At 43.4% G+C, this 113,908-nt stretch overlaps 1 protein-coding gene across 3 annotated transcripts; it reads right to left on the bottom strand.

Moving 5' to 3' along the window:
- Nucleotides 1-8,218: 8,218 nt before the first annotated feature.
- Nucleotides 8,219-72,023, bottom strand: LOC122552189 (adhesion G protein-coupled receptor E3-like). Of its 3 annotated transcripts, XM_043694785.2 has the most exons (18): nt 71,959-72,023; nt 69,731-69,811; nt 67,191-67,325; nt 65,879-66,013; nt 63,712-63,843; nt 61,658-61,746; nt 59,194-59,292; nt 55,424-55,601; nt 51,115-51,231; nt 44,934-45,136; nt 43,388-43,558; nt 35,613-35,804; nt 30,556-30,791; nt 28,295-28,361; nt 26,071-26,162; nt 16,050-16,218; nt 11,587-11,673; nt 8,219-8,966 (listed from the first exon to the last, which is right to left on the bottom strand). In XM_043694785.2, the coding sequence occupies exons 1-18, from the start codon at nt 71,987-71,989 to the stop codon at nt 8,952-8,954; spliced, it is 2,229 nt and encodes a 742-aa protein (XP_043550720.2). In that variant the 5' UTR covers nt 71,990-72,023; the 3' UTR covers nt 8,219-8,951. The 3 variants fall into 3 exon arrangements, with proteins under 3 accessions (XP_043550720.2, XP_087839616.1, XP_087839615.1); XM_087983490.1 differs by lacking the exon at nt 43,388-43,558; XM_087983489.1 differs by lacking the exon at nt 59,194-59,292.
- Nucleotides 72,024-113,908: the final 41,885 nt, after the last annotated feature.

Below are 113,908 nucleotides of genomic sequence, written 5' to 3'. Positions count from 1 at the left end.
GTGGAAGAAAAGGGGCAGATCATGAATTTTGATGACTCTGAGCTGAGTTGGAGGGTGAACTGCGAGGAGGTTCCAGAGATGCTTCTGTGTAGTTTAGACAAGTAGAGTGATTGGGCAAATGCATGGCTGATGCAGTATAACGTGGAGAAATGTGAGACTATTCAAAGCAGAGATGTACTTCTGAGGCTCTGTAAGACTTTGGTCATACCTCATTTGGTGTATTATGTGCAATTTTGGGCCCTATGTCTCAGGAAGGATGTACTGGCGAGTTTTGAGAAGATTTGTAGCTCAGGTTGAGGTTCTAGATGTAGGTTTGCTCACTGAGCTGGAAGGTTCATCTTCAGATGTTTTGTCACCATATAGGTAACATCTTCAGTGAGCCTCTGGATGAAGCACTGCTGGTGTTTCCTGCTTTCTATTTATATATCTGGGTTTCCTTGGGTTGGTGATGTCATTTCCTATGGTGACATAATTTCCTGTGGTGATATCATTTCCTGTTCTTTTTCTCAGGAGTGGTAAATGGGGAAGGACACCACTTTGACTGGGACAACACATCCATCCTAGGACAAGCCTAACTGAGACACGCATGAGAATTCCTAGAAGCATGGCATTCCAACTGGAACTCTATCATCAAATACATTGATTTGGATCTCATTTATCACCCCCTGGAGAAAAAGAACAGAAAATGAAATCACCATAGGAAATGACATAACCATAGGAAATGACATCACCAAACCAAACAAAACCCAAATATATATAAATGGAAAGCAGGAAACATCAGCAGTACTTTGTCTGGAGGCTCACTGAAGATGTTACCCAGTATGGTGACGAAACGTCTGAAAATGAACCTTCCAGCTCAGCGAGCAAATCTACATCCAGGATGTACTGGTCATGGAGCGTGTTTGGATGAGTTTCATAAGAATGGTCCCAGAAATGAAAAGCTTAACAGATGAGGAATGTTTGAAGACGCTGGGTCTATACTCAATGGAGTTTAGAAGGATGAGGGAGGATCTAATTGAAACTGACAGAATACTGAATAGCCTGGACAGAGTAGATGTTGGGAAAATGTTTCCATTGGTAGGAGAGAATAGGACCTGAGGGCACAGCCTTAGAGTAAAGGGAAGACCTCTTAGAACAGAGATAAGGGGAAACTTCTTCAGCCAAAGTGGTGAATCACTGGAAATCATTATCACAAAAGGCTATGGAGGCCATGTCATTGGGTATATTTAAGACTGAGATAGATAGGTTCCTGATTGTCAAGCAGATCAGAGATTACGGGAAGAAAGTGGGAGAATGGGGTTGGGAAATCTATCAGCCACGATTGAATGGCAGAGCAGACACAATGGGTTGGATGGCCTAATTTCTGCTCCTATATTTTACGGTCTTATGGTCTATTTGCTTGGGCAGCAAAAACAGGGAAGTGGATTCTTATCTAAATGGTAATAGCTTGGGAAATGGGGAGGTGAAATGAGACATTGTACACCTGTCACTGACAGTAAGTATGCAGGTGCAGCAGGAGGTGATGAAGGTAAATGGTACAGGAATGGATCCCAATGTAGTTATATGCTAAAAGCTGGATCCTTTGGAAGGTACCACTCTTGATAGTAAGCTGACAAGTTCTTCTCGAGTAAATGCTGGACATCATCCCAACTTGTATCACTTGCTCAGATCGAAGACAAGGGAATGCTGCCACTGATGTGGACGCCAACATTCTAGCAATTGTAACACGATTGATCCTGTTGTGAATTTTGCTGTTTGTTTATTTTACTTAGAACGAACTCCGATGTCCAGAGATACTTGAAAACAAACAGGAAAGGCTGCATCGGTGCAGATTCACAGCTGGGTCAGACAGCAGTGTAGGTTTCTTTCTCAGTTTGAGTCACTGCCCATGTGGTCATTGCCCTTTGTCTGTCTTCCTCCAAAAGAAAGCAACAGCCTCTAGGATTCGAGAAAATAAAGTCCAGTACTGAAAACACCTCAAAACAGGAGCAGCTCTCACAGCACAAATTTTTCCTCTCCTCCATCTTAGATTACCCAGAATCCTCTCCACCACCTTTCCGTCTAGCGATCTGTGCAAATGATCCAGAGGCCAGGAGTTGGATTCCAAAGCATAACCTGACAACTAACCTGCCTCACAGCACCAGGAACCTGGGTTTGATTCCTGCCTCGGACGACTGTCTGTATGGAGTTTGCACATTCTCTCAGTGTCTGCATGGGTACCCTCCGGGTGCTCTAGTTTCCTCCCACAATTCAAGGATATGCAAGCCGGGTGAATTGACCATGCTAAATTGCCAATAGTGATAGGTGCATTAGTTGGGGTAAATATAGGGTAGGGGAACGAGTCTGGGTGGGTTACTCTTCAGAGGGTCACTGTGGACTTGTTGGGCTGAAGGGCCCGTTTCCAGACAGTAGGGAATCCAGTGTCATCTCCCAGTCTGTGTTTAATCTCCCAGAAATGTTAAGATGTGTAACTATACCTGAGAGAATATTGAAACATCATGTTTCTGGATTTGTGGATCATAATGCAAGTAAATGAAGAGACCGTCAGTGGCCAATAAGCCTGTCGAATTTCCTGTCATTCCAGATATTTTCAGAATGAAAGGGACAATGTTAACGTAATTAAACAACAGTTGGGTTCAACTTTCTAGTCCCACTGTTAGAAAATTAATTCTAATTGGAAAGTCATTAAGACTGTAATTGCTTTGCCCAGCACTTGGTTCTCTGGTCCGTAAACTTCCATCCAAAATGATGAGAAAAACAATAAAGTAAATTAAAATAAAACTTAATGAGATGACTGAGTGTGAAAGCATCGAGGGAGATTTCTCTGTACTGAGCCTGTGGTGGTTCCTGACATGGACTGACTACCAAATGCTACAAGACAGAGTTTAGTCTTTCTCTGGCAACAAGAGACCAGTTAAGTGGTTCATCACATGGTGTTATGATAATGGATCAGAACCTAAAGTATTTATAGACATTTTCTAATTTTAATTCTAAAGCATATTGTTTGTAAGAGGAGGCTAGCTATAGAGAAACTGTGAATTTAAATTAGGGAGGAGCAAATTACAGCAGATGTGAGAATCTGTGTTTGAAAACAACAAATGCTGGAGATCACATTGGGGCAGGCAGCATTCACGGAGAGAGAGCAAGCTAACGTTTTGAGTCTAGATGACTCTTCATCAGAGCTGACATGAAGTGTGGAGGGTACAGCATTTATGCAACAGTGGGGAGGGAGTGTTCCAGTGTTGGGTGAGAAAAGATGATGATCATTCAGATTAAGTGATCAGAATGTGAAAATGGCAGAATAATGGTGTGTCTAACTACCAGGCTGGGAAAGACAGACAATTCCACTGGGGTTGGGGAGAGGGGAGGGGAAAGGAGGGTTGGACAGAACATGGTGACAGATAATATAACAGGTAAAGCTAAAAGAAAGGGAAGGAATGGGAGTTGGTTCACAATCTGAAGATATTTAACTCAATATTGAGCCCAGAAGGCTGTAATATGCTGGATCTGAAGATCAGATGTTGTCCCTCCAGTATGCACTGTGATTCACTGGAGCACTTCAACATGCTGAGGACAGACATGTCAGCAACAGATCACGCTTGGGATAGTAGTGCAGATGATGGAATTTGAATTGAATAAAAAATCTGTAATTAAATGTTCTCATGACCATGAAACTATGGCTGATTGTCAAGAAGTACCTATCTGATTCACTGATGTCCTTTAGGGAAGGAAACTGCCATCCTTACCTGGTCTGGCCTGCATGTGACTCCAGACACATAGCAATTTGGTTTTCCTCTAGGCAGTTAGGGATGGGCAATAAATGTTGGCCCAGCCAGCAGCGCCCTCACCTGCAAATGAATTAAAGTAAAATCCTCTATGCATGGGATTGAGTATTTATCCAACTGCAAAATGTAGTTTATCGTTTGTTTGAAATCTCCACAAAGATGATCCAATCCATAGGGCTTCACAATCAGTACAGCTGGTGCTGCTTATTCCACAAACTGTCCTGGTTTGATGATACCTTCGCTTTCCAGCCTCCTGATTTCTGTCTCTACTTTTGCTCATTCGGCAAATGGCACTGAGCAGGCCTTGCAGAATCATGGAATTGCTTCTTGGTCAACATATAAGGTGGCCTTGGCCCCTTTGATAGTCCCTAAACCTTCCTGAAAAATCTGGGTATTTAAATAGGACATAACTCAGGCAGCCATTTTTAAATCAAAAACTGTTGAGCCAATCGTCATGAATCTTTTTCAACCAATTTCGCTCCATCAAACCTCTGCCTGAGCCTTTTACTACAATCAATGGTAAGTGAACCAGCTGCTTCTCAGAAGAGACTGGAACTGAAGTTGTATCCTTAATCTGTAGAAGTTCCCCAGCACAGGTTCTAAGCCTAGCCGAGGTCTTACATAAAATTAAGGGTTGCAGTCCAGAATGAATTTTGGTATAGACTGGTTCTGCTATCACTGATGTAGCCGTGCCAGTTTTGACCCATGTTTGAACTGGGTGATCATTTAACCAGACATTTATTTTAATTGGTTCTGATTTAGATGTTGCTAAGCAGTTTAACTGCTCCAAACCAATTGTAGGTGTATTTTCCAGAGTGTGCACTCTCCCAGATACCGGCCTATGAATTCTCTTACTCAATTCAGGCCTAGTGGGGCTCTTTCTCTGTCTTGAGTTTGCATACTAGCAGCAACTACAAGGGCCTGCTGGCCTGAATTCTCAAGAAAATGTGAACCATTTGGCTGAGGTTTGGCTTTGTTTTGGAGTTTTGCTTTGGTTTGACCTCGAGTCCCTCTATTCAGGATATATTTCTGAGTCAGGCTACACAATTGCTTTCACGAACGTGGTGTTACCCAGGCTCAGATGGCCTGGCAAAGGTGTACACTTCTTTTGGAATATCCTGTAAATCATAAACTCCACTTGGCACATCTTCCAATGATAAAGCCAGTTGTAGTCCCTGTGTGAAGTCCAGGTAGGCTTCAGATAGTAGGCGCTTTTGCATGGTCACATCATTAATCCCACATACCAAACGGTCTCTCAGCATCTCACTTCGGGTCAAACCAAAATCATACATCTCTGCATGTCGTCTTAACTAATCAAAAATTCCAAAACAGATTTCCCTGGTTCTCGACCTAACAAGTAAAACCAGTAGCATCTCAGAATTAGAGGAGACTTGGGCTTGTAATATTTCTTAACTAAATCCATCAACTCTTGAAAGGTTTCGGTATCTGGTGCCTCAGGGAAAGTTAGGCTTCTAATAACCAAAAAAGCTGCAGGTCCACAAATATCAGGAGAATTACTTGTTACTCTTCATCTGTCGCAATGTCATTTGCCCAGAAATAATAACGCGTTAGTTTCACATACTGGTCCCAGTCTTCAACTGCAGGAATGATCACATCAACCTTTCCAAATACTAGCATGATGTCAGAAATGCTGATCACAACTCAAAGATGATTGTTGCAAGGAAATCTCTTCAGAGGTGTGTTTCTCTCTCATTGCCACTGAAATAACTCCACAAGGCAAGTATCTCATCATCAAGTCACCCGTTATTTGTATGTGCATAGTATATGACATTGACAGAGCTAGCTCATAGCTGGCTCCTTGAATAAACAGAACCCCTGAGACTCCGATTAGAGAACTCATATTCCATGCCATCTACTTGGCTGACCTCATTCCAATCACTCCAACCACATTCCATTTAAAGAACAAAAAAGACTCCAGAAGGTCAGAGACAGACTGGTGAAGTGCAGTATGCAATTTCATACTCAGAAGTGGGAAACGATTCATTACGAATGAAGGGGGACAATTTGAATGAAATTATTACATTTTGAAGGGATGGAGGAACTGTCCAAGTTGAGAGTTAAAAATAGGCATCGCTTTTCAAATATAGGCTTTGCAGCGAGAAGCCAGGAAATTTCTGCTTTAGCACTTCAGTACTATGTGTCACCCTGGGCACCATCCTTTGGTAAGGATGCCTTCAACAGGTTGCAGAGATTTTGTAGAATGGCACAAAGCTTGAGGAACTTCAGGTTATGTGGTTAGATTGGATCAAAATCCTTCCCAGGATTGAGGAGGTTAATCTGTGATTCAATGGAATTATTCAAAGCAATGACATGTTTTGATAATAGTGATTAACTGACACTCCTGCTTTCAAAGTAGATCATAGGATGGAAATATGGATCTAAGAAGATTCTGGTCAGATTCTAACTGCAGCACAGCACTTTTTTTTGTTCTTTTATGGACGTGGACGTCACTGGCTCAGCCCAACATGTATTGTACATCCCTTATTAGAACTAAGTGGCTTGCTATTTCTATTTCAGAGGGCAGTTAAGAGTCAACTGGATAGCACTGCTGACTCACAGCACCAGGGACCCGGGTTTGATTCCAGCCTTGGGTAATTGTGTCTGTGTGGAGATTGCAGAACAAGGAAAGCAACTTTAGCCAATTTAATCTTTCCTAATAGTTGCAATTTTCAATTCCTGGTAACAAACTTGAAAATCTCCTCTGTATTCCATACAGCAACTATGTCCTCCCTGTAATGGCCAGGACTGAACACAAACCCCAGCTGTGGCTTAACCAGTATCATTTGGCTGTAACCTAACCAGTTCCAGCATTATATCCCTGCTCTTATGTCAATACTTTGCTCTAAGAAGGAAAGTCTCCCCTTCTCCCCCACATTATCTCTCAGCCCTGCCACCTTCAGAGACCTGGGGACACACACTCGGGGTCTCTCACTTCCTTTACCCCTCTCAGTGCCCTCCCTCCCAGTTATTATCTATTCCCTTGCTTTGTTTACCCTCCCTAATGCATCACCTCACACTTCTCTGGATCGAATTCCATTTGCCACGATTCTGTCACCTCAACCAAACCATTGATGCTCCTGCAGGTCATAGCCATTCTCTTCACCATCAATTGCCCTTCCAATTGTTGTGTCATTTACAAATTTCCCAATTGTGCCTCCCACATTTAAGTCTAAAAGATTAACATATACCACAAGCAGCATGAGACCTAACACTGAGCCCTGTGGAACACCATTGAAATCCATTCACAAAAAACATCCATTCACCATTTCTCTTTGTTTCCCATTACCAAGCCAATTTCAGATCCAATTCACCTCAATCCTCTGCTGAATTTTTCCAGCAATTTCATTGTAATTTGAGACATCCTGAACCTGAGCATCAGGCAGACAACATAATCTTTAGGACTTTTATTCCTGGCGACAGAGAAGAGGGTCTATTCCCCTGACTACACTATCCTCGATTACAACCACATTTCACATTCTCCCCAGGCTTGAATGGCTCCCTGCACCACAGTGCTATGGCCATTTTGCCTTTGCTCACGACAGTCCTCACTCTTATCCACATGAAAAAAGATTCTCAAACCTGTTAGACAAGCTCAGGGGCTGAAGCTTCTTCAGCACTACCTCTCACACCTTCCATTTTCTGACCACGAATTTGAGTTGGTTAATCTAAGGGATGTGGTTGCCTCCTGGAACACAGTGAACAGGTAATTCTCTCTCTCTCAGATATGTCACAGTGCTCAAAGTTCAGATTCTTGCTCATCAATTGAGCTGCAGTTCCTCAGGTAACCAAAACCTGCTAAAGATGTGGTCGCAATGAACCACAATGGGGGCCCATCAACTCCAACAAATCATCTGGCCCAGCATCTCCATTTAAATTTCCTACTATTTAGTTCTTAATTTGAGTCATAAAAGTTTCCTACTGCGCTTTTGGTTTGTAACTTGTAAATGTTTCCCTTATTTACCTTCAATCTGAAAGTAACCGGTAATAGTTGGAGGACCCCCGATGCTAGGCTTCAAGTTATCATGTTTAAAAATACCCTAGAAACTATGAGCCACAAAAGGGAAGCAAAAAGCATCTCTACCCCTCTGCACCAAATGACCACACTCCCTCCAAATAGCCTGAATTATATAAGCACTCCAGTTCCTTTACTGGCATTCTGAGGCCAATTTGTAAGCCAGAGAATAAGTGTCTGTGAACTGACACTAATGGATAAGACAGTAACTTCTCTGCAGGCTGAGTTTAACAACAGTTTATTTAAATATGTCACGAGATGTGACAGCAAATAGAATCTATTTTACACCAACATTGTGAATCATCTCCATTATAGCCAGGTCACATTGGTGTCTCTATATGGAGCATAAAATGAAATCTCATTTGCTCACAAATATTACTCAATACACCTAGAAGAGTAATAACAGTAAAAATAAACTTTATTAAAATACAATTGGTGAAGAATTGTATTTAACTATTAAACAGTCCAGAAAATTTCAAGAACATTTTCTTTTGCAAATATGGTTTAATTACAATTTTAACTCCTGTTAATCAACATTTCTACCTCAATACATGAAACTTAGGAAAACATGTTCTGGTGTTAAAACAAATCCAGAAAGCAGGGTGTAAGACCAGTATCTATAACACACAGCTTGCATACAAGTCAGAAACATGGAGCTAAAGCAAACAAGTCAGAAAGCCTAATGTGGCTGTCGTTAGCACTGAATCAACCAGGGTGGGGTGGGAACATGAGCATTATTCTCAATACCGTAAACGTGTACATATATGAGTGTCTTGTGTGTATGTTATATCCATGTTGCTGATGTCTTTGTAGGTGGCTTGTTAGATCTATGTGACAGTGCAAATGTATCTATCGTTTATGTATACATACCTGTATGACCGCACACACATGTGCGTGTCTGTCTGTGGGAGCTTACCATTGAAGCCCATAACCCATGAAAGAGTGAAGAAAAAGCAACAACTTGTATGATGAAACAAAATAACTTGCCTGGCAAAGCTAGAAAAGCCAACAATACACAAATCCAACTTTTTAAACAATGGACACGCTGTACTCATAGACAGACAGAGATAGAGACACAGACACACAAACCAAGGATGGTCTTATCGCTGTCACCTCTGGAGTCCTCAGGAGGGTTATGTTGTATGAGTCTAGTTGAGAAAATAAATGAGGATCTTTTATTACTTGCCCCTCTTCAATTCGGTAGATATTTAAGAAAGATACAATTGGCCTGAAACCCCTCGGGTTGCAATGATGATTGTTACGCCCAGGCGTATGGTGCCCAATGATGCCTGCAGGGGTTTGCAGGGTCAATGGGAGATCATAAGATGTGGAAACAGAGGTAGGCCATTCAACCCATTGAGGCATCTCAGCAGCAGAGGTTGGGTTGGCACTGCCATTTTTTTAAAAGGGGAGCACATCTGCCCAGCCTGTTGGAAATGTTTGTTCCATCTTGAGATGTGAAGTTGAAGAGCCCAAGATCTCTGTACTGAACATGCTTCTGTCTAACTCCTGAGCAAACAGTTTATTTTGCAATAACATGTAGCTCACTCCATCAGTGAGAGGGAGAGGAAGAAGGTGTGGCAAGGCATAAATACCCTTGTGGTGGACACTAACCCTCCCACTTACTGAGGTAACAGTTCACCACTTTGAATCTGGGACACCCCACGCTGGTCTAGGAGCAGAAGATCAAAGATTGGAGTCTCTACACTGCAACTGGCAGAGAGGGGGCTTAGTGTAAGAAAATCAAAGAAAGAATTGAGAATGAATGAGAGGGAGCTAGATAAATCCATCTTCAGGGATCACCCTGAAGTCTCTCCACCTCCACCCTCCACACCACACTGACCACATTCCCTCCAGGGCGCACCATTCTCTTGCTCCTTTCAGAAACAGTGAAGTCCCAGGAGCAGTTGTTGGTTCTGAGCTGGGACTACACAGGAGATTTGGGGAATTCCCACGGAATTAAGTTCCTAACTCGATCGGATCAGGCAATGGGTTAGCAGCATTTATCTTATACTCTGTTGCCCTTCATTCTCTCTCTATCTTGATTCTCTATCTTCTGTCTCATCTCGTTTGGGGGAGATAGTGGTGTCTTGGGAATGCTACTAGACTTAGAGGCCCAGGCTAATTCTCCAGGGACAAGGCTTTCAATCCCACTTTGGTATCTCTGAGAATGGATGGTGAGGAAGCAGGATATGCTCCTGTGGACACTGGGATGCAAAGTGAAAGCATGTCATTCTGAATGTGAGCATGGACATCACTTGATCATTCCACAAGAGAAGGTGAACAACCTGCACCTCACAGTCCTCCACCTGCACATATCCTGTGAATACAGAAACGTACTGAGCTCAGACAGACGGCTGAAAATTTGAGTTAAACTGTCTGAGGTATTTGGTGTTTCTGCAAAGGTGTCATCTTGAAAAGACCATAGACCAGTACTTCCCACTAGCATCCTGCTGTGTATGGGTGGATGGTGGAGGCGGGATGATGGACTGGTTCAAAATACAATTCACTAACACACATTGTCATGGGCAAGGTCAAATGAGGGAACAAACTCAAACCTATCCCCAACACTCCCATGTGACATTGCATAACCCGATGAGCTCCCACACACATGATGTGTCATCATTGAACATTACCACTTTGGGAGTGATGTCCCTTTAAGAGTTCACCATGCGAAATGAGCCAAATAATGGGATCTTAATACATGACAACAGGTCTCAGGCTTTCTACATCATTCAAGGCACAGGCTATGTCTTGGGATTACTCTGTGTTTTGTATATTAGTACAGGAATTAGACCCATCAGAGAATGGAATTCACTTAACTCATTTATATTGCACTTACATAACACAGAAATATTACTCCAGTTTTAAACAATGAAATTTTAATAGCTCAATACATGTTAGTGTTGATTTGACTTGATGAAGATAGATGCAAGATAAATATTAGTTTCTCAGAGATTAAGGCTGCGTTATGAGGAAGGATTGAACAGGTTGCACCTGCACAAATTGAGTTTAAAAGATCGAGGGTTATACTCTCACTGAAACATAAGATTCTGAGGGAATCTTGACAGGGTAAACACAGTGAAGATATTTCCCCTCATGGGAGAATCTAGAATGAGGCAGCAGTGTTTCAGAATAAAGGTCTCCCAATTTAGACAGAGATGAGAAGGTGTTTCTTCTCTCAGAGGGTCATTGCTGTTTGAAATTCTGTCCCCTCAGGGGGCAGAGGAGGCTGGGCCATAGGAGGTATTCAAGGCCAGATTCGACTGATTTTTGATGGACAAAGAAGTCAAGGATTATGGGGGACAAGCTAGAAGGTGGAGTTCAGAGCAGGATCAAAGGATGGAGAAGCTATTTCTTGCACACTCATATGAGGATTGTGATGATTTTATATTATAGATTAAACTATTTTAAATAAACATATTATCTTGTGGTATTCATGTTTATCATAAGAATAATGTTTGTACTTTTGTATTTAATTAAATATGAAATGCATACAGATTCATTCCAATTAGTAGGGAAAAAATAGGAAACTATTTATACATACTCTGTGTTCTCTTTAATTCTTTTTTTATATTAAAATCCCCTGTATGTGGCAATAGATTGGTGGGTGGGGAGGGACAGAATGTAATATTCCAGGGGTAAGGTGTTTGGGGTCCATGGGATCTTTCTGCTCTTCCTATAGTATTCCATCAACGGAACATTTCACCACTGCTTACGAGTCAATGTCATTGCACATCAATTGTCTTTTGAAGCCTCACTCCTTACCTCAAGAGAACTCATCTGAACATTTGAGGTGTTTCTGGTTGAGTCTGTGCTTGACTTGATGAACCATTTCCGAACTTCATCCCTCACCTTCAACAAAATGAGGACAATTAAGTCAGTCACAATAGATTGGGTTAAGCCTGTGGAGAACCCTGGTTGGACCCAATTCGCACAACTGTGAACATTTCTGGTCTCCACGGTGTCAAAAAAAAAAGCATGAACTGTGGTGAAGGGGCAGAAATAAAGATTAACTAGAATGACATCAGAACTGAGGGGCTACGCAGGAAACATTGAAGAGGTTAGGTCTGGTTTCCCCAGAATGGGGGAGGTTGAAGGGTGACTGTTGAATAAATGGAATTGTACTTTTATTCATGGAATAGCTACAGAACATGTGCCCAAGGAGCTATGACATAGTCATGTCAGGTCATATGGGACTGGAACCTGAATGTGTAAAGTTCTGGAAGATTTCTTTCGTCTGTTGGATGTAGGTATCTTTAATAAGGCCTTTTAATGTTCACTTGTAAGATTTCAGAGTTGATCTTACTACAGTGATTATAAATCTGTTGCCCATGAGGATCCAAAAAGCTCTTGCTGTTTTAGTGTACATTATTGACTTGGACTTCAATTTCAGAGGCATGATTAAGAAATCTGGAGAGGACATGAAAATTGGTGATGTGGTAAGTAATGAGGAGGCTAGCTGTATACTGCAGGATGATAACAATGGACGGGACAGCTGGGCAGAGCAGTTCCAGAAAGGTGTGAGGTAATACATTTGGGGAGGAGTAACAAGGCAAGAGATTATAAATAGTTAGACACTGGGATGTGCTGAAGATCAAAGGGACAAACACAGAAAATGTTGGAGAAATTCAACAGATCCAGCAGCATTTTAGAATCCCTATGGTGTAGAAATGGCCCTTCGGCACAACAAGTCCACACTGACCCTCCGAAGAGTCTCCCACCCAAACCAGGTACTCTATATTTATCCCTGACTAACACATCTAACATATACATCCCTGAACACTATGGGGCAATTTAGCATGGCCAATTCACTTAACCTGCACATCTTTGAATTGTGGGAGGGAACCCACACAGACATGGGGAGAATGTGCAGACTCCCCACAGACAGTCATCCGAGGCTGGAATCAAACCTGGGTTGAGGCTGTGAGGCAGCAGTGCCAAGCACTGCACCACCGTGCCGCTGTGGAGAGAGAATCAGAGTCCAGTTTCAATGTCCAGTCCAACTCTTCTTAAGAACTCAAAAGATGAGATGGATCTTGTTCTGGGTAAGGACAGGTCTCTGAAGATTGCAGGGCAGGTCGATGAGGTGGTTAAGAAGGTTTGTGGGATACTTGCATTTATTAGCCAAGACAGAATACAACAGCAAGGAGGTTAAGTCGGAACTGTAGAAAACACTGGTTAGACCACAAAGAGAGTAATGCATGTTGTTTTAGTTTTCACACTGTCGGAAGGATGTGATTGCCCTAAAGAGTTGTGAGGAAGAGACTCATGAAGATGTTGCCTCAGCTGGAAGGTCTGAGCTTTGAGGGAAGACTGGAGGGGCTGGGCTTGTTTTCCTTGGAGCAGCAGAGGTTGAGAGATGACCTGATAGAGGTGCATCAGATTATGTGGGGCATGGATTGGATGGATAGGAAGATGCTTCTAGGTGAAAGTGAAGAGTGCAGATGTTGGAGATCAGAGTTGAAAGGTGTGGCACTGGAAAAGCACAGCAGGTGAGGCAGCATCCGAGGAGCAGGAGGGTTGATGTTTTGGGCAGGAATGTGGAGGGGGAAGGGGGCTGAATGATAAATAGGAGGGTGGGGGGTGCTGGGGGGGAAGGTAGCTGGGAAGGCAATAGATAGATGCTGGTGGGAGGTGATTGTGATAGGTTGGTGGGGAGGGTTGAGCAGATAGGTGGGAAGGAAGATGGACAGTTAGGATAGATCAAGAGAGTGGTGCTGAGTTGGAGGGTTGGATTTGAAATGAGGTTGGGGGAACGGAGATTTGAAAACTCATGGAGTCGATGTTGATACCGTGTAGTTGAGGGGTCCCAAGGTGGAAGATGAGGTAGTGGAGAAGGCCCAGGACTTGCATGTCCTTGGTAGAGTGGGAGGGGGAATTGAATTGTTCGGCCACAGGGCGAACATCAGGGCGGTGGTGAGTATGTCCCGGAAATGCTCCCTGAAATGTTCTGCGAATTGGCGTCCTGACTTCCCGATGTATAGGGGACCACATTGAGAGGAACTGACACAGTAGATGAGGAGTTTGGATCTGCAGGAAAATCTCTGCCGCATGTGAAAAGCTCCTCTGGGGTCTTGGACTGAGATGGGCACACTCTTGTGGAGGCAAGGGAAGGTGCCAGGTGTGGAGGGTGGGTTGGTGGGGGGTGTGGACCTAAGGAGGGAATCACAGAGGGAATGGTCTTTGTGGAACGCGGCTAGGGATGGGGTGGAAGGTGAGGACCAGGGCGGTTCTATCCTTGTTGCAGTTGGAGGGGTGAGTTCAAGGGTGGAGGTGCGAGATGTGGGGGAGATGCACTTGAGGACATTGATCATGAGGGAGGGGAAATTGTGGTCCTTGAAATAGGAGATCATCTGGGATGTCCTGGAGTGGAATTGCTCCTCCTGGGAGCAGATATGGTGGAGGCAGAGGAATTGGGGGTTACACGGTGGGGGGGAGGAGGGGGGGGGGGGGAGGAGGTGTAGTCCAGGTAGCTGTGGGAGTCGATGGTTTGAAATAGATGTCCAAGTTGAATCAGTCGCTGGAGATGGAAACGGAGAGGTCCAGGAAGGGGAGGGAGGTGTCCGAGATGGTCCAGATGAACTTAAGGTCAGGGTGGAATGTATTAGTTAAGCAGATGAACTGTTCAACCTCCTCGTGGGAGCACGAGGTGGCACTGATACAGTCATCAATGTAGTGGAGGAAAAGGTGGGGAATGGTGACACTGTAACTGCAGAAGATGGACTGTTCCACGTATTCTAAGAAGAGACAGGCATAGCTGGGGTGCACGCAGGTGACCATGGCTACCCCTATGGTCTGAAGGAAGTGGGAGGATTCGAAGGAGAAGTTGTTGAGGGTGAGGACCAGTTCCGCCAATCGAATGTGTGTCGGTGGAGGGGTACTGGTTGGTTCAGCGGGAGAGGAAGAAACAGAGGCTTGGAGGCCTTCGTCATGGCAGATGGATGTGTATAGGGACTGGATATCCATGGTGAAGATAAGGTGGTCAGGGCCAGGGAAATGAAAGACATGGAGGAGGTGGAGGGCATGTGTGGTGTCCCAAACATATGTGGAGAGTTCCTGGACCAAGGCAGACAGGACGGTGGTGAGATATGAGGGGATAAGTTCGGTGGGGCAGGAGCAGGTGGAGGCAATGAGTCAACAAGGGCAGTCAGCTTTGTGACTTTTGGGTAGAAGGTAGAATTGGGTAGTGTGGGATTCCCGGACTGTGAGATTAGAGGCTGTGGATGGGAAATCCCCTGAGGTGATGAGGTTGTGGATGGTCTGGGAGATGATGGCTTGGTGATGGGAGGTGAGGTCGTGGTTGAGGGGACAGTAGGAGGTGGTGTCCATGAGTTGGTGTCAGGCTTCAGCGATGTAGAATTTGGTGCACCAAAGTACCACAGCTGGTTTGCAGGTTTAATGGTGAAGTTGGTGTTGAAGCGGAGGGAATGGAGGGCTTTGTGAGGGTGAGTGGTTGGAATGGGTGAGGGGTGGACAGGTTGAGGCAGTCAATGTCATGGCAGCAGTTGGAGATAAAAAGGTTGAGAGCAGGTAACAGACCAGGTCGGGGTGTCCAAGAGGATGGAGAAAGGTGCTTCTTCCCATGAGTAGAGAGATCAATTAATGGGGGATGTAGATTTAAGGTTAAGAAGTAGAGGGCTTAGAGAAGAGTCAAGGAGCAATTTTTTTTTTTACCCAGAGTGTGTTGGGAGACCGGAATTTACTTCCTGAAAGGGCAGTTGAGTCAGAGACTCTCTAACATTGCAGCGGTATTTAACATTCACTTGCATTGCTGTAGCCACCAGGGCATTGGCCCAAACACTGGAAAATGGGATTAATGTAGTCAGAACTTTGTTGACTGGGTGGACACGATGGGCTGGTGATCTCTTTCTGTGCTATATGTGTCTATGAGACTATGAGCTATGATGAACAGAGATAGATGGAGCATAAATATCAGTACAAACTAGCTAGGCTAAATGGTCTGTACCTGTGCAGAACTTTATGTTTAATTCTATGTGGCATGATGGATCTTTGTGTCTTTTACTGAAATTAAATGGCTCCAGGTTGCAAAATTCTATTAAATATTTATCAGACCGCCGGCAGTGAGAGTTACTGGACAGTCACTTTGTCACACGCTAATATCTGACCCACACCCAGTTCCACTGGTAAACTTATCCTTTCCTGTTTCACAAATATAATATGGGTTGGAGAGTCTCTGGTGCCTCCACCTGTAATGGAGACCGTCTTACCTGGCGATTGGAAACACAGTAGACCAAGAAAATAAAGAGGCCCTGGAGAGTGTTGATGACAGTGAATAGATAGGAGAGGAAGATGGTGCTCTTGTTGATATTAAATATCCCAAAGATCCAAGTGCATCCCAGGACAAACAAACGTGCAGTTGCCTTAAGAGTCAGGGTCCTGTCAAAAAGGGACAAAATAAAAGAATATTCATATTAATCCATCTCATCATAATGAAGAAAAAGGCGCTCATTTGTACATGGCCTTTCACTACCTCAGGATGTTGCAAAGGGCATAGCAGCCAGTGAAAGACATTTGTAGTGTTGCAATGCAGTAAACTTTGGCAGCCAATTTGCACACAGGACGTTCCTGCCAATAGCTGCTATTGGTGTTATTACCTATGTCACATAGTGAACCCCACTTAATTAAACCAAACACCCAGAAAAGCTCACTTCACTTTGTAATCTGTTAAAATAAGAGTGACAGAGAACTTCCAAATTCCACTATTTAAAGAAAGTAATATCAACTTATTCTTTAATTCTAAAAGTGTACATTAAACAACTAACATTCATAACTTTAAGCTCCCCTGTCTCTTAACTGCTTATTATCTGCCTTCAATTCTAACAATATAATGTTCCAATAAACTATCTGCCTTCAACTCTATAACAACATACTGTTCCAGATGAAGATCTCCCTGGGTGGTCTTTTTTTTACTGCAAATGTGTTTCATATGAAAAGGAATCTTTGATAGATATGTTTCAAATGGCAGTTGCTCTGTCTGACTTTAAAACTGCCTACCTTTTTCATACCCCCAACATTGGATCATCTCATTGGTTCAATGTTGGCAAAATAATAAATTCAAACTTGACTGAGTTTTAGCATCCTGGGGCAGAAATTAAACTGATTGGTTAAACTCGAATTGTTGTCAAAACGACAAGCAATTCAGGTACCATTTCACAGCCAAATGTTATATGTTTTCAATATTCCAGTACACTCTGAGACTGCTAGCTAGTCATATGACAGGTCCTTGTAAGCTCTCAGTGCAAAACAGCATTCACTCTCTCTGAAAGGTACAGTACATGTCTTCAACTTCATAACACCTCCCCCCTCATAATGAAAAGATGACTTCATTTTTTTCCTAATTCTTAATCCCATTACAATGAAATACATAGGTCATTAATCTAAGTTCATATTAATTTCTGCACACACATACACACATACACACACACACATAACATTGGAATCTATTCAATCCTATCTATATTTTATTCTTTACCTCCACGATAATGCATCTGCTGTCACATTTTTACGACCTGCAACATGTATGATTTGTAAATTAAATGTCTGTAACATAAGTCTCCAATGAAATAGTCTCATATTCTTGCCTTTAAGTTGTTCCGAGAATGAAAGAGGATTGTGATCCGTGTACACAACTGTCTCCGACACATAAACATTAAAATGTTGGAAGGCCAGTGCCAAACTCAATAATTCCTTTTCAATGGTAGAGTATTTTCTCCGGTGGGTGCTGAGTTTCTTGGAAAGGTAACCAATTGGCAGTTCAATTCCATCACCTTCCTGTAGCAGTACAGCATTGAGAAGTGTGGTGCTGGAAAAACACAGCAGGTCAGGCAGCATCCAAGGAGCAGGAGAATCGACGTTTCGGGAATAAGCCCTTCTTCAGGAATGAGGCTGGTGTGCCAAGCAGGCTGAGATAAAAGGTAGGGGGGAGGGAATTTGGGGGAGGGGGGAATACGATAGGTGGAAGGAGGTTAAGATGAGGGTGATTGGTCGGAGAGGGGGTGGGGCGGAGAGGTCAGGAAGAAGATTGCAGGTCAAGAGGGTGGTGCTGAATCCGGGGGGTTGGGACTGAGATAAGGTGGGGGGAGGGGAAATGAGGAAGCTGGAGAAATCTACATTCATCCTGTGTGGTTGGAGGGTTCCTAGGCAGATGGTGAGGCGCTCTTCCTCCAAGTGTCGTGTGGTCAGGGTCTGGCGATGGAGGAGGCCAAGGACCTGCATGTCCTTGGCGGAGTGGGAGGGGGAGTTAAAATGTTCAGCCACAGGGCAGTTGGGTTGGTTGGTGCGGGTGTCCCAGAGGTGTTCCCTGAAACGTTCTACAAGTAGGCGGCTTGTCTCCCCAATGTAGGGGAGACCACATCGGGTGCAGCGGATTCAGTAAATGATGTGTGTGGAGGTGCAGGTGACTTTGAGACGGATATGGAAGGATCCATTGGGGCCTTGGAGGGAGGTGAGGGGGGAGGTGTGGGCGCAAGTTTTGCACTTATTGCTGTTGCAGGGGAAGGTGCTGGGAGTGGAGGTTGGGTCGGTGGGGGATGTGGACCTGATGAGGGAGTCGCGGAGCGAGTGGTCTCTCCGGAACGCTAATAGGGGTGGGGAGGGAAATATATCCCTAGTGGTGGGGTCTGTCTGAAGGTGGCGGAAATGACGGAGGATGATATGATGTATCCGGAGGTTGGTGTGGTGGAAGGTGAGGACCAGTGGGGTTCTGTCCTGGTGGCGATTGGAGGGGCAGGGTTCAAGGGCAGAGGTGCAGGAAGTGGAGGAGATGCAGTGGAGAGCATTGTCGACCATGTCGGAGGGGAAATTGCGGTCTCTGAAGAAGGAGGCCATTTGTGTTGTTCGGTAGTAGTATTGGTCCTCCTGGGAGCAGATGCGGCGGAGGCGAAGGAATTGAGAATATGGGAATCTTCACGATGGACATCCAGTCCCTATACACTTCCATCCACCATCACGAAGGCCTCCAAACCCTCCGCTTCTTCCTCTCCCGCCGACCCAACCAGTACCCTTCCACTGACACCCTCCTCCGACTGACTGAACTGGTCCTCACTCTTAACAACTTCTCCTTCCAATCCTCCCACTTCCTTGGCACACCAGCCTCATTCCTGAAGAAGGGCTTATGCCCGAAATGTCGATTCTCCTTCTCCTCGGATGCTGCCTGGCCTACTCTATTTTTCCAGCACCACACTTCTCAACTCTGGTCTCCAGCATCTGCAGTCCTCACTTTCTCCTGTAGCAGTACAGCTCCAACTCCTATATCGCCATCATCGATTGCAACTTTGAAAGGTTTCAAAACATTTGTGTAGCTAAAACTGGCGAGGTGGTTAATATTGCTTTTCAATTCTCAAATGCCTCTTGGCATTGTTCTGACCACCAAACTTTGTGTTCTTTTTCAGTAAATGTGTTTATGGTGCCACTACACTGCTGATGTTTGTTCCAAACATCTGGTAGATTCCGCCTAGTCCCAAAAACTGAAGCACCTCTTCCTTTGATGTGGGTCACGGAAATTCCCCGATGGCCTTCATCTTGGCATTCCTTGGGGTCAACATTCCATGACCAATATGATATTATGCTCCAAGAACATCACTTCTGCTTTCGCAAAATCTGTTTTTTTTAAGTTTATTACGAGTTTTGCCTCTCGTAATTGTTCAAAGAGCTCTGCCAACTGTACCATGTGATCTTTCCATGACTCACTAAAGATCACTACATCATCTAGATAAACTGTACAATTTATTAATCCACCCACAACTCTGCTCAAAGTGGTCTTTGAAATGTGGCTGTTGCATCCTTCATTTCTAAAGGCATCACTTTGAATTGATATAGCCCATTTGAGGTTATAAATGCAGAAACTTCTTTTAGCTCTTTCTGTGATAAAGGTACTTGCCAATAACCACACAGCCAGTCCAACTTTGTGATATAAGTGGCTTGTCTAACTTCCTCTAAATAGTTCTCCAATCTTGGTATTGGGTATGAGACCGATTTTGTTACAGCGTTGACCTTCCGATAGTCCACACAAAATCATTGAGTTCCATCAGGTTTGGGAACTAACACAATTGGCAAACTCCACTCAGACTGACTCAGTTCAATGATATCTTCATTGAGCATCGCATCCACTTCCTTCTGAACCCATGTGGCTTTGAAACGATTAAGTCTGTAGTGGTCTTGTTTTATCGGAACAGCTTTCCCTACTTCCACCTCATGCACAATATTATTAGTCCTCCCCATCTTATTCCTGCATACGTCCTCATACTGCTGCAAAGAACCTTTCAACTGGATTCTTTGCTCCTGAGAGGAAAGCTACTAACTCCTCTACCACCCTTTTTCCCTTAATATTCCATAATGGAATTTCCTCCGGAAATCTGGTTAACACATCCATTATAGTTAGCAAGTACTGGTTCCCACTTTTAGTTTTATGAAGGGGACTTACACACTCAATCATAACCCGCATGAAAGGTTCTTTGAATGTGGGAATTGGCAACAAAAGTACTGGTTTTATTACTACCTGTGGTTTACCTACCATTTGGCATGTATGACACATACGGCAAATGTTAACTACATCCTTGTGCATTCCACGCCAATAGAAATGTTTTTGTACCTTAGCCTGAGTCTTCCTGACACCTAGATGACCTCCTACTGGTAATTCATGTGCTACCTATAACACTTCCTGTCTGTATGCTACTGACAACACAATCTGGTGCACTTCGGCCCATTTATCCTCTGGACTAACCTGCGGTGATCTCCATTTTCGTAGTAGGATTTTATCTTTAAGATAATAACCCTCAGGAATACCTTTTGATTCCTTTTCTGAGTATGCATCAATATATATCTTTTATTGTCTTGTCTTTCTGTTGTAAGTCCATTAGCCTTTCAGGACAAAACATTTCTGCCTGACCCTTTGCCTGTTCATGTTATTCCTGCACTATTACATCAAACAGGGTGTCTTGCTAACTGAACATCAACTCCTTCGTCTTTCTCTTTAGTTTTTGCTTCGCCCTGTAACTTATGATAGTGGGATCTTGTTACCACACAGTCTGGAAAAATTCCAGGGTATTTCTCTTTTAACTCCTCAGTTCCCTAGTCTTCCTTTGACTTCTCCACAACAAGGGGTGTCATTCCCACCTTGGATCCTGCTCAATCATTCCCAAGAACAAACTGTATTCCTAGAAATGACTCCCTCCCTCCCATTGTTACTTCCCCAGTCTGGAGTTGGCATTCCAACCTGATCTTACATCGAGGAAGGTTAAATTTGTGTCCATCCATCCCACAAGTTACCACTCTCTCAGGTAACAGGACAGAAAGAGCGCAAATACATTCATCTCTTACTATCAGAGACTGATTAGATCTCATATCTCTTAAAATTATAACTTCTTTCCCTTCTCACCCTCTTCCTTCTGAGTGAACTTTATTCATAGAGGCGAAGTCTTTATAGAGATCAGGGACTACCTCAGTACTCAGCCCCTGCCTAGGCTGTGCAATTTCCTTCAGCTCGATTTATCATGGGGTTTCCTTTACTACTTCCACTAATGCCATTGGCTTAGCCTCTTTTATCACATCATTTCCCACAGTGCCTTTCTTTCACAAACAACACTGTGAGTTTATGTGCCCCACTTTTCCACAATGGAAACAATGGAAGGACCGTTCAACTCCTTTTCATCCTCTTAAGTGTCTTTTTTCACCTGTGGTGAACAATTACCAGTGTACTCTAATCTTTGCATTGTAGTGTAGGATCTTCCCTTCTCCTAATTTCTATTCCTCACAGGATGAAATTCTTGCTGGAAGCTTGTCATATGCACCAATGCATATTCATCTGCCATCTCTGCCACTCTTCACACTTCTTGAACTTTCTGTTCATCCACGTGAATTCTTACCATCTCTGGTAGTGAGTTTTTAAACTCCTCCAGCAGAAATCTCTCTTAGGGCCTCATAGGTCTTAGCTATTTTTAAGGCCTGCACCCATCTATTAAAATGACTATGTTTAATTCTTTCGAACTCAATAGAAGTCTGATCGGGTTCCTTCTTTATGTTTCTGAACCACTGTCTATATGCTTCTGGTACCACTTCATAAGCACTTAAAATAGCCTATTTAACCTCTTCATAATCTCTTGATCCCTCATCTGACAGCCCTGCAAAACCTCACTAGCTCTGCCTACTAGCTTAGTCTGAACTAGCATTATCCACAAGTTCTCTGACTAATCCATCTGCCTAGCCAATTTTTCAAATGAAATAAAGAAGGCTTTGACATCTTTCTCATCAAAATGTGGCTGTGTTTTAATATATTTGTATCTTTTCACCTCCATCTTGTTAACTTGAGTTTCCTGACTAATTCATGACTTCTGAATTTCAAATTCTCTCTCCCTTTCTCTTTCTTCTCTCTCTCAGCTAAGAACCTTCATAGATCATGGAATCCCTACAGTGTGGAAACAGGCCCTTCAGCCCGACAAGTCCACACCGACCCTCTAAAGTCACTCATCCAGACCCATTCTCTACCCTATATTTACCCCTGACTAATGCAGTTAACCTACACATCCCTGAACACCATAGGCAAATTTAGCATGGCCAATCCTCCTAACCTGCACATCTTTGGACTGTGGGAGGAAACCGGAACATCCGGACAAAACCCACGCAAACACAGGGAGAATGCACAAACTCCACACAGATAGTCGCCTAAGGCTGGGATCAAACCCATGTCCCAAGCACTGTGAGGCAGCAGTGCTAGCCACTGAGCCACTGTGCCACCCCAACCTTCTCTCTCTTTCTCTTTCTTCTCTCTATCTTTCTCTCCCTCTTTTTTTCTTCTGTCATGGCTCTTATTTCCCTTTCTTTATCTTCCAACTCCATTTGCCTCAATTATAATTTACGTTTATCTATCTCTACTTCATTTGTCTGTTTCTCTGATATCTCTAATTGCTTGACCAACTCCATTACAATTTCAGCTTTCCTTTTGTCCCTGGTTAAACCCAATTCTAACCTATTTGCTATTTCTAAAAGTATGGCCTATCTCTGTTTTTCTAAAATCTCTTGACAAATTTGGGAATCATCTTCAAAACCCCAGAACCTCTTTAGTAGTCTTAAGAACTATTTCTCTCACTTTTAATTTAACCAACCACAAAAAAACCAAAATTAAACAAATTGTACCACCTACGTTGTATTTAAAGAGCTAGGTCACTAAGCTGCAAGTGTTTAAATCTGCTGGGATCTTTTGTACCCCAAATCTGTTCAAATCTCAAACTGGATCTGTTTAAACCTGTCCATTCCTGGGCAAGCTCCCAAACTGTGACAACACTGTGGTGAACTCCTCTGTTAATTAAACTAAACACCCAGAAAAGCTCAGCTTGCTTCGTAATCTGTTAAAATATGAGTGGCAGAAAACTCCCAAATTCCACTATTTAAAGAAAATAACATCAATTTACTCTTTAACTCTAAAAGTGAACATTAAACAACAACTATTCACAAGTGTAAGCCCCCCTTTCTCTTAACTGCTTATTATCAGCCTTCAACTCTACAACAATATATTGTTCCCATGAAACACTTATTAAAATTATATCAATTTAATTTCAAAAGCATACAGCAGCTGTTGTCTTTGGTGTCTTTCTACCTTCCAGCTGAAGATCTCCCTGAGTCATCTTCTTTCTTTTGCTGCAAACATGTTTCATATGAAAAGGTACCTTTGATAGAGAGTGTTTCAAATGGCAGTTGCTCTGTCTGACTTTCAAACTGCCTGCCTTTTTTATACTCCCAACATTAGATTGTCTCATTGGTTCAATGTTGGCAGAAGGTTCAATTGGGGCGATTGAGAGTTATAGGGTAGCCAGGAAGGACCTGAAGAGAGAGCTAAAAGCAGCAAGGAGGGGACATGAAAGGTCCTTAGTAGATAGGATTAGGGAAAACCCTAAGGCTTTCTATAGGTATGTTAGGAATAAAAGAATGACTAGGGTAGGAATAGGTCCAGTCAAGGATAGTAGGGGGAAGTTGCGTGTGGAGGCGGAAGAGATTGGGGAGACACTGAATGAATACTTTTCTTCAGTATTCACTCAGGAACAGGGCATTGTTGTCGATGAGAATACTGAGGCACAAATAAGTAGAATGGATGGCTTTGAGGTATGTAGAGAAGAGGTGTTGGAAATCCTGGAAAAGGTGAAAATAGATAAGTCCCCTGGGCCTGATGGCATTTATCCTAGGATTCTCTGGGAAGCAAGGGAGGAGATTGCAGAGCCATTGGCCTTGATTTTTATGTCCTCTTTGTCTACAGGAGTAGTCCCAGAAGACTGGAGGATAGCAAATGTGGTTCCCTTGTTCAAAAAGGGGAGTAGGGATAGCCCTAATAACTATAGGCCGGTGAGTCTCACTTCTGTTGTGGGCAAAGTCTTAGAGAGAATTGTAAGGGATAGGATTTATGCACATCTGGATAGGAATAATGTGATCAAGGATAGTCAGCATGGTTTTGTGAAGGGCAGGTCGTGCCTCACAAACCTTATTGAATTCTTTGAAAAGGTGACGAAGGAGGTTGATGAGGGGAAAGCGGTAGATGTGGTATATATGGATTTTAGTAAGGCGTTTGATAAGGTTCCCCATGGTAGGCTACTGCAGAAAATACGGAGATATGGCATTGAGGGTGAGTTGGAGGTTTGGATTAGGAATTGGCTGGATGGAAGAAGACAGAGGGTAGTAGTTGATGGCAAAGTTTCTTCATGGAGTGCCGTCACTAGCGGTGTTCCACAAGGATCTGTTTTGGGACCATTGCTGTTTGTCATTTTTATAAATGACCTGGAAGAGGGGTTAGAAGGTTGGGTGAGCAAGTTTGCGGATGATACGAAAGTCGGAGGAGTTGTTGACAGTGAGGAAGCATGTGGCAGGTTACAGCAGGATATAGAGAAGCTGCAGAGCTGGGCAGAAAGGTGGCAGATGGAATTCAATGTAGCTAAGTGCGAGGTGATTCACTTTGGGAAGAATAACAAAAAGATGGGGTACTGGGCTAATGGTCGGATACTTGGTAGTGTGGATGAGCAGAGGGATCTTGGTGTCCATGTACACAGATCTCTGAAAGTTGCCACCCAGGTAAATAGTGCGGTGAGGAAGGCATATGGCGTACTGGCTTTTATTGGTAGAGGAATTGAGTTCCGGAGTCCTGAGGTCATGATGCAGTTGTATAAGACTCTGGTACGGCCGCATCTGGAATATTGTGTGCAGTTTTGGTCGCCATACTATAGGAAGGATGTGGAGGCATTGGAACGGGTGCAGAGGAGGTTTACCAGGATGTTGCCTGGTATGGAAGGAAAATCGTATGAGGAAAGACTGAGGCACTTGGGGCTGTTTTCACTAGAGAAAAGAAGGTTTAGGGGTGACTTGATTGAGGTGTACAAGATGATTAGGGGGTTAGATAGGGTCGACAGTATGAACCTTTTCCCGCGTATTGAGTCGGGTATTACAAGGGGGCATAGCTTTAAATTAAGGGGGGGTAGATATAGGACAGATGTTAGGGGTAGGTTCTTCACTCAGCGAGTCGTTAGTTCATGGAATGCCCTGCCAGTAACAGTGGTGGACTCTCCCTCTTTATGGGCATTTAAGAGGGCATTGGATAGGTATATGGAGGATAGTGGTTTAGTGTAGTTTAGGTGGGCTTGGATCGGCGCAACATCGAGGGCCCAAGGGCCTGTACTGCGCTGTATTCTTCTATGTTCTATGTTCTATGTTCTAATAATAAATTCAAACTCAACTGGGTTTTAGTATCCAAGGCATAATTTAAACTGATTAGTTAAATTTGAATTGTTGTCAAACTAGCAACCAACTCAGGTACCATTTCACAGCCAAATGTTACATATTTTCAATTTTCCAGAAAAATCTGAGACTGCTAGCTAGTTATATGACAGGTCCTTGTAAGATTTCAGTGCAAAACAGCATTCACTCTCTCTAAAAGGTACAGTACACGCCTTCAACCTCATAACACCTGAGAGATTATTATTAGCCGTGACATGAGGAAGATGTTTTGTTGTAATTGTGCGATGTCATCCAGCTGGGAGAGCAGATTGAGCTTCAGTTTGAAGCCTCATCTGACAGTGAAGTACTCCCTCTGTGTGGCATTAGGGTCTAACCCCAGCCCTGCACCAGCCCACAGTCAATATGAAGATTGAATGGACCATCACAGAGAGATCTCATTTCAGCCACTGCTACTGGGTGGGAGTGAATTGTGCTGTGATCTGAAGGATTTGGGCCACGAATTTTCTGAAAGGTACTTACGTGGTGTCTTTAATCTTTGACACATTCACATCACGTTTGGTCAAATGATGCCTCAGTAAGCAGAGTGTCCAGACATACAACACCATATTCACCTGGAGAGGGAGAGAAACAAAGTTTGGGAAGCAAAGGCAGAACGACGTCTTCAAAATTCCCAGTGCGCAGAATGCTCGCTGTCTAACCATTCCAATTAATTGTCTTCCAACCTTTCTCACTTAATGGTTAGTTGTTGTTGGGCATATTTGGCCCGGCCAGCACTTGTTGCTCATCCCTCACCACCCAAGAAGGTGTTGGTGAGCTGTCTTCTTGATCTGCTGTAGTTCATGTGATGTGCTAAACACGAGATATTAATGGTTGCTTAGACAGAGTCCAGCCAAATACCTTTCCAATTTAATTCAGCTGATACACTGGTGACTCAAATCATATTTCTAACGTCATCCCTGTAACTAGGTAACCAAGGTGGAGCTAATTGCACAGTAATCTAGGCACGGTAGCTCAGTGGTTAGCACTGCTGCCTCACAGTGCCAGGGACCCAGGTTCGATTCCAGCCTTGGGTGACTGTCTGTGTGGAGTTTGCACATTCTCCCTGTGTCTGCATGGGTTTCCTCCCACAGTCCAAAGACTGCAGGCCAGGTGAATTGGCCATTCTAAATTGCCCATAGTGTTACGTGCATTAGTCAGAGGGAAATGGTCTGAGTGGGTTACTCTTTGGAGGGTTGGTGTGGACTTGTTGTGCCGAAGGGCCTGTTTCCACACTGTATTGTAATCTAATCAAAGATGCAGAAAATGGCTTGTGGATTTGGGCACAAATCTTACCAACGGAGATAGTGAATTCAGTTGAATGCATTGATAAAGGTCATCACGTGTGGGTTTGTCATAATATGCCTAAACAGGTTGGTTAACACGTCTATACTTTGGTGAGATTGGAACTTCAGTTCCTGAAAAAGGGCTTGTGATTGTTATTACTGAGACAATGATTTTATTCCAGATTTACTATTTACTTGAATTTTAAGTTCCCCCAACTGCTTTGGTGAGATTGGAACTTCAGTTTCTGTCACACCGTCTTTGCTGTATGGCTTTGCCTATGACTCTTTTTCTGTCTTCCTTTGTCTAAAACTCTTCTCTGCATCTTGTGCCTATAGATTTCATCTGATAACCTGATTCTCTCTCCTGACCTGCTGTGCTTTTCCAGCACCACACTCTTGACTCTGATCTCCAACATCTGCAGCCCTCACTTTCTCCTACATCTATACCCAGGCAAGTTCTTATCCAATAATCCTTTAATTAACACAGGTAAGTTGTTTCATTTGGTTTCACATGTACCTGCCAATATGATAATGCATTGCTGTCCTGAGAGAACATTTTTTTGTTTGATACAACTGAATGCGTGTCAGGGTGATTTAGCTCAGTTGGTTGGATAGCTGGTTTGTGATACAGAGTTACACAAACAGTGTGGGTTCAATTCCTACACCAGCTGCTATCACTGAAAAGGTGCTGACTTAGCAACCTCTCTCTCTCCTCTGAGGTGCAGTCATCCTCAAGTTAAACCTCCACCAATTATTTTTCCCAATATGAGAGAGCAGCTCTATGGTCTGATAAGGCCATGAAAACTTTACCTTTGTAACTGAGTGCCTTGCTGAGGTAGTTAATAACACCAGCAGTATCTCAAGCCAAATGCAGGCCAGACCAGGCAGATTTCCACCTTGATGGACATTCATGAACAGGATAATTCAACAGTTTTGTGATCGTTATTACTGAGACAATGATTTTATTCCAGATTTACTACTCACTTGAATTTTAAGTTCCCCCAACTGCTTTGGTGAGATTGGAACTTCAGTTCCTGTCACACCGTCTTTGCTGCATGGCTTTGCCTATGACTCTTTTTCTATCTTCTTTTAACTAAAACTCTTCTCTGCATCTTGTGCCTATAGATTTTACCTGAAAACCTGATTCTCTCTCCTGAACAAGGCCTGACCTGCTGTGCTTTTCCAGCACCACACTCTTGACTCTGATCTCCAACATCTGCAGCCCTCACTTTCTCCTACATCTATACCCAGGCAGGTTCTTATCCAATAATCCTTTAATTAACACAGGTAAGTTGTTTCATTTGGTTTCACATGTACCTGCCAATATGATAATGCATTGTTGCCCTGAGACTGCTTGGAGAGGTCCATATGGTTACCTTAGTGAATATTAGGGGGTGAGGATACACCAGAAGGACACGTACCACAATCACAAGGCAGACTGGCCCTTGGAAACTCCATCGAAAACCCCACTCTAGGCTCAGCCAGCAGCTGTGAGAACCAAATAAATCATTACTGCATATCATCCAGGCAATGAAGTACCTTTGCAGTATTGTCGCTATTGTCATGGAGAAAAGACAGACACCAGTTTGTGCACAGCAAGATCCCACATGTGATAGTTGTAGTGTAAGGGGTTTACTGTATGATATGCAAATGAGACACAGTATACATCATCTCAGGAAGTGATAGAATGTCACATGTTATGACCGCAGTCTTGCTCTTGACTACAGCTTGGCATAAAGGTAAAGTCTCTGTTATTTGTTGTTACTTTCAGTTATGTGCTTAAATATTAATGTCTTGCACCTGGCCTCAGTTGACATTTGTAGGTATTTGTCAACAAGATCAAGGCACAGGGGAAGGTGATGGCCTAGTGGTATTATCAGCGGACTGTTACTACGGAGACCCAGATAATGTTCTGGGGACCCAGGTTTGCTCACCATGACAGATGGTAGAACTTGAATCCAATTTTAAAAAATCTGGAAATAAGAATCTACTGGTGACCATGAAGCCATTGTTGATTGTTAAGAAAAAACCCATCTGGTTCAGGAAAGGAAACCAGCCATCCTCACCTGGTTTACCCTACATGTGACTCCAGATCTACAGTAATGGTTGACTCTCAATTGCCCTCTGAAATGGCTTAACAAGACATTTAGTTGTGCCAATCACTACAAAGTCTCAAAGGAAGACGGCAGCTCACCACCACCTTCTCCAGGGCAACTAGGGATGGGGCAATAAATGCTGGCCAGCCAGCAACACCCATAATCCCACAAAATGAATAAACAAAAACTATAAAGTAGGAACAACTGTCAATTTTATAACAATGACTGGGGATTAATGATTAACTGCTTTAAAGAGATTGATTCATAGGATATCCCAGCTCCAGGACTATAGGGAGACCTCCCACACCCCTTCTCCAGTCTCTCATTAGGAGTCAATGAAAATAAATCAAAGAGATGTGAAGGCGTTGGCAACATGTTTTGTATTCATTACAGAAAGTCAGGGCCCATTTATCTACCAGGTAAGCAGACAGTGAGGATAATGTGATTTTTGATGCTGAAAATGCAGCCCCCAAAAATCTGGGTGACAGTAATTTCAAAAACTTAGTAGTCAAAGATATGTCACGACTACGGCTGGAGAACTCCTGTGCAGTTTGGCCTCCTTGTCTAAGGTAGGATGTATAATTTCTAATCAACCTTCTCAGAGATGTTATTATACATCTCTAGAGCAGATGAAATCTCCAAACACAGAGGTCTAAGGAAGGTTCTAGGCAGGCGTCCAGCAACTGGTGAAGTGCAAACAAAACCTTATGATGTGAGGAAAAAAACATTTTCATATAGCGTCTCACCCACACAATATGCTTGCACAGTGACACCCTGCATGATAGGGAAGGTTGCAATCCTGGAGGTAGGGTCAATTGAGGCAATCAACTGGGCATTGGATGATTTGTTTTATATAATAATGGCGTGAACAGGTATGGGGAAAAGGCAGGAGATTGGCTATAGGTAAAAGAGCTGGACTAGATAACCAAACTGGACTCGATAGTGGAGTCAGACTAGATAACTGAACCAGATTAGATAATAGAACTGGATTAAATAATAGAAATGGATTAGATTAAAGAGCTGGACTAGATGATAGAGCAAGACTAGACAACAGAGTCAAACTAGTTAACAGAGCCAGACTAAATAATAGAGCCGGATTAGTTAACGGACCCAGTGGAGGCATAATATGGTCTTTAACGTCCTTCTACACTGTACTCATTCAGTGATTCTGTGAATTGTTTCTGAGAGTGTTGTCATATGATGAAGCTGAGCAATTTTTAAAAAGTATTTAAATGAAATACTCATCCAATAGTGACAATGTAAACACTGTCATTTGTTGTAAAAACCCACCAGGTTCACTATTGCTCCTTTGGGAAATCTGTCATCCTCATGCAGTTTGGTCTACACGTGACTCCAGGTCCACAGCAATGTGGTTGACTCTTAATTCTCCTTTGGGCAATTAGGAATGGGCAATAAATACTGGCAATGCTCACACCCCATCAAAATAAAAATTTAGAAAAATGAAACATTGAAACATAAAAGATTCTTAAGGATCCCATCAGAGTAGACACAGTGCCTTGACACAGCAAACAACCTCCTTCAGTGCTGTTGATTCTGTGATGTTGCTGAAATTTAAAGTTACTCACTCTTTTTCTGATCCGTAGCCATAGGGACGGATTGCTGCTGATATAATTACAATCAGTGCAGAGACAGCATAGCCGGAGGGATACAGGTATCTCCGTCTGATGATGTATGTGTGGGTAAACTTTGTGACTGTGAGGTGTCTGCACACAATGAAAACCTGCAAAGCATCCAGGAACATCCAGGCAAAGACAGTTAGAAAGAAGTAATGTAGGCATCCTGCAACCAGGGCACACACCACCTGGAGGGAAGATCAGAGTAATTGGTTAGGCTTCAGCAGTGAGCAAAAACACACAGCCACAAAGACAGAGAGAAACACAGGCAGACACACAAACACGATAAACACAAAGGCTAACACTCTGAAGGCAGACATAACATACAGATACAGAGAGAGACACACAGACAGAAACATGGATGGAAAGATACAGAGACATCACATAGACAGATATACAGGCGAATTCACTAAGAGATAAACAGACAGAGTGGACACACAGGCAGAGACACATAGACAGAGGCACACATAGATAACACCCACAGTCAGACAGAATCAGAGATAAATTCATAGACAGCACAGGCAGAGAAACACAGCAATAAACACACATAAAGTACAGGAGAAAGTGAGGACTGCAGATGCTGGAGATCAGAGCCAAAAAGTGTGGTGCTGGAAAAGCACAGTAGGTCAGGCAGCATCTGAGCAGCAAGAGAATTGACGTTTCATGCATAAGGAATGTGGAGTGGGGCTGCAAGGAGGCTGAGAGATAACTGGCAGGGGGCGGTGGGGCTAGGGGTAAGGTAGCTAGAAATGCAATAGGTGAAGGTGATGGGTGATGGTGATAGGTCGGAGAGGAGGGTGGAGGGGATAGGTGGGCAGGGAGATGGACAGGTAGGACAGTTCAAGAGGGCAGTGCTGAGTTGGATGGTTGGTTCTGGGATAAGGTAGGGACAGAGGAAATCAACATTGATCCCGTGTGGTTAGAGGGTCCCAAAGTGATGGGTAGCTAGAGTTTGGCGGCAGAGGAAGCTCAGGACCTGCATGTCCTTGGCAGAGAGGGAGGGGGAGTTAAAGTGTTTGGCTGGAGGTATTGGGGTTAATTGGTGCGTGTGGCCTAGAGATGTTCTCTGAAACATTCCGCAAGTTGGCATCCTGTCTCCTCAATGTAGAAGAGACCACATCGGGAGCAACGGACACAATAGATGATGTGTGTAGAAGTACAGGTAAATCTCTGTCAGAAATGGAATGATCCTTTGGGACCTTCGATGGAGGTGATGGGGGAGATGTGGGCGCAGGTTTTGCACTTCTTGCCATGGCATGGGAAGGCACCCAGAGTGCAGGGTGGGTTGATGGCAGTATTCCTTACTTCCAATTCCTTCACCTCTGCCTCCCGGGGGACCAATTCCACCATAGAACACACCAGATGACCTCTTGCTTCAGGGCCTGCATTTTCCCTTCCCACATGGTCAATGATGCCCTCCAACGCATCTCCTCCACTTCCCACACCTCTGCCCTTGAACCCCACCCCTCCAATCGCCACAAGAACAGAACTCCCTAGTCCTCATCTTCTACCCCACCTACCTCCAGATACAACATATCATCCTCCTCCATTTCCATCACCTACAAACAGACCCCACTACTAGGGATATATTTCCCTCCCCTCCCCTACCTCATTTTGCAGATACTATTCCTTACGCAACTCCCTTGCTAGATCCACACCCCCACCAACCCACCTTCCATTCCCGACAGTTTCCCTTGTCACCAAAAGAATTTCAAAACCTGCGCCCATTCCTCCCCCCTCACCTCCTTTCAATTCCCCAAAGGATCCTTCCACATCTGACAGAGATTTACCCTGTACCTCCACACCGTGTGGCTGTTGCTCTCGATATGATCTCCTCTACATTGGAGGCTCAGGACACCAACTTGTAGAACATTTCAGAAAACATCTCTGGAACACATGCCCCAATCAATCCCACCGCCCTGTGGCCAAACACTTCAACTCCCCTGCACCCTCCACCAAGGACATACAAGACCTTGGCCGTCTCTACTGCCAAACTCTAGTCACCCGATGCCTGGAGGAAGAACACCTCATCTTCCACCTTAGCACCCTCCAACCAAATGGGATCAATGTTGATTTCATCAGTTCCTCATCTCCCCTCCCCCCATCTTATTCCAGATCCAACCCTCTAACTCGGCACTGCCCTCTTGAATTGTTCTACTTGCCCATGTCCTTTCCCACCTATCCGCTCCACCCTCCTTTCCGACCTATCACCATCACCATCACCCCCACCTTTATCTACCTATCACATTCCCAGCTACCTTTCCCCCCAGCCCCACTCCCCTCACAGTTATCTCTCGGCCCTCTCGGGCCACGTGCTCCCCCCCCACTCTACAATTCCTGATGAAGAACTTATGCTCAAAATGTCGATTCTCCTGTTCCTCGGATGCTGCCTGACCAGCTGTGCTTTTCCACCACAACACTGTTCGGCACATATCGTACAATTAGAGGACCACAAAGATAAAGGTACAGACATGGGCAGAGACACAAATATAGTTGATTGTAAGTACAGGCAGAGACAGACACATGCAGAAACAGACAGACAAATACATGATACACACAGTCACAGCCAGAAGCCCATGCAAGGATGGGCAGCCCCAACCTACTGTTAAATTACCAATAGAAAAGGAAGGATGGAGTAATAGAAAGTTGCACTGGTGAGCAGTAGGTGATGTCCTGGGGTAAGGTAGAATAGTAATCAGTGAGGAGAATAGTCGTAAATTAAAGAAGGATATAGATGGACTGATCAGTGGCAAATGGACTTCAATCTCGAGAAATGTGAGATAATGCACTTGGTCAGGACAATCAAGGCAAGGGAATACATTTTTTAAAAATTTGATTTACTATTGTCACGCGTACTGAAGTATGGTGAAAAGTTTTGTTTTGCGTGTAGTACAAGTAGATCATAATATACAAAGACACAAAGATCATAGGAAATTCAACAGAGCAAGGAATACAAAGTTACAGCTGCAAAGAAGGTGGACAAAAAGCAAAATCAACATTAGATTTGAAATTTGAGAGGTCCATTCAGAAGTATAATAACAGTGGGGAAGAAGCTGTTCTTGAACCTGTTGGCCTGTGCATTTAAGCTTTTGATGAATTGCAGGACCCCAGGAAGCACCAAGGATCAGAGGGACTTTGGTGAGCAAGTTCACTAATCCCGTAAGTTAATGGGACAGGTAGATCAAAGTGATTAAGAAGGCATATGGGATACTTGCCTTTAATAGTGAAGGCACAGAGTTTATGTGCAGTTCTGGAATCCACATTATTGGAGTGATATGTTTGCACTGGAGAACATGCAGAGGAGATTTACCAGGATGTTGCCTGGACTGGACAGTTTCAGTTATGAAGAAACATCAGACAGATGAGGCTTGTTTTCCTTGGAGCAGAGGAGACTGAGAGGGGATATGATTGCGATGTTTAACATTATGAAGGCAGAGATAGTGTAGACAGGAAAAAACTTTTCACCTTGAGGGTTAGATCAATGACCAGAGGCAGAGATTTAAGGTAAGGGGCAGGAGGTTTGGAAGAGATGTAAGGAAAAACTTATTCATCCACAGGGTGGTGGGAATCTGAAACTCACTGCCTATAATGATGGTCGAGGCAGAAACCCTCATAACATTCAACAAGTATTTAAATGTGCACTTGTGATGCCAAGGTATAGAAATGGTGGAAAATGGGATTTGAGTAGTTAGGTGATCATTTTTGACTGGCACTGAGGGACATTTCTTTTGCAGTGTAGATTCCTGTGATACTAATTGTGTTATTCCATATCTTATCACACATATCAAAGATGACAGTGAATGAAATTCCTTTCACAATCCCATCTAGAGTTGAGCAGGATAGAGACAGATCTGTGTGTGGCTGTTGTGAAGGAGTTAGGGCTGCACTCCACTTCCCAGAAATTCACCAGAACCTCATCAGAACCAATTCTGGAGTCACTGTGGAATGGATACCAGGGCAATGCGTGAGCTGGTGTTGAAGTCCCTCCCATGGAGATTCCTCTGTGGTCCCCATTCATTGTGGCATACAAGACCAGTGTCAAAACTGATGAAGCAACTGATCAGCCAATCCACAGGGTGCTTCTCTGTTCCTTCAAATATCTGACTTCCTCTTCTGGTAAAGAAGGATTGTTGGAAATCTGGGACTGGTCAGTAGATGAGCACTCTCTTTTGGCTGACCAGAAACCCACTGGGAGCCCACCATGGATATTAAATGAAATAAAATACCACATTCCTCAGCACCTCTGTCTAAATATATCGGCAAGGGCAGGGCACCAGGGCAACTCTTCTCTTTCCTCACAAGTTTCATTCTTGCACACAGCAGGGGAGGCAAGGTAACAGGGAATGTTAGTCCAGTCCTTCTATCGGACTCTCCAAACCTGTGACTCTCCAAACCATCTAGAAGGACGAAGGCAGCAAATACAGCTAAACAGCACCACCTGAAAGATCCCCTCTGAGCCCCAAAATATCCTAACTTGGAAATATATCACCCTTTCCTCACCGATGTTCAGTCTAAATGCTCCCTAACAACACTGTGTTCATGTTCCCACACCACACAAACTGCAGCAGCTCGAGAAGGCAGCTCACCACAACCTTCTCCAGGGCAACTAAAAATGGAAATCCTCTGATTAAATGAAAGAAAGAGTGAATCAAGTGTGACAACCAAAATAAGGAGAATGAAGAATGTGTTCAGCCAGATTGAGAGTGGTTTGAGAAATGTGTTATACAAAAACTTGCTTGCGAGACTAATAAATTTGAGCTTTCTTTTCAGTTGGGCATGATTATAAAGGAGCAGACTTGCATGTGGTGTTGGAAGACCAGGAGTGTTTTGAACAGATGAAGTTGAAGATTGGAGACTGAATTGTAAGTAACCCAAATTAAGATGGTTGGATATCTATGAAGGATTGATTTGAATGGACAGATCAGGGACATAGCCGAAGTCGAGGGTCCTGTGGCATGGGTGAGGAGCCTGCGTTCGACTGCCTGACTGAGGGAGGTGGTCTATCTCACCTTGTTGGTCACATGGATTCCTGTCAGGAAGATGAGCTGTGCTAGGAAGAGGTTGATGCTCAGATGCTTGTACACGATGATGCTGGCCTTTTGGATGGAGCGGCACTTGGTGAACACAACGATGGATGTGGCAAGGCACAGCAGGGATACTGTGAGCCCGACAGTGGAGATCAGCAGCAAGGACCAGTCTTCCTGCAGCAACGACAAAGAGGGAATCACATGCTGGGGGGCAGCTGTTTGGATGTTCTCACAGAATTACTTTAGGTGTACAGCACAGAAACAGATCATTTAGCCCATCTGGTCAGCACTGATGTTTACACTCCATACAAACCTACCTCATCTCTTGACATCTCATTCTATCAACATGAGAACCTTCTATTCCTTTCTCCCTTATGTGTCAATCTGGCTTTCCTATAAATGCATCAACAGTATTCACCTCAGTCATTCTGTGCGGCAGTGAGTTCCACATTCTAATCACTCCCTGTGTAAAGAGGTTTGTCCTGAATTCCCTGCTTTCTCAGCTTTGCACAGGGGATGTAGCCATCACTAACACATCCACCCTCTGTTTCCCATGCCTTGAGAGTCAGTTAAGAATCAACTAAATTGACCGTGGGTCTGGAGTCACAGACTGGGTAAGGATGGTAGATCTCTTTCCCCAAAGGACATCAGTGATCCAGATGGGATTTTTTACAACAGTCGATGATGGTTATGAAGACTTTCAATTCTGGACTTTACTAATTATATTCAAATTCCACCAGATGCCTCAGCGATATTTAAACCCATGAAAGTCAGGGATCTGCGAGCTAGATGAATTAGCCATTGCAAATGCAAGTATACAGAGTGGGTGGGATGCTCTTCAGTGGGTTGATGCAGACTTGATGGGCTGAATGGCCTCTTTTCACAATGTAGGGATTTCAATCTAGGACTTTGCTTTCATCTCTGACTTATAAATAGTCTCTGTAGATCTAGACACAAAAAGGGGTATCCTCTGCACATCATTCTGTCAAGTGCCTTCAGGATCTGATATGTTTCAGTCAAAACATCTCCTGCTTTTCTGAACTCCAGCAGATACAAGCCTCAACGATCCAATGTTTCCTCCTGATCCAACCCATTTATTCCAGCTGTCGGTCTGGTAAAATGAAATAACCAGATATCCCAAATAAATCAAGTCCCATTTAGCAACATTTGGCCCATATCCCTCTAAACTGTTCTTATGCATATACCCATCCAGATGCCTTTAAAATGTTGTAATTGTACCAGCCTCCACCACTTCCTCTGGCAGATCATTCCAGACATTCACCACCCTCTCCATGAAAACGTTGCCCCTTAGGTTCTTTTTATATCTTTCCCCTGTCACCTTAAGCCTATGCCCTCTAGTTCTGGACTCCCTCACCCTGAAGAAAATACCTCATCTATTCATCCTATCCATGCCCTTATGACTTTAGAAACCTTTATATGGTCATCCCTTAGTCTCCAGCACTCCCGGGAAAATAACCTTAGTCTATCTAGCATCTCCTTATAATTCAAACCCTCCAATCCCAGCAACATCCTTGCAAATGTTTTCTGAATCCTTTCAAGTTTCACAACATCCTTCTTACAGCAGGGAGACCAGAACTGCATGCAGTATTCCAATTGTGGCCTAACTAATGTCCTGCGCAGCTGCAACATGATCTCCCAACTCCTATACTCAATGCACTGACCAATAAAGGCAAGCAAACCAGACACCTCCTTCACTCTCCTGTCTACCTGTGACTCCACTTGCAAAGAACTATGAACTTGCACTCCAAGGTCTCTTCATTCAGCAACACTCTCCAGGACCTTACCATGAAGTGTATAAGTACTTCCCTGATTTGCCTTTCCAAAATAAAACACCTCAAATTTATCTAAAATTAACCTCCACCTGTGCACACTTCAGCCCATTAGCCCATCTGATCAAGGTCTGGTTGTACTCTGAGGTAACTTTCTTCACTGTCCACTACAACTCTAATTTTGATATCATCTGTAAAATTACTAACCACACCTCCTCTGTTCACATCCGAATCATTTACATAAATGATGAAAAGCAGTGGACCCAGCACTGATCCTTGTGGCATATCACTGGTCATAAGCCTCCTATCTGAAAAGCAACCCACCACCACGCTCTGTCTAGTTGCTGGAGATGTAAAATAAACAAATGCAGAAATTGTTGGAGAAACTCAACAGGTCTGGCAGCATCGGTGGAGTGCAAAACAAAATCAATGTTTCGAATCCAGTGACTTGCCGCCCAGTAAACCTTCTCTGAACTGATTCATACACATTTACTTCCTTCCTAAAATAAGGAGACCAATACTGTACACAATACTCCACATGTAGTTTCATTGGTACCTTGTAGAACTGGAACATAACTTCCATACCTTTGTATTCAATCCCCCTCATAATAAATGAAAACATTCTATTAGTTTTCCTAAATACTAGCTGTAGCTGAATTATTGCGTTTTGTGATTCATGTACTACTGCGGCACAAGTCTCTCTACATCTCGGAGCTTCACAAACTCTCACCAATTAAATAATATGCCTCTTTATAATTCTTCCTGACAGAATAGGCAATTCCACATTTTCTCACATTATACTTCATTTGCAAGATCCTCGCCTACTCACTCAATCTATTTATATGTGTTGGTACCTCCTATGTCTTTGATGCAACTTTCGCTTCCACCTATTTTTGTGGCATTGGCAAATTTAGCTATCCCTTAGTTAGTTTCAACCTTTTTATCCAAGTCATTGATATAAATCATTAAAAATTGAGGTGCCAGCACTGATCCCTGTAGAACACCAGACATGACATCTTGCTAACACATTTTATGTTAACTCCTGTTAACCAGTCAATCTTCTTTCCATGCCAATGTATTACCCCCTCCACCAATAAAGTTCATTTGCTGCAATAATCTTTGAAGCAGCACCTTATCAAATACCTTCTGGAGATCTAAGTACACTACATCTGCCACTTTACCCATAACATAAGCTATTTCTTCAAAGAATTCCAATAAATTGGTTAAGCATGACTTCCTTTTCACAAAACCACTTTGACTCTGCCTGATTACCTTGAATATTTCTGAGTCCTTATAATAGCTTCTAATATCTTCTCTCGGACAGATGTTAAATTAATTGGCTTTTGATTTCCTGCTTTCTGTCTCCCTCCTGTTTTGAATAAAGGTGTTCAAAAGAGGAGTCATACCAGATTAAAAAGTTTAACTGTTCATAGATGCTGCCAGACCTGCTGAGTTTCTGCAGCTTTCTCTGTATTTGTTTCAGATTTCCATCATCGCAGTGTTTTGCTTTTACTTGAGTTACATTCAGTATTTTCCAGTCAAATGGACACTTCCCCGCATGCAGAAAACTTTGAATATCCAAATTAATGGATCAGATATCTCACTAATCTCTTTTTATAAGACCTCCTATTGAATCTAAATATAAAATAACACCATAGTTATATTCCCTCAGTTTGACCTCTGCTGCGTGAGATTTTACCAGGAACTGTGACAGATTGGATGGCAATCTGAGCTGCAGCTAATGCAAATTAATTTCAAGGGTGCAAACAACTGAGGTCAACATGAAGACCCTGCCTCTGTAAGTTCATTCTTTGTCTGGGGCATGGTCATCCCCAGGTTATACTCACTGCCAGCCATCTCTTTTAAATGAGTCCATGGTTGTCTGGCAAATTTCACTCATGTAAAACAGTGTTAGCCTATTCTGAAAGAACAGTCAGACTGGGCTCAAAATATTAACTGTGGGTCTCTGTCTCCAGAGGTCGCCAGACCTGTTGGGTTGCTCCAGCAACATCTGTTGTGATTTCAGATATCTAGCATTCGCGTTGTTTTAATCAATCTGTTCAGAGATGTTAACACACACCTCTGGAGTGGGTGACACTTAAACCTAGGTCTCCTGGATCAGGGATAGGGCTCCTACCCCTGTGCCACAACCTATTTCACACTTTGTCCATCATTTTTTTATTTTCAGGGATGTTGCTTCTGGGATAAATATTGGTGTTGGGACAACTCCACAGTTTTCCTTAAAAATAACACAATGTGAACATTAACATCCTCCTAACACAGCAGGAAGGTCCTTGATTTAATTTCACATTTGAACGACGGTATCCTGGACAGTGTCGCACTCCCTCAATCATAAGATTGGAGTGTCAGGTCTGAATAATGTGTGAGGCAATGTTTTTACACAGAGAGTAGTTCATAAATGGAATGAATTGCCACAGAAAGTGGAAGCTGCTGGTACAGTTACAACATTTCAAAGACATTTGCACACGTGCAAAAATGGGAAAGGGCTAGGGTGATAAGGGCTAAATGCAGGCAAATGGGACTAGTTTAATTTGGGAAACTTGGTCAGCATGGACGGGTTGGACTGAAGAGTCTGTTTTTGCACTGTATGATTCTATCCCCATTATAATTATAACTTCTCCTTTCATTCTTTTCAGAAAGAAGAAACACAATTCAGCCCAGTTCCATGGAACCACCCATCTGTCTGTGTGTGGTTGGTAATGCTGATGTTCTGTATACTTCATCTGTTGTGTCCCTGAAAATGTCACACTATTTTACTGAATGGAAGCCCCAGTTTCACTTGATACCACATGGTGTATAATTATATCTTGCTGAGGTTCCGCAAATGAAGTCCCAGATCCTGGTGTAGCACTGAAAACTTCCTGAAAGTGTCAGAGAGGCTGCACTGTGATCACTGACAGGTTAATTGCCTGCTTTCTGTCTGCTTCTTGCTGCATTCTGACTGGCTTCATTGTTCTGTTTGCAGTTGAGAGATCATTTCCTCAGGTCACTGGCTGGGTTCATTCCCTGGTATACGTCCTGGGTTTTCAACACATCCACTTACTGGAGTAATATTTTGTGCCAATCTGTGGTCATAGAGTCATAGAGATGTACAGCATGGAAACAGACCCTTCAGTCCAACCTGTCCATGTCGACCAGATATCTGAACCCAATCTAGTCCCACCTGCCAGCACCCAGCCCATATCCCTCCAAACCCTTCCTATTCATATACCCATCCAAATGCCTTTTAAATGTTGCAATTGGACCAGCCTCCACCACTTCCTCTGGCAGCTCATTCCATATATGTACCACCCTCTGCGTGAAAAAGTTGCCCCTTAGGTCTCTTTTATATCTTTCCCCTCTCACCCTAAACCTATGCTGTCTAGTTCTGGACTCCCCAACTCCAGGGAAAAGACTTTATCTATTTATCCTATCCATGCCCCTCATAATTTTATAAACCTCTATAAGGTCACCCCTTAGCCTCAGAAGCTCCAGGGAAAACAGTCCCAGCCTGTTCTGGAGTTTCCAAGGTCATTACAGTGTTTGAGGTCACTCTAGCGTCACAGAGCAGTCACTCTCTCAGGTCATAGTCTGGGTCACTCTGAGGTCCTCAGTTGGGTCTCAGTGGTCACTCTCTCGGATCATAGTCTGGGTTACTCTGAGGTCTTCAGTTGGGTCTCAGTGATCACTCTCTCAGGTCACAGTTTGGGCCACTACTCCGTGCTCCTCCCTCTGATTCCACTCCCTGGAATCAGAGGCTGCAAATCCCTGATATAACCTACTCCAAAATCCACTCCTCTCATTTTCTTCAGGTCAGAGGGGTGACCATGGTAACCCTCATGGGCCCCAGTTCTATCTGTCTCTTTGTGGGTTACATGGAACATTCCTTGTTCCAGTCCTATCTGGGACCCCAGCCACAATTCTTTCTCCGACAAATCCATGACATCATGGATTTCCTCTCTTGTCTGAAATCGAAAAGGTTCATGGATTTTGTTTCCAATTTCCAAATCACCCTCACTTTCACCTGGTCCATCTCTGACTCCTCTCTTCCCTTCTCTGACATTTCTGGGGCTTAACTGTCCACTAATATCCACTAGAAACCCACCAGCTCCCACAGCTACCTGGACTATACATCCTTGCCCCCTGCTTCCTGTATAGGCTCCATTTCATTCTGTTAGTTCCTCCATCTCTGTCATATTTGTTCCGAAGAGGCCAACTGCAACAAGGGAGCCTCCAAAATGTCCATGCTCTTCCTCAGCCAAGGATCCCCCAGCACCGTTGTTGACAGGGCTCTTGACCAGGTCTGATTCATCTCCTGCACTTCTGCCCTCATTCCCTCTCTTCCCTCCCATAAATAGGCAATAGGGTTATCTTGTGCTTACCCACCATCCTATCCGCATCCACCTCCAGAAAATCATCAACTACCATTTCTGCTACCTCCAATAAGATGCCAGCAGCAGACACATATTCTCCTCCTCTCCCATGTCCGCCTTCCACAGGGACCGTTCCCTCTGGGACACCCTGGTCTACCTCTCCTTCTATCCTGACACCCCACCCATAGCTCCACGGCACTTTCCCTTGCAATCTCACCTGCCCATTTACCTCCTCTCTTCTCAGTGTCCAAGAGCCCAAACATACCTTCCAGGTGAAGCTGCATTTTACCTACACTTCACACAATTTAGTCGACTGTATTCGCTGCTCACAATGTGGTCTCCTCTACATTGGGGAAACGAAGCAGAGACTACGTGACTGTTTCACTGAAAATCTACATTCTGCCCACAAAAATGACCCTGAGCTTCCAGTTGCCTGTCATTTTAACACACCGCCCTGTTCCCTGGCCAATGTCTCTGTCTGAGGCTTGCTGCAGTCTTCCAGTGAAGCTGGAAGAAGGAGACCTCATTTTCTGCTTGGGGACTCTGCAGCCCTCTGGATTCAATGTCACGTTTAATAATTTTAGAGATTGAAATCTCCCATGTCCTAGCCCATTACTCCACACACCAGACCTTGTTATCACATAGTCTCCATTAACAGCTATTTACTCTCCTAGCCAGATTGTTATCCATTCCTTTGTCTGTCCAACTGTTCTTCTCTCTCTTTGGGCTCTATCCCCACCTTTGGGCAGCACGGTGGCTCAGTGGTTAGCACTGCTGCCTCATAGCACCAGGGACCTGGGTTCGATTCCTGCCTTGGGTGACTGTGTGGAGTTTGCACATTCTCCCCGTGTCTGCGTGGGTTTCCTCCGGGTGCTCAGGTTTCCTCCCACAATCCAAAGATGTGCAGGCCAGGTGAATTGGCCATGCTAAATTGCGCATAGTGTTAGGTGCATTAGTCAGGGGTAAATATTAGGTAGGGGAATGGATCTGGGTGGGTTGCTCTTTGGAGACACGGTGTGGACTTGTTGGGCTGAAAGGCCTGTTTTCATACTGCAGAGTATCTAATCTAATCTATTTTTACTCCTGACCCCCCTCCCAACCCTATCTTCTGCATATAAACCAACATTTTCCTAGCTACCTTCGGTTCTGAGTGAGGGTCACTGGACATGAAATGTTAACTCTGACTTCTCTTCACAGATGCTGCCAGATCTTCTGAGCTTTTCCAGCAGCTTGTTTTTGTTCCCAAGATAACCTCCTTCACTGTCCACTGCACCACCCATTTTGGAGTCACCTGCTCACACTTTTCACTGCATTTTATATTGAATACACGTGACAATAAAGGATATTTTATTTCTTGTTTCAGGAGTCTGTGGGCTCACTCTCTAGATCACTCAGTAGTCGTTAATGGAGTCACTTTCCTGCTCTCTGACACCCTGAAGTGTTATTCTGACTCGACATCATCACCTAATCTTGTGTGTCTGATTCCTGACTCTTTGATTCTCTCAATCTCTGGTTTCTGACTGTTAACACTTTTCTGTTTCTTCTGTCTTCGGATTTACTTCACTCTTTCACCAGAGTTTGAATGAAGTTTTACCTCGATCTCAATTGCAGACATTAAAATTGCAAAGCTCGTCAGATGGTTACATTGGCATACTACGTAGCTTCCATTGGAACTAATAGGGAAGCAGCCCTCAGAGGACCAGAAACTTCCCCCTTCTGTTATCTTCAAATAAACGCATTCGGCCTTTTCGTTATCTTTGGTATCCTGCATGAAGGAACAAACCTCGTTAAACAGCCTGCACCTACCACAGATTTAAATATTCCCACCTCTCTGAACCGCGCCAGAACTGAACAATCAGACAATGAGTACATAGTTCAAAATAGAAACTATTTCATACGATTATTGAAGGAATGTCAGTAAAATCTCACTCTACACTGTCCCCATCGAATACTCTGAGCACAGGTATCGCATGGTGTTAGATACAGAGCAAAGCTCTCTCTACACTGTGACGAGGCTGCTCCTTTAACAAGGTTATGTTGTCCTTGGCTTTTTTTTCACTGGTCGTAAAAGACAAAGACTCTGAAAAGTCTGGGGTTGAAGTTTTTTTAGGGCCAATTTGATTATAACAAATACATACTGCCTCAGGAAAAAAGGCTTTCAAATTAAACATTTGTACGATGAAAGAGGAGTAGCCAGTTCTTCCAGCTCAGCTTTTCTCTGGTCTGGCTACACACTGAAAGCAATCAGGCAGTTGTAAAAGCTGCTGGATCCAAATAAGCAGGTCCAGGCTGATCCTCCTCGCTCTGATTTCTCTCCTGTAAGACCCTGTGTTTGATTTTACCTTTTGTGCCAGGAGTGTTTATAACGATTGTTGCAAGTATTGGAACAGTATCACTAAATTGGGATAATCTGTTGGATTTTTGGACAGGTAGGTTATTCAGTACTCTGTTCTCTTTTGTTTGTGTTCCATTCGGTACTCTGTAAATAAATACTGTTTTGATTAAAACTACGTGGTATGACCACCTGCATTCCTCCTGGAAAATCCACATTACACCTGCTTAAAACAACGAGCAAAGTTAAGGTCTGGGCCACTTTTTTCAAATGTTTTGAGGGGGTCTGGTCTGATCCATAACAATACTATCCCCATCAAACTCTCCCAGGACAGAGAGAGCATGTGATAGATACAGGGTAAAGCTGCCTCTGCACTGTCACCATCAAACATTCCAGGACAGGTACAGAACGCAGTTAGACACAGGGCATTAAATGCTATTAAACTGAAAGAAAAGTCCTTAAGCAGTGTCCCCATCAAACACTCCCTAGACAAATACAGCGTGAATTAGATATGGCATGAATATCCCTCTTCTCTTTTGAACAGAAAATAAGATTCCCTGTACTCTTTAAAACTAAACATAAACAGAAAGTAAAGCCCCTCTACATTGTCTCCAACAAACATTCCTAGGATAGTGATAGCATGGGGTTAGACACAGAGTAAACCTCCCTCTACACTGAACCATCAAACACTTCCAGGGCAGCACAGGGTTAGACACAGAGTAAAACATCTCACTATGCTGTCCAATCGTTCATCTTGGACCAATACAGTTCCTGTTGCATGACAAGCCTGAAAGTCACCCTTACAAACCTGGTTTAGTTTCAGTGTAAAATTGACCATTTCTGTCAGGTCGTGGCTGGCTGCTTTGTTACTGATTCTGGCTGTTACCACTTTGGAGTTTAACCAGCCTGTTCCTTCAGTTGCCTCCAACTGCCTGACGCCATCTTTACGGATCTCGCTGTTCAAAATGGATTCCATGTCACTGAATACAAAGAAGGAGACTGCAGCAAAGTCTGGGGGAGCAAAGTGATTTCGACTTTGGGTGAGTGTCAAGTCATCTGAAATAATTTGGCAACAGTAGTTGATCTAGCTATAAGTCCAATTCTACAGCTCATTGTGTCCATTCCAATGATGGAGTGTAGAATGATTTCAAATATTAAAGTAAGTCAATTTTTGAACATCGTAAAAAACATATGAGTCACTCAGCAGCACAGAAACTGAAAAAGGAGAAATGTTCACAGCCTTCTGCCTTGCACTCATCAGGACAGAATTGCAAGAGTACTAATGGTCTTTTTGCAGCAGAGAACGGTGGGTGCTGGGCAGAAGTGAAGTCAGAGCAAAGCCAGTCGGGAAGGTAAGTGATTGTTTTTGAGTGGGTGTGTTCTAGACCCCAGGTCCTACAAAGTAGGGCCTCTCTCCCACCCTCCTCCTCTAACCTAAATTAAAAGTCCACAGACTTGCCCCAAAAAGAGGGTCCAAGAAAGCTCCTGTGGAGTGAAGAGTGAGGCTTTAGCTCAGGAGTCTTTGACAAGGAGGTTTAGTGAAGTGATTACGCCACAGTTGAAGAGGGTGAAGACATGACTGCCAAGCTGGTTCAGTGGGCTCATATAAGTGTGGAAAGTATGTGCACATTCAGCTACTGACAGAACATATTGCAGCACTGATGAAAGAACTCGAGGACCTTAGGCTCATCCGAGAAAACGAGATCTTTCTGGACAAGATTATTACACCGAGGTTATTACGCCGACCATACCAGAAGAGAGCAGACGATGAGGAAGGCAGAGAGGAGACAGGTGCAAGAGACCCCAGGGGAAGTATCTGTCAGGAACAAGTTGAATCTTTTGGAAACAGTAGAGACAGATGACACTGCCAGTCCACGAGGCGGCCAGGTCTGTCAATCAAAAGTTGGCGTGGAGGCAGAGCGGAAGAGTCGGACATCGCACAGAGCTGTGGTAATAGGGGACTCCATAGTGAGAGGAACTGACCGGGGTTTTTGTGGCAGCAGGTGGGACTTAAGGATGGTGTGTTGCCTTCCTGGCGCCAGGGTTAAAGACATCACAGACAGAGTGCAGGAAATCCTCAAAGACGAAGGTGAAGAGTCAGAGGTGGTGGTACATGTCGGCACAAATGATAACGGGAAGAAGAGGAGGAACATACTACAGCGGGACTTCAGAGAACTAGGAAGAAGGCTGAAAAGCAGGACGTCCAGGGTGGTTATCTCCAGTTTGCTTCCAGTTCCTCGGGCTGGTGAGGCCAGAAACAGGGAGGTAATGGACTTGAACGTGTGTCTGGGGATCTGGTGCAGGAAGCAAGGATTTAAATTCTTGGATCACTGGAGTATGTTTTGTGGTAAGCATAAATTATACAAGAGAGACAGTTTGCACCTTAATAGGTTGGGGACCAGCATTCTGGCAGGCAGGTTTGCTACTGCAACACAGCTGTGTTTAAACTAAGTAGCGGGGGGGGAGGGGACAAATTGGATGTTTAAGAAGGAAATTGGAGGGAAAGTTAAAACAAGGGAAGTCAAGAAAGACAACGGTATCAATGAAGCAGAAAGCTCAAAAAGGGATCATGCTATAGGAGTGAAATAGGAGTTGATGGGAAGGGTGTGCATATATATGAATGCACAAAGCATTAGAAATAAGATGGATGAGCTTGAGGTTCTTTTGGAAATTGGCAGATACGATATTGTGAGGATAACTGAGATGTGGCTTCAAGTGGACGGGGCCTGGGAAATGAATATTCAAGGCTACACGTGCTATCGTAAGGACAGACTGACGGGCAGAGGGGGTGGGGTGGCCATGTTTATAGGGGATGATATTCAGTTCCTTGCACGGGGGGACCTAGAATCAGGGGATGTAGCGTCAGTATGGATAGAGCTGAGAAATTCTAAGGGTAAAAAGACCATCTGGGGAGTTATCTACAGGCCCCCAAACAGTAGTCTGGATGCCAGATGTAAGTTGAATCAGGAGCTGAAATTGGCCTGTCGCAAAGATGTTACTACAGTTGTTATGGGGGATTTCAACATGCAGGTAGACTGGGAGAATCAAGATGGTATTGGACCTCAAGAAAGAGACTTTGTGGAGTGCATCTGAGATGGATTCTAAGAACAGCTGGTGCTGGAACCTACCAGGGAGAAGGTAATTCTGGATCTGGTATTGTGTAACGAACCAGAATTGATCAGGGACCTCGAAGTGAAGGAGCCATTGGGAAGTAGTGACCATAATACAATAAGCTTCAATCTGCAAATTGAGAGGGAGAGGGTACAATTGGAAGTGACAATACTTCAGTTGAATAAAGGGAACTATGTAGCTATGAGGGAGGAGCTGGCCAAAGTTCAATGGTGCAATACCTTAGCAGGGATGACAGTGGAGGAACAATGGCAGACACTTCTGTGTATAATGCAGAAGATGCAGGATCAGTTCATTCCAAAAAGGAAGAAAGATCTTCGGAGGAGGCATGGGTGGCTGTGGCTGACGAGGGAAGTTAAGAAACATATAATGTTAAAAGAGAAAAAGTATAACATAGCAAAGATAAGTGGGAAAACTGAGGACTGGGAAGCTTTTAAAGAACAACAGAGGATTACTAAGAAGGAAATACGCAGAGAAAAAATGAGGTACGAAGGTAAACTGGCCAAAAATGTAAAGGAGGATAGTAAAAGCTTTTTTAGGTATGTGAAAGGCAAAAAAATGGTTAAGACTAAAATTGGGCCCTTGAAGACAGAAACAGGGGAATATATTATGGGGAACAAAAAAATAGGAGAAGAATTGAATTGGTACTTCAGATCTGTGTTCACTAGGGAAGACACAAGCAATCTCCCTGAGGTAACAGTGGCTGAAGGACCTGAACTGAAGGGAATTTATATTTGCCAGGAATTGGTGTTGGAGAGCCTGTTAGGTCTGAAGATTGATAGGTCCCCGGGCCTGATGGTCTACATCCCAGGGTACTGAAGGAGGTGGCTCGAGAAATCGTGGATGCGTTGGTGATTATTTTCCAGAGTTCGAAAGATTCGGGATCAGTTCCTGCGGATTGGAGGGTGGCTAATGTTGTACCACTTTTTAAGAAAGGTGGGAGAGAGAAAGCAGGAAATTATAGACCAGTTAGTCTGACCTCCGTGGTGGGAAAGATGCTGGAGTGTATTATAAAGGATGAAATTACAACACATCTGGATAGTAGTAACAGGATAGGTCAGAGTCAGCATGGATTTATGAAGGGGAAATCATGCTTGACTAATCTGGAATTTTTTGAGGATGTAACTCTGAAGATGGCAAGGGAGATCCAGTAGATGTAGTGCACCTGGACTTTCAGAAAGCTTTTGATAAAGTCGCACATAGGAGGTTAGTGAGCAAAATTAGGATGCATGGTATTGGGGGCAAAGTACTAACTTGGATTGAAAGTTGGTTGGCTGACAGGAAACAAAGAGTAGTGATAAACGGTTCTGTTTCGGAATGGCAGGCAGTGACCAGTGGGGTACCGCAGGGATCAGTGCTGGGACTGCAGATTTTTACAATACATATTAATGATGTAGAAGATGGTATTAGTAATAACATTAACAGATTTGCTGATGATACTAAGCTGGGTGGCAGGGTGAAATGTAAGGAGGATGTTAGGAGATTACAGGGTGACCTGGACAGGTTAGGTGAGTGGGCAGATGCATGGCAGATGCAGTTTAATGTGGTTAAATGTATGGTTATCCACTTTGGTGGCAAGAACAGGAAGGCACATTACTACCTCAATGGAATCAATTTAGGTAAAGGGGCAGTACAGAGAGATCTGGGTGTTCTTGTACACCAGTCAATGAGGTAAACATGCAGGTACAGCAGGTAGTGAAGAAGGCTAATAGCATGCTGGCCTTCATAACAAGAGGAATTGAGTATAGAAGCAAAGAGGTTCTTCTGCAGCTGTACAGGGCCCTGGTGAGACCACATCTGGAATACTGTGTGCAGTTCTGGTCTCCAAATTTGAGGAAAGACATTCTGGCTATTGAGGGAGTGCAGCGTAGATTCACGAGGTCAATTCCTGGGACTACCTTACACTGAAAGACTGGAGCGACTGGGCTTGTATACCCTTGAGTTTAGAAGACTGAGAGGGGATATGATTGAGACATGTAAGATTATTGAAGGATTGGACACTCTGGAGGCAGGAAACATGTTTCCGCTGATGGGTGAGTGCTGAACCAGAGGACACAGCTTAAAAATATGGGGTAGACCATTTAGGACAGAGATGAGGAGAAACTTCTTCACCCAGAGAGTGGTGGCTGCGTGGAATGCTCTGCTCCAGAGGGCAGTGGAGGCCCAGTCTCTGGATTCATTTAAGAAAGAGTTGGATGGAGCTCTCAAGGATAGTGGGATCAAGGGTTATGGAGATAAGGCAGGAACAGGATACTGATTAAGAATGATCAGCCATGATCATATTGAATGGTGGTGCAGGCGCGAATGGCAGAATGGCCCACTCCTGCATCTATTCTCTATTGTTCTATCTATTGTTCAAATCTCAGACAAAACAACAGCTTGTAATGCATGAGCAGAGGTGGGAAAACTTGTACAAGTATTGATTGCCACAAGAGCTCACAAGCATATGTATGAACTTGCATTCATACAGCATCTTTCATGATCACAGGATTTCTGAAAACACTCTACAGCCAATTAAGTTCTTTGAAGAATAATTACTGGATTCACAGCAGCCAATATGTGTGGAAATTTCAACAAAGAGCCAAGAGATAATGAGCCATGTATTCAACAGCTCTAGCCTTTTAGTCCTTTACTCAATGGGTAATTGTGTGACATTTGGAATAATCCAGAGAATAATCCATTCAATAGAATCGCAGCTGACCTGGTAGTGAATTTAATTCCACTTTCCTTCCTGTCTCCATCACACCCACATGATGAAATGTATATGCAAGGATGCAAGTATATGCAAACTCCATCCTTGCATATTGGGGCAGGGAACTCTAAGGTCTAATGAGCCTCTGAGAGAAGAGACTCCTCCTCATCTCCCTCTCCCATGGGAGACCTGTGGACCCTAGTTCGCTCAGTTTCTTTTATTCAATCATGGGATGCGTGTGTCACTGATGAGGGCAGCATTTATTGTCTACCCCTAATTGCCCAGAGGGCATTTAAGAGTCAACCACACATTGCTGTGAGTCTGGAGTCACATGAAGACCAGATCAAGTATGGAGGGCAGTTTCCTTCCTCATAGGACATTAATGAAGCAGATGAGCTGGCCGGATGGTGGGAATCATCATCAGAGGCTGGGAATCTTCGTCGATGAAGGGGCTCATCGCTCGCTGCAGGCTGCGCTTCATTGCTCCTTGTTGGAGGTGGTCAGAGGCCAGGAGTCAAACAGAAGAAAAGAAAAAGGAGAACAAGAAGAGAAACGAACCACTTGAAGAAAAAAAGAGAAGAGAATGAGGAAAAGAAGAAGAGCAACGAAGCAGACAAGCTCCGTCTGGAGCGTCCTACTCCGCTCTCATCTTGCAACAAATCATGAAGATTGCTCCTTCTCAACCTCTTTGCTCACCTCAGATGTGATGACCCTGAGTTTAAAACACCATCAGTCACCTCTCTCTAAATGACAGAGAGGCCCTGTGGTCTGGTAGGACCACGGTGACATTACCTTCAGTTGTAGATTGCCCCACAAGTGGAAACATCCTCTCAACATCTGTTCAGTCAAGCCACTCTGAATCCTGGCTGTTTCAGAAAGGTCACCGCTCAGTCCTCTAGAGTACAGAACTATCTTCTCAGTTTTTCTTTTCAGACAAACCCCTTCGTTCCAAGAATACCAACATAGAAAGGGAGGAATGAGTAAGGTGATGGAAGAGGTGGGGTTTGGGGAAGGGGTGGTGGTGGGGGGGGGGGGGGGGGGGGGGGGGGGGGGCAGGGAGAGAGAGAGAGAGAGAGAGGGGAAGGAAAGAAGGAAGAGAGGAGAAGCAATTCTTCACACAGAGGATTGGAAAATACAAATTTGGTTGCAAAAGAAAGTAAACATTTACCAGTGTTTTTTGCTCCCATGACCGTTCTCCAGTTTATCTCCATGATGTTATTCCGGATCTTGATTCTTGCCAAGTCGTCTGGCATACTTTGATTACCAAACACCTGGATCTTGCCAGCTAAAAGTAAAGATAGGGCTTTGTGAAGGATGCAGTGCCTATTGAAATCACCATGCCTCTTTCTCTCTCACAGGTTTACTTGTCTTTGATGTTACTTGATGATTCATTGTGAGCCTACCTAAATACTCACCGCTTCCCTGTCTTGCCTGTCTGCACTTTGCCCCTCAGCCAGACACATCAAGATTTCTCATGATTTCTGAAGAACAGTCCTTTTGGATTCAAAGCATAAACTCTTTCTCACTTCACAGAATGCTGCCAAATCTACTGAGTTTCTGCAGCCTCTCTTTGTTTGTCGTTGAACATATTCCTTTGTTCCCAGAGAATGAGTTCCTGTGCATGAATGTTCATTGCTCTTGCAGGAGCAAATGAGCCTCATTGCAAGCGCGACTGACTATTTTACTATGGTTCTTAGCATAGCTATGAGCATACTCAGGACATTCCACCCAGCAGACAACTAAACAATGTTACGTATGAATTTCAGTGTCAGTGTGGGACCCCATCAAACCAGCCTGCATTTGCAAAGCCCACAACAAAACATTATTGTTCAATGTGATTCTGCAATTGGGCATCAGTTATTTAACAATCCCAAGGAATCTTGATTTAATGCCTGATGTGAAAGACAGTCCCTCTGGCACTGCAATGCTGCGTCAGAACTGCTGTGGGATCACCTGCCTTGATCTTGTACTCAAAACCTCTGGAGTGAGACATAAGTCCTCAATCCTCTGCCTGACAGGCATTAAAATAACCCAAAGAGGCCGAGAGGAGACAGTGCAAACATTGATTCACAGCACAGGAGTTAGAAACCTGTTCTCAATCAATATTCCCATACTATCACTTTCTAACATCTGATACTTTTGAATTTGGGAGGATCTAATTGAATGTGGAGAAGATGTTTCCACCAGGAGGAGAGACTAACACCATAGGGCACAGTCTCGGAGTGAAGGGATGAACTTTCAGAATTGAAGTGAGGAGAAATTTCTTCAGCTAGAGGGTGGTGAATCGGCTCAACTCATTTCCAGAGAAGGCTATGGATATCAGGTCACCGAGTATCTTTAAGTCAGAGATAGCAAGATTCTTCTATATTTAGGGGATCGAAGGTTACAGGGAAAAGGTAGAATTGGCCGAATTGCTCCTACATCTTATGGTCTTGTGTACAGAAGCAGTAACTTAAACAGATATAAATTTCCTTAGCCCTGTTTCTGTGGAATTGTGATAATCAAATACAATCTAGGAACTTCCTCAGCTGTGCGACACAGCATCATTGACAACAATGTTTCTACATGCTCCTTAAAACAGTTCTAGGAAATATTGTTTGAAGTTTTTAATCAGATTTTAATTTTAATTGATATGGCTTTAATTAAAAGTGCTAATTGGCTCAAACAGTGCAGACCTTAAAACCTAAAATAAACAACCTTTCCTTTGATTAAGAGACAATAGACAATAGACAATAGGTGCAGGAGTAGGCCATTCAGCCCTTCGAGCCTGCACCGCCATTCAATATAATCATGGCTGATCATTCCTAATCAGTATCCTCTTCCTGCCTTATCTCCATAACCCTTGATTCCACTATCTTTGAGAGCTCCATCCAACTCTTTCTTAAATGAATCCAGAGACTGGGCCTCCACTGCCCTCTGGGGTAGAGCATTCCACACAGCCACCACTCTCTGCATGAAGAAGTTTCTCCTCATCTCTGTCCTAAATGGTCTACACCGTATTTTTAAGCTGTGTCCTCTGGTTCAGCACTCACCCATCAGTGGAAACATGTTTCCTGCTGCCAGAGTGTCCAATCCTTTCATAATCTTATATGTCTCAATCATATCCCCTCTCAGTCTTCTAAACTCAAGGGTATACAAGCCCAGTCGCTTCAGTCTTTCAGCGTAAGGTAATCCCGCCATTCCAGGAATTGACCTCGTGAACCTACGCTGCACTCCCTCAATAGCCAGAATGTCTTTCCTCAAATTTGGAGACCAGAACTGCACACAGTACTCCAGGTGTGGTCTCACCAGGGCCCTGTACAGCTGCAGTAGCACCTCTTTGCTTCTGTACTCAATTCTTCTTGTTATGAAGACCAGCATGCTATTAGCCTTCTTCACTACCTGCTGTACCTGCATGCTTGCCTTCATTGACTGGTGTACAAGAACACCCAGATCTCTCTGTACTGCCCCTTTACCTAAATTGATTCCATTGAGGTAGTAATGTGCCTTCCTGTTCTTGCCACCAAAGTGGATAACCATACATTTATCCACATTAAACTGCATCTGCCATGCATCTGCCCACTCACCTAACTTGTCCAGGTCACCCTGTAATCTCCTAACATCCTCATCACATTTCACCCTGCCACCCAGCTTTGTATCATCGGCAAATTTGCTAATGTTATTGCTGATACCATCTTCTATATCATTAACATATATTGTAAAAAGCTGCGGTCCCAGCACGGATCCCTGCGGTACCCCACTGGTCACTGCCTGCCATTCTGAAATGGAGCCGTTTATCACTACCCTTTGTTTCCTATCAGCCAACCAATTTTCAATCCAATCTAGTACTTTGCCCCCAATACCATGCACCCTAATTTTACTCACTAACCCCCTGTGTGGGACTTTATCAAAAGCTTTCTGAAATTCCAGGTGCACTACATACACTGGATCTCCCTCATCCATCTTCAGAGTTACATCCTCAAAAAATTCAAGAAGATTAGTCAAGCATGATTTCCCCTTCATAAATCCATGCTGACTCTGTCCTATCCTGTTACTACTATCTAGATGTGCCGTAATTTCATCCTTTATAATAGACTCCAGCATCTTTCCCACAACTGAGGTCAGACTAACTGGTCTATAATTTCCTGCTTTCTCTCTCCCACCTTTCTTAAAAAGTGGTATAACATTAGCCACCCTCCAATCCTCAGGAACCAACCCCGAATCTATCGAACTCTGGTAAATAATCACCAACGCATCCATGATTTCCCGAGCCACCTCCTTCAGTATCCTGGGATGTAGACCATCAGGCCCCAGAGACTTATCAACCTTCAGGCCTAACAGTCTCTCCAACACCAAATCCTGGCAAATATAGATTCCCTGCACGGTGGCACAGTGGTTAGCACTGCTGCCTCACAGCACCAGAGACCCGGGTTCAATTCCCGCCTCAGGCGACTGTCTGTGTGGAGTTTGCACGTTCTCCCCGTGTCTGCGTGGGTTTCCTCCGGGTGCTCCGGTTTCCTCCCACCATCCAAAAAGATGTGCAGGGTCAGGTGAATTGGCCATACTAAATTGCCCGTAGTGTTAGGTAAGGGGTAAATGTAGGGGTATGGGTGGGTTTCGCTTCGGCGGGTCGGTGTGGACTTGTTGGGCCGAAGGGCCTGTTTCCACACTGTAATCTAATCTAATCTAATCTAAGTTCAGGTCCTTCAGCCACTGTTACCTCAGGGAGATTGCTTGTGTCTTCCCCAGTGAACACAGATCTGAAGTTCCCATTTAATTCTTCTGCCATTTCTTTGTTCCCCGTAATATATTCCCCTGTTTCTGTCTTCAAGGGCCCAATTTTAGTTCTAACCATTTCTTTGCCTTGCACATACTTAAAAAAAGCTTTTACTATCCTCCTTTATATTATTGGCTAGTTTACCTTTGTACCTCATTTTTACTCTGCGTATTTCCTTCTTAGTAATCCTCTGTTGTTCTTTAAAAGCTTCCCAGTCCTCAGTTTTCCCACTTATCTTTGCTATGTTATACTTTTTCTCTTTTAACTTTATATGTTTCTTAACTTCCCTCATCAGCCACGGCCGCCATGCCTTCTCCTGGGATCTTTCTTCCTTTTAGGAATGAACTGATCCTGTAACTTCTGCATTATACACAGAAATATCTGCCATTGTTCCTCCACGGTCATCCCTGCTAAGGTATTGCACCATTGAACTTTGGCCAGCTCCTCCCTCATAGCTCCATAGTTCCCTTTATTCAACAGAAGTACTGTCACTTCCGACTGTACCTTCTCCCTCTCAAATTGCAGATTGAAGCTTATTGAATTATGCTCACTACTTCCCAATGGCTCCTTCACTTCGAGGTCCCTGACCAATTCTGGTTCGTTACACAATACCAAATCCAGAATTGCCTTCTCCCTGGTCCTCTAAGAATCCATCTCTGAGACACACTCTACATCAACTCAACATCGAGAGGGTTATCATTTGTACTGAGTAATACTTTACCGAAAGAGTCTTCTGATATTGACTTTGTTTCTCCACTGGGCAAAGTCAAAGCAACAGCCATTGCCGTATTCTCCAAGAGATCCAAGATGGTCGCTGCTACATTTAACTGTTGACTGGTCGTCATGTTCTGTAGCTGTGAATTCCTACTGAAGACACTATTTGTAAAGTTTGTGATGGCCTAAGAATAGAAAGAGAAATAACTTCTTGAACTAACAGGTCTGTTTTCTTTCCCTCCTCATATTAATTTTCTCTCATTCCTTTTCTCCCCAAACTGCCTCCACTCTTTTCCTCCTTGAATGCTTTGTTTTCTTACTCCTTTTCCCTTCACTGTGATTGTCTTGAATTCTTCCTTTCCTTTCCCTTCTCCCCCCTCCCAGTTTCTGGCCTCCACTCTCTTCAGCTGTGACTGCCAATTATCCGCCTCCATAAATGAGGTTAATGCCTCTCTCTCCTCCCATCTGTTGAAACATGTCACAACAGCAGTGAAGTGCAATTTACAAAAATAAACTTTGAAATAAAAAAAACAACAGAATTTTGACAGTGCCAAAGGAGGACATTCAGCCCATTCTGCCTATACTTACGCTCCCTAGTGCCAATCTCCTGCTTTGTCCTCATTGCAAATTATAGCATTTGATTCCTTTGATCTGAATGGCTTCCTAAGCCCATTCCAGAATGCAGCTCAGTGTCAATCCCATTGCTGTGGGTCTGCAGTCACATGTAGTCCATACTGTTTTACCGCTGGCACACATCACTCAGATCCTGCCCAATCTACAATCTGTGTTTGAACGCTCCTACCTTCACAATAGTCATCTTTACACCAACTTTACACATTGATTAATCCACTATTGGAGGTAGGTCTTATGGGCTCCTACAGGCAATACAAAGTTGGGACACCACAGGTACATCAGATATGAATATCCCATTGGATATCAACCCACATTCAGTTTGGAAGATCCAGTCTCCCTTCAAAAGACAGAATTCATCAAGGGGCTATCAGCCAAACATAAAATATGGGCTTCTTTCCTCAAAGAACAGGCACCATCAAAACAGAAGGATTATAGAAGTATGACACCAGGTCACATTGGTCACATGACGACAAAAGGCTTGGTCAAAGAGATAGGTTTTAAGGTGCGTTTTAAAGAGGGGAACCAAATGCATTGTAGCCAAAATGGCTTATGATGCAAAGATACCATGAAATGATTATCGACTGTTGTAAAGACTGAGCACGTTCATAATGCTCTTTAGGGAAGGAACCCTGCAATCTTCACTCGGCCTGGCCTACACGTGATTCCAGACCCACAGCCATGTGGTTGATTCTTAACTCCCCCTGAATCAAACATAGAAGAGGCCTTTCATCCCACTGAGTCTGTAGCACCTATGGAATGGCCTCAGTTCAAACGCAGTTGAGGAAAAGCAGCAATTACTGGACTTGCCAACAATGTCCACCCTCTGTAAAAGAATAAAAAGTAATACGTCAGAAAGCAAGTTGAAGAGGATGTAAAGAATCTGCAAAGGGATATAGATAGGACAAGGCAATTGGACAGATGGACAGTAATGTGGTAGAATACGAGGTTGCCCATTTTGGCAGAAAGAATAAAAGCTTAGAACATCATTTAAGTAGAGAAACATCAAAGAGTGCTGAGCACTTGTACCAGGGCCTCCAGCTGTAAGCGATAGTGAGACTGGGTATCTGGAGTGGTCGAACAGACCCTCTGTGAAAATAAAGGAGTCTCTATGGGGGGAGGAGGCAAAATGGCAAGGAGTAGACAGACAAAGGATTTCTCAACTCACAGGCTTCATTCCATGTAAATGCCTCCTCATTTAACCTTAATTTCCCTTCACTTTTGTTATGACTTGAAACATTAATTATTTATTTCATTGGCATCATGTTCTTTGAACCTTCTGTGTTTCAAATCTCCTGTTATATTAGCAAGAAGGTTCAGCAAGTAATTAGCAAGATAAATAGAGTGTTTGCCTTAACATCAAAGGGGATGATGGATAACAGTAGAAAAGTCTTGCGACAGTAATATGGCCACTTGTGTGACGTCATCTGAGTACTGTTTAAATTAAAATATTATGAAAGGGGTATACTTGCATCAGAAGTAGTTCAAAGAATGTCCACTCAGCTGATTCCTGGGAGAAGGTGATAAACTTATGAGGAAAAGTTAAGCTCATTTCATTTTGAACTCATTGGACTTTAGAAGAATGAAACGGGATCTTATTGTGACATATTATGTTCTGAAGGGGCTTGATAGGGTGGATGCTCAGAGAATATTTTCCCTCGGCGGGAATCAAGAACTAAGGAGCATTGTTCCAGAATAAGGAGATTCAATTTCAAACAATGACAAGGAGGACCTTTTCAGTCAGAGAGCTATTAATCTTCAGAATTCTGTTTCACTGAAAGCAGTGGAGTGTCAGCCATTGGACAACCTAGTGGCTAAATTTGATTTTTGATAAACAGGGAAGGCAAAGTTTTTGGAGAAAATGAGGAAAGTAATGCAATGGCTCAAACCAAGTCATCCCTGCTCTTCTTGAATGGTGGAAGAGATCCAATGGGCTGAATGGCCTTCTCCTGTTTCTACATTTTTATGATCTAATGGAAATAATGATGAAAAGAGCAAAAGCTGAAATATATAGTATTCCAGAGCCTGGGAACCTGACAACAGAAGGTGATGATAGAGCATTGAACTTGGAAATACATAACAGGCTAGAATCTGAGTAACATAAACACCTTGGAGGGTTGGGACAATGGAGGCTACAGAGGTAGTGATGCCTCTCTCATTTCCTCTTACACCGATTCTCGTTTCCCTCTGATATAAAGATTAGATCGAGATATGGGAACATCCACTGTCTACCATCAAATGACGACAGAGGAAAAAATACCTCTTTGTAAGGAAGTTTGTAAAATCCCGAGTGAAGTACTTGGTTGACAGATTGAGCAATTCACTCACTCCTGCTTGTTACAGGCTGAAACTAAAGTCAGGTGCAATCCTGGTAGAAAGAGGAAGCTGGGGTCTTAACTCATATTATCCATATTTTAGTACACATGCAAGTCCGGTGTATCAGATTAACTTGCCAAGTTCTAGTTATTTGTGTTAATTGTTAACAAGTGTGTTTAATTATGAGCTAATGGAAGGCATTAATTGGGGTCACAATTGAGTCCAAATAAAGAGACATTCAAAGGCCCTCTTATGGAATACTGGTAATGTCCCGACCACTGGACTGAGGGAACCTGCTTTAAGACCCACTTGCTCCAGAGGTGTGCAACAATACCTTTGAACAGGTTGATTTGAAAAATAGGTCAATTAAAAATCATTAACATTTTTAAAAATTAAAGAGACATTCACAGAGTATAGATGGTTGAGTTTGGAGGCACAAGCTTGTGCTGTTTTAGCCTGTTAGTAAATATTGGTCTATTTTAAGATTGGCTCTAGTATTGTTTTTCTCTGACTGGTTTTGTGGAGTAGAGTCAAAAAGTATGGTCCTGGGAAAACACATCCGGTCAGGCAGCATCTGAGGAGCAGGAGAATTGACATTTCAAGCATAAGCTCTTCATCAGGATTCCTGATGAAGAACTTATGCTCAAAATGTTGACTCTCCTGCTCTCCGGATGCTACCTGACTGGCTCTGTTTTTCTAGCACCACACTTTTTGATTCTGATCTCCAGCATCTGCAGTCCTCACTTTCTCCTAGCTTTGTAGAGTAGAACACTGCACCAGAACAATGTCACTTTTGGAGCATATAGAAATACTGGGCCTATGATTCCTTACCTGGATATCGTTTGTGACGCTGAAATTCTGACAGACTTTGTCAAGTAATCGGCGAGCTGATTCTACTATGAAGCAAGACCCATTACCCACAGAGTTTGGCTAGACAGTGGAACAAGATAATAGTTAAAAATCCCCCCTTCTCATTGATAACCATCACTAGACAAGTCAACCTAAAACTCCACCAAGCCAACAGTCCCAAGAGCAAAAGGCTGGAAAATCAACTTTGTATCATCTGGAAATAAGTGACATGATGTTGTTTGTGCAGCTAGTGTGATAACACTGGGATAGTACCAGATAGTGATGTCTGGATTTATCCCACTGCAGTTCACAGCATCAGTGTTGGGGCACCTTGTTGTGGGCTGAGTGAACAAGTACCTTGCACCCTTCATTCCCTTCGGATATTTAAAAATGCTTTACAACAAATTTTTAAAGAATTTATTTGTTCATAGGAAATGGGTGTCACTGATTAGGCCAGTGGTTATTATTCATTGCCCATACCTAATTGCCCAATAGAAGGTGATGGTGAACTGCTTTCTTCAATTCTTGCAGTCCATTTGGTGTAGGGGGCACCTGGAGTGCTGTTCATGGGGAAAGGATGCAAGGTGTTCCAGGACTTGAACTCAGTCACAACAAGGGAACAGTCATATAATTCCACGTCAGGACGGTGTGTGGCCTGGAGGTTGATGGTGTTCCAAGTGTCAGCAATGCCTGTCCTCGAGGTGACAATTTGCTGTGATGCTGCCATGGGAGCCTTGGTGATTTGCTACAGTGCATCTTGTTAATAGCAGACTGTAGTCCCACTAGTCAGCACTGGTAGAGGAGTAGAATGTTAAAGGTGGTGGAAGGGGAGCCAATCATGTGGGAAACTTTATCCCTAATGGTCTCCAGTTTCTCGATCGTTGTTGGAGCGACATTCACCCAGACAAGTGAAGTATACGCCACCATATACCTGACTTTTGTTTTGTAGATAGTCTACAGGATTTGAAGCGTCTGAAAATGAGTTACTCACTGCAGGATTGGCCTGCTTTTGTAGACCCCGTACTTATATAGCTTGTCCAACTCAATTTCTGGTCAATGGTAACCCCCAGAACACTGATTATTGGGGATTCTGTGATGGAAATGCCATTGCATGTCATGTTCAGACTTTCTCTTGTTGGAGATAGACATTGCCTGACACTTGAGTGGCATGAATACAACTTGTCGCTTATCAACCCAAGCCTGAATATTATGCAGGTCTTGCTGCTTATGGACACAGATTGATTTGGGATTTTTGGAGTCAAGAATAGCGCTGGACACTGCAGGAACTCCTTGATGCCAAACTTGGCCTAAATGTGAGCTTGATGGAAGGCCAGTCACACTCATCTCACCCTTGCAGTGTAACTGTTTTGTCCATGATATTGATTTTGTCACGTTGTAATGTAGGAAAAGTGTCACCCAACTTTCACACAGGATGTTTCCACAAACAGCAATGCAAGTAATTAGATAATGACTAGATAAACTGTTAAACATTTATAGTCAGGACTAAATCTTGACGTTGATATAACTGGAAGCTCCCTTGTGCTTTCTCCACAAGAGTGCCACTGTGATGTTGGTTCTACCCAAGAAGGCTCATGGGATCTGGGTTTAAAACACCTCATTTGAAAGCTGATCTTATTGTTATGAAGTTATAGACGTGTACTGTACCTTAAAGGGAGCTGAAACTTCTGCTGGCACAGAGTGTGCTGAACAATTTAAAAATGTAACATTTAGTTATGAAACAAATAGCTGGAGCTGTGTTGCCATGGCACACAACAAATTCAAATTCGGCTAATTTTATGCCCTAGATACCAAAATCCAATTGAATTTGAATTTTACCAATAGCCAGTCCGATGTTTTAGGGTATATAAAATCGGGTATTTTGAACAGTTGGGGAGAACAGCAAAGAGCAGCCAAGTACCAACAGACTGCCAGCAGAATAATTCTCTGAAAGGTACCTGTCCATAAGAAAGTTGTGCAACAGAAGACTGAAGATGACCTAGAGGAATCTACGGAGGAAGTTCGACATCAGAAGACAACAACTGGTTTTGAAAATTGATTTTCTATAGATTTAAGAGGGAATTTACTAGACCAGTAATGTAGGGTGGGAGGTAAAATAAGGTTTAAGAGAAAAGAGTTGTAAGAAGCTGTAGTTTAATGTTCTCTTTTGGATTTAAAGAATAAAATTGTTCATTTTACAGATTACAGCGCAAGGTGAGCTTTTCAGTGTGTCTGGTTCAAATTAACAGAAGGGTTTACCTAACATTATGGTCAAGAAATTTAAAATTACAAACAATCATTACCTGTGACCATTATAATCATCCTGTAGTCATTTCAAATCCATGCTCATGTTCAATCAAAAATCAAGGGTACAAAGAAATGAACCCCATTAAGTAAAAGGACTTCTTCAGTCAGTCAGTTTGAGAATAGAACAACATGGGTCACATACCTGTTGAAGGATTTGTGAATGCTTCCCACCACACTGTACGAGGGTGGAATTGTTTGGCTTTTCTGGTTTGGGACAGTTGAGAGGTTGCACTGTAAAAATTAGAATAGTTAAGAGATCTTTCAACATTGGTGCCCAATTCAAAACTCTGCCATCTTCCTACTTTGGATTTCTGATGCCCATCTAGCAGGACAGATGGAACCCAGTTTTGACATCTCATCTGAAGGATACTCCTCCAACAGTGCAGCACGCCATCAGGACAGTACTGGGGTTTGGTGGGGGGTGGGGGGAGTCAGCTTAGATTACCCTTTCAAAACCTTATTTCATACCAACACCCTTCTGACCCAGAGTGTTAATACCTGAGTCAAACTGATAGAGATGAGAGTGTAGTGCTGGAAAAGGACAGCAGGTCAGGCAGCACCAGAGGAGCGGACCTTTCGGCATAAGCCCTACATCATGAATGAGGCTTGTCGGTTGAGGCTGAGAGATAAATGGGAGCGGGGTGGGGAAGGTAGCTGGGAAAGTGATAGGTGGATGAAGGTGACGGAGAGGGTGATAGGTCAGAGGGGGGAGTGATGGACAGGACTGGAGGGCGGTGCCAAGTTGGAGGCTTGGGACTGGGATAATGTGGGGGAGGGGAAATGAGGAAGCTGTTGAAATCCACATTTATCCGATGTGGTTGTAGGGTTCCAAGGCAGAATATAATGTATTCTTCCTCTAGGCATCGGGTGGTGACGGTTTGGCAGTGGAGATGGCACAGGACCTGCATGTCCTTGAAGGGAGTGGGAGGGGGAATTGAAGTGTTCAGTCATGGAGTGATGGAGTTGGTGGGTGCGGGTGTCCCAGAGATGTTCTCTGAAACACCACCCCTCTCACCTCCGTCCAAGGCCCCAAAGGATCCGTCCACATCCATCAGAAATTTACCTGTACCAATACCAATATGATCTACTGCATCCGTTGTGACCGGTGTGGTCTCCTCTAAACTGGGGAGACAGGATGCCTGTTTGCGGATCATTGATATCAGGGAACATCTCTGGGACACCTGCACCAAGCCCATTGCTCCGTGGCTGAACCCCCTCCCACTCTGCCAAGGACATGCATGTCCTGGGCCTCCTCCACTGCCAAACCGTTACCAGCCAACGCCTGGAGGGGGAATGCCTCATAGTCCGCTTTGGGACCCTGCAACCATATGGGATAAATGTAGTTTTCATCAACTTCTCATTTCCCCTCCCCCACATTAACCCAGCCCCAAGTCTCCAACTCAGCACCGCCCTCCGGACCTGACCATCACTACCCCTCTTACCTATCACCCTCTCCCTCACCTTCATCCACCTATCACTTTCCCAATTACCTTCGCCACCCTCCTTCCCATTTATCTCTCAGGTCCTGATGAAGGGCTTATTCTCCTGCTCCTCGGATGCTGCCTGTCCTGCTGTGCTTTTCCAGCACTACACTCTCGACTCTGATCTCAAGCATCTGCAGTCCTCACTTTTTCCTAGTTGATTTCAAACTGACAAACACAATCTCAACAACCTGCAGAGAGATTAACCAGAATTATAGATTAATGAAGGTCAATTTTTATAGATCCACTAAGCCCTGTAATTCTGTCAAAGAGGGAACAAGGAAAAATGGAAAATCCTGTATATAAAATTTTCTCCATAGGGTCAGACTTGTGACTCTTGGCAACCAGCAACTAAAGATGGAATCAATTTAGTTTCAGCTCACAAGCTTTCTGATGTCCTAAAACTCTCACAATTGCCCTTTCTATCCCCCTCTTTCCTAGAATTGACCTCATAGTCATTGCCAGTCATCCAAAATTCCTGATGAGAGACACCAAAGGTGAGACCTCAGGCCCAATTTCCTAGGCCTCAGGCAAATACGGTCCATCAGGAAGTTACCTCTGCATCAGGAGTGAAAGCTGAGGAATGGTCTCAAAGTTCTCCCCTCATATATATAGTCTGCCCCCACCCCCTCCAACTTCCACAAGTCCACCCACCCAAACCCCCAGTGTCAATAATCATTTTCATGCAGCTCTCTGTGTCAATCATTGCCTTCACCTGTACAGGTCCCTTGTGTTTGTTCTGGCACTGGCTGAAATCCTGCCCGACAGATACAGCGGTAACTCCCCAAGGAGTTATGACAGGTTATGTTCTTGCCACACACATCTTCATTCTCACACTCGTCCACATCTGCAGTGAAGAGGAAAAGATGTCACAGTAACTGCTCCAGAACTCAACCTGGTCTACACGGACTCCCAATTGTGGCAATGCTTGGTAACTTGGTGTTAAACTACATCACATACAATTTGCAGCACAGAAACAGGCCATTCTGTCCATTAGAAGAATGGTGATCTTGAATCTCCCACCTAAGAGCTTCCTCCAACATTGTCCCACTGCATCAACACAGCTTTCTATTCCTTTCTCCCGCATGTACTCATCTACATCATGCCTCGATGCTCAACCTCTCCATGTTGTAGCAAGTCCCACATTTTAGTAGCTCTCAACCTAAGCTGGATTCTGACCCAGCAACACTGAAGGAATGGTGATATATTTCCAAATCTACAGGGTGTACCACTCAGAGGGTAAATTACAAGCAATAGACTTCAGTTTCATTGTATTTTCTTGCATGTGGGTTGTGGACATTATCTGCGATTCACACATGCCATTTCATAAAAGAGCAGAGTAGAAGGGTGGAGTGGTTGTTACATTAGGAGGCGAATGCTTGTAAAGTGTATCTCTGTAAATAAGTGCCTTTAAAAATGTATAAATATTGTCTCCAGTTTTATGTTCAATTATAACTTTCTGGAAATTTCAACAGTCTGGTGTTCATGTGCTTCTGAGTACTGGAGATGGGTTGAAGAAGTTTCGTTGAGCTGTTGCAGTGCCTTTCGTAGATAGTACACAGGCACTGACAGTGGTTTGACAGTGGAAGCATGAGTATCTGTGACATTGATAACCAAAGCATTAGGTACTGCATTATGCTGTGGTGTTCTAATGGAGCAATTGAGCATCCCATTCTGTCTTGATCACTCATTTTTTCCTATCTTCATGCACACACCCTCCCCTTTGGGAAATTATTGCGAAGGTTTGAAAGGAGTAGCAAGCTGATTATTAGCTTCTATGAGCTTTCCAACTTCAATGTGTAGGCCCGAATTACTGAGCTTCTCATTATAGATCAACCCCTCTGCTCAGGAAACACCCAGTGAAATTCCAGTGTGGAGTCTCCAAGGCAAGTACATCCTTCATTACAAAAGACACCAAAACTATTAGTCACAGCTATTAAAGGAGATGGAACAGAGGCAGCTAGTTGGAGTTCAGTTCAGATCAACCAGGATCTCATCGAATGACAGTGATGTTTCTGGGGCTGAATGGTCTCCTTCTCTGCCTATAGGCAGCCTACTCTTTAGAAGCAACAGTGCCCAGCATTTTTGCCTGGGTCTAGACACAGATTCCAGGGAGGCATCAGCAGTTTGGCTGATTCCAATGGACAATGCTTTTAATGAGGGCTTGATGATTGTGGTTAGGAGTGCACCAAGTTTGGAAGTGGCTTCTGAACCTTCAGACAGGGTCCTGGCATATTTGGACCCTGGGTCCATTCTCCAGTCCCTCGCTGGCACTACATACACAAGTTTGAGCCCTGTGGAAACTTGAGAACCCAGGAAATCCTATAAAAATGAGCACACCCAACCTCTGTTTTGAAGTGCCAAACAGCATTTTGTTTGCTTTTGTGCTTAATGCATTTAGAATATATCAAGAAAACTGTGCGGTACAAACAGAATGGAGAATTGGAGTCTTACTCTTAGGGTACAATTAACAGGGAACACAGGTTTAAGGTAAAAGGAGGTATGTTTAAAGGAGATGTGACAGTCTTCTTTGAAGTGGTAAGTGCCTTTTTACCTAAGTGCCTGGAATGCACTTCCAGAGGAGATGGTGGAGGCAGACACAATTTCAATGTTTAAGAGATATCTTGACAGGTACATGAATTGGCAGGGAAATGTGGGATACTGACTATGTAAAGGCAAAGTCTAGAAAGGCATAATATATTGGTGCAGTCTTGAGGGGCAAAGGGCCTGTTTCTGAGCTTAACTATTCTTTGTTTTCTTAATTATCCATTCGATTTTCTCGCAGATTTGACAATTCTTTTCAATTCTCTTCAGGATCATCCTGGACAAATAACTGATTAGTGACACCCACTTAATTGCACACTTAAGATTATCCTCCTTACCTTTACAAGTTGTTGTATTGCCGGAGCTCCCAGGAATGGGGGTAAACCCTATACCACAGTAGCACTCATAGCTCCCAATTATGTTACGACATAATGCTGATGGATCACACGGTGACGATGTACACTCATCAATATCTGTGGAAACAATGATGTTTGTTAATAGCTGATCGCTGTTTAGCTCGAATTAGAACCTAAGAGATAGCAACATGAGAAGGCTACTCGACCTCTCAAGACTGCTCCACCATTCAATAACTGACCTGATTGTGGCCTTCACTCCACTTTCCTGTCTGTTCCTCACAACCCTCAACTCTTTTCTTGTTTGAAAACCCATCGCAAGCACCTTGAATATCAAAAACATGGAGAATAAGAGCAGGAGTAGGCCATTCAGCCCTTTGATTGTGCTCCATCCATCAATATGATGTTGGCTGATCATCCTCATGGGTTTTACGGATAGACATTGGAGAACCATGCAGCCATTAAGAACATTAGGGGGTATGTTGTGCAGGAATGCCTAAATGTACTGCCAGAAGAGATGGTGGAGGCAGATACAACAGCAACATTCAAGAGGCATTTTGGCAAATTCATGAATAGGCAGGGAATACAGGGACACAGACCACATAGATGCAAAAGGTTTTTAATTTAAGAAGGCATCATCTATGGGCCCAGTCTTGATGGGCCAAAGGACATGTTCCTGTGCTGTACTATTTTGTGTTCCTTGTCTTCTTAATTCTCCTTCCAATATTTCTCGCAGGTTTGAGTTAGACAGTAGTGTCTGATTCCTTTGGAGTCCTGGACCAATAGACAATAGGTGTAAGAGTAGGCCATTCTGCCCTTCGAGCCTGCACCACCATTCAATGTGATCATGGCTGATCATCCTTAATCAGTATCCTGTTCCTGCCTTATCTCCATAACCCTTGATTCCACAATCCTTGAGAGCTCTATCTAACTCTTTCTTAAATGAATCCAGAGACTGGGCCTCCACTGCCCTCTGGGGCACAGCATTCCACACAGCCACCACTCTCTGGGTGAAGAAGTTTCTCCTCATCTCTGTTCTAAATGGTCAACCCCGTATTTTTAAGCTGTGTCCTCTGGTTCGGCACTCACCCTTGAGCGGAAACATGTTTCCTGCCTCCAGAGTGTCCAATCCTTTAATAATCTTATATGTCTCAATCACATCCCCTCTCAGTCTTCTAAACTCAAGGGTATACAAGCCCAGTCGCTCCAGTCTTTCAGTTTCTGGAGAACTGACAACTTTATCACAACCAAGAGATTAGTGCCCCTATTTAAATGCTTATAACATTATCCTCCTTACCTTCACAAGTTATTTCAGTGCTGGAGCTCCCAGGAATGGGGTTATGACCTTGATCACAGTAACATTCAAAGCTCCCCTTTAAGTTGCGACATGTTGCAGATGGATCACACGGTGACGATTCACACTTATCGATTTCTGTGTAAAACAGTAATGTTCATTCATTGCTGGATCACAATTTCACTCAAATTCGAACCTAAGATATAGAGCTTGAGCAGGACATTCAAGCCCCTCAAGCCTGGACAATCACTCGATAGGTGACCCAAATGTAGCCTTCATTCCACTTTCCTGTCAGTTCCACATAAAGCTGAACTCTTTTCTTGATCAAAAATCCATCTCATGCACCATGAATATAGAAACATTGAGACTAGAAGCAGAAGTAGGCCATTCGGCCTTTCGAGCATGCTCTGTCAGTCAATATGACCATTCTACTGGCTTCTAGCACAGACCTTGGACAGCCATGCAGCCATTAAGAAAATTAGAAGATACATCATGCAGCAACTTCTGAACAAAGTCTGTTGCCCCAGCTTTGTCTGCAGTTTGGGTCTCCTTATCTGATGAGGGATGTTCTGATCATGGAGGCAGTGTAGTGAGCTGGTTCCTGAGATGGTGGGCTTGATGTCAGAGGGGAGGTTAAATCAGTTAGGATTATATTTGCTGGAGTTCAGAAGAATGAAGGGAGCACCTCATTGAAACCTATAAAATTCGAACAGGACCAGACGGGGTAGATACAGGAAGAATGTTCCCAATGGCGGGAGAGACCAGGATCAGAAGTCACTGTTTAAGGATATGGAGTAAACCTTTAGGACTGAGATGAGGAGAATTCTCTTCACCCAGAGAGTGGTGGGCCTGTGGAATTTGTTACCACAGAAAGCAGTCAAGACAAAAACATTGTAGGATTTCAAAAAAAGAGCTAGATATAGTAATTAGGGGTAAAGGGAACAAAGGATATGGAGGAAAAGCAGGAATATGCTACTGAGCTGGATGATCATCCATGATCTTAATAAATACTGAAACAGGCTTGAAGGGCCAAATGACCTACTGCTGCTCCTGTTCTCTATGTTTCAATGATGACTGTGGCTTGCTGACAACCATGACAAGGTTCCTTCCTTTCAGTCTGTGTCGGATAGCAAGGCCAGACAGAAGTAATATCAGCAAAATACTGTAGATGTGGGAAATCTGAAAAGAAAATCAGAAAAGTGCTGGAAAAATTCTGGCAGCATCTGTGGAGAGAGAAACCAAATTAACATTTCAAGTACAGTATGACTCTTCTTCAGAATTAGTAGGAGCTGGTATGTGGGACTGAGGGGTAAAGCACAAAAAGCCAAGGTAATATAAGGCAGGGATACTGTGGGTATCTTGGTAAGGCTTGCAGTGAGCGTGCACTATGACAGTAAGCAAACAGCCTGGAGATAGTCCATGCGCTGGGTGTGTGTCTCTAAGCATCCTTGGTGCAGCATTATAATGATCTTTGCTGGAGCAGCATTGAAAGCCCAAGTGGGTTGGAGATGTTCAAAGGGTGAATCCAAGTGAGCACATGTTGGATATGAATGCATGTGGATGTGAGGTGCATTTGGCCAGGAAGACATTGGTGCCTGGTGTCCGATTTAGAGATTGTTCAGAATGAGTGGTGAGCTGTAAACACTAGGTCCTTGATCTGACTCCTACATTGAGCATTCCTGACATCAAGCTTGCTTGGTGCGTTTGGTCAGATAGAAAGCTGAATATTGATGAGGTGAGTAACACTGTTAACAAGGTGTTTAACAAGCTAAATCCCCCTTCATTAGTAACCCACTCTTCCTCAGTGGGAAACGCATCTCACATCGTGGCAAAAACACAACAGATACTATTGACATCAGGTTGTGTCACACCCAACTCCTGGCCCGATTCTGTTACATGGCACACTACAGCCCATCTCGCCATGACCCTTTCTAAGGTTCCTGTCCACTGTCATTCTTCCAATGAATATAGGCCCATCCAATCCTCATGAGATAATTTCTTCATCCCAGGAATCAGCCTCATAAATGTTCTTTCAATTTCAAATATATTGTTCCTTAAATAACCTGCATGCAGTACACTAGATGTGCTCTTCCAAAGCCCTGTTGATCTGTCATAGGATTCCTTACTCTTTTGCTCCATTCCACTCACGAGAAGGATAATTTTCTTTCAGTTTAAAATGCAAAAAGATGGCTTTTGCAGACAGGCCACATTGTTCATGGTGATGATGGTCATAGGTGTGAGGAATGGATGAAAGGCATAGGTGTAGGTATTGGTGTGAGGCATGGGTGTGGGGCACAGGTGCAGTGCATGGGTGTGGCTATCGATATGGAATTAGTGGGAGGCATGGGCTTGTATATGTGTGCAGGGTATGGGAGTGGGACATTGTGTGTGTGAGGCATGGATGTTTGATATCCAAACATGGTTCAGGATACAGACATTGCAGCCTCCTTTTAGCCTGACCGAGAGAGTCAGAAACTGACGGAGAATGATCTGATCATTGTCTTTAATCATCTGGCAGTCTCCTGATCTTCTTTAACACTTACCCATGCAGCCATGACTTCTACGATAGTAATAACCTGGTGGACAAGGATTAGTCTGGCATAGCCTCCAAATGCAGCAGGCCACTAGGAGAAAAAGAAATGAATTATTTTAGAATTTTGCTCCTTAGTTAGCTCTCTTCTTGCCCTGAAAGAGTTTACTTATTCTCCAAACTTTCACCCATTCTCCATCAACTTTTCAACAACAGGAACTGAGGATGGAACTGGGTTTGGTTGGAAACACAACTGAGATCCCACTACATTGCCTGAGTTTGATACATGTGCTCAGGCCAAGGCCAGGCACAGTTGGCTTTTCCCTTTCCCTGAAAGCCATTGTGAAACCCATTGGCTTCATACAACAATCTGGTAACTTTCATATGGACATTTTACCTGAAGCTCAATGTCAAATTAAGAGACTTAATGAGGTCAGTATCACGATTTACAAGACTCTATCAAATAAACCTGGCTAATAAAATCCAATTGGCCTTGATTTTAATCCACCTCCACATTAGGCAGGGAAGAGTCAGGTGAGTGGTTAATACCTTAAATATCACCCTCCCATCTATTGTGTTGCCAGGCGATATTAGCAATGTCAATTCAGGCTGTGGACAAGGCTCCTACTAATAGCGAACAGGGACTTGTTTAAGACACAGTTGCAATGTAATGACATCACTGGTGCCATGATGCAGTATTGATGTAAGAGTTGCTGGAGACCATGTGACCTGCTGCCCTGAGGGGTTAGATTGTAAAAGATGTTAAATGATAGAATGGAGGTAGACTTTCAAAATTTGAGTCACCTAGCCCCTTACCATACTGGAGACTAAACTCTAATTGTGTTTAATCAAGTTAAGTGTGTCTATCTTCTATGTTAAACAATGTGACGAGTTTCTGCAGCCAGTGAGCTCCAGATTCCCATCACCCTGTGGTTGCAAAGATTTACCTGTCAACTTCACTATAATTGGATTGTCTTATGAGCAAAGATTAAGCAGGCCGGGTCTCTACTCACTGGAGTTTAGAAGAATGAGGTGATCTCATTGAAACATAAGGGGCCTTAACAGAGTAAATGCTGACAGGATGTTTCCCCTCATGATCTAGGACCAGAGGGCATAGTCTCAGAACTATGGGACACCAATTTAAGACTGGGATAAGGAGCCATTTTTTCTCTCAGTAAGTCTTTGGAACTTCTTGCAGAGTCCTTACAAAGTTAAAATTTCCATAATCTTACCATATCATGGGGCTGCTTTCTCATAAGAGACCGACAACTGGTGGTGGTTTAACCTGAGGGTCACCACAACTCAGGCAAGAGAAGAGGAAAAGTAACCTGAGCCAGTGTAGAAATTGAACCCATGCTGCTGGCATCATTCAGCAGCACAGATCAGCTGTCAAGCCAACTGAGCTAACCGAGACCCCAAAGCAAGGCATGAAACTCAAGCTGTGGCTTAATTAGCGTTTTATCCCTTTGACTCAATCAATAATGTCCCTTGAAAGTCAGCTTTAGTGAACTCACCAGGCAACTACGACTTTGTTCACACCAATAAATGAGGTCTGTTTACATCTGTTTCTAGTGACTATGCAGAATCAACAACATTTCTCAAAATGGAGAAGGCAAGTTAGTTCTACAAATTCTTATGTTTCCTGCCTTGCTGGTTAAAATCTTAAAGTTGCATTTTTAAAACATACTGAAAGAATTGTCTGTGCTAATAACAAAAAAATTGATCCAGACTTTTGTTTTTTAAGTGACACAGGTAATCATGGATCACAGAAGATTCCAGAAGGGGAGTGTTGTGAGAGAAACAGGAAAAGCAAGAGGTGACATTGGTGAGAATACAGTTATCTGCCTGCTTTCAACAGAGAAAGGAGAACAGGATGGGCGAAAGGCACAGGGGAAGGGGCTAGAAGAGGTGGGAGTTAGAGCAAAAGAGGAAAGGGATGGGAAAGGAGGAGATGGGAGAGCACGGGTGAAGAGAGGGGACACGAAGAACCAGAAGACAGAACTGGGAATGAGAACAGGAGAGAAAGAAAGAGGGAGAATGCAGAGGAAGGGTAGTGAGGACAGAGAAGTCAGGGCCAGGAAGAGATGTTCAGGGGGATGACAGAGGATAGGCTTACAAAAGTGAGCAGGAGGGAAGGGAAGGAAGAAGGAAGGAGACCAGCATAGGATGAGAAAGAATGGAAGGTGGAAGATGATAGAGGGGAGAAGAGCAATCAGAAAAATAATTAATAAAACGGTTTACCCAGAAACAGCAAGCCACATCCGATTTTCATGTCAACAGAACTGTTTTCCTGTAACTGCTGCACTGTATTGGCACCGAATGAGAAATACGTTCTCTGTATTATTTTTCATTTGTGATGATCCAATCAGCAGGGGGAGGAAGTTAAATAATTTCCTGGGGCCCTGATCAAGACCAGAAAAAGAAAACTCATCTTTGTTGAAGTAATGTGACTGTAGTCATTTCAACAGAGGCCGTATCAGGACCAACAAACATTTGGGATCAACTTTCTAGTCCTAAGAAATCATTAAGATTGTAAATGCTTTGCCCAGAATTTGGCTCTCTGGTCTGTAAACTGTCCATCCAAACTGATGAAAGAAACAATAAAGTGAATTAAAATCAGTTTCACCTAAGTCAGAAAATTCTTCATAATGAGACCAATTCATATATTAAACATCAAACTGAATGAGATGACAAAGTTTGATAGTGTCAAGGGAAATTTATTCTGTACCTAGCCTGTGGTTGTTCCTGAGATGGACTGACTACCAGATGGTACAATACAGAATTTGATCTGTCTCTGGCAACAAGAGGAGATTGGTTGCTTTGCCCAGCACATGGTATTATAAAAATGGATTAGAACCCTAAGCGCTTATAAACATTTCCTACTTAAAATATTGTTTGTAAGAGATTGCCGGCTAGAAAAAGCCAGCGAATTTGAATTCCGTGACTATCTGACAGAGTCCTGTGGGAAATTAAAGGACTGGCGTGCATTGTCAGGAAAATTTTAATCATGCAGAAACTTAACAAGAAGCAATAATAACGGGGCTGACTATCTCTCCCTTCTTAGAATTCTTTGAAGAGGTAACAAGTAGATTAGACAAGGGAAACCCAGTGGATGTTATTTATCTCGACTTCCAAAAGGCCTTTGATGAGGTGCCTCACGGGAGGCTGCTGAGTAAGGTGAGGGCCCAAATGTCCGAGGTGAGCTACTGGCATGGTTTGGGGATTAGCTGTCTGACAGAAGGCAGAGAGTTGGGACAAAAGGTTCTTTTTCGGAATGGCAGCTGGTGACGAGTGGTGTCCCGCAGGGTTCAGTGTTGGGGCTGCAGCTGTTCACTTTATAAATTAGTGATCTGAATGAAGGGACTGGGGGCATTCTGGCAAACTTTGCCAATGATACACAGTTAGGTGGACAGGCAAGTAATACTGAGGAGGTGGGGAGGCTGCATAAAGATTTAGACAGTTTAGGAGAGTGGTCCAGGAAATGCAAGGTCTTGTACTTTGGAAAAAAGAATACAGGCATGGACTATTTTATGAACGGTGAGAACATTCACAAAGCCAAAGTACAAAGGGATCTGCGAGTGCTAGTCCAGGATTCTCTAAAGGTTAACTTGCAGGTTGATTCTGTGATTAAGAAAGCGAATGTAATGTTTTCATTTAGCTCAAGAGGGTTAGTATATAAACGCAGTGATATGCTTCTGAAACTTTATAAAGCTCTAGTTAGGTTCCATTTAGAATACTGTGTCCAATTTTGAGTCCTACATCTCAGGAAGGACATACTGGCACAGGAGATGTCTAGCGGAGATTCACACGGATGATCCTTGAATGGTAGGCCTAGCATACGATGAACGACTGAGAATCCTGGAATTGTATTCATTAGAGTTTAGTAGTTGGGGGGGGGGGGGGATCTAACAGAACTTACAAGATAATGCATAGCTTTGGAAGGATGGATGCTGGGAAGTTGTTTCCATTAGGCAGGGGGACGAGGACCCGTGGGCACAGCCTTAGAATTAGAGGGAGTCAATTTAGGATGGAAATAAGGAGATATTTCTTCAGCCACAGAGTGGTGGGCCTGTGGAATTCATTGCCACAGAGTGCAGTGGAGGCCGGGACGTTAAATATCTTCAAGGCAGAGATTGATAAATTTTTGATCTCGTAAGGAATTAAGAGCTATGGGGAGAGTGTGGATAAATGGAGTTGAAATGCCCATCAGCCGTGATTAAATGGCAAAGTGGACTCGATGGACCAAATGACCTTACTTCCACTCCTAACCAGTGATACCCACTTGCCATAAAAGATCCAAAAAAAAATGCAATGCTCTAGTTAGAATCTGACCAGAACACGGTACGCCAAATCTTTTTGATTCATATTTACATCCTCTGATTTGCATGCAAAAGCCAATGTTTTAATTACTTTTATCAAAACATGATGCGGAGGTGCCATGTTGGACTCTCAGCAATCACCCCCCCAACTCCCCACCCCACCCCCCCCCTCCCATTTCTATCGCAGCAACTCCCCCAGCCCCTCACCTTTCCCATTTATCTCTCATCAACTCCCCCAGCCCCACACCCTTCCCATTTACCTCTGAGCAACTTGATGTGGTCTCCGCGACACTGGGGAGACAGGATGCCAACTTGCGAAACGTTTCAGACAACATCTCCGGGATACATGCACCAATCAACCCCACTACCCTGACATGAAGTGGCTTTCTGCCAAGAAGATCATAAGACATAGGAGTGGAAGGTTAGGCCCAGCATTTATGGTACATCCCGAATTCCCCTTGAACTAAGTCGCTCGCTAGGCCTATTTCAGAGGGCAGTTAAGTGTCAATTGGTTAGCATTGCTGCCTCACAGCGAGAGGGACCCAGGTTTGATTCCCGCCCCTAGGTGATTGTGTCTGCGTAGAATTTTCACAACAAGGAAAACAACCTTGGCCTATTCAATCTTTCCTCATAGTTGCAATTTTCAAATACTGGTAACAATCTTGTAAATCTCCTCTGTATTTTCAACATCAAATCTGTCCTCCCTCTAATGTAGTGGGCAGAACTACACACAAAACCCTTCGGCCTAACCAGTGTCAGAAAGCTGGAACCTAACCAGTTCCAGCATTGCATCCGTTCTCTTGCAAAAAATACGAAAGAAAGCCTCCCCATGCCTTCCTTAACAACTTATCTCCCAATCCTGTCAACTTCAGAGACTTGGGGACACACACTCGGGGTCTCTCTCTTCCTTTAGCCCTCTCAGTGCCCTCCTTCCTAATTATTATTTATTCCCTTGCTTTGTTTACCCTAACTAATGCATCACCTCAAACTTCTCTGGATCAAATTCCATTTGCCATGATTCTGTCACCTCAACAAACCATTGGTACAATCCTGCAGGTGACAGCCATTCTCCTCACTATCAACTGCCCTGCTAATTGTTGCACCATTTGCAAATTTCCCACACATGGCTCCCACATTGAAGTCTAAATGATTAACATATACCACAAGCAGCATGAGATCTAACACTGAGCCCTGTGGAACACCACTGAAATCCATTCACAAAAAAAGTCTCTTCACTAAAGTACGATATTCAGTACTTTAGATGGGTCAGTTTTTGTCCAATGTGTGCAGGATGGTTTCCTGACACTGTATGTAGACAGACCAACAAGGGGCAATGCCACATTAGATTTGGTGCTGGGTAATGAACCCAGCCAGGTGTTAGATTTGGAATAGGTGAGCACTTTGGTGATAGTGACAACAATTCTGTTATGTTTACTTTAGTGATGGAAATGGATAGGTATATAGGCAATTAAGATGCGATTGAGAGTTACAAGTTAGCCAGGAAAGACCAAAAGAGAGAGCTGAGAAGACATGAGAAGTCATGGCAGATGGGATCAAGGAAAACCCTAAGGCTTTCTCTAGGTATATCAAGAATAAAAGAATGACTAGAGTAAGATTAGTGCCAATCAAGCACAGTAGTGGAAAGTGGTGCGTGGACTCAGATGAGTTGGGGAACTGCTAAATAAATACTTTTCATCAGTATTCCCACTGGAGAAAAATAATATTGTCGAGGAGAATATTGAGATACAGGCTACTAGACTAGATGGGATTGAGGTTCACAAGGAGGAGGTGTTAGCAATTCTGGAAAGAGTGAAAATAGATAAGTCCCCTGTGCCAGATGGGAGTTATCCTAGGATTCTTTGGGAAAACAGGGAGGAGATTGCCAAGCCTTTGGCTTTGATCTTTATGTAGTCATTGTCTACAGGAATAGCGCCAGAAGACTGCAGGATAGCAAATGTTTTTCCCTTGTTCAAGAAGGGAAGTAGAGACAACCATGGTAATTACAGACCAGTGAACCATACTTTGGTTGTGCATAAGGTGTTGGAAAGGGTGATAAGAGATAGGATTTATAATCATCTAGAGAGGAATAATTTGATTAGGGATCATCAACATGGTTTTGTGAAGGGTAGGTTGTGCCTCACAAACAATATTTATGTAGTTCTTTGAGAATGTGACCAAACAGGTGGATGAGGGTAAAGCCATTGATGTGGTGTATATGGATTTCAGTGAGGCATTTGATAAGGATCCCCCCCAGTAGGCTATTGCACAAAATACAGAGGCATGGGATTGAGGGTGATTTAGCAATTTGGATCAGAAATTGGCTGGCTGAAAGAAGACAGAGTGTGGTGGTTGATGGGAAATATTCATCCTGGAATTCAGTTACCAGTGGTGTACCACAAGGATCTGTTTTGGGTCCACTGCTACTTGTCAATTTTATAATTGACCTGGATGAGGGCATAGAAGGATAGGTTAGTAAATTTGCAGATGACAATAAGGTCAGTAGAGTTGTGGATAGTGTTGAAGGATGTTGTAGGTTACAGAGGGACATAGATAAGCTGCAGAGATGGGCTCAGAGGTGGAAAATGCAATTTAACATGGAAAAGTGTGAGGTGATTCACTTTGGAAGGAGTATTAGGAATACAGAGTACGGGACGAATGGTAAGGTTCTTGGCAGTGTAGATGAGCAGAGTGCTCTCGGTGTCCAGATACATAGATCCTTGAAAATTGCCACCCAGGTTAATGGGGTTGTTAAGAAGGCATATGGTGTGTTAGCTTTTCTTGATGGAGGAATTGAGTTTCGAAACCATGAGGTCATGCTGCAGCTGTACAAAACTCTGGTGCGGCCGCACTTGGGAGTATTGCGTACAGTTTTGGTCACCGCATTATAGGAAGGATGTGGAAGCTTTCGAAAAGGTTCAGAGGAGATTTACTTGGATGTTGTCTGGTATGGAGGGAAGGTCGTATGACGAAAGGCTGAGGGACTTGAGGCTGTTTTTGTTAGAGAGAAGAAGGTTGAGAGGTGACTTAATCAGAGGGTAAGATATGTCGGACAGTGAGAGCCTTTTTCCTCGGATGGCAATGGCTAGCACGAGGGACATAGCTTTAAATTGAGGGGTGATAGATATAGGACAGATATCAGAGATAGTTTCTTTACTTAGAGAGTAGTAGGGATGTGGAACACACTGCCTGTAACAGTAGCAGACTTGCCAAATTTAAGGGCATTTAAATGGTCACGGGATAGGCATATGAATGAGAATGGAATTGTGTGGGTTAGATGGGTTTCAGATTGGTTTCACAGATCCACACAACATTGAGGGCCGAAGGGCATGCACTGCACTACATTAATGTAATGTTCAATGTTCTGTGTACCATTCCTCTTTGTTTCCCGTAATTTTGGATCCAACTCACCAATCCCCTGCTGAATTTTTCCAGCAATTTCTGTTTTAGAACACCGAACTTAGAGCAGTACAGCACAGTATGGACCCTTTGTCCCCCAGTGTTGTGCTGACCTTTAATCCTACTCTAAGATCAAACTAACCTACATACACTTCATTTTGCTGTCATCCATGTGCCTATCCAAGAGTCACTTAGATGTCCCTAATATATCTGACTCTACTAGCACTACTGGTAGTGCATTACACACACACCCACAACTCCCTGTCTAAAGAACCTACCTCTGATATCTGCCCTAAACCATCCTCCAATCACCTCAAAATTATGCCCCCTTGTGATAGCCATTTCCACCCAGGAAAAAGTTTCTGGCTATCCACTCTATCTCAGTCTTTCATCATCTTATACACCTCTATCAAGTCACTTGTCATCCTTCTTCGCCCCAATGAGAAAAGCCCTAGCTCCCTCAACCTTTCTTCATAAAACATGCCCTCCAGTCCAGGCAGCATCCTGGTAAATCTACTCTGCACGCTCTCTAAAACTTCCACATCCTTCCTATTATGAGGTGACCAGAACTGAACACAATATTCCAAGTGTGATCTAACCAGGGCTTTATAAAGCTGCAGTATAACCTTGCGGCTCTTAAACTCAATCCCCCGCTCATGAAAGCCAACACAAAATACACCTTCGTAACAACCCTATCAACTTGGGTGGCAACTTTGAGGGATCTATGGACATGAACCACAGGATTCCTCTGTTCTTCCAAACTTCCAAGAATCCTGCCTTTAACCCTGTAATCTGCATTCAAATTTTACCTTCCAAGATGAATCACTTCACACTTTCCAAGGTTGATCTCCATCTGCCACTTCTCAGTCCAGCTTTGCATTCTGTTAATGTCCTGTTACAACCTACAACAGCCCTCCACACAATCCACCACTCCACCAACCTTTGAATCATCGGCAAACTTACTAAAGTGCCCTTCCACTTCCTCATCCAAGTCATTTATAAAAATCACAAAGAGCAGAGATCCCAGAACAGATCCCTGTGGAACATCACTGGTCACTGAGCTCCAGGCTGAATACTCTCCATCTACTGCCTTCTATGGGCCAGCGAAATCGGTATCCAGATATCCAAATTTCCCTGTATCCCATGCCTCCTTACTTTCTGAATGAACTTACCAAGACGAACCTTATCAAACGCCTTGCTAAAATCCATGTACACCATATCCACTGTTTTATGTTCAGCAATGTGTTTTGTCACATCCTCAAAGAATTCAATAAGGCTTGTGAGGCATCCTTTCTCTCAGAATCCGCTCTTATCGTTTGCCTATCACTGATGTAAGACTGACTGATCTGTAATTCCCTGAGTTATCTCTAGACCCCTTCTTGAACTAGGAAATAATATTTGCCATCCTCCAATCATCTGGTACTCCAGTGGACAGTAAGCATGCAAAGATCATTGCCAAAGGTGCAGCAATGTCTTCTCTTGCTTCCCGTATAAACCTTGGGCATACCCTGCTCGGCCCATGGGACTTATCTATCTTCATGTTTTTCAAAATTTGCAGCATATCCTCCTTCTTAACATCAACCTGTTTGAGCATATCAGCCTGTTTCACATTGTTCCTCACAAACAATAAAGTCCCTCTCACTCGTGAATACTGAAGCAAAGTATTCATTAAGGACCTCCCCAACCTCTTCTGAATCCAAGCACAAGTACCCTCCACTATTCCTGCTCAGCCCTACCTTCATTCTGGCCATCCTCTTGTTCCTCACATTAGTGTAGAACGCCTTGGGGTTTTTCATAATCCTACCGGCCAAAGCTCTTTCATGCCCCCTTCTAGCTCTCCTAAGTCCATTCTTCAGTTTCTTCCCGGTTACCTTGTAACCCTCTAGAACTCTGTCTGACCCTCACCTCCTCAACCTTAAGTAAGCTTCCTCCTTCCTCTTGACTAGATGTTCCACGTCTTGTTGTACAAGGTTCCTTCACCCTACCATCCCTTCATTGCCTCAGTGGGACAAATCTATCCAGTACTCACAGCAAGTGCTTCTGAAACAATCTCCACATTTCTGTCATGCATTTCCCTGAGAATGTCTGTTCCCAATTTATGCTTCACAGTTCCTGCCAAATAGCATTGTAAATCCTCCCGCCCCCAATTAAATACTTTCCCATACCGTCTGCTCCTATCCCTCTCCATGACTATAGTAAAGGTCAGGGAGTTGTGATCACTGTCATGAAAATGCTCTCCCACTGAGAAATCTGACACCTGACCTGGTTCGTTGCTAAGCACCAAATTCAATATGGCCTACCTTCTAGTTGGCTTATCTACATATTGAGCTTATCTACATATTGACGTACCTGGCAATTTGAGCATCCTGAAGCAGTGCACCAGGCAGTCAACATAACCTTTAGGACTCTCAATCCTGGCCACAGAGAACAGAATCTACTCCCTTGATTGCAACCACATTTCTTTTTCTCCCCCTTCTTGAATGGCTCCCTGTATGACAGAGCTATGGACAATTTGCTTATCCTCACTGCACTTCCCACTCTCATTTATGCAGAGTAAGAATCTCAAATCTGTTTGACAAACCTGTAAGGCTGAGGCTTCTTCAGCTCTACCTCCTGGATTTCTCTACCTGTCTTGTTCATAGTCATTCATTCCAGTTCCTGACCCTAAGGACTAAATTTGAGTTAGTTAATCTAAAGGGTGTTACTGCCTCCTGAAACACAACAAACAGGTAACGTTCCCCCTTCCTGATGTATTCAAAGCTCTGACTGTAACTCATCAGTAACTCTGAGCTCAGAGTTCCTCAAGGAATCAACACTTGCTTCAGATGTGGTCACGATAAATTGTAAAGGGGTCCACCAACTCCAACATCATGCAGTTATAGCATGTCGCCTGACCCAGCAACTCTGTCTTAATTAGTTATGTGATGATACTATGGCTTTAAGGGGTATGTTTTGTGTTTTGGTTTTGAAGAGAGGAATTGAATTGTCTATTGAAAGCACATAATGGAAACAGCTTGTGAGGTCTTGGGTCTTTTCTTAAAATGAGGACAACAGAAGCAGCCTGAATGGGTGGGACAAACTTGCAACAGAACCAGGATTTTTGGTTTTAGATTTTCAGTATTACCAGTTACTGAGGTCTTGAAGTTAGATGTAGAAGCTTTTTTATTCCTATCTCAATTAGGAAGCTGGGGGCTCTCTTCCTGTTGCTGGAGTTGCATGTGAGACAATCTGTTTATTCTGCCTTTGCCTTTGTCAAAGGTGTGTTTATGGGGTTTATTATATTGGAACAGTTACTCTTTTGGAGTTAAATAATCTGTTATTCTGTGAAGGTTGCCAATGGAGCTGTTATTCCAATTTCTTCTGTTTTTTGTTGTATTTTATCTATAGTGTATGAATTAAGAGTGTTTTGCTTAACGTTACACTGAACTCAAAAATAAGAAAAAAGTTAGGGTCAAGACTATCTTCTGAATATATTTTGAGGGGATTTGGTCTGGTCCATAACAAATTCGGGGCTCTAGTCAGGATCAAAATTTCTAATTCAGGTTTGGGTTTTGGATTGTTGGTGTTAAAGCCAGTGGGTGGTGAATGGTAATGTTTTTTAGTTCGGGTGTTGAATTGAATTTGGTTGGTTTAAACAAGGTGTGCCTTGTGTAGTATTGCCTCCTTCAGTCACTAAGAGTTTCCTGACAGTGGAAGCAGTATCTTCAGAAATTTTACAGAAAGTGAGTAAGATAAAGCTTTTTAAATTAGTAAATAAGCTGAAGTTGGTGTTGCCTGTGTCTGTGAGGAAATGGGAGAAAATTGTGGCAATTGTTCAGAATTTACAATGGCCAGAAATACCATCCGTATCTTTGGAAATGGCTAAAATGAAGCGGCTTGAACATGAAAAGGAAATGAAACAGTTTGACTTACAATTAAAAGTGGAGGGGAGAAAGAAAAGGAGTGGAAGGCTTTAGCTGAAGAAAGGGAGAAAGAGAGAGGTATTGAACTTCAGAGGTTGGAAACGAACACTCAACGTCGACTTAAAATGGCGGAGGTAGAGATGAAAAGGAGGAACTGTGATGAGGACAGTGATGGAGAGCAATCCCATTGCAGCCAAGGGCCTGGTGGGGATCTTCTAGGAGAAAGTGAGGACTGCAGATGCTGGAGATCAGAGCTGAAAATGTGTTGCTGGAAAACCGCAGCAGGTCAGGCAGCATCCAAGGAGCAGGAGAATCGACGTTTCGGGCATGAGCCTGAACTTAGGGAAGAAAGATCAAAACCACGGTACAATAAAATAAGAGAGGGAACAGGGACCACATGGGAGGTAAAAAAGAAAGGAGTAGTGAACCCACACAGCTGATTGATTAGGCAGGAGCTTTCACAGCTGACTGCCTATGCTGTTTAGTTTCAAGTATTTCTGGACATCAGAGTTCGGTCTGGAAAAAAACAATGGACTGTCCAACTTCACTTTATATAATGGAAGAGTGCTCTTTTTACCATGAATTCCACATATTACCATCGTTTCTGGCAATACTCCTTCTGAATTACATACCTCCTCAGCTTCCTGAAGCTGAGTTTCCTGAAGAAGGGCTCATGCCCGAAACGTCGATTCTCCTGCTCCTTGGATGCTGTCTGACCTGCTGTGCTTTTCCAGCAACACATTTTCAGGCCTGGTGGGGATCTGTTTAAATATGTCCAAGTATTGTCTAAGTTTGACAAGAAGCATGTAGAAGCCTTTTTCATTTCTTTTGAGAACGTGGCTAAACAAATGAAATGGCCGGTGACCACATGCGTATTGTTGATCCAAACAAAGTTGGCAGGTAGAACTAGTGAGGTATTTCCATCACCATCACACGAAGGAGCTGGGGAGTACGATAGGGTTAACAAAAGAAATCTAAAGTGCATATAGCTAATACCAGAAACCTACGGAAAACATTTCAGGAATCAAAGGAGAGAATTTGGTTGAATGTACACTGAGTTTGAAAAAACAGTCATTTTGATAGGTGGATACAGCAATTGAAAATAGATCAAACATATGATGCTTTCAGGGAGATGATTATTTTGGAAGAGTTCAAAAATTCACTTCCTGTGTCGTGAGAACTCATGTGGCAGAGCAGAGAGTTAAGAATGCAAGATTAGCAGCTGAAATGGCAGATGATTAAGAATTTGAATCATAAATCAAAATTTGGTTTCCAACATCAATTTCAATCTGTGTGGGACAGAAATCGAGGAAGAGAGAAATCCTCAGGTGGTGATGGAAAAAGATCTCATTGAAGAAAGTGAAGGTAGCCTAGCACAGGGTAAAAAGGAAACCCATGAGGGGGAAAACAAAGGTGTATTCACTGCGAAGGTGTATTCACTGCAATAAAGTTGGCCATAAAAAAATCAGTGTTGGTGGTTTAGAAAAAGCACTGGGAAGACAGACAATTAAACAAGATAAACCAGTGAGTTTTGTTAAGTTGCTAAAGGAAGCTAAAAAGCTGCAAAAGAATGTACAACCTGATCAGGGGTTGGTTGAGAAGAAAGTGTCTCATCTCTTTAAAGAACTTGCTTGTTTGAGTAAGGTTTACACATGTATGCCAGGAGGAGCAAGTAAAGAAATTAAGGTTCTCAGCGACGTGCGAGCAAGTCAATCTTTGAAGGTGAAAGCTGAGGAGGTATGTAATTCAGAAGGAGTATTGCCAGAAATGATGGTATTATGTGGAATTCATGGTAAAAAGAGCATTCTTCCATTATATAAAGTGAAGTTGGACAGTCCGTTGAAAAGTGGCGTACTGCTGTTTTTTCCAGACTGAACTCTGATGTCCAGAAATACTTGAAACTAAACAGCATAGGCAGTCAGCTGTGAAAGCTCCTACCTAATCAATCAGCTGTGCAGGTTCACTACTCCTTTCTTTTTTACCTCCCATGTGGTCCCTGTTCCCTCTCTTGTTTTATTGTACCGTGGTTTTGATCTTTCTTCCCTAAGTTCCAAAAGAATGATTTGGATGTGAACACAGGAGGTATGGTTAGTACGTTTGCAGATAACACCAAAATTAGAAATGTAGTGGACAGTGAAGAAAGTTACCTCAGAATACAATGGGATTGTGATCAGATGGGCCAATGGGCTGAGGAGTGGCAGATAGAGTTTAATTTAGATAAATGTGAGGTGCTGCATTTTTGGAAAACCAAATCAGGGCAGGACCTATATACTTAATGGTAAGGTCCTGGGGAATGTTGCTTAACAAAGAGACCTTGGAGTGCAAGTTCACAGTCCCTTGAAAGTGGAGTCACAGGTAGGATAGTGAAGCTGGCATTTGGTCTGCTTGTCTTTATTGGTCAGTGCATTGGGTATAAGAGTCAGGAGATCGTGTTGTGGCTATGCAGGACATTTGTTTGGCCACTTTTGGAATATTGCGTGCAATTCTGTTCTCCCTGCTACAGGAATAATGTTGTGAAACTTGAAAGGGTTCAGAAAGGATTTACATGGATGTTGCCAGGGTTGGAGGGTTTGAGCTATCGGGACAGGTTGAATAGGTTGGGGCTTCTTCCTTGCAGTGTCGGAGGCTGAGGGGTGACCTTATAAAATCATAAAGGGCATGGATATGGTAAAGGGACAATGTCTTTTCCCCAGGGGTAGATGAATAGGAAGGATTTTGAGGGATTTGAGCCAAATGCCAGCAAATGAGATTAGATTCAATTAGGATATCTGGTCGGCATGATGAGTTGGACCAAAGGGTCTGTTTCTGTGCTGTACATCTTCCTGACTTCATGATTTAATGAATGCAACAGCTTATAAAACAGTAATTACTGCTTCAAGAATTTGAGGAAATCAGCTCCAACAGTGAAAAAAAATCTCAAAACAGGAGCAGCTCTTACAAACACAAGTTTCTCCCATCCTCATTCTTGGTTTACCCAGAAAGCCTGGGATGGCTGAATGAAATAACTAGAGTCCAGTGGCAGTATGTGCCCATTAGGCTGAAGGGCAAGGCTGGTAGACGTAGGGAATACTGGATGACTAGACAAATTGAGGTTATGGTCAAGAAGAACAAGGAAGCATACATCAAGTACAGACAGCTGGGATTGAGTGAATCCGTAGAGGAGTAGAAGGACAGTTGGAGTATGCGTAAGAGGAAAGTCCGGAGGGAAAAAAGTGGACATTAGATAGGTTGAGTGAAGGAGAATCCAAAGGATTTGAATAAATACATTTAGAGTAACTTGGGAATGAACAGGGCCTTTAAAAGTCATCAATACTGCCTATGTATTGAACCGCAGGAAATGGGTAAGATACTAAATGAGTATTTTGCATCAGTATTTACTGTTGAGAACAATATGGAAGCTGGAGATATTGGTCAGAATATTGAGTATAGGAGTTGGGAGGTTCTGCTGTGGTTGTAGACAACATTGGTTAAGCCACTTTTGGAATACTGTGTTCAATTCTGGGCAGGATTCAAAAAAGACTGACAAGGATATCACCAGGTTTGGAGGGTTTGAGCTATAGGGAGAGGCTGAATAGGTTGGTGCTATTTTCTCTGGAGTATCGGAGGCTGAGGGGCGACATTATAGTGGTTTACAAAATCAGGAAAAGCACGGATATTGTGAACAGTCAAGGTCTTTTCTGCACGGTAGGGGATTCCAAAACTGGAGGGCATAGGTTTAAGGTAAGGGGGTAAAGATTTAAAAGGGAGCTGTTATGGACCAGGCCAGACTCCTTCAAAGCATTTCAAGGAAGTAGCCCAGACCCTAATTTTGTGAGTTGTTTTAAGCAGATGTACAGTGGATATTCCAGGAGAGATGCAGCTGGTCAAACCACTCAGTTGTAAACAAAACAGAATTTATTTACAAGATTGCCGAATGAAACACAAACAAAGGAGAACAGAATACCGAATGACTTAACCTATCGACAACCCAACAGTTTATCCCAATCTAATGATGCTGTCCCCAATACTTGCAAAATCCCCATCAATACCCCCTGGCACAAAAGGTAACATCAAACCCAGGAGAGAAGCCAGAGAGAGAGGAAGATCAGCCTGGAACCGCTTCTTTGGGTCCAACAGCTTTTTTCAACTCTACTGTGCTAAGATCAAAGCAAACCAAACCAGAGTAAAGCTGAGCTTGGTGAACTGGCCACTCCCTTTCTTTGCATAAATGTTTTTTGTTAAAACTTAAAAGCCTTTTGCCTGAGGTAATATCTGTTAGCTACTATCAAGTTGGCTACAAAACCAATCCAAATCTAGACTTTTCGAAGTCTGTGTCTTTTATAACCTCTCTGAAAAAAAGCCAAGGACAACATAATATTGTTAAAGGAGCAGCATTGTCACACCTCACTGCTTAAAAAAAAATCAATATCCAAAGATGCCTTCATTTTAAAACCTCTTCATCTGAAATTGTTAGTATTCTACAACACACATATACAATACATTACATTGACTACAAACATACAAACATGCAAAAATGCACAACTACATTCTGTTTCAGTCTGCTTTGCTCCTGCCACCGAACACCTGTTTCGCATTTAAGCCTCGACAATGCATGTGTGTAGGTGTGTACCTTTAAGAGAGACTGGAAGCTGGCACAGACTTAGAAAGGAAAGAGTTTAAAATGTAACATTTGACTGTGGAACCAATAGTGCAGATAAGATGCTATGATACAAAAACAAAATTAAATTTGGCCAATCAGTTTAACTTATGCCCCAGATACCAAAATCCAATCAAATTTGAATGTAATATTTTGGCAACTTCAAACCAATGAAATGATCTGTTGTTTTGGGGTATACACCCAGACATTTTGAACAGTTAGGGGGAGGACAGCCAAGAAAACCAACAAGTATAGACTGCTAACTGAATAGCTCTCTGAAAGGTACCTGTTCATATGAAAAACCTATGAAGCAGAATACTGAAGAAAAGATGACAGAGAAAAATCTACAGAGGAAGATACAAAGAGAAGATTCAGCAACTGGCTGGTTTTGTAATTTGAATTTTTTTGTAAATCTTAATTGGGGTTTTTCTCAGACCAGTATTGTAGAGTGGGAGGTAAAAGATAGGTTGAAGAGAAAGGAGTTGTACATAGTTCTCTTTTGGACTTAATGAATAAAATTGTTAATTTTTACTTTAAATAGTGACCTCTAGAGATAATTCTTTGCCTCTCGAAATTTAACAGATTACGGTGTGGGGTGAGCTTCTCTGTGTGTTGAGTTTAAATTAGCAGAGGGGTTTATCCTGCATTGTAACAATCAGCAATCACATTTTCTCATCCTGCCACATGCACAATTTTCAAATTGAATGGCTGTAACAACAAGCTCCATCTAAACAGTCAGGCATTATTGTCCTTAAATTTCTCCACAAACTTCAATAGTTTATGGTCAGTGTATATGATTGTCTCAGATACCCAACTGATAATGTAAACATTGAAATATTGTAACACCAACACCACGGTCAAAGTATCCTTCTCAACTGTCAAATATTTCTGATGAATGTTCAACTTCCTGGAGAAATACCTGATAGGTCTTTCTATTTTCTCATCGTCTTCTTGCACCGACACCCTCATCATTTACACCAATAGCCACCTTGAATGGCTTTGCATAATTAGGTGTGAACAAAGGACAAAGAAAATTATAGCACAGGAACAGGTTCTTTGGCCCTCAAAGTCTGTGCTGATCCTGATCCTCTATCTAAACCTGTTGCCTATTTTCTAAGGATCTGTATCCCTCTGCTCCCTGCCTATTCATGTATCTGTCTAAATACATCTTAAATTACGCTATTGTGCCAGCCTCTAACACCTCTTCTGGCAATACATTCCAAGCACCCACCACCCTCTGCATAAAGAACTTTCCACACATATCTCCCTTAAACATTTCCCCTCTCACCTTGAACTCATGACTCAAGTAACTGACTCCCCCACAGGGTCCCCCACTCTGGGAAAAAGCTTCTTGCTATCCACCCTGTCTGTATCTCTCATGATTTTGTAGACTCAATTAGGTTCTCCCTCAACCTCTGTCTTTCTAATGAAAACAATCCTAATCTACTCAACCTCTCTTCATAGCTAGTGTCCTCCATACCAGGCAAAATCCTGGTGAATCTCCTCTGCACCCTCTCCAAAGCATTCACATCCTTTTGGTAACGTGGCGACCAGAACTGTGCACTGTATTCCAAATGTGGCTGAACCGAAGTCCTAAACAACTGTAACATGACCTATCAACTCTTGTACTCTATACTCCATCCGATGAAGGAAAGCATGCTGTATGCCTTCTTGATCACTCCATCGAGGAGAAAGTGAGGACTGCAGATGCTGGAGATCAGAGCTGAAAATGTGTTGCTGGAAAAGCGCAGCAGGTCAGGCAGCATCCAAGGAACAGGAGAATCGATGTTTCGGGCATAAGCCCTTCTTCAGGAATGTCCAGCAGGCTAAGATAGAAGGTAGGGAGGAGGGACTTGGGGGAGGTTGCGTTGGACTTGTGATAGGTGGAGGGAGGTCAAGGTGAGGGTGATAGGCCGGAGTGGGGTGGGAGCGGAGAGGTCAGGAAGAAGATTGCAGGTTAGGAAGGCGGTGCTGAGTTTGAGGGATTTGACTGAGACAAGGTGGGGGAGGGGAAATGAGGAAACTGGAGAAATCTGAGTTCATCCCTTGTGGTTGGAGGGTTCCCAGGCAGAAGATGGGGCGCTCTTCCTCCAACCGTCGTGTTGCCATGGTCTGGCGATGGAGGAGTCCAAGGACCTGCATGTCCTTGGTGGAGTGGGAGGGGGAGTTAAAGTGTTGGGCTACGGGGTGGTTGGGTTGATTGGTCCGGGTGGCCCAGAGGTGTTCTCTGAAATGTTCCGCAAGTAGGCGGCCTGTCTCCCCAATATAGAGGAGGCCACATTGGGTGCAGCGGATGCAATAGATGATGTGTGTGGAGGTGCAGGCGAATTTGTGGCGGATATGGAGGTGTCCGCGAGCTGGCGTTTAGCCTCAGCGGTGTAAAGGTCGGTGCGCCAAACTACTACCGCGCCTCCCTTGTCTGCTGGTTTGATAGTGAGGTTGGGGTTGGAACGGAGGGAGTGGAGGGCTGCACGTTCCGAGGGTGAGAGGTTGGAGTGGGTGAGAGGGGTTAGAGAAGCAGAGTTAATGCTTCATTGTCCAGTCTGACTCTTCTTCAGAAATTCAAAAGATGACAGAGACCTTGTTTTGAGTATCACAGGTCTCTGAAGATAGCAGGGCAGGTAGATAAGGTGGCTAAGAAGGCATGTGGGTCATGTCACTTTATTACCCAAGACAGCACACAAGACCAAAGAGGTCAAATTGTAACTGTGTACCATGCTGGTTAGGCCACAAATACAGTATTGGATGTGGTTCCAGTTTTCACATTGCAGGAAGGATGTAATTACTTGGAGACAGTGGGAAGGAGACTCTCAACGATGTGACCTCAGCTGGAGGGTCTGAACTTTGAGGGAAGACTGGAGAGGCTGGGCTTGTTTTCCTTGGAGCAGCAAAGGTTGAGAGATGACCTGACAGAGGTGCATCAGATTATGTGGGGCATAGGTAGGGTGGACAGAAAGATGCTTTTTCCCATTAGTAGAGAGGTCAGTTACCAGTGGGCATAGATTTAGAAGTCTTAAGAGAAGGGTTGAGCAGCAATGTTTTTATGCAGAGGGTGTTGGGCATCCAGAACTTACTGCCTGAAAGGGTGGTTGAGTCGGAAACTCCTGTAACATTGAAGCAGTATTTAATATTCACTTGCATTGTTGTAGCCACCAGGGCATTGGGCCAAGCACTGGAAAATGGGATTAACGTAGCCAGAACTGTGTTGACTGGGTGGACATGATGGGCTGGAAGGCTCCTTCTGTGCTATATGTGTCTATGAGATTATGAGCTATGATGAACAGGGATAGATGGGCATAAATATCAGTACAAACTAGCTGGGCTAAATGATTTGTATCTGCACAGAACTTTATATTCAATTCTATGTGATTGAGAGTCATAGAGTCACAGAAATGTACAGAACGGAAACAGACTCTTCGGTCCAACCTGTCCATGACGTCCAGATATCACAACCCAATCTAGCCCCACCTGCCAGCACCCGGCTCATATCCCTCCAAACCCTTCCTATTCAGATACCCATCCAAAAGCCATCCAATGTTGCAATTGTACCAGCCTCCATCACTTACTCTGGCAGCTCATTCCATACACGTACTACATTCTGTGTGAAAAAGTTGCCCCTTAGGTCTCTTTTATATCTTTCCCCTCTCACTCTAAACCTATGCCCTCTAGTTTTGGACTCCCCCACCCCAGGGAAAAGACATTGTCTATTTATCCTATCCATGCCCATGATTTTGTAAACCTCTATAAGGTCACTCCTCAGCCTCTGACCCTCCAGGGAAAACAGCCCCAGCCTGTTCAGCCTCTCCCTATAGCTCAAATCCTCCAACCCTGGCAACATCCTTGTAAATCTTTTCTGAACCCTTTCAAGTTTCACAATCCGATAGGAAGGAGACCAGAATTGCACGCAATATTCCAACAATGGCCTAACTAATGGAATATTGCATACAACTCTGGTCTCCTTCCTATTGGATCTTTGTGTCTTTTATTGAAATTAAATGGCTTCAGGTTGCAAGCTTTGTTGAAATATTCATCAGACTGTTAGCAGTGGGAGTTACAGGACAGTCACTTTGTCACACAGCTAATATCTGACTCACGCCCAAACTTCTCCTTTCCTGTTTCACAAACATAGCATGAGTTGGAGAGTCTCCAGCACCTTCAGCTATAATGGAGACAGTCTTACCTGGCGATTGGAAACGATGACGATGAAAATAAAGAGGCCCTGGAGAGTGTTGATGGCAATGAATAGGTAGGAGAGGAAGACAGTGCTCTTGTTGATATTAAATATCCTAAAGATCCAAATGCATCCCTGGACAAACAGCCATGCAGTTGCCTTAAGGGTCAGGATCCTATCCAAAAGGCACAAAATAAAAGTATATTCATGTCAATCCATCTCATCATAATGAAAAAAAAAGGTACCCATTTGTACCTGGCCTTTCACTAGCTCAGGATGCCGCAATGTGCATAGCAGCCAGTGAAAAGCATTTGCAGTGTTGGCACTTTTGTGATGTAGGAAACATGGTGGCCAATTTACATGCAGGAAGCTCCTGTCAGTAGCACTGCAATAGTCTACAGTTGATGTTGTTACTTGAGAGATAATTATTGGCCAGGACACAAGGGAAATGTTTTGTTATAATTGTGCGATGGAATCTTTTACATTTAGCTGAGATAGCAGATTCGGTTTCAGTTTGAAAGTCTCATCTGAAAGAAGGTTCGTCTGACAGTGAAGCATGCCCTGTATGGCTTTGGGGTCTCAACCCTGCCCTGCACCATCCAGTTCTCAATATGAAGGCAGAATGGACCATCACAGAGACATCTCCCTTCAGCCCACCGCTACTGGGTGGGAGTGAATCATACTGGTGTTAGTGAAGAGGTGCGTGTGTGGTTTGTGTGTCTTTACTGTCATGTACTCTAGTACAGATATGCAAGAGTATCGTCAAATGTTTTACAATGTCGCCATTTCAGCTACAAATCTCAGATACAAAAGAAGAATAAAAATAAAAGTAGTTGCATTACTTTATAGTGTGTTTTAAATAATTTTAGAAATAAGATGTAGTCAAAGGATTGACGTTACAGTCAGCTTTTTAAAAAAGTTATGCAAAAAATGTGAAATAAATCAAGATGCTGGAAACACTTAAGTCAGGCAGAATCTGCTGAACGAGAGATGGATTGAGACTAGAATTGAAAGAATCAAAGTAGAGAGCTGAGAATTTTCAGTGGCAACTGACTTTCTGTCCCACAACAGAGCTGCCAGATTGCAGATGAGCCCGTTAAGAGCTAACTAGTGAACTGCTTAACCCATCACACACCTTGACAATAGAATCCTACCTCACTGGAACCTGGCAACGTCCAGGTCATAAAGACATCAGGCAACACCCAGTCTTCAGAGGATCGAATAAGGAAGTGTTTTTTCTTATTGGTTGCAAGGTAGGATTTATGGAAAGTGGGGCTCAAGTGGATTGCTTTCAGAAGCCATCCCTGCTTCTGATCATTCCAGGCTGGAAGCAAATGATGGTTGTGTCTCCATTACCCCTCTATCATCACCAAACAGGCAAATCAACCCCCTCCCCAATCCTCCAATTTCATTGGAGAGAAGAACGTCTTTTATCTTTGACACATTCACATCATGAGTGGACAAGTGATGTCTCAGTAAACAGAGTGTCCAGACAAACAACACCATGTTCACTTGGAGTGGAAGAGAAACAGAATTTGGGAAGCAAAGGTAGAATGATATTTTTGAAAGTCTCAGTGCACAGAATGCTGTCTGTCTAGCCATCCCAATTACTTGTCTTCCAATCCTTCTCCTTGTTCATTATTGGGAAGTGGGCCCAGCTAGTAAGGCCTGTATTTGTTGCACACCCCTTATTGCTCCACGAAAGTGGTGGTGACATGTCTTCTTGATCTGCTGTCATCCAGCGGTTAAGGGTTGCTTAGGCAACTGAAACCAATATCTTCATTCTAGAAGATGAGAGACTAAATAAACAATCCAGGTCTTTTTAAATATATAATTTCAGTTACATCACACTGTAAACTTTTGCTATAAAATCTGGGTCTTAAGATCATATACTCCACAACCACCTGATGAAGGAGCAGCGCTCCAAAAGCTAGTGCTTCCAAATAAATCTTTTGGACTATAACCTGGTGTTGTATGATTTTTAAACTTTTTACAAGAGTTGCAATTGATTGCGTAGGACCCCTATGTAAAACAAGAAGTGGGAATCAGTATTTGTTAACAATAAATGGATGTGTCCACTAGATTTTCAGAGGCCATTCCATTACGCAATATCACAGCTAAAAGGATTGTAGAGGAGTTACTCAAATTTTTCACTAGATCCGGACTATCCACAGAGGTACAAGCAGATCAAGGGTCAAACTTCACGTCAAAATTATTCAAGGAACTTATGGACAGCTTAGGAATAAAACAACTCAAATCTACTGTAAACCACCCAGAGTCACAGGGAGTGCTAGAAACATGGCATTAGACATTGAAAACCATGCTGAGGGCTTGTAGTCAAGACTACCATGATGATTGTGATAAAGGAATTCTGTTCATACGTTTGCGATCAGAGGTACACCAAACGAATCAACCAAATTCAGTCCATTTGAATTAGTTTTTGGGCATGAAGTGAGAGGACCACTAAAAGTGTTTAAGGGGAAGTTGGTGAGTCAGAATTCAGAGATCACATATTTGATATATGTGTCAAATTTTAGGGAATGGTTAAATAGAGTGAGGGAGTTGGCTTGAAAGCATTTAAAAGTATCAGGGCATACAATGAAATAGGAGGCAAACAGGAAATCAAAACTTCGCAATTTTGCTATCGGAGATAAGGAGTCAGCGTTACTTCCAGTGATAGGTGAACCTTTAAAAACAAGGTTTAGTGGACCTTATCAAGTCAAAAGAAAATTGAGTGAGGTGAACTATTTGATAAGGTCCAAGATGGCAAATAATCTCAAGAGTGTGTCATGTGAATATGCTCAAAAGGTATTTTGATGGGGAAGGAAAGCCAAAGGAGACTGTGTTACAGGTTACAACACCGAGTGAAGAACCAAGCTCAGAGGATTCTGAATTAGACTTGAAACGTCAGCTCTTTTCTGAACCTGCTGAGATTTTCCAGCATTTTCTCTTTTGGTTTCAGATTCCTCAAATTAAATTGGACAATGAAGAAGTTGTCAAAAATTGGGATAAATTATTAAGTTACCTTCCAGAGGAAAATCAAAATGACCTGAAAGAGTCGATATCGCATGGGGAAATATGTGGAAATAAGCTGAGAAGTATTAACCTAATTATGCATGATGTAGATACAGGAAACCCTGTTCTGATTAAGCAACATCCTTATGGCCGCAACCCTCTAAAGGTGGCACAGGTTCAAAAGGAGATTGAACGCATGCTCCAAGACGACATAATCGAAGTGAATTACAGTGACTAGAGCTCACACATAATAACAGTGTCAAAACGGTTATATGTGGACTATCGCAAAGTAAACACAGTTACAAAGGCTGATGCATATCTGAGTCCATGTTTGGAAGACTGTATTGAACAGAGGGCGGCACGGTGGCTCAGTGGTTAGCACTGCTCCCTCACAGCGCCAAGGGCCCAGGTTCAATTCCAGCCTTGGACGACTGCTTGTGTAGAGTTTGCACATTCTCCCTTTGCCTACAGTCCAAAGATGTCCATAGGTGAATTGGCCATACCAAATTGCCTATAGTGTTCACGAATGTGTAAGCTTGATGTGTTAGTTAGGGGAAATGTTAGAATAATAGGGAAGGGAATGGGTCTAGGTGAGATCCTCTTCGGAGAGTCAGTGTGGAATTGTTGGACCAAATGGCCTGTTTGCACACTGTATGGATTATATTTGTTCTATTCTATTCAGATGGGACAAGCAACTTATATTTCTAAATTGAACTTATTCAGAGGATACTGGCAGGTACCTTTGACCGAAAGAAGGAAGTCAATTTTGGCTCTCGTAATGCCGAATGGACTGTATCAATTTAAAGACATGCCGTTTGGTATGAAAAATGCATCAGCCACATTTCAAAGACTAACCAATAAGGTAACTGCCAGATGACCCAATTGTATGATATATATTGATGACCTCGTGATTTTCACACATGGAAGGAACATTTATCAAAATTGTTCCATCGACTTCAGGAGGCAGGCTTGGTGATAAACCTGATGAAAAGTGATTTTGCCAAAGCCCAAGTCACCTTCCTGGGCCATGTTATTGGACATGGACAAATGGCTCCATGGGATGCCAAAACAAAGCTAATTGGAGGGGGGGGGGGGGGGGGGTTCCCATACCATTGACAAAAAGTATTACAATTCCTCAGAATGAGTGGGTTCTATCAGAAATTTGTACCAAATTTTAGCAGTGTCGCTGTTCCACTCACTGAACTGCTAACCAAAGGTGAGACATTTCAGTGGACAGTGGACTGTCAGAAGGCATTTGACAGCCTGAAAGCTGTGTTAATCACTGCCCCAGTATTAGCCACACCTAATTATCTAAAGCCATTCAAGGTTGCTATTGATGTGAGTGATGTGGGTATCGGTGCTGAACTCTTACAGGAAGACAATGAGAAGATAGAAAGGTAAAAACAATGACTGCAGATGCTGGAAACCAGAGTCTAGACTAGAGTGGTGCTGGAAAAGCACAGCAATTCAGGCAGCATCCGAGGTGCAGTAAAATCGACATTTCGGGCAAAAGCCCTTCATCAGGAATGCAGGCAGAGAGCCTGAAGGATGGAGAGATAAGTGAAGAGAAGATAGAAAGACATATCGGTATTACTCCAGGAAATCAAATATTCATCGGCAGAAATATTCGACAGTTGAGAAGGAGACTTTGAGCTTGGTGTTGGTGTTACACATTTCGAAGCTTATGTTGCCAATAATGTATCTGAGACAATCATATACACTGATCGTAACCCATTGAAATTTGTGGAGAAATTTAAGGACAAAAATGACAGACTCTTTAGATGGAGCTTATTACAGATATTCAATTTGAAAATTGTGCATGTGGCAGGACGAGAAAATGTGATTTCTGATGCATTGTCGAGACTTGAGTGAGAAAGGGAGGCATTTTGTGGCAGGAGTAAATGGACTGAAACAGAATGTAGTCGTGCATATTTGCATGTTTATAGTCAACGTAATATATATATATATGTCTTGTAGTGTAAGATTAAGGGGTTTTAAAATGAAGCATCTTTGGATATTGATGGTTCACTTTGTGTCAGGGGAGAGGTATGATGATGCTGCTCCTTCAACAAGGTTATGTTGTCTTTGGTTCTTTATTCAGAGGGATTGTAAAGGCAGAGATTCCGATATGTCTGGAAATATCAACTTAAAAAAGCTTTTAAGTGTTTTTTTTAAAAACACTTGTACGATAAAAAGGGGTGTGGCCAGTTCTCTCAGTTCAAGGTTGGTTTGGTTTGGTTTTAGCAAGCTGTTTTGTTTGCAGCTGCTGGTCAAGTTTTAGCTGGGAACCCAAAGAAGCTGCTGGGGATCCAAAGAAGCAGCTCTATGCTGATCATCTCTCTCTGACATCTCTCCTTTAAGAACCTGTGTATGATTTCACCTCTTTCTGCCAAGGGGGTATCTATGAGATGTTGCAGGTATTTGGAACTAAGGTGTGATAGAGTCAGTTGGGTTTTCAGATAGGTTGTTAGAGGATGTCATTTCCTATGGTGATGTCATTTCCTGTTTTTTCTCAGGGGCTGGTAAATGGGATCCAAGTCAATGTGTTTGTTGAAATGACATCATCAACCCAAGGAAACCCAAACCTATAAATAGACTGGGACCCAAGGGCACAGCCTTGCAGTGAAAGGATGATGTTTTAGAACTGAGATGTGGAAACATTTCTTCAGCCAGAAGCTGCTGATTGTGGAACTCTTTACCACAGAATGGAACGTGAGTCATTGAGTGTTTTTAAGTCAGAGGCTGGTAGGTTCTTAAATAGTCAGGAGTTCAAAGGTTACAAGGAGAAGGCAGAAATGGCCTAATTCTGTTCCTTTATATTCTGGCCTTTTGTACAGAGGCAGGAAGCCAGAATGATATCAAATTCCTTAGCCCTGTTTCTGTAGAAATGTGATAATCATGATCTCTGAACTTCCTCAGCTCTATGACACAGTATCATTGACAAAGTTTCTGTATATTCTTTAGAACAATGAGGAAATATTGTTTTGAAATTTTTAATCAGATGTCACCATTTAAACTGATGCACTGCTTTAATTAAAGAGCCATTTGGCTGAGAAACTAGAGACCATAAATCTGGAAAAAAACCTTTCCTTTGATTAAAAGACTCCCTCTATGTCAACTCCATCGAAAGGGTTAGCATTTGAACTGAGTAATACTTTACCGAAAGAGTCTTCTGAGATTGACTTTGTTCCTCCACTGGGCAAAGTCAAAGCAACAGCCATTGCCGTATTCTCCAAGATGGTCGCTGCTACATTTAACTGCTGACTGTTGGTCATGTTCTGTAGCGGTGAATTCCTATTGAGACCATTTGAAAAGTCTGTGATGGTCTATGGATAGGAAAAAAAAGGCTTCTTGAACTAATGGGTCTGTTTTCTTTCCCTTATTAATTTTCTCTCTCAACCACCTCTTTCCTCGAATTTTGTTTTCTAACCTCCTTTTCCCATACCCCTGTCACTGAGATTGTCTTAGAATCTCTTATTTCCCCCTTCTGTTTTCACCCTCCACCCCCTCTGCCTGTGGTGCCAATTACCTACCTCAATAAATGAGGTTAATGCCTCTCTCTCTTACTACTTGGTGACATATCACAACAGCAGTGAACTGCAGTTCACAAAAATAAACTTTGAAGTTTTTAAAAAAAAAAGCCAAAATAAACATTTTCACAGAACTTTGACAGTGCCAAAGGAGAACATTCAGCCCATACCAATTTTGTTTCCTGGCCCCAATTTCCTGCCTTGTCCTGATTGCAAATTACCAGCATTTGTTTCCTAAGCCAGTTCCAGAATGCAGCTCAGCTTCAATCCTATTGCTGTGGGTCTGCAGTCACATGCAGCCCATATTGTTTTACCACTGGCACACATCACTCAGATCTACAGTCTGTGTTTGAATGCTCCTACCTTTACAAATTGTCATCTTTGCACCTGCTTCACACATTAGTTAATCAATTTTGCAGGGAAGTATTATGGACCCCAACAAGTGACAATAATGGGACACGATGCATCCATCAGATAAGAACATCCCATTGGATATCAAACCTAAACTCTGTCTCCTTTTAATTTTTTTTTAGGGCAAGCACACCTTTTTTTTTTTCTCTTTCTTTTATTTTCTTTTTTTTCTTTTTTTTCCCCCACACTACCACCTAAGTGCGGTAGTGCTTATTATATATTTTTTTTTCCCCAGCACCCATGGTGTGTGTGTGTGCGCAGGTGTGAGACACAGTGAAAGACACAAAGTGCACGAATCTTTATTTAATTTCCACCACCAGGAAGATAGGAAACACCCGAGTGGCCAGTGACCAACACTGCCCTTCACATCAAAGGGCAGTGCTGTGTGATCAAAACAATGAAGGGGAGGGTAGGGACGAAATCAAAATAGAGTTGGAGGGAGAAATGATGCACTCCACTCCCTGCGGCGCCCACCTCTCCCTGAACAACTCCAGGGTGTTGGTCGACACCGCGTGCTCCTTCTCCAAGGACACCCGGGACTGTCACCTTTTAAAAGGTGGACTTCATTAATGGGCCATCAGCTGAACAGAAAATACAGGCTTCTATTCCCAATGAGTGTAGACCATCACAACATGAGGATTATAAAAGCAAGGTACCAAGTGACAACAGTCACATCATGATAAAAGGCTTGGTCAAGGAGATACCTAGGAGGGTTGGGCCATGGAGGCTGCAGAGATAGATATGCCTCCCTCAGTTCCTCTTAAAATGCTCTTGTTTTCCCTCTGATATAAAGATTATATCTAAATACAGGAACATGTACCATCTACCATCAAAAGACGGCAAAGGGAAAACACCTCTTTGTAAGGAAGTTTGCAACATCCAAAGTGAACTATTTGACTGACAGGTTGAGCAATTCACTCACTCCTGCTTACTACAGGGTGAAACTAAAGTCAGGCGCAATCCCAGTAGAAAGGGAAAGCTGGGGTCTTAACTCATATTATCCATATTTTAGTACACGTGCAAGTCTGGTGTATCAGATTAACTTGCCAAATTCTCATTCTTTGTATTCATTGTTAACAAGTGTGTTTAATTATGAGCTAATGGAAGGCATTGTGGTCACCATTGAGTCCAAATAAAGAGATGTTCATGATCTGCTCCTGGGCCTGCCAAATTGGCTATAAATAGGTCCAGGCAAGTGGGTTGTGGACGGGGTTGTTATGGCTGTTTGCCTGTCCCTCTGCCATGGTTATTTTCAAGCCCAGGTATCCCTGGAGAAGGAGCACGCGGTCTCAACCATCACCCTCGAGGTGTCCAGGGAGAGGTGGACACCGCAGGGAGTGGAGTGTTTTATTTCCTTCTTCAACTCTATTTTGATTTAATCCCTGCCCTCCCCTTCACTTTTTTTGATCACACAGCATTGCCCTTTGATAAGAAGGGCATTGCTTGTCACTGGCCACTCGGGTGTTTCCTTTCTTCCTGGTGGTGGGAAATGAATAAAGATTTGTCCACCTGTTGTCTTTCACTGTGTCACACACCTGCACACACGCATCATGGATACTGGAGAAAATATAAGGGGAAAAATAAAAACAAAGAGAAAAAAAACATATAAACCAGGAGATACAGAACAAAAACTAAAGAGATGCTCAAGGGCCCTCTTGTGGAACAGTGGTAGTGTCCTGATCACTGGACTGAGGGAACCTGCTTTAATACCCACTTGCTCCAGAGGTGCGCAATAACACCTTTGCACTGATTGATTAGAAAGACAGGTCAATTAAAAATCATTAACATTTTAAAAATTAAACAGACATTCACTGTGAGTATAGATGTTGAGTTTGGAGGCACATGCTTGCATTGTTTCACTCTGTAAGTAAATGTAGGCCTATTTTAAGATTGACTCCAGTATCATTTGTCACTAACTGGCTTTGTAGAGTTGAACACTCTGCACTAGCACCTTGTCATGTTTGGAGCAAATAAAAACACTGGGCCTACGATTCCTTACTGGATAGTGTCTGTGACGCTGAAATTCTGACAGACTTTACCAAGTAATCGGTGAGCTGATTCCATCACAAAGCAAAACTCATTACCCACAGAGTTTGGCTGGACAGTGGAATGAGACAATAGTTAAAAAGCACCCCTTCTCATTGATAACCACCACTGGACAATTCAACCTAGAAAATCCACCAAAGCAATTGTCCCAAGAGCAAATGGCTGGAGAATTGTTTGGACGTAGGGACATGATACTGCTTGCGTCGATAGTGGTGACGCTGGGATTGTACCAGTTAGTAATGTCTAGTTCTATCTCTCTGGAGTTCACAGTATCAGTGTCAGTGTCCCTTGTTGGTATGGGACGTGTAGGCAAGTACTTCCTGAAGAAATAAATTAAGATTGAAAATTATATTGCACCCTTCATTCCCTTTGGACATTTAAAAATGCTTCACGATGAATTTTTTTTAAAAATTATATGTTCATGGGAAATGGGTGTCACTGATTAGGCCATTATTTATTATTCATTACCCGTACCTAATTGCCCTATAGAAGGTGATGGTGAACATTTTTCTAGAATTCTTGCAGTCCATCTAATGTCAGGGGCACCTGGAGTGCTATTCATGAGGAAGGGGTGCAGGGTGTTCCAGTCTTTGGACTCAGTCACGTTAAGGGAACAGCGATATCATTCCATGTCAGGATGGTGTGTGGCCTGGAAGGTGATATTATTCCCAAGTGTCAGCTGCCTCAGTCCTAGGGGTGACAGTTTTCTGACGTGCTGCTGTAGGAGCCTTGGTGAGTTGCTGCAGTGCATCTTGTTGATAGCAGACTGTATTCCCAATGTGTGTCACTGGTGGAGGAAGAGAATGTTGAAGGTGGTGGATGGGGAGCCAATCAAGCGGGCTGCTTTATCCAGAACAGTAACCAACTTCTCGAGTGTTGTTGGAATGACACATATCCAGGCAAGTGAAGTGTATTCTCCCATATAGCTGTTTTTTGTAAATAATCTACAGGATTTGGAGAGTCAGGTGATGACTAACTCACTGCACGCTTTGGTAGCCCCTTTACTTTTACAGCGCATCCAGTTCAATTTTTGGTCAATGGTAACCCCCAGGACATTGATAGTGGGAGATTCAGTGATGATCGTGCCATTGAACGTCATGTTCAGACTTTCTCTTGTGAAAGGTAGTCATTGCCTGGCACTTGTTAGTGTGAATACACCTTGCTACTTATCAACCGAAATCTGAATTTGTTTTCAGGTCTTGATGTTTATGGACACAGATTAGTTCAATATCTGAGGACTTATGAATGATGTTAGACATTGAATGAGCTCCGTGATGCCAAACTTGGCCTAAATGTGAGCTTGATGGAAGGCCAGTCACACTCATCTCACCCCTGCAGGGTAACTATTTTGTCCATGATATTGATTTTGTCACAGTTGTAAGGTAGGAAAAGTGTCACCCAACTTTCACGCAGGAAGTTCCCACAAACAGCAATGCCAAGTAATTAGATAATGACTAGATAAACTGTTTGATGTTTTGTAGTCAGGACTAAATCTTGACCTTGATATCACTGAAAGCTCCCCTGTGCATTCTCCACAAGAGTGTCACTGTGATGTTGGTTCTATCCAAGAAGGCTCATGGGATCTGGGTTTAAAACATCTCATTTGAAAGCCGAGCTTATGGTCAAGAAATTTGAAACTACAAACAATCATTAGCTGTGACCATTATGATCATCCTGTAGCCATTTCAAATCCATGCTCATGTTCAATCAAAAATTGTGGTTACAAAGAAATGAACCCCATTAAGTAGAAGGACTTCTTCAGTCAGTCAGTTTGAGAATAGAGCAACATGGGTCACATACCTGTTGAAGGGTTTGTGAATGCTTCCCACCACATTGTACGAGGGTGGAATTGTTTGGCTTTACTGGTTTGGGAAAGTTGAGAGGTTGCGCTGCAAAAATTAGAGTAGTTAAGAGATCTTTCAACATTAGTGCCCAGTTCAAAACTCTGCCATCTTCCTTTTACTGATCTCTGATGGGGCAGATGTGGCTGAGTTTTGAAATCTCATCTAAAGTTGCTCCTCCAAGAGTGCAGCACTCCCTCAGTACAGCACTGGGGTTTTGTGGGGCATTATCAGGGGAAATCAGCTTAGATTACACTCTGAAATCCTGGCATGGCATTTCATACCAGTGTCCTTCTGATCCAGAGTGGTAATAACTGAGCCAAACTGACATGCACAATATCAACAAGCCTGCTTAGATAATAGTCTGAATTACAGATTAATGCAGATCAGTATTTAGGCATCCATTAAGCCCTGTAAATCTGTCAAAGAGGGACCTAGCACCTGTGGGAAGTCCTTGAAAGTACAATTTGCTCCACAGGATCAAACCTGTGATTCCTGGCATCCAGCAACTAAAGATGAATTCAATTTAATTTCAGTTCCACAAGCTTTCTGATAAATCCTAAAACTCCCACCATTGCCCTTTCTAACCCCCTTTTCCCCAGAATTGACATCACAAAGGTCCCAAAAGTGATGCCTCAGACCCAAATTCTAAGGTCTCGGGCGTCTCTGGTCCATGAGGAAGCTACCTCTGTATTAGGAGTCTAGGTCTTGTCTTGGGTCCAAATTAATTTCTTCCCCAATATGTGTAGCCTGACCACCCCTCCCCACAAGCCCACAGACCCAAAAAACATTTCTAGTGCCAATAAACATTTCTATGCAGCTCTCTGTGTCAGGCACTGCCATCGCCTGTGCAGGTCTCATGTATTTGTTCTGGCACTGGCTGAAATCCTGCCCAATAGGTACAGCGGTAATTCCCAAAAAGTCATGACAAATTGCGTTCTTGCCATACACATCCTCATCCCCACACTCATCCACATGTCCACATCTGTAGTGAAGAGGAAAAGAGGTCATATCAACTGCTCCAGAGCTCGACTAAACAGTTGAACTCCAACTTGAGCCAATGCTTGGTAACTTGGTGTTAATCAGGAGTAGTTGTTCGATCAGGAGGTGCATGCTTGTAAAGTGTATCTCTGTAAATAAATGCCTTTAAAGTGTGCAAATATTAGCTTCAGTTTTATATTCAATCATGATTGCAGTAGTAATTTCAACGGTCTCATGCTCTTGTTCTTCATGGCATTGGAGATGTATTGAAGAAGTTTCATTGACCTGCTGCAGTTGAGTTTGTAGATAGTACACAGGCACTGACAGTGGGTTGACAGTGGAAGCATGAATACTTAAGATTTTATCTGTGACATTGATAACTAAAGCATCAGATCCTGCACTTATGCTATGGTGTTCTAATGGAACAATTGGACTTCCTGTAGCTGAGTGCATTCTGTCTTGATCACTCATTTTTTCCTATTTTCATGCACACACCCTCCCCTTTTGGAAATAATTGGGAAGGTTTGAAAGGAGTAGCAAACTGATTATTAGCTTCTATTAGCTTCCCAACTTCAATGTGCAGGCCGAAATTACTGAGCTTCTCATCATAGATTAACCCCTCCCCTCAGGAAACACCCAGTGAAATTCCAGTGTGGGGTCTCCAAGGCAAGTACATCCTTCATCACAAAAGGCACCAAAACCATTAGGCACAGCTATTAAAGGAGACGGAACAGAGGCAGCTAGTTGGAGTTCAGATGCAGATCAACTATGATCTCACTGAATGACAGTGATGTTTCTGGGGCTGAATGGTCTCCTTCTCTGCCTATAGGCAGCCTACTCTTTAGAAGCTACAGAGCTCAGCATTTTGGCCTGGATCCAGACTCAGATTCCAATGGGGGCAGTAGCAGTTCACCTGATTCTAATGGACAATGTTTTTAATGAGGGTTTGAAGACTGTGGCCAGGAGTGCACCAAGTTTGGAAATGGTCTCTGAACCTTCAGATGGGGTCCTGGCATATTTAGATCCTGGATTTGTCCTCCAGTATGTTACTGGCGCTGCACGCACAGGTTTGGGCCCTGTGGAAACTTCAGAATCCAGGAGATCCTACAATACTGATCGTACCCAACCTCTATTTCAAAATGGCCCATCTGGTTCAACAACATTTTGTTTCTTTTTCTGTTTAGAATATGTCAAGAAAACCGAGAAGGTTGAACAGAATGGAGAATGACAGTCTGTCTCTTGGGCTACAATTACTAGCAGACACAGGTTTAAGGAAAAAGGGGACAAGTTTAAAAGAGATGTGAGATACAAGTTCTTTTTTTAACACAGAGGTTGGTAAGTGCCTAGAATGTGCTGCCAGAGGAGGTGTGAAGGAGGATACAATAGCAATGTTTAAGAGGCATCTTGACAGATACATGAATAGGCAAGGAATAGAAGAATATTGATCATGTAAAGGAAAAGGTTTTTAGTTTAGAAAAGCATCATATGTTAGCACAATCTTGGTGGGCCAAAGGGCCTGTTCCTGTGCTGTACTATTCTTCATTCTTTGTTTTCTTCACTATCCCTCTGATTTTTCTCCCTGATTTGACTTGGTCATTAGTCTTTAATTCCTTTTGAGTCCATGACCATCCTGGTGAACTGACAACCTCATCACAATCAAGAGATTAGTGCCTGCTGTTTAATTGCTTGTAAGATTATCATCCTTACCTTCACAAATTGTTACATTGCCAGAGCTCCCAGGAATGGGAATAAACCTTTTGCCATAGTATCACTCATAGTTCCCAGTTAAGGTGCAACATATTGCAGATGGATCACACGGTGAAGATTTACACTCATCGAAATCTGTGTGAACAGTATTGTTTGTTCATGGCTAGATCACTATTCTGGTGTAATAAGTACCTAAGATACACGAGCGTGACAAGGCCACTTGGCCTCTCAAGCCGGCTCCATCATTCAATTGCTGACCTGAATGTGGCCTTAAGAAAAGATTTACAAGGACGTTGCCAGGGTTGGAGGATTTGAACTATAGGGAGAGGCTGAACAGGCTAGGTCTGTTTTCCCTGGAGTGTCGGAGGCTGAGGGGTGACCTTATAGAGGTTTACAAAATTATGAGGGGCATGGATAGGGTAAATAGGTAAAGTCATTTTCCTGGAGTTGGGGAGTCCAGAACTAGAGGGCATAGGTTTAGGGTGAGAGGGGAAAGATATAAAAAAGACCTACAGGGCAACATTTTCACGCAGAGTGTGGTACGTATATGGAATAGCTGCCAGAGGAAGTGGTGGAGGCTGGTACAATTGCAACATTTAAGAGGCATTTGGATGGGTATATGAATAGGAAGGGTTTGGAGGGATATGGGCTGGGTGCTGGCAGGTGGGACTAGATTGGGTTGGCATTACTGGTCGGCATGGACGAGTTGGACGAAACGGTCTGTTTCCATGCTGTACATCTCTATGAATTTATGATATGGAGGAAAAGTGGGTTGATCAGTGAAGATCTTAATAAATAGTTAAACAGGCTTGAAGGGCCGAATGACCTACTGCTGCTCCTGTTCTCAGTGTGTCAATGACTTGACTGTGGCCTGCTGACAACAATGACACAGTTCCTTTCTTTCACTCGGTGCTGAATAGCAAGGCCAGGCAGAAATAATATGAGCAAAATACTGTTGATACCGGAAATTTGACATTAAAAAATCAGAAAGTGCTGGAGAGACTCTGGCAGCACCTGTGGAAAGAAAACCTGAGTCAACACTTCAATTCTGATATGACTTTTCTTCAGAAGTAGTATGAGCCCAGTGTGTGGGACTGAAGGGGAAAGCACTAAAAGCCAAGGTAACGTAAGGCAGGGATACTGTGGGTATTTCGGTAAAGCCCACAGTGAGCAAACAGCCTGGTGCAGTCCATGAGCTGGGTGTGTGTCCCTGAACATCCTTGAGTGTCCTTGCTGCAGCATGACAATGATCTATGTTGGAGCAGCACTGAAGTGCAGAAGTGGATCAGAAATGTTCAAAAGGGTGCATCGAGGTTCACACATGTTAGATGTCAATGTATGTGGATATGAGCTATGATTGGCCAGTAAGATATTGGTGCCCGGTGTCCAATTTTGAGGTCCTTCTGAGTAAGTGGTGAGCTGTAGTCACCAGGTCCCTGTTCTGACTTCTACATTGAGCATTCCTGACATCAAGCTTGTTTGGTGAATTTTGTCAGATTGGACGCTGAATACTGATGAGGTGAGTGTCGCTGTTAACAAGGTTTAACAAGGTATAATCCCCTTTCATTGGCAACCCACACTGCGCTGGTATGAAACTCTCCTCGTAGCTTGGCAAAAACATAAGATGCTCCCGGTGTCAAGATGCGCCTTCCCTGAATTCTGGCCCAATTCTGCAACACAGCTCACCATGCCCATCTTGCCCAGACCTTTATGAAATTCCTCCCCACCTTTTATTCTTCCAATGGGTAGAGACTCATCCAAGGCTTCATGAGATAATGCCTTCATCCCAGGAATAAGTCTCATGAATGTTCTTCAAATTCCAAATATGTATGCTCTCCCAAAGCCCTGGCTATCTGTCACAGGACTCCTTGCTTTGCTGCTCCATTCCACTTGCAAGAAAGGAAATTTTCCTTCAATTTAAAATGCAAAAAGATGGCTTTTGCAGACAGGCCACCATTGCTCACGGAGGTGATGGTCATGGGAATGGGTGTGAAGCATGTGTCTACAGCATGGGTTCAGGGCATGAACATGACGCATGCGTGTGGGTATTGAAATGAGCCATGGGTGTGAGGCACAAGTGCTGGACAGGGGTGTGGGAATTGGTCTGAGACATGGGTGTGAGTCATGGATGTGCATATGTGTACAGGGTATGGGAGTGGGACATTGTGATTGAGGCACAGATGTTTGATATACATCCATGCCGCAGGATACAGACATTGCAGCCTCCTCTTAGCCCCGCTGAGAGAGTCAGAAACTGATGGGGAAAGACCTGATCATTGTCTTCAATCATGTAGCTGTCTCATGATCTTGCTGAACACTTACCCACGCACGAATGACGTCTATGACTATAATAACCTGGTGGACAAAAATGAGTCTGGCACAGCCTCCAAATGCAGCAGACCACTCAGAGAAAAAGAAAAGAGGCATTTTAAAATTTTGTTCCTCAGTTGCCTCTCTTCCTGCCCTGAGAGAATTTACTCATTATCCAATCCTTCACCTATCCCCCTTGCACATCTCCCATCAACTTTTCAACCAGCAGGGATTGAGGATGAAACTGGGTTTGGTTGGAAACACAACTGAGGTCCCACTGCATTGTCTGAGTTTGATACATGTGCACGTTGGCTTGTCCCTTTCCCTGAAAGCCGTTGTGAAACTAGTTGGTTTTGTACAACAATCCGGAAACTTCCATGTGGATATTTTACTTGAAGCTAAATGTCAAATTAAGAGACATAATGAGGTCAGTTTCACAACTTACAACGTTTGACTCCACCAACTGACCTGGTTGATAAAAATCACTGGCTTTGATTTTAATCCACCACCCATTGGGCAGGGAAGAGTCAGGTGAGGAATTAATTCTTTAAATATTGATTTCCCACCCATTGTGTTGCCAGGTGATGTAATATTAATAATGGCAATTCAGGCTGTGGACAAGGCTCCCAGTAATAGCAAACAGGGACCTGCTTAAGACACAGTCGCAATGTAATGACATCACTGGTGTCATGATGCAGCGTTGATGTAAGACTTGCAGGAGACCATGTGATCTGCTACCCTGAGGGGTTAGGTTGTAAAGGATGTTAAATGATGGACTGGAGGTGGACTTTCAAAATTCAAGACACCTAGCCCCTTCCTATACTAGGGTTAAACTCTAATTGTGTTTAATCAAATTAAGTGTGTATATCTTCTATTTTAAACAATGTGATGGGAGTTTCTACCCCTGCTGCAGCCATTGAGCTCTTGATCCCCATCACCCTGTGGTTGCAAAGATTTACCTGTCAACTTCACTGTAATTGGATTGTCTTATGAGCAAAGATTAAACAGGTCGGGTCTCTACTCACTGGAGTTTAGAAGAATGAGGTGATCTCATTGAAACATGAGGGGTCTTAACAGAGTAAATGCTGACAGGATGTTTCCCCTCATGGGGAGAGGGGTCTAGGACCAGAGGGCAGTTTCTCACCACTATGGGGCACCAATTTAAGACTGAGATGAGGAGCACTTTTTTCTCTCAGAGCATTGTAAGTCTTTGGAACTCCTTGCAGAGTCCCTACAAAGTTAAAGTCGCTACATCCATATCAGACCATAGGGCTGCTCTCTTATTAGACAGTGACGACTGGTAGTGGTTTAACCCGAGGGTCACTGCACCTCAGGTGAGGAGAGAGGTTGAGAAGGAAAAGTCCTTCATGCTAACCTCATCTGGTACGGAAAAGGAACCCACGCTGCTGGCTTCACTCGGCAGCATAAATCAGCGTTCTAACCAACTGAACTAACCGACCTCCCCAGAGCTGTACATGGTACTTGAGCTGAGCTTAATCAGAGTTTTATCCTTTTGACCCAATCGATAATGTCTCTTGAAAGTTACCTTCAGTGAACTTACTAGGAAACTAAGACATTGCCAATAAGGTGTGGTCTGTTTATTTCTGTCTACATTACTGTTTTCAGTGACTATGTGGAATCAGCAAAATTTCTCAGAATGGGGAAGACAAGTTAGTTCTGCAAATGCTTACATTTCCTGCCTCACTGTTTAAAATCTTAAAGCTGTATTTTTAAAGAACAATGGAGGAATTGTCTCTGCTCATGACAAATAATCGATCCAGAGTTTTGTCCCTGTGGCAAATACAGGTAATCATGGATTACACAGGATTCAAGAAGGAGAGTATTGTGAGGAAAAACAACAAGAGCAAGAGGTCAGACATTGGTCTGTTTTCAACAGAGAAAGGAGAACGAGATAGGAGAGAGGCGCAGGGGAAGGGGCGAGAAGAGGTGGGAGTTAGAGCAAAGGAGGAAAGTGGATGTAATGGGAAGGGAGGAGAGGAGACGGGAGAGCACGAGTGAAGAGAGGTGAGATGAAGAGCCAGTAGTCAGAACTGGAGTGAGAACAGGAGAGAAAGAGGGAGAATGCAAAGTAGTGAGAACAGAAAAGTTAGGGTCAGGAAGAGTTGTAAGGGGGAAGGGAAGATGGGCTTGCAAAAAGTGAGCAGGAGGAAAGGGAAGGTGGAGGGAAGAGGAGATGGGTGAGGGGCTGAGAAAGAATGGAACATACAAGATGATAGAGGGTAGGAGGGCAATCAGAAAAATACTTTTTAAATACTTTTTACCCAAAAATGGCAAGCCACAGCTGATTTTCATGTCAACAATCCTGTTTTCCTTAAATGCTGTAATTGTTGCACTATATTTGCACCCAATATGAGCAAATACTTTCTCTGCATTATTTTTCATTTGTAATGATTCAATCAGCACAGGCAGGACATTAAATCATTTCCTTGTGCCCTGAACAACATGCCGTTGGGCTTTGAGATGATCCTCTTCACTGTGCACTACATCATCTAGTTTGGTGTCATCTGCAAACTTATAACCTTATCTCTTAAATTCACCTCCAAGCCATTTATATAAACGATGAAAAGCTGTGGATCAAGCACCAATTCTTGTGGCAAACCACTGGTCACAGGCCTACAGTTTGAAAAGCAGCCCTCTACTACCACTGTATTTCCTAACTTCAAGCCAATTTTGTATCCAATTGGCAAACTCTTCCATGTGATCAAACCTTTATGACCAGTCCCCCGTGTCAAATCCTGTTGAATGCTTTGCTGAAGCATTCTGTGGGACTGCTGTCTACCCTCCTTTTGCCAAATATTGTCTCCTTCTTTATATTGCTCCGTGAATGTGAACTTTGGCAAAGTAGAAGGATCATGCCAAGATGATGCAGGAGCAGAGGAGTTAAACATTAGCTATCAATTTTTCCTTGCTAAGGCAAGTGAGCTCATCAATGTTGATTCCTTTATCCGGGTGTCTGCTTCCCAAGGATTGGACATTGCCTACTACATCGAGCTCTCCCTATCTATCCTCAATCACATCTTTCATAACCTCAGGTTTCTGGTATGTTGTGACCCAATCGAATCTCCTAGGGAAATAGGGAAGTTGAGACTAGCCGTGGAGCTGGGTTCAAACATATTGACAGATCGTCCTTGAAGATTATCTATGTTGGTGGCAGCACATGACAAAGTCGACAGAGTGGACACAGGGGTCTTTGACCTTACTCCACACACTCATGATGCGTTAGCCTGTCTGGGACCCTAGAACTGCCCACCTCACAGGGAACTAGGCTGTTCTTTACATGTCTGCTCTTCAACTCCAACAGGTTGACATCAGACTTTTGCTAAGTGTCACATCTGACATGGTGTACTTGGTGTAATTCTGGGATTCACCCTCGACACTGTGAAAAAAAAGGGGAAGAAACTCAGGGAGATTGTGAACTTTGATGATTCTGAGCTGAGTTGGACGGTGAACTGTGAGGAGGTTCCAGAGATGCTTCTGTGTAGTTTAGACAAGTAGAGTGAGTGGGCAAATGCATGACTGATGTAGTATAATGTGGATAAATGTGAGGCTATCCACTTTGGCAGCAAGAACAGGAAATTGGATTCTTATCTAAATGGTAATAGATTGGGAAATGGAGAGGTGCAATGAGACATTGTACACTTGTCACTGACAGTAAGTATGCAGGTGCAGCAGGAGGTGATGAAGGTAAATGGTACAGGAATGGATCCCAATGTAGTTATATGCTAAAAGCTGGATCCTTTGGAAGGTACCAGTCTTGATAGTAAGCTGACAAGTTCTTCCCGAGTAAATGCTGGACATCATCCCAACTTGTATCACTTGCTCAGATTGAAGACTGATGTGGACTCCAACATTCTAGCAATTGTAACATGATTGATCCTGCTAAGCACAAAACTGCTGAGCAAACAGGCACTGTGTAGTTGCTGGGATGGTAATTTTCAAGCAGGGAAGTGTGTAATAGATCCTTCAGCAGCACGTGAACGTGATGAGGGAGAACCACAGGAGCAGTTGATCGTACCCTCTCTGGGAGAAAAAGAATGTCTCTGGGAGGAGTCTCAAATGAAAAAGGAGCAGACAGACAAAAGCTTCCTGGACTTAATGTAAATCCCAGGCTTCATTTCTTGTAAATGTCTCCTTGTTTAATTTTATCTTCATGATAAAATACATGCGGTATTCCAATACTGGCCTCACCAATATCCTGTATAGCCTCAACATGGCTTCCCAACTCCAATATAATGACTTGATGCCAGTGGAGTATAGGATCCTTGCTTCATGGTCTTTGGGTTGTCCATGTATTCAAATCTCATGCCATAATAGGCTACTGTTAGGCAAGGCCCCTGCTTCCTTGACCCTGGAGGGAAGAGCTCTAACCTGTTCAGTCATACAGATGTACTGCACGGAAACAGATCCTTTGGTCCAACTCATCCATGCCAACCAAATATCCACATTTAAATAGGTTCATTTGCCAGCATGTGGCCCATGTCCATCTAAACCCTTCCTATTCATATATGCATCCTGCAACCTTTTAAATTTTGTAACTGTACCAGCCTCCACCACTTCCTCTGGCAGCTCATTCCATATACATACCACCCTCTGTGAAAATGTTGCCTCTTAGGTTCATTTTAAATCTTTCCTCTCTCACCTTAAACCTATGCCCTCTGGTTTTGGACTCCCCCATCCTGGGAAAAAGACCTTCTTCGGGACAGCTGCACCAATCAACCCCACCATCCTGTGGCTGAACATTTCAACTCCCCTCCCACTCTGCCAAGGACATGCAGGTCCTGGACCTGCTCCGTCACCACTCCCTTACCACCTGACACCTGGAGGAAGAACGCCTCATCTTCCGCCTCGGGACTCTTCAATCCCAGGGCATCAATGTGGACTTCACCAGTTTCCTCATTTCTCCTCCCCCCACCTTACCCCAGTTCCAACCTTCCAGCTCAGCACTGTCCTCATGAACTGTCCTACCTGTCAATCTTCCTTCCCACCTATCCGCTCAACTCTCCTCTCCGACCTATGACCTTTACCCCCACCTCCATCCACCTATTGCACTCTCAGCTACCTTCTCCATAGCCACACCCTCTTCCATTTATCCCTCCAGCCCCGAGGCTCACAGCCTCATTCCTGATGAAGGGCTTTCGCCTGAAACTTTGATTTTTCTGCTTCTCGAATACTGCCTGATCTGCTGTGCTTTTCCAGCACCACTCTAATCTTGACTCTAATCTCCAGGATCTGCACTACCCACTTCCGCCTACCTTGTCTATTCATCCTATCCATTCCCATCATGATTTTATAAACCTCTATAAGGCTACCCCTCAGTTCTGACACTCCAGGGAAGTTAGCCCCAGTATATTCAGCCTCTCCATATACCTCGAACCCTCCAACCCTGATAACTTCCTTGTAAATCTTTCCTGAACCCTTTCAAGTTTCACAACATCCTGCCTATAGCAGGGAGACAAGAATTACATGCGGTATTCCAATACTGGCCTCACCAATATCCTGTATAGCCTCAACATGGCTTCCCAACTCCAATATTCAATGCACTGACCAATAATGGCAAGCAAACCAAACGCTTTCTCCACTATCTTATCTATCTGTGATTCCACTTTCAAGGAACTATGAACGTTCACTCCAAGGTCTCTTTGTTTAGCAACACTTCCGAGGACCTTATCATTAAATGTATAAGTTCTGCCCTGATTGTCCGTGCCAAAATGCCGCACCTCACATTTATCTAAATTAAACTTTATTGATCACGCCTTGGCCCATTTGATCAAGATCCTGTTGTATTCTGAGGTAACTTTCTTTGCTATCCTCTACACCTCCAAATTTGGTGTCATCTGCAAACTTACTAACCTTACCTCCTCTGTTCATGTCCAAATCATTTACATGAATGATGAAAAAAGTGTGAACCTAGCACCGATTCTTGTGGCTCGCTGCGGGTCACAGGCCTCCAGTCTAAAAAGCTACCCTCCACCACAACTGTCTGTCTTCTACCTTTGAGCCATTTCTGTATCCAAATGGCTAGTTCTTCCTCTATTCCGTGTGATCTAACTTTGCTAACCAGTCTTCCTTGAGGATCCCTGTTGAATGCCTTACTGAAGTCCACATAGATCACATCCACTGCTCTGCGCTCATCAATCCTCTTTGTTACTTCTTCAAAAACCTGAATCAAGTTTGTGAGACACAATTTCCCAAGCACAAAGCCATGTCAACTATTCCTAATCAGTCCTTACCTTTCCAAATACATGGAAATCCTGTCCCCATCTACACCCCCTGAGAAAAAGAACAGGAAATGACATCACCAACCCAAAGAAACCCAGACATATAAATAGAAAGCAGGAATCAGCAGCAGTGCTTCGCCTGGAGACCAACTGAAGAGGTTACCCAGGAGGGTGATGAAAGGTCTGGAAATGACCTTTCCAGCTCAGCGAGCAAACCTACTCCCAATCTTAGCTACAAATCTTCTCAAAACTCGCTAACCTGCACACCTTTGGATTGTGGGAGGAAACCAGTGGGCCCAGAGAAAACCCACACAGACACAGGGAGAAAGTGCAAACTCCACACAGACAGGCGCCCAAGGCTGGGATTGAAACCGGGTCCCTGGCACTGAGGGGCAGCAGTGCGAACCACTGAGCCACCATGCTGCCGTTGTTTGATTTTGTTTCCCCCAAAGTTTCAAAACATTTCAATAGCTTATAAAACTGTAATTATTGCTCCTTGAATTTGAGAAAATCAGCTCCAGCACTGAAAATACCTCAAAAAAGGAGCAGCTCTCACAGCTGTAATTTTCTCCTCTCCTCCATCTTAGATTACCCAGAACCTGGGCTCATGTACTCAAGGTCTCTCACTTCCTTTACCCCTCTCAGTGCCCTCCCTCCCAGTTATTATCTATTCCCTTGCTTTGTTTACCCTCCCTAATGCATCACCTCACACTTCTCAGGATCGAATTCCATTTGTCAAGATTCTGTCACCTCAACCAAACCATTGATGCTCCTGCAGGTCATAGCCATTCTCTTCACCATCAATTGCCCTTCCAATTGTTGTGTCATTTACAAATTTCCCAATTGTGCCTCCCACATTTAAGTCTAAATGATTAACATATACCACAAGAAGCATGAGACCTAACACTGAGCCTTGTGGAACACCACTGAAATCCATTCACAAAAAACATCCATTCACCATTACTTTGTTTCCTATCACTGAGCCATTTTCGGAACCAATTCACCTCAATCCTCTGCTGAACTTTTCCAACAATTTCTGTTTTAATTTGAGACATCCTGAACCCGAGCACCAGGCAAGCAACATAATCTTCAGGACTTCCATTCCTGGCGACAGAGAACAGGGTCTATTCCCCTGTCTGCACTATCCTCGATTATAACCACATGTCACTTTCTCCCTTCTCTTGAAAGGCACCCTGCGCCACAGTCATTTTGTGGTCATTTTGCTTGTCCTCACTACAGTCCCCATTCTCATCCAAAAGGAGCAAGCATCTCAAACCTGTTAGACAAGCTCAGGGGCTGAGGCTTCTTCAGCATTATCTCCCGGATTGCTCACACCTTCCATTCCGTAACTACTGAACAAATTTGAGTTAGTTATTCTAAGGGTGTGGCTCTTTTCTGAAACACAGCAAGCAGGCAATTCTCCCCCTCTCAGATGTGTCACAGCGTTCAAAGCACAGGTTTAAGTTCATCAATTGAGCCGGAGTTCCTCAAGTAATCAAAACTTGCTACAGATGTGGTCGCAATAAACCACAATGGCTGTCCACCAACTCCAACATAATGCAGTTACAACACATCACCTGGCCCAGCATCTCCATTTTAATTACCTAGTACTTAGTTTTAAAAGTTTTATACTGCTCTTTTGGTTTGTACCTGTAAACGTTTTGCTGATTTACCTTCAATCTGAAAG

This window comes from Chiloscyllium plagiosum, unplaced genomic scaffold, assembly GCF_037043375.1.
Source record: "Chiloscyllium plagiosum isolate Xiang-an unplaced genomic scaffold, Cpla_swu_hap1 HiC_scaffold_45, whole genome shotgun sequence".
Taxonomy (NCBI): Eukaryota; Metazoa; Chordata; class Chondrichthyes; order Orectolobiformes; family Hemiscylliidae; genus Chiloscyllium; species Chiloscyllium plagiosum.
The sequence above is the reverse complement of the archived record's forward strand: the minus strand, read 5'-3'. Positions and strand labels throughout refer to the sequence as shown.

Bases quoted from the DNA above. Each gene is read 5' to 3' on its own strand.
- LOC122552189 (XM_043694785.2), bottom strand. From the start codon at position 71,989: ATGAAAATCGGATGTGGCTTGCTGTTTCTGG. The intron at 55,602-59,193 runs GTAAGGAATCAT...TTCTATTCTTAG, and splicing joins GCGTCACAAACGATATCCAG to GCCATCACAAACTTTACAAA. The intron at 51,232-55,423 runs GTAAAGTATTAC...CTTTACTTTTAG, and splicing joins AATATCAGAAGACTCTTTCG to CTGGCAAGATCCAGGTGTTT.